The sequence below is a fragment of the Bubalus bubalis genome, chromosome 5 (assembly GCF_019923935.1).
Source record: "Bubalus bubalis isolate 160015118507 breed Murrah chromosome 5, NDDB_SH_1, whole genome shotgun sequence".
Taxonomy (NCBI): domain Eukaryota; kingdom Metazoa; phylum Chordata; class Mammalia; order Artiodactyla; family Bovidae; genus Bubalus; species Bubalus bubalis.
This window is the reverse complement of record NC_059161.1, coordinates 42,254,954-42,399,132: the sequence shown is the minus strand read 5'-3', so window position 1 is coordinate 42,399,132 and position 144,179 is coordinate 42,254,954. Positions and strand designations below refer to the sequence as shown.

The following is a 144,179-nucleotide window of genomic DNA, read 5'->3' as shown; positions in this document are numbered from 1 at the left end:
ATGAGTGGAGCACCAAATATACCTTTTAACTCAATGGAAAGTCATAAAAAATTAAATCTTTAGCCAAAGCTGTGACCCAAGTCTAATAAAACCTGATATGGATCATATAGAATTATATCCCTTATGGAATGTAGTACCAAAATAAATCTAAAATGTTATTTTTAAAGTATTACTACATGTTACAATTAAATTTTGATAATTAAAAATGTTTACATTTGACATTATGGAGCAGATAAAATAATCCATTAGCGTCATCAGTTACCAGGGGGTTCTTCATATTATTAAACTCTATATTTCTTACTACACCTTCAATTTTTTTCCAAACAAACTTTATCATTTTTTAAAAATGTGTTATATTTGGTTATGAAGGAACAGACACAGATTTGGGGGAAAATACTCTTGTATCTTTCTTATCCACTATTCCTTTTTCTATTATGCTTCTTTAGATAGAATACTTCCAAAACCCTGGAACCTGTCAAATCTCTACCAGTTCCTAATAACCACACAAAAAGTCCTGCTAGGCTCAGAAGTCAGCATAGGCTAAGCAGGACACCCTTTAACCTGTCAGAGACTGAAGACACGCCTATACCTTCATCTGTAGCTAGAGCTGGTAGAGCAACAAGAGGAGAAGGAGACCACGTTTTTCTCTAGCACTTTCTACTTTTCTTTTTTTAATTCTCTTGGTATTTTAATCTTCAGAGCTAAGATTTACTATGAATGCTGTTGTACACAACTTTAAAGCATTCCCTTTTCTTAACTGTTTAAGTCAATAGACATGAGCTAGTGAAGGACAGGGAAACCTGGGTTGCTGCAGTCCATGGGGTTGCAGAGTCGGACACGACTGAGTGATGGAACAAAGCAGAATAGCATTCTGCTTTGAAGTTCTTACAAGATGTGAAATATTCCTAAATATTACCAAGCGACACAGAACTTTTCTGGAAACACTATGGCCTAAATGGAATCAAGTAAACAAATTAAATATAGCACATAAAATTTATTTTGTTGAAGTTATAAATACTAGTGCACAAAATAAACTGAAGACTAAAACTGATATGATACAGTTTCTATTATTCTTCCTCATATGATTCTTTAAGTTTTGTAAACATTAATTGGCCCATGAAGGATAGAATATTCTTCCTAAATTATTATAGCCAACATACTCTTTTTACTCTTTTTAAAATTAATTTTTATTGGAGTATAGAAACTAACAAAGTTGTTAGTTTCTACTGTACAGAAAAATGAATCACTGATATATACACATATATCCCCTCCCTTTTGGACTTGCTTCCCATTCAGGTCACCACAGTGCATTAAGTAGAGATATACTCTCTTAATAGTCCTATTAACATCAATCTATTCCCATAACAAGCGCTTTCCAGGTGGCTCAACAGTAAAGTATCTGCCTGCCGATGTAGGAGACTCAGGAGACATGGGTTCGATTACTAAATCAGGAAGATCTCCCGAAGGAGGAAATGGCAATCCACTCCAGTATTCTTGTAGGAGAATCCCATGAACAGAGAAGTCTGGGGGGGGCGCTACAAGTCCATAGGCTCACAAAGAGTTGGATATGACTGAGCATGTTCACACACATACCCACAGGAAACTGAACTATTGCAATGTCTTAATTAATTTGTACATAACATTAATGATTCTCAGTTATTCGTTTCTGTACATTTAACTCTGATAAGACTAAATGTGTGCGTGTATTTCAACTAACTTAGAGAATTTGAACATATGAAGCACAGAAGATTATTTTCACTCCCAGTTCCATCTAGAGATTCTTACCTGTTCTTTAAAGTACATCAGTTCAGTTCAGTTCAGTCGCTCAGTCATGTCCGACTCTTTGCGACCCCATGAATTGCAGCACGCCAGGCCTCCCTATCCATCACCAAGTCCTGGAGTTCACCCAAACTCATGTCCATCGAGTCGGGGATGCCATCCAGCCATCTCATCCTTTGTCATCCCCTTCTCCTCCTGCCCCCAATCCCTCCCAGAATCACAGTCTTTTCCAATGAGTCAACTGTTCGCATGAGGTGGCCAAAGTATTGGAGTTTCAGCTTTAGCATCAGTCCTTCCAAAGAACACCCAGCACTGATCTCCTTTAGAATGGACTGGTTGGATCTCCTTGCAGTCCAAGGGATTCTCAAGAGTCTTTTCCAGCACCACAGTTCAAAAGCATCAATTCTTCGGTGCTCAGCTTTCTTCACAGTCCAACTCTCACATCCATGCATGACTACTGGAAAAACCATAGCCTTGACTAGATGGACCTTTGTTGGCAAAGTAATGTCTCTGCTTTTCAATATGCTATCTAGGTTGGTCATAACTTTGCTTCCAAGGAGTAAGCGTCTTTTAATTTCATGGCTGCAATCGCCATCTGCAGTGATTTTGGAGCCCAGAAAAATAAAGTCTGACACTGTTTCCACTGTTTCCCCATCTATTTCCCAGGAAGTGATGGAACCAGATGCCATGATCTTCATTTTCTGAATCTTGAGCTTTAAGACAACTTTTTCACTCTTCACTTTCACTTTCATCAAGAGGCTTTTGAGTTCCTCTTCACTTTCTGCCTTAAGGGTGGTGTCATCTGCATATCTGAGGTTATTGATATTTCTCCCGGCAATCTTGATTGCAGCTTGTGTTTCTTCCAGCCCAGCGTTTCTCATGATGTACTCTGCATAGAAGTTAAATAAGCAGGGTGACAATATACAGCCTTGACGTACTCCTTTTCCTATTTGGAACCAGTCTGTTGTTCCATGTCCAGTTCTAACTTTTGCTTCCTGACCTGCATATAGGTTTCTCAAGAGATATTAAAAATAAAAGCAAATAAACAAAAATTTTTTGTACAGCTGACAAAGCTATGCTGATTTGGTATGAAACTGACCTGCAGGATCACGGAATGATTGGCCACATCCAGTTTCCATAATGGGAGGAAGGGCCTTGAAAGAGGCTTTGGCAATTCAGCCATTTAGAATTATCCAGCTTCTGAAACCAAGTAGTAGATTTTGGCCAAATACTGAGGTCAATGCCAATCTTCGGTGTATTTAACTACCAATCTTTTTCACTTTCTATTTTCTGGCCTTTCATTTTCATCTTTATCTTTCTCTCCTTTCTTCTCTGTTACCATTCTTTCTTCTTTTTACCTTTCTTCAACTTCTTTGTCTTCCTTCTTCCCCTTCCATCTTTCTTTTTCCTTTTCCTTCAGCAGAAATGGAGGCAGGGGCACTCACTTCAGAGGACTCTTAGATCTTTCCACATGCTAACCCCAAACAGTCTTCCAAGAAGTGAGCATGCTCCCCTAGGCACAACCATGCTAGATGCTGTGATGAAAATGCTGAGTTAAATATCACCCTTTCAGTCTATATTTAAATATCTTCGGTCAGGTACACAGTTTGGTATGTAACAGAGAGCTGAAAAAAAAAAAGCTGACTTTGCTTTGAGCAAGCAGAAACACTTTTTATAGAAATCAAGTCTTTGTGTTCTCAGTTGTCCAAGATTTTCAGAATTTTCTAGAATCTGCTATAATGTTAGAGTAATAATTAAAGCTTAATTAGTCCTCAGAATCACCCTTTGATACAGGTGTTATCACCAGAGATTCTCAGAAGTCAAGAGAAGTCTATTTTTCTATATAAACATTTTCTTTAATGAATAAATGTCAAAAATACTGTAAAAACTGTAATTTATCTTAAAAGGTTATATAGAAAAAAGTAAAACTTTAGCACAAAAGAATATAATGCAATATTGCATATACAGTCAAAAGATAATTAAAGGTTTTATTACTAAAATAGGGATTTATAATACCCTACCTGTACCCTAAGATTCAGCTGCAAGTTCAATCTTTAAAGATAGAAAATTTCTTTCAGTTCTATCATAGTGAATTTCATTTGGAGACAACACTAAAATGATGTGTGAGGCCCTTTATGAATATAAGTCTTGGACCAAGTGCTCTCTCTGATGGCCCTTCTAATCAGGATCTTAAAAGTCAGTGGTCCTCAATACAATCCAATACAATATCACCCATTTAATAGTAAGTGTTTTGCAATGCTCTATCTACAGTCCTGAAATGAACTTAATAGACAATATAACCTATCTACACGCATTAAAAAAAATGTCAATCACTGTAGCCTCAGTTGTAGTGTATAGGATCTCTTTGCATTCACATACACTGGGTTTCAAAAGTTGTTTGAAATATTGGAAAAATCATTGAACAGGATTTTAAATGGTTTCTAGTATCTGAAAAGAACTGAGAAAAAGGGCCTCCCTGGTAGGCCAGATGGTACAGAATCTGCTTGCAGTGCAGGAGACCTGGGTTCAGTCTCTGGGTTGGGAGATCCCCTAGAGAAGGAAATGGCTACTCAATCAAATATTCTTGTCTCGTCCTAAATGAAGCAAAATCACCCCTAATAAGAATCATTATATAATGATTGAAAAAAATCTGAGTCAAAGATTATAATCCAGTATTATACACTCATCCAGAAAGAACACAATTCAAATCCAAAGCCACATCATATGACATCTAATCCAGTACATTGTTTCAGCATGTCACAATTGCCTCTTTATTTGGAATGGTTTTTCAGGGTGACATCTGACCTTTTTGTGTCTTGTCCAAGATCTATTTATCTTTGCAGACACAGAAATCATGCAGCACATATTTCTCATCAATACAAATAATATACAAATCATAGTCCAACTTGCTGACACTGATAAGTGATATTCAGTTCAGTTCAGTTCAGTCGCTCAGTCATGTCCAACTCTTTGCGACTCCATGGATCGCAGCACGCTAGGCCTCCCTGTCCATCACCAACTCCCAGAGTTCACTCAAACTCATGTCCCAATCCCTCCCACCATCAGGGTCTTTTCCAATGAGTCAACTCTTCGCATGAGGTGGCCAAAGTACTGGAGTTTCAGCTTCAGCATCAGTCCTTCCAATGAACACCCAGGACTGATCTCCTTTAGGATGGACTGGTTGGATCTCCTTGCAGTCCAAGGGACTCTCAACAGTCTTAAACACCACAGTTCAAAACCATCAATTCTTCAGCACTCAGCTTTCTTCACAGTCCAACTCTCACATCCATACACGACCACTGGAAAAACCATCGCCTTGACTAGATGGACCTTTGTTGGCAAAGTAATGTCTCTGCTTTTCAATATGCTATCTAGGTTGGTCATAACTTTCCTTCCAGTTAGCTATGCATAACCAGCTCTTTGTATTGACATCCAGAGGCTATGAGGAGTGGCTGGACTGTCTTTTATTTGAAGTACTTATATAACCATTTATAAATTTTCTATGTTTATACATAACACTGCTTACTTGATGTATTATCTGGTGCATAGATAGGCATCTCACACATAAAACTACTAAATCCCACTCTTCATTTTCTGCACAATTAACACACATCTTGTTCCTCCCTCAGCCTTATTCACCCTGGTAATAAGATGTCTAAATATTCAGTTTCTCAAGCCAAAAACTAAAGCATGATCCTTGATTCTTTTCTTTGCCTCCTGTATTAGTTTGCTAGAATTGCCATAACAAAATACATGAGATTGACTGGCTTAAACAACAGGAAGGTATTTTCTCACCATTCTGGAAGCTAGAAGTCTGAGACCAAGTTGTCAGCAGGGTTGGTTTCTTCTAAAGTCTTTCCTATGCTTGTAGACAGCCATCTGTCCTCCCTCTGTTATCACATGGTCTCCCCACTTTGTGTGCCTGTATCCAAATCTTCTCTCCTTATAAACACACAGATCATCCTGGACTTGGCCCATACCCAAACCTCATTTTAAACCAGTTACCTCTTTAAAGACCCTGTCTCCAAAGACAGTCACAATCTGAGGTATTGGGGCTTAGAACTTCAATACAGAAAGTTGAGAAGGGACACAATTCAGCCCTTAGCACCTCACTACCTTCCTACCTGTATCATCAGCAGATGTTTGTACTTCTCTCTACCTCCACAGCCTCTGCCTTGGTCCAAAACATGATTAACTCTTAACCATCACTCTAAGAGCCTCCCGAGTAGTCTCTTTGCTTCCAGTCTTGCATCCTAACATTCCAATTTCTATGCAGCAGCAAGAATGATCTTTCTCAAACACATATAGGATCTTATTACCCCCAAGATTAAATCCCCACAATAATGAGTCATTATAATTAGAATACAACACAGAATCCACTAAAGCCTTTGACTGTGGATTACAACAAACGGTGGAAAATTCTTAAGGGGATGGGAATACCAGACCACCTTACCTACCCACTATGAAGCCCACATGCAGGTCAAGAAGCAATAGTTAGAACCATACATGGAACAATGGACTGGTTCAAAATTGGGAAAGGGGTACGTCAAGGCTGTATATTATCATCCTGCTTATTTAACTTATATGCAGACAATATCATAAGAAATGCTGGGCTGGATGAATCACAAACTGGATTCAAGAGGGCCAGGAGAAATATCAACAGTCTCAGATATGCAGATGATACCACTTTAATGGCAGAAAGCGAAGAGGAACTAAAAAGCCTCTTAATGAAAGTAAAAGAGGAGAATGAAAAAGTTGGCTTAAAACTCAGCATTCAGAAAACTAAGATCATGGTATCTGGTCCCATCACCTCATGGTAAATAGATTGGGGGAAAAAAGGAAATGTGATAGACTTTATTTTCTTGGCCTCCAAAATCACAATAGATGGTGACTGCAACCACAAAACTAAAAGATGGTTGCTCTTTGGAAGAAAACTATGACAAACCTAGGCAGCATATTAAAAAGCACAGACATCAGTTGGCTGACAAAGGTCCCTATAGTCAAAGCTACGGTTTTCCAGTAGTCATATACGGATGTGAGAGCTGGGCCATAAAGAAAACTGAGTGCCAAAGAATTGATGCTTTCAAACTGTGGTATTGCAGAAGACTCTTGAGAGCCCTTTGGACAGAAAGAAGATCAAATCAGTCAATCCTAAGGAAAATTAACCCTGAATACTCATTGGAAGGACTGATGCTGAAGCTGAAGCTCCAATACTTTGGCCACCTGATGCAAAGAGCTGAGTCACTGGAAAAGATCCTGATGCTGGAAAAGATTGAAGGCAGGGGAAGAAGTGGATGACAGAGGATGAGATGGTTTGATGGCATCACCAACTCAATGGATATGAGTTTGAGCAAACTTCAGGAGATGGTGAAGGACAGGGGAACCTAGTGTGTTATAGTCCATGGGGTTGTGAAGAGTCAGACATGACAGTGGCTGAACAATGAACAACAACAAATGGAAAGAAACCCGTTACTAATTTATGAGGCTAATCAACTTGTTATATAAAGTACAGAAGTACATGGTTGCCCTTGTTCCTTATTATTACCATCCTCATCCAGATAGCATTCCCTGTATTTTTAGGACATCACACTGTTCTCCAAGGGCTTTCAAATTTACTTTATCATCCTCTTTTCATGAACACATGAGCAGTATGTAAGCTTACCAGGATAGTCTCCACGTCTATATTGCAGATGAGGAAATAAATATACAAAGAGCTAGTGGCAGAGCCAAGAATCTTTCAACCCCCTGGCAAGGTACAGGTTAATTCTTTGACAAAAATAGAAGGAAAGCAACTATAGTCTACAAGCCCAGTTCTCTGTTGACCATTTTTCTAGGGTTAAGATAACACCATTAAACAAAGGAAATTCTGACTACCGTTTCCAATTTTAAGATGGTTCCTACAGCACTCCAACCTTTTCTTATAGACTTTGTACCTACTGTATTCATGACTGCTGTTCACAAACTCAGTTATTAGACTTAGCTATGGAGGAAGCCCTGAAAATAAACAGCTTACTAAATTGGAAACATAAGTTGGTCAGAATAATTGCCCATTTCTTCTTGCCAAAAGGATTAAGTTGTAATAGTATACCCCACTTGGAAATGTAAAGCATCTTGCTTGTTATGTAACTATGTGGGAGTCTGGTAAACAGAGGTTTCAACTTCGTGTTGAGTCCATGCCACAGATAGGTAGAAAGTCCAAGGCACTCCCTGACACTGGGAGAAACTATAGAGGCAATGGGGTTTGCTTTGGAGTTACAAGATTTCCCTTTATGCTTTGTGCTCCTTGGTATATTTGCCATGTTATTCCAATACCCACTGCTTTCATACTTCTACTTTCACACTAACCTCAACAAAGAATCTGTAATTCACTCTTATTAAGGATTACTGAAAACAGCTGACAATGTCATCTCTGCTGAGATGTATATTTCAACATCTCATTTACATGATTAGTATTTAATTCTGTTCTGTACATTTTTATTGGAGTATAGTTGATTTCCATACAGTCAAGGATATGTATGGTCTTCCCAGTGATCATGTACAGTTGTAAGAGCTGGACCGGAAAGAAGGCAGAATGCAAAATAACTGATGCCTTCGAACTGTGGTGCTGGAAAAGACTTCTGAAAGTCCCTTGGACAGCAAGGAGATCAAACCAGTCAATCTTAGCAGAAATCAACCCTGAATAGTCATTGGAAGGACTGATGCTACAGCTGAAACTCCAGTATTTTGGTCATCTGATGTGAAGAGTTCACTCAGTGGAAAAGTCCCTGATGCTGGGAAAGATTGAGGGCAGAAGCAGAAGATGGCTGGAAGACATCACTGATGCAGTGGAAGTGAACTTGGACAAACCCCAGGAGATGGTGAGGGACAGGGAGACCTGGCATGCTGCAGTCCATGGGGTCACAAAGAGTCAGACATGAGTGGGCAACTGAACAACAACAACTGATTTACATTACTGTGCTAGTTTCAGGTGTACAACAAAGTGAATCAGTTGATATTCAAGAGGACGGCAAGGTGGTAATTTCTTTCTCGTAGCAATAATGAAGACAAGACAGTGAGTTTCCAGGTGGTAGCAATAGTCAAAGTCTTACAAATGGTTCCAAAAAACACTGTGATTCAATATAGTCTACACATTTGAGTAAGACTCCAGCCAGAAGTAGATGGTATGAAAAAATCCAGCTACTGAATGGAAAGAAGGGATTATAGATAAGAACCAGACAGGCTCTCAGAGTCCCACTCAAGTTAACAATAACCCTGTATATGAGACAGCAAAAGAGACACTGATGTATAGAACAGTCTTTTCGACTCTGTGGGAGAGGGAGAGGGTGGGATGATTTGGGAGAATGGCACTGAAACATGTATAATATCATATATGAAACGAGTCACCAGTCCAGGTTCAATGCACGATACTGGATGCTTGGGGCTGGTGCACTGGGACGACCCAGAGGGATGATTCAGGGAGGGAGGAGAGAGGAGCGTTCAGGATGGGGAGCATGTGTATACCTGTGGCGGATTCATGTTGATATATGGCAAAACCAATACAATATTGTAAAGTTAAATAATAAAATAAAATTTAAAAAAATAAATAAATAAAATTTTCTGATTTTAAAAACAAAGAGGGTAAAAGTCCAGTCATAAGAGAAAGGATTAGTCCAGGGTACTCCAAGAAGCATATACCAAGACAGGACTAAAGGAACAACTTTGTTCCAAACTAACTAGACGGTTTACATTTCACTCTCTGAATAAACCCATCTTCATGCCTACGTGTGTTCTAAGTCACTTCAGTCATGTCTGACTCTTTGCAACCCTATGGACTATAGATCACCAGATTCCTCTGTCCATAGGGATTCTCTAGGCAAGAATACTGGTGTGCGTTGCCACACCTTCCTCCAGGGGATCTTCCCAACCCAGGGATCAAACTCACATCTCTTATGTCTCCTGCATTGGAAGGCAGGTTCTTTAACACTAGCGCCACCTGGGAAGCCCCCTTCATGCCTACAGATACAGTTATCTTTCTGCTTGGAGTCTAAGCATCTTTCAAACCCATCTTAAATCTAAACTGTTTCCTCCTGAGTCAGACTTTTTACCTGTTCCCCTGGAACATGCTGAGGTCTAACTCTGATTATGAATCTAAAGGCAACAAGGGATAGATAGGGGTAGATCTTGAGGATAATAGCCATCCTTTCACAGTTATTACAGGATCTTTAAGCATCCTCAGATATAGAAGATAGGCTGCTTCCAGGAGTAGAGTGACTCACAAGTACAAGATTCTCAACTTCATTGAAAGACTTGATGAGGCTGAGGATTCAGCTTATGTTATGATTCTGAAACCTACAAAAGTAAAATTTGCTCTGATTTCCAGCAAGATTACCACTGAAGCTAAAAGAAATAAGAGGTTCTTTTAGGTCCACCACAGAAGCTCTGCCTCTCTGACCATTCACTGAGCCCGAGTCTAAAGACCTAAGCCTGTCATTTTCCTTCTTAAGCACTTCAGTTTGTTCAGAAGTAGCCATCCCTCCACTTGACCTTTTGAGCATATTTGTTGCCCCACAAGTAAGCAAAAGAGCCACTTGTTCCTACAAGGCACTTGCTTTAGTACACAATTTGCCACAATCAAACATAGGTGATATTATGGTTAGTTGTGATACCACCATTTTCCATGGATTGATGCATCCCAATTCACAGTTGTCCAAGGGCTCAACACTACATTGAGATCTAAGGACATGACCAAGCCAGCTCCCAAATGTCATTTTTTTTTTAATTTTTAATTTTATTTTATTTTTAAACTTTACATAATTGTATTAGTTTTGCCAAATATCAAAATGAATCCAAATGTCATTTTTAAGTGTTTGTTTTATTGGACCATTCCTGACAGCAATCTTTGTATTAGTCAGTACCCAGTCACTATTTATTTTAACATAAAGAATATAATATTAAAAATTGTTGGTGAGATACTAGAAATCCTAAAGAACAAAAAGAGGATACAGAATATCATAGAGGTAGTAATTGCAGAAAGGGCTACCACCTCCAGGCCCAAGAGACAAAGGGAAGAGACTGGGATGATTGGAACTTAGAAGCTTAAAGGAAAATTGCAGACCTGAGATTGCCCCTCTGAGGATGGTGCCAGCTGGCTAGTGTTGGCTCTTTGAAGAACATGTAGAAACTGGCTCTATGAGTATTAGAACAGCTGTAACCTGGAACTAGCTATGGAACCAGTATATTGCTACAGTAGTGCTGACGGGAACAGGAAGCAAGTAGAAAGGAGTAAGTCCCTTCTTTTCTAGGTTCTAAACTCCCCCAGACAAGGAGCAAGCTGGCAAAGAAGAATGAGGTTTGCAGAGTCCCAGGCCCAGAAAGTAGAGCAGAAAAGAACAGATCTGATGAAAAGACAACCTACTGAATGGGAGAAAATATTTGCCAATGATATGAATGATAAGGGATTAATATCCAATGTATATAAACAGTTCATACAATTCAGTATTAAATACAACCTGGTTTAAAAATGGGCAGAAGAACTGAATAGGCATTTTTCCAATGGGGAAATACAGATGGCCAATAGGCACATTAAAAGATACTCAACTGATTCACACTGTTGTTGTAACAGAAACCAACATAGCACTGTAAAGCAATGAAAAAAAATGTTTTTAAGATACTCACTATCACTAATCTTCAGGGAAATGCAAATCAAAACCACAGTGAGATACCACCTCACACCTGTCAGAGTGGCTATCACCAAAACTCTACAAATAACAAATGTTGGCAAGAATGTGGATAAAAGGGAACCCTTATACATTAGTGGTGGGAGAGTAAATTAGTGCAGCTACTGTGTAAAACTGCATGGACGTTTCTCAGAAACTAAAAACAGAACTACTATATGACCCAGCAATTCCATTCCTGGGTATATACAAGAAAAAAAACAAAAACACTAAGTCAAAAAGATACATTCACCCTAATGTTCATAGCATCATTATTTCCAATTACCAAAAGATAAAAGCAACCTAAGTATCCACCAACAGATGAATAAATAAAGAAAATGTGACATATATACAATGGAATACTACTCAATCACAGAATGAAATTCTGCTATTTGCAGCAACATGGGTGGACATGGAAGGCATTATGCTAAGTGAAATAAGTCAGAGAAAGACAAATACTGTATGATATCATTTATATGTGGAATCTAAAAACTTACAACAAACCAGTCAATATAATGTAAAAGAAGCAGACTCACACATATAGAGAACAAACTAGTGATTATGGGTAGAGGGCAATATAGGGGGAGGGGAATGGTAGGTACAAATTACTGAGTGTAAGACAGGCTCAAGGATGTATTGTACAACATGAGGAATATAGCCAATATATTTTAATAACAATGAATGAAAATCAACTTTTAAATCATATAAAAATTAAAAACAATGACAAAAATTTTTAACGACTTTGAGTCAAAGGAAAATAATAATCAGCCAGCATTCTTTAAACCCATCCCAAATACCACTGCTGCTGCTGCTGCTGCTAAGTTGCTTCAGTCGTGTCCAACTCTATGCGACCCCATAGACGGCAGCCCACCAGGCTCCCCCGTCCCTGGGATTCTCCAGGCAAGAACACTGGAGTGGGTTGCCATTTCCTTCTCCAATGCATGAAAGTGAAAAGTGAAAGTGAAGTCGCTCAGTCACGTCTGACTCTTAGCGACCGCATGGACTGCAGCCCACCAGGCTCCTCTGTCTATGGGATTTTCCAGGCAAGAGTACTGGAGCGGGGTGCCATTGCCTTCTCCGTCAAATACCACACTTCTACCATAAAGCCTCTCAAGTTACTCGCATATAAATATTTGTTCTCTCTCATTTGAGTCAATATAGTAACTTGGTTTCCTTTTGGTGTCACCTGTATTTTTCCCTGAAGTAGATTTATGCTTGCACTTATCTTAATCTCTCCCCTCCCCACTGTCCTTCTCCTCCATACATGGAACACATCCATGCTGGTTCGTGAATCCTGAAACAGTAATTCACCTCTCTCAACATCCCCTGTGACTTCCCAATAACTAGTTGTATTGATTCACTACCACATAGTAGGTATACATATTTTAATGAGTGACTAAGTTAGTAAATAAATTTAACTGATTGAGTATCAGTCTAGGGAAATCAGACTTGGATAACACTAGGGGTTTTTGAACATAGGACCATAATGTGTACCTAAATTTTAACAATATATTGCCTTGGTTAAACAATATATCCTTTGAGGAAATAGAAGAAAATGGCCTCTTTGTGGAGTGATTGACCTAATTTCAAACTCAGGAAAATTCTCAGTATCTAATTCACTGCACCTTCCTCCTTATCCTCCTGACCATGTCAGAAGAGAGATATATGCCAAAATTTCACAGACTTAAGTGGATCCAAAAACTGAAGCCAATTTCACATAACACAACAAACAGAGAGAACGTATTTTGCAACCAGTAAGAAAAACAAACTAAAAAAAAGCATCTGGTGTAGACTTATCTGAAAAGTTAAACAGAATATTATACTCAGAACAAAGGAAGGATGGCTCCAAGCATTCTTGTGGAAAGAGATGAAGTCTGTTCCAAATCCCAAGATACCAAAAAATACTTCTGGCAGATGAACTGAATCACTGTTCTGTGTTACTAATAAGAAAATATTCAGAATAGGGTCACCAAGTTAAATCAACATTTACTTATAGAGCTCCTACGGAATACCCAACTCTACTAGGTGTTGAGGAAGATAAAATTTAGGTACACATTATGGTCTGTGATAGGAAATATCAAATCAGTCGAACAGAGGTAAGACTTAAAACTCATGAGACAATGAACACACCACCCCAGAAGTCTCCAAGGTAAGGGAGTGTGGGACATCATATTTGATCTATAGGAACTCATCAGCAAAGTGTTTAGGTACTAGGAAGCCTTCTTGAGGAGACTGAAGTTTATTCAGGGTCTGAAAGATGCACAGGACTTGTACAGACCAAATGGCGGTGGAAGAGTTCCTCCACCCCTGAATTTAGGGGCCTGCACCAGGAGAGAGCATGATCACAAGCAGAGAGATGAGAAGGAGTGTGGTATATGTGATGGGCAGACAGGGTGTGTGCAGAGAAATGGTGGGATGGGTAGAGCAGGGCAGAGTGTGACTGCCAGCAGGAAGTGATCTTCAACTCCTAAGAAGGGACATGACATAATAGGTGCTTTGGGAAGATTAATTTCTCAAAGTCACTTGAAGTCCCAGCTTCAGAAGAATGGCCCTTGGGAAAGAGCAAAAGAAAGAAACACTGCTAGCCGCAAAAGAGCACTCAAAGAGAATGGAGTTGAGTCTAAGTTCGTTCATTGGGACAGGCTGGGGCCAAGAAGGTAAAGTCGCCACTGAAGAAAGGAAAGGGGATACTGCCATTCTGACCCTTCAAACTTTCTTCTGACTGAACAGCTTTCTTCTCTGTGGCCCAAGGCTTCCTCTTAGATAAACCTGAGGGGTCATCTTCCAGGCAATTGCCATAAAATCTTGTGCTTGAAGGAAACTTCCAGGAAAGAGAAACCTAAATCTCTTTTCCTGTCTCCCTCTTCTATATTTGGCATAAACCAGGTAGAGCTAGACATCAGCTCAGGGAAAGGAGTAAGGGCATAACTCTGTGGTCTGAGCAGTTCTGGAGATACAATGACATGAACCCCAGGGATCTAGAATCACAGTAAAGCAAGGCCTCTGGCTACAGTTGTGAGTCTCCCAAGACTCCATTAGGTTCGGCAAAATACAATAATGAGAATTACAAGATATGAAGTGATCTGGAAAATCTTCCCAAACCCTTACCTATTCTGCAATAATCAGCTTGTCTGTCAAGCATCAGTGCTTCTCACGCCTTATACAAGGCTCACAGTAAATTCTCTTATTCTCCCCCAGTCTCCAAGAATTCTAGTCTGCTTCCCAGGGAAGCCAGACAACAGGCAGCCTGTCCAAACTACTTCTGCTCTGTCCAGCATTCAAACTACAAACCACCTATGGAATTTGGAAAATGGAGAATTGAAGAAAGAGGAATGAAAAAGCTGGCTTAAAGCTCAACATTCAAAAAACTAAGAACATGACATCCAGTCCCATCACTTCATGGCAAATAGATGGGAAAACAATGGAAACAGTGGCAGATTTTATTTTCTTGAGCTCCAGAATCACTGCAGATGGTGACTACAGCCATGCAATTAAAAGATGCTTGCTCCTTGGAAGAAAAGCTATGACAAACCTAGACAGCATATTAAAAAGCAGAGACATCACTTTGCTGATGAAGTTTCATCTAGTCAGAACTATGGTTTTTCTAGTAGTCATGTATGGATGTGAGTGTTGGATCATAAAGAAGGCTGAACGTCAAAGAATTAATGCTTTCAAACTGTGGTGCTGGAGAAGACTCTTGAGAGTCCTTGGATAGCAAGGATATCAAACCAGTCAATCCTAAAGAAAATCAATGCTGAATATTCCTTGGAAAGACTTGATGCTGAAGCTGAAGCTCCAATACTTTGACTACCTGAAGCAAAGAGCCAGCTCAGTGGTAAGGACCCTGGTGCTGGGGAAAATTGAGGGCAGGAGGAGAAGGGGGCAACAGAGAATGATATGGTTGGATAATCAACTCAAAGGACATGAGTTTGAGCAAACTCCAGGAGAAGGACAGGGAAGCCTGGTGTGCTGCAGTCCATGGGGTGGCAAAGAGTCGGAAACAACTTAGTGACTGAACAACAATAAGAACGATCCTTATATAGCTGGTTTGGCTTATACTTCAGAGGCCCCAAACAGTAGTAGTCTCTCCACAGTATCCCCTTGACACATAAGGGGAGGCACTGGGAGGTACTTCCTCAGCAACATCTCCTCACACTGGGGTCCCATGCTGCTTCTAGGCAGCTGTACTGGACAGGATTTAATATAACCCCATTTTAGCTCATCTTAGGAGGCTCACATTTGGCCCTCAAGAAACCATTACACACATTTTATTGCAATACCCTCTGGGAGTGCAGGCCAAAGCCAACACAGAAGGTCCTTCCTAGGTAGCCAGCCAGAAGAGTCAGACACAACTGAAGAGATTAAGCATGCACTCATGCATTCAGTAAATCAACAGATTCAGAGAATGTTGGAAGGATGCTATTAATAGTTCAATTTTCTCATTTTACAGAGTAGAGATCTGAAGTCTTGTGAGAATTAACACAAAATATACAACCAAAGGGGTAAATCACTGAGTATTTATTATATAGCAATTAGAGAAGAGTATGAATGTGTTTAGGGGTTCTAGAAATACAAAACTGGTTTCCAATTCTTTTTTTTTTTTTTTTAATTTTTGACTGTGCTGGGTCTTTTTTGGAGCACATGGGCTTTTGCTAGTTGTGGTGCAAAGGCTTCTCTTGCTGGGGAGCACAGGCTGTAGGGTGCATGGGCTCAGTATTTGCAGCGTGTGGGCTTCTCTAGTTGTGGCACACAGGCTTAATTGCCCTGTAGCATGGGGGATCTTAGTTCCCCAACCAGGGACTGAACCCTTGTCCCCTCCATTGGAAGGTGGATTCTTAACCACTGGACCACCAGGGAAGTCCCTGGCTTCCACGTCATACATAACCCACTGTGCTAGACACTGCTCAGTGACATTGACCCACTCCTGTAGGGTCACTCCTGCATCCCAAGGATTTGAAGGTTCAAAATTACACTTCTAAGACTTGTTTGCAGTTAAAGCTTGGATACAATTTAGGTTTTCCCATTGAGATAAACATCTGGACTTGTAAGGCAAAGGGAAGCAGAGGCTACATTTCTGTGACATGTTGGTAGGCAAACATGTTCCAACAGATGTGTTTACATCAGTCAGACTCCATACCTCACTTTTTGAAGGCATCTGTGGTAATAGCAGAAGTTTCCTGTCCTTTGGGTGGTAGCTCTAGTGATATGACCTTACAAGGCCTGTGGCAGTCCTCTGGTTTCTGCTCCTCTTGCCCTTTTATCTACTCCTTTTTTTGTGAAATAGAATAGTTTCTGCTTCCTGTTCTAAATCATGAGTGATATGCATATAGGCCACGAATATAAAATCTTAAAGATGGAAGGACCTTCTCTGAGGCATCAACTCTATAATTACCCAGCAAGTCCCCAAACATCTACCTCCTAAATATCTCATATGTCCAGTCTCTATTCTCCTTTCTGCTGACATTGCTCTAATTTAGGTTCCCCACATCTCTGCCTAGATTTCTGAAATAACCTCCTTGGTTTTGATATCCTTGATTGTCGTTATTGTCCATTCTAGTTTCCATGTGAATCTGATCTTTTCTGATCTTATCACTCCCTTGTGCAAAATTCCTGAATGGATCACCACAACCCAGAGGATGGTATCCAAACCCTTGAATGTGGCACTTCAATGCCCTTCATAATCTGGGCCCTGCCTGATTAATTCATCTGCTATTCCCATCACCTTCAGTTCAGTTCAGTTCAGTCGCTCAGTCGTGTCTGACTCTTTGTGACACCATGAATCACAGCATGCCAGGCCTCTCTGTCCATCACCAACTCCCAGAGTTTACCCAAACTCATGTCCATCGAGTTGGTGATGCCATCTAGCCATCTCATTCTCTGTAATCCCCTTTTCCTCCTGCCCCCAACCCCTCCCAGCATCAGAGTCTTTTCCAATGAGTCAAATCTTTGCATGAGGTGGCCAAAGTACTGAAGTTTCAGCTTTAGCATCATTCCTTCCAAAGAAATCCCAGGACTAATCTCCTTTAGAATGGACTGGTTAGATCTCCTTGCAGTCCAAGGGGCTCTCAAGAGTCTTCTCCAACACCACAGTTCAAAAGCACCAATTCTTCAGTGCTCAGCTTTCTTCACAGTCCAACTCTCACATCCATACATGACCACTGGAAAAACTATAGCCTTGATTAGATGGACCTTTGTTGGCAAAGTAATGTCTCTGCTTTTCAATATGCTATCTAGGTTGGTCATAACTTTCCTTCTAAGGAGTAAGCGTCTTTTAATTTCATGGCTGCAATCACCATCTGCAGTGATTTTGGAGCCCAGAAAAATAAAGTCTGACACTGTTTCCACTGTTTCCCCATCTATTTGCCATGAAGTGATGGGACCAGATGCCATGATCCCATCACCTTACAGTTCAGCAACACTGAACTAATTGCAGCTTGCTCTATCTTGTTCTCTTTTTTGTGCATTTGCACATATTTTTCTGACTATTTTATGTTCCTTGCCCATCATGTACCTAAGAAACCTCTATTCTTCCTTCAAGATTCAGCTTTCTTCTCATTTCCTCTTGAAGTTTCTCTCACTCTTCTTCCTCGATGTTCCTACCTGAGTGCCAGCACTCCACTGAATCACACTTCCATTGTGACTTTGATCACCTCTCTCCATTAGACTAAATGTTTCTAGATGGTAAAACTGTTCTTTCGATCTTTGAGCCCCCAACAGACTACTATAATGCATGACATGGGAAGCACTCAGGGAAGTGGACAGAGGGAAGGGGGGAAGAGTAGGAAGAAGGTATATAGAAACAGGAAAAGTGAGATGGAGACAGAGCCAAGATTCAGTGACTTTGAAATTCTGCCTGTTTCAAACTTTGAAACTCATCTTCTCCAAGAGTTAACTCATCTCATCAAGCCCTCCTAAATTTCTAGAAAATTGAAACTTTTTTTTCCACTGTTGGCCAAGCAAAACCTTTCATTATAGTCCAGGTGCATAGCCTTTGTTTACATATTCTATAATTCCAGAGCAAAAAAACATTTTAAAAACCATTGTTCCTCTAATCTCCCAGGGGGTTAATTTTACAGCTTTAATAACCATATCATAGTTACTGCTTTATTTTTTGGAACTAGAACCACAGACTTCATTCTTGCCTTTACCCTTTTCCTTTCTTCCTCTGCCCCCCACCAACTTCCTCCCCCCTCCCCCACCCCTGCCCTGTTCTCCTATGCCTACCACACTCAACTTTTCTATTCCAAGTTTTCTCTTCCCAGGGCTCTACGTCATGAAAAATACAAGTAAAAAGGAATTTTTACTTTAAGAAAAATAACTCCTCCCCTTTCCCAATTTTTACATCAAAAGACATTCTTAAAAGCCATTCTCTTCTATGTTTAGAGAACTGTAACTTCTCTGGGGAAAGAAGGTGGTTGATTAAGAGTAAGGCCCCTTGGCGCCAAACATTCCAAGTAAGTATAAGTGATCTGTTATGGTGGGTTTTTATGTAGAAGGCTTGAATTCTTGTTCCAGTTCTTATAAACTCTGAGACCCTGAAGAAGTAATTTCTAAACTTCTTGGAATGACAGCCATTTCATTTGCAATTGAGAGCATTAGATAGATGATTTATAAGGTCCTTACTGCTCTGGGGTTCACTGGCTCTGCTATTTTTGGCATCTTGAATAACCAGAAGAGGTCAGATTCAGTATCTTACTATAGTAAAAGTGGTAAAAAAAGAAAAAAGAGCATAAACATTTTTCCTTAGCATAAACTCTTAATGTATATCTATGTCTTCTTGAGTGTTAAGATGAGGATCGTGACATACAAACCTCAGCTGATTATTTCTACTGAAAAAAAGGTAAGCATTTAGGGATATCTTCTGAAGAAGTTCTCTCCAAATCCTCCTACAGACAACAATGGTGAAGAGAGTGGCCATCATTGGAGCTGGTGTCAGTGGCTTGGCCTCCATACGGTGTTGTCTGGAAGAGGGGCTGGAGCCCACCTGCTTTGAAAGAAGCAATGAAGTTGGAGGTCTGTGGGAATTCTCGGTGAGTAAGACAATAGAAAGTAATGGGTTTACATTGCAAATCAAATGTGAACAGTTGATCACAATGCTCCAGATGCTCTGGAAACTAAAATCTTCTCTCTCCCATCCTACTCAAGTCCTATCATTTAAAACTATCTCATACCAGCAAGGCTTATCCTGAAGAAGACTTCTCCAGCTCACTAAGTGTTGCCACCTACATGGCAGAGCCCAAATCTCTAGGATTTTAAGGGGTAAAAGGGTCAGTAGTTAACAGAGCTTCCCCATGTAACTGAAAGATCCTATGCCTATTGCTATTAAATCCTGAGAACATGGGCATGGGGGTAGGGGACTTGTGAAAAAGAAAAACCTAGACTGGGGTCAGAAGTCCTGAGTTCCAGTATCAACTCTGATTTTTTAAGCAGACAGATTTCAGGAAAGTCACTTTTTTTTTCCACAGTTCAAATGCTCATTAGTCAAATGCAGGAGTTGTAAATTAAGTTCCTTCTAACCTACCTCCTAATTATAGAAGGATATGATTTTTTAATTAATTCATGTCTATTAGGCACATATTATAAGTTATTATAAATGTTGATTGTGTGTGGTGTGTACATGGATATTAAATACTCTTGTCAGGCCATATCCAGAGAGAAAAATTATTATCTCTGCCACTCGGTTCACTGCTAGAAAAACAATGTAATCAGGAAATATTCATTATAAACCCAATTCTTAAATTTCAAAAAACAGCTTTGGGAAACTTCCAGACTTTCTGTCCTGAACTTCTTAGCCATTAGGATTAGATATAGATGATACTTATTTGGCTTGAAGATATTCTAGCCACATCATTTATTTTGTAACCTCAGTCTGTCCTGATCTCTGTATTGCGGAACCTGGAACAATAGGTTGCTCTGGGGGTCCTATAACTCTGAAAATATTGCATGAAATAAAGACCATCAATTTGTATTTTCCACTAGGAAATAATTGAGGTTTATTTTTATGAATTCAATTTTTAATTTACATTTGATCAGGGAGACATGACCAGCTTAATCTAAACCATGAAATGGTTGTTAATTGACTTATTCAGTTCAGTTCAGTTCAGTTCAGTCACTGAGTCATGTCCAACTCTTTGTGACCCTATGAATCCCAGAACGCCAGGCCTCCCTGTCCATCACCAACTCCCGGAGTTCACTCAAACTCATGTCCATCTAGTCGGTGATGTCATCAAGCCATCTCATCCTCTGTTGTCCCCTCCTCCACCTGCCCCCAATCCCTCCCAGCATCACGGTCTTTTCCAATGAGTCAACTCTTCGCATGAGGTGGCCAAAGTATTGGAGTTTCAGCTTTAGCATCAGTCCTTCCAAAGAACACCCAAGGCTGATCTCCTTTAGAATGGACTGGTTGGATCTCCTTGCAGTACAAGGGACTCTCAAGAGTCTTCTCCAGCACCACAGTTTAAAAGCATCAATTCTTTGGCACTCAGCTTTCTTCACAGTCCAACTCTCACATCCATATATGACCACTGGAAAAACCATAGCCTTGACTAGATGGACCTTTGTTGGCAAAGTAATGTCTCTGCTTTTCAATATGCTCTCTAGGTTGGTCATAACTTTCCTTCCAAGCAGTAAGCATCTTTTAATTTCATGGCTGCAATCACCATCTTCAGTGATTTTGGAGCCCAAAAAAATAATTCTGACACTGTTTCCACTGTTTCCCCATCTATTTCCCAAGGACCAGATGCTATGATCTTAGTTTTCTGAATGTTGACCTTTAAGCCAACTTTTTCACTCTCCTCTTTCGCTTTTATCAAGAGGCTTTTTAGTTCCTCTTCACTTTCTGCCATAAGGGTGGTGTCATCGGCATATCTGAGGTTATTGATATTTCTCCCAGCAATCTTGATTCCAGCTTGTGTTTCTTCCAGCCCAGCATTTCTCATGATGTACTCCGCATAGAAGTTAAATAAGCAGGGTGACAATATACAGCCTTAACATACTCCTTTTCCTATTTGGAATCAGTCTGTTGTTCCATGTCCGGTTCTAACTGTTGCTTCCTGACCTGCATACAGGTTTCTCAAGAGGCAAGTCAGGTGGTCTGGTATTCCCATCTCTTGAAGAATTTTCCACAGTTTATTGTGATCCACACAGTCAAAGGCTTTGGCACAGTCAATAAAGCAGAAATAGATGTTTTTCTGGAACTCTCTTGTTTTTCCGATGATCCAGCAGATGCTGGTAATTTGATCTCTGGTTCCTCTGCCTTTTCTAAAACCAGCTTGAACATCTGGAAGTTCACGGTTCACGTATTGCTGAAGCCTAGCTTGGAGAATTTTGAGCATTACTTTACTAGTGTGTGAGATGAGTGCCATTGTGTGGTAGTTTGAGCATTCTTTGGCATTGCCTTTCTTTGGGATTGGAATGAAAACTGACCTTTTCCAGTCCTGTGGCCACTGCTGAGTTTTCCAAATTTGCTGGCATATTGAATGCAGCACTTTCACAGCATCATCTTTCAGGATTTGAAATAGCTCCACTGGAATTCCATCGCCTCCACTAGCTTTGTTCATAGTGATGCTTTTTAAGGCCCACTTGACTTCAAATTCCAGGTTATCAGCCTCTAGGTGAGTGACCACACCTTCGTGCTTATCTGGGTCGTGAAGATCTTTTTTGTATAGTTCTTCTGTGTATTCTTGCCACCTCATCTTAATATCTTCTGCTTCTGTTAGGTCCATACCATTTCTGTCCTTTATCGAGCCCATCTTTGCATGAAATGTTCCCTTGGTATCTCTAATTTTCTTGAAGAGATCTCTAGTCTTTCCCATTCTGTTGTTTTCCTCTATTTCTTTGCATTGACTTATTAGAAGTAATTAAGTGCTGCTTGAGCATCTATTTTGACAGAGTTTTGTACTAAGTCCTGGGATGACAAATATGTGTTATAACCACTTTATGTAAACGGTTTCTACTTCATTTCGTGTAGCAAGCCTTAATAAAGTTCCACAATCTTGTGACAGAAAAACTCATTTAATAGCAAAACCTGTCCTGAAGTCATATGGTCAGGAAACATGACTGAACTGATATGATGCTATGTATATAGTCTTTGTCCAACTCCGTGTTTTGCTATAGTAATTTTATTACATTTGGTGATAGGGTGTTGTACCAGATCTCACTAGGAATATTAAGGAAAAACTTCAAAAATCTACAAATTCCAAAATGTTAATATATCTGGTCCTAAGAGTACAAACAAAAGATTATATAACTTTACAACAAGATAGCCCGTGGTGACTGTCAGTTAAATAAACAAGTGCCTTGAGATTTAGATGAGGCTGGACTCCTAAAATACTAGCAGGTCAAGAGAAATTTCCTATAGGGATAACACTTAGCTGAGACTTGAAGGATGTTCTCAGATGAGAAAAGTAAAGAACCATCATGTGACACAGCTGCAGAAAGAGGGCATTCCCAACAGTACAGACACCAACACTGTGCCAGCATCAGGTGGGAAAGGCTTCTAGGTAGCAGTGACCAGCAATCCACGAAAGGTGCAGGGAAGGCAATGAACACGGTGTATCCATGGATCTGTAAATTAACCAGTGCAGCTAGATCAGAAATTTTATTTTAGGAAGCACAAGATGGTAGATCAATATGATTCAAAGTCAGACTCTGGGTTATCCACAAGAGGGAAAGATATCTTTTTCAAAAAGTCGTTGTGTATAAGCAGAATTATTCTCAAAAGCCCTGTGGGAGTATGCTGCTGCTGCTGCTGCTGCTACTGCTAAGTTGCTTCAGTTGCGTCCGACTCTGTGTGACCCCATAGACAGCAGCCCACCAGGCTCCCCTCTCCCTAGGATTCTCCAGGCAAGAACACTGGAGTGGGTTGCCATTTCCTTCTCCAATGCATGAAAGTGAAAAGTGAAAGTGAAGTTGCTCAGTCGTGTCCGACTCTTGGTGACCCCATGGACTGCAGACTACCAGGCTCCTCCATCCATGGGATTTTCCAGGCAAGAGTACTGGAGTGGGGTGCCATTGCCTTCTCCGTGTGGGAGTATAAACATATACAAATATTCTAAACTTTAGCCCTCTCCATACACCCCACTTCTTCCTTCTTTTCTAAGAAAAGTTGCTTGGTATGCTGTATTATCAGAGGAATTTTTGAAAAGTGTGTTACATTAAGATTTTATATTGCAAGTTCTGTCATGTAGAAGGTATTCTGGAAGAGAGAAACTTGAGAATTCTGCACTTTTCTCTGTGTGCTTTTTCTGTAAAATAAAAACCAAATGGGATTTAAAAACCAGCAGGCTGAATGTGAGTGTGTCTTAAATTTTATACACTCTAATATAGGGCCTCATGACCTCAAAAGATTTTGTGTGGCTGTAATAAAAGGTTGCTCAACAAGCCACATACAATAGGTCATTTGGATTCCAAAGAGAAAAGTATTGAACCAGAACTATCTGAATGAATGAACACTCATTCATTCCTTTATTCATTCAGCAAATGCATATTTGAGTTCATTATGCATATGCATATGCATTAGGCATAGCTGCAAAGAAGAGGTAGAGCAGGCATGCAGTATTCTAAAAGCGGAGAGAAAAGAAGTCTTAGAGTAATCATAATACAAATGAATAAACAGAATATGATTAGGATAGTAAATACAATTAGAGCTTGGTGAAAGTAGAGATGACTTCCAATGGGTGGGATGGAAGATAAGGAAAGGCAAGAGACAGGGACAACTTTTGAGCTAGATCTTGAAGGTATATCTAAGCAAGCAAAAATGGGACTGATAAAATGGGAATATGAAAGATGATAAACCAGACTGCTAAAATGAGTGCACAGTAGTTTTGAATTAGTCTCTAACCTTGCCCTCAAGTTACTTATGTTCTAGTGGGGATGATAGGAGATGGACACAATTACAACCCAAGACAGACAATGCTAACATGCCCCATAGCATGACATCTTGTCCTAGACATCTAGGTCTAGGACAAGCTCTCCCAGCCAGCGGGGAGCATCTGAGCTTAATTTCCTCTCTACTGGCTCAAACCACCCCACATATTTAAATAATGAAAATGTGAACTCTCTGGAACTAGTGTCTTTTGTTTACATAATATTTTTATTTTCCTCTGTTTGTAGAACAGTCTTTTAGGGAAAATTCTAAGGAGCTGTAGGGAACATAGTCTTCTCTTGTGTTAAGTTTGGCTGGAGTCCAGTGGTGAAAGAGTCTAGTAATTCATTAATGATGGAAATAATTCATGGTCTTATCACCCCTCAGAGCAAAATCATACATTTTTTAAACCAGTCTCCAACCCACAGCTCAGCCCTCCCTTTACTGGGCAGCTTAGAAAACTCTTTCTCACAAACATTAACACAAGTTACTGGCTAGGGGTGAACAGTGACAGACCCAAACATGAGACCCCACCAAGCCAAAGCATTCACTCTCTTTCTGACCTTAGCAGAAATTTCCAAGTGAGGTTTAAAAAGTTAAAATCTCTGGGCTTAGTTATCATGAGAAATGCAGCAACCACGAGTAGAGTAAGTTTATTTTTGTCACTTAAGGGGAAACAGTGAAGACTCAAGCAGCCCCCCAGAGACACAGTTCTCTCATTTGGGGTTGTTGGACTAGAGGGAGTTAGCTGTCTTGAATCCAGGAGCAATAAAACATTTCATCTTTTTCCTTCCTTTCATGAGAATTCCTTCAAGATTTGGGGAAAGATGGCTTGCCAGCTTTTAGATGTACTTTCAAGGCAGCACATTTTGTGAACTTTTATCCTATTCTTTAAACAGAGAGGAAATGTTTGTTTTGAACTTAGCCTTCCACTGCTCCTCAAAAGAAGCCACTTTTCAATTACATGGTGGTTTTACTATAAGATGCCAAAATTTAACACCAGTTCTAAGACTTCTTGTTTCTTTTGTTTCTTTGGTGAGGAGTGAATGCCACTAGTTGGTGGGTTCAGGAATTCCTCAAACACAGAATTCATTTACACTACAGAAGTGGTCTTCAGGCTTGGTCCCTGGACCAAGAGCATCAGCAGCACAGGGATCTTGTCATAAATACACATTCTCAGGCCTCACCCCAGACACACTGAGCCAGAAATTCAGAGGTGGGACCCAGGAAGTGACAGTCTAAGGAGCCCTTCAAGAAATGACTTCTTTAGAGAGTTCTATGGCTAGTGAAGAGAAGAGTTCACCGAATTTCATACAGCCAATCAAACAGGCTAAAAGCCACAGCATCCATTGGACATTTAATTATGTTCTTGAAAATGAGTGAGATCAGACCCAGTGCTGTGACTGCGGGGGGAAAAAAGAGCTAAACTGGAGCTAATCAGAGTAAAAGGACCAAGATGGAAGATTCACCAGCTCTGTGGCAGGTGTTGTTGAAGGCTTTCCTTTCCATGTCTTACAGACAGCACTCAATTTTTTTCGTGTTTTTTTTTTTTTTTTTTTTAACATATGGAAAAAGTTTCAATCAACTGAGCATTGAATAGTCACTGAGGGGAATGCCATTCTTGGTTTCCTTTGTAAGCCTTATTATTCTTCTTCAGTTTGGTCGCTCGGTCGTGTCCAACTCCTTGCAACCCCATGGACTGCAGCACACCAGGCTTCCCTGCCCATCACCAACTCCCGGGGCTTACTCAAACTCATGTCCATCAAGCCAGTGATGCCATCCAACCATCTATTCTTCTGTCGTCTTATTCTCCTTAGGACCATTCAGAAGAAGGCAGAGCCAGCATCTACAAGTCTGTGTTCACCAACTCTTCCAAAGAGATGATGTGCTTTCCAGACTTCCCATACCCTGATGACTACCCGAACTACTTGCACCAAAGCAAGGTGCAGGACTACATAAAGACATTTGCTCAAAAGAAGAATCTTTTAAGATATATACAGTTTGAGGTAAGGACCTTATAATGTGTGCTGTTGACATCAATATGTTTAAGGATTAGAGGAGAAGCAGAGATACAGGACATTATCCTAGAAAATAGAGTCAAAGGTTTGGACACCTCACCAACCAAATGTTGGTTCAGATTATAAAGTACTCATGAATTGTTTTTATTTCTCCTTAAAACATGTTCTCCAAAGTCTCTAAGAGCTTTCAAAACATCATAGAAAGTGGTGGAGGCAGCTGTACCAGCCTAATGAACTTTCCACCCTCACACACTTACGTTTTAGAAACAACCCCAAAGTCTCTAGTTCACACTTAGACTTCTGTAGGTCCAATGCCCAAGTTGTGATTCTAATAGATGTGGCATTTGTTAGAGATTCTGCCTTTAATAAGAGAGTAACAATGTAAAAGGATAATTTTATTGCCCTCATTCTTCACACACTTAGTCCCTTAGATTAGAAGCCTTAGGAGTTATGGCATAGCAGCATTGTTTCCATAATTATAAGTAATTCTTCACATTTGTTTAGAACTCAACTTCAATCCATTAGTTATGTGCAGAGCATATATATATATATATATATATATATATATATATAGTGGGGAAAAAAGAAGCAAAATCATAAATGGAACTTAACTTAATATTTTATTTATTTATCTTATTATATTTTAAATAATTTTACTTCTACCAAGCTCTGGGAGTTGGTGATGGATAGGGAAGCCTGGCATGCTGCAGTCCATGGAGTCGCAAAGAGTCAGACATGACTGAGTGACTGAACTGAGCTGATATCAACAAAACAGTCTTACAATGGAAGTGACTAATATTTCCAAAGGATAGTGTCCTTATATTGCAAAACAGAGATCAAGGATTGAAGCCTGAGATAATCTCATATTATTGGAGTAGATAGAAGAGGAAGCTAGAGAGGAAGAAGCCATGGATGTCAATGTAGGGTGACAGCAAGCAAATGATATGGCACCTTCATAAGATTCATAAGAATACTCACTGCAATGTATCCCAAATCTACTAACTACATGTAAAAAATATAAATATACCCCAGTGAGTAATTATTCTTGTGAAATTTGAAGATTCACTGTGACTTCCTATTTTAATGCCTTTCCACATTATTCTCAATGACCATGAGAACACACAGCAATTATTTTCTCCACAGAAATACTGCAAGGAACAAACAAACAAAAAACCTCGTAGAACTGTAAATAGAAGCAATTTATTTCTGGTTTTCTTTAAGACCCTGGTTACTAGTATAAAGAAATGTCCCAACTTCTTGATCACTGGCCAATGGGAAGTTGTTTCAGAAAAGGATGAGAAACAGGAATCTATTATTTTTGATGCTGTAATGATCTGTTCAGGACATCATGTGCACCCCAATCTACCAACGGATTCCTTTCCTGGTAAGTTTGGAAAATATATAAGAATCTTAAACACAAACATCATGGAATAAGATAGAGTTTTCCACAGATTGCACATAATGATCATTCTTAACATTCCAAATATTTTTTAAAAATATTTGTCTGATGATATGTCAAATATACTCATCATTGGCCTCATCCTAAAAGAATCAAGGACTTGCAGGTCAGAGATTAGATGAAGACATAGGTCTGTAGAGAAGAAACTTGGGTCTTAAAATTTCATCTATATCCACATTTTGCAAATTAACTTTAAAAATCACAGTAAGTGTGTAAGTATTTATGTGTGTGAGTGTGTAATGATACATTTCATTACTCTGCAGAAGTGGCAAATAGCAAATAAATACATAAGCAACCTCCCTTCCTTTTTCCTTTCTTCATCTTTCTTCCTTCTTTCCTCCTCCTCTCTTCCCCCTCTCCTTCCTTCCTATCTTCCTTCCCTCATTCCTTCCTTCTTTCTTTGCAACAGGAATGCATCCCCTCAAAAATATTAGAGCTCATATGTCAGAGGCTGATGTTCATGAAAGTGAAAATGAAAGTCGCTCAGTCGTATTCGACTCTTTGCCACCCCATGGACTATACAGTCCATGGAATTCTCCAGACTAGAATACTGGAGTGTGTAGCCTTTCCCTTCTCCAGGGGATCTTCCCAAACCAGGGATCAAACCCAGGTCTCCTGCACTGCACGCAGATTCTTTACCAGCTGAGCCACAAGGGAAGCCCATGTTGTTCTTAAACCAAGGTAATTAAAAGAGTAGAGATTAAGGAAGAATAGTAGATTGACATAATTAATGCTAAGAGGCAGCATATTTGGGGGTTCTGAATGTAGAATACCTGGGCTCAACTCCTTATTCTACTAGATACTTACCATGTAAACCTAGACAACTCACTAAACTTGTCTCAATTTCCTTTTCTTTTAAAATAGAGATAATACTAGTACCTACCATTCAGAGGTGTTATCTGGATTAAATGACTAAGACAAGTAAACCCTCAACAAATAGTATGCTACTACTGCTGATAAGTCGCTTCAGTCGTGTCCGACTCTGTGCGACCCCAGACGGCAGCCCACCAGGCTCACCCATCCCTGGGATTCTCCAGACAAGAACACTGGAGTGGGTTGCCATTTCCTTCTCCAATGCATGAAAGTGAAAAGTGAATGTGAAGTTGCTCAATCGTGTTCAACTCCTAGCAACCCCATGGACTGCAGCCTACCAGGCCTCTCCGTCCATGGGATTTTCCAAGCAAGAGTACTGGAGTGGGGTGCCATTGCCTTCTCCAACAAATAGTATGGTTATTAGCAAATATAAGTTCAAATTCCTTAAGGTTTTTATGATGTCTTTAAAAGTAATTAGTTAGGGATTTAGTGCCAAAAATCTCCAAAAGGATAAGTGCATTTTAATTAGGGAAATTTTTAAAATTAAAATTGCTAATAGGAGAATTTAAAAATTTAAAAATAGTGGGGGGAAGAAAAGTGACTCTTAATGATTTCTTCTGGAAGTCAACTCAAACCACTCCCCATGTTCTGTTTAGGCCTCAACCGATTTCAAGGCCACTACCTCCACAGCCGGGACTATAAGGGCCCAGAAGTGTACAAGGGGAAGAGGGTCCTCGTGATTGGCCTGGGGAATTCAGGATGTGACATTGCTGTTGAGCTCAGTCGTCTGGTTACACAGGTATGAGATCTAAAAGATCTGGGGAAACAAACTTAGGATGGCTATGCTACAACAGCAGTATCCCAAGCACTGAGGATGGCATTGGCCATGTCATACCACAGTCTACCTGCTGTATATGCCAATCAAATCAAGGACTTGAGACACTCCCTGTGAAGCAATGTAATGTGTCCCATGCTAATAAGGAAGTATAGTCTGCTGAAACCAGAGTTAAGTACATGTATATATATGTAAGTATGCATTTTCGGTTTTAATTTTATGTTCTGATCACCTCCAAGCAAACTGGTTGCTAGTCAAGCTCTGCCTTTATTTATTTAATAGTATTTCTTGTCACCTACCATGCAACAGTACTATGCTTACCACCCTGGAAGAAACAAAGTTTAGGTTTTACTATTGTTTACCCATTCAACAGCCAACAAATAACAGGCTGTTTTTATGTGTCAGCACTCCATCAGGCTAGAAATAAACACAGAAGTAAGTCAAGCTACTTCTTTATTTCAAGGAGGAATCAATGGGTAGAAATAGGATGACAGGTACACGATCATCATGAAAGGAAGTAATGAGACTTTAGTTGTGGCCGTGGCAGCACCATGACTAGATAATCGAACTTTGCATGGATGAACTGTCAAAGAAGTCTCCAGAGGACTCCATGCTGAGTCATACATAACCAATAAACCCAAAAGAACTTAACATATTTCTAATACAAGATTAAACTTGTCACAGTTGAATAAAAAGCTCTCTTACTCCCAGGGGTCAGGTAGTCATTCTTTCAACACCTATGCACTTGATCTCTGGGGTGGAGAGAGGGTAGTTCTGCCTCTAAATACCTAGTTTCAAAGATGGACTATTCATCTTGACCTACCTCTTTAAAAGTGCTCCTACTTGGATATTAAGGGAAATGTATATGGAAATATCCATAGATATGTACTAACATATTTCTAAGGAAATAGTTGCTCAATAAATAAATTTGTAAATGGATATTTAAAAATACCTAAGGATTATTCAAAGTCAGACTCCCTTAGGTTATCACAAAAGTGATAAAATAGATAAGCAGTCGGGCTTGTCTTAGGCTAAAGCAGCTGCCCAAGGTCCTGGAGTGTATGTGTAGTGAGGATGGAAAAGGAGACCAGGCACAAAGAACAGAATTAAATCCTTGGCATTTCCTCAGGCTAATTTTGGCCAGCAAGTTAAATGCTTTACCCCCACTCAGCCAAGCAACTACCACCAGCCACCACCATTGACTGATCTTTACTAGACCTACCATTTTAGTCTTAAGGGTCTGCAAAGATTATACTTGTCACAGTTGAATAATGCATGCGTGCTAATTCACTTCAGTCATGCATGACTCTTTGTGACTGTATAGACTGTAGCTCACCAAGCTCCTCTGTTCACGGGATTCTCCAGGCAGGAATACTGGAGTGGCGTGCCATGCCCTCCACCAGGGGATCTTCCCCACCCAGTGATCTAACCCACCTCTCCTGTGGCTACTGCATTGCTGGCAGATTCTTTACCACTGAGCCACCAGGGAACAGAGAACTCTCATATTCCAAGGTGTCAGATAGTCATTCTTTCAACACCTATGCACTCGCCCTCTGGGGTGGAGCGAGAGAGGGTAGTTCTGCCTCTATCTAGCTTCTATCATGGACTACTCATCTTGACCTACCTCTTTAAAAGTTTTCCTACCTGAATAATGTATAGAGATGTCCATAGAATTGTGTTGTATCTGCTTAATTCTTACAGAGCGATATTGAAATCTGTTACCTTCCCTACCAGGTCATTATCAGCACCAGAAGTGGTTCCTGGGTCATGAGTCGGGTTTGGGATGATGGCTATCCTTGGGACATGCTGTATGTTACCCGCTTTGCATCCTTTCTTCGGAATGCCCTTCCTTCATTTGTCTCTGACTGGTTATATGTCAAGAAGATGAACATGTGGTTTAAACATGAGAACTATGGCCTGATGCCTTTAAATAGGTACTAAAAATAATACATATCTTATTATTAAAAAAAGTGAAGCACTGGTTTAAGTTGAATTCTTTCTAAGTCTTGCTTTAGTTATCACATTAAGCCTGGTGAAATTAAATTAAGGACTGCATAGATGACATGGTATAATCAGAGACCATGAATGGGATGAAAATCTTATTGAAATTAGTCTAGTGGTAAAAGTAGTAAGAAAGAATACAAAGTGGGCATGGATCTGTTAGCTAGATTACCCTAACATGCAAGATTCATTTCGGGTTGCCACAAGCCATAGCACAGAATTTTGAGGGCTGAGACATCTCATAAATGATTTTCTTGAGGAATATTTTGTCCATGCTTATAGATGAACACGGATAGCAATAGTAAGATGTACTCCTCAAGACTGTTGTGGTATTCAGTGAAATTTAATATATAAGAATTACTCTGTGAACTATAAAGCTTTACAAATATCAGTTCATATTAGTGTCTTCTAATGGGCATCAGTTCAGTTCAATCGCTCAGTAGTGTCTGACTCTTTGCAACCCCAAGAATTGCAGCATGACAGGCCTCCCTGTCCATCACCATCTCCCAGAGTTCACTCAAACTCACTTCCATCGAGTCAGTGATGCCATTCAGCCATCTCATCCTTTCTTGTCCCCTTCTCCTCCTGCCCCCAATCCCTCCCAGCATCAGAGTTTTTTCCAATGAGTCAACTCTTTGTATGAGGTGGCCAAAGGACTGGAGTTTCAGCTTTAGCATCATTCCTTTCAAAGAACACCCCGGACTGATCTCCTTTAGAATGGATTGGGTGGATGTCTTGCAGTCTAAGGGACTCTCAAGAGTCTTCTCCAACACCACAGTTCAAAAGCATCAATTCCTCGGCACTCAGGTTTCTTCACAGTCCAACTCTCACATCCATACATGACTACTGGAAAAACCATAGCCTTGACTAGATGGACCTTTGTTGGCAAAGTAATGTCTCTGCTTTTTAATATGCTCTCTAGGTTGGTCATAACTTTCCTTCCAAGGAGTAAGCGCCTTTTAATTTCATGGCTGCAGTCACCATCTGCAGTGATTTTGGAGCCCAGAAAAATAAAGTCTGACACTGTTTCCCCATCTATTTCCCAAGAAGTGATGGGACCAGATGCCATGATCTTAGTTTTCTGAATCTCAAGCTTTAAGCCAACTTTTTCACTCTCCTCTTTCACTTTCATCAAGAGGCTTTTTAGTTCCTCTTCATTTTCTGCCATAAGGGTGGTGTCATCTGCATATCTGAGGTTATTGATATTTCTCCCGGCAATCTTGATTCCAGCTTGTGCTTCTTCCAGCCCAGCATTTCTCATATGTACTCTGCATACAACTTAAATAAGCAGGGTGACAATATACAGCCTGGGCATACTCCTTTTCCTATTTGGAACCAGTCTGTTGTTCCATGTCCAGTTCTAACTGTTGCTTCCTGACTGCATATACATTTCTCAAGAGGCAGGTCAGGTGGTATGGTATTCCCATCTCCTTCAGAATTTTCCACAGTTTATTGTGATCCACACAGTCAAAGGCTTTGGCATAGTCAACAAAGCAGAAATAGATGTTTTTCTGGAACTCTCTTGCTTTTTCAATGATCCAGTGGACATTGGCAATTTGATCTCTTGTTCCTCTGCCTTTTCTAAAACCAGCTTGAACATCTGGAAGTTCACGTTTCACTTTTTGCTGAAGCCTGGTTTGGAGAATTTTGAGCATTACTTTACTAGCGTGTGAGATGAGTGCAATTGTGTGGTAGTTTGAGCATTCTTTGGCATTGCCTTTCTTATGGATTGGAATGAAAACTGACCTTTTCCAGTCCTGTGGCCGCTGCTGAGTTTTCCAATTTTCTGGCATATTGAGTGCAGCACTTTCACAGCATTATCTTTAAGGATTTGAAATAGCTCAACTGGAATTTCATAGCCTCCACTAGCTTTCTTTGTAGTGATGTTTCCTAAGGCCCACTTGACTTCAAATTCCAGGATGTCTGACTCTAGGTGAGTGATCACACCATCATGGTTATCTTGGTCATGAAGATCTTTTTTGTATAGTTCTTCTGTGTATTTTTTCCACCTCTTCCTAATATCTTCTGCTTCTGTTAGGTCCATACCATTTCTGTCCTTTAGACAGAAGCTGAAGCTGAATGGTTTTATGAAGACCTACAAGACTTTTTATAACTAACACCCCAAAAAGATGTCCTTTTTCACCTCGAAATGAGTACATCATGAGAAACACTGGGCTGGATGAAGCACAAGCTGGAATCAAGATTGCTGGGAGAAATATCAATAACCTCAGATATGCAGATGACACCACCCTTATGGCAGAAAGTGAAGAAGAACTAAAGAGCTTCTTGATGAAAGTGAAAGAGGAGAGTGAAAAGGCTGGCTTAAAACTCAACATTCAGAAAACTAAGATCATGGCATCCGGTCCCATCACTTCATGGGAAATAGATGGGGAAACAGTGGAAATAGTGGCTGACTTTATTTTGGGGGGCTCCAAAATCACTGCAGATGGTGACTGTAGCCATGAAATTAAAAGACGCTTACTCCTTGGAAAGGAAAGACCAACCTAGATAGCATATTCAAAAACAGAGACATTACTTTGCCAACAAAGGTCTGTCTAGTTAAGGCTATGCTTTTTCCAGTGGTCATGTATGGATGTGAGAGTTAGACTGTGAAGAAAGCTGCTGCTACTGCTGCTGCTAAGTCGCTTCAGTCGTGTCTGACTCTGTGCAACCCCATAGACAGCAGCCCATCAGGCTCCCTCGTCCCTGGGATTCTCAAGGCAAGAACACTGGAGTGGGTTGCCATTGCCCTCTCCAATGCATGAAAGTGAAGAGTGAAAGTGAAGTCGCTAAGTCGTGTCCAACTCTTAGCGATCCCTTGGACTGCAGCCTACCAGTCTCCTCCGTCCATGGAATTTTCCAGGCAAGAGTACTGGAGTAGGGTGTTATTGCCTTCTCTGGAAGAAAGCTGAGTGCCAAAGAATTGATGCTTTTGCACTGTGGTGTAGAAGAAGACTCTTGAGAGTCCCTAGGACTGCAAGGAGATCCAACCAGTCCATTCTAAAGGAAATCAGTCCTGAATGTTCATTGGAAGGACTGATGCTGAAGCTGAAACTCCAATACTTTGGCCACCTGATATGAAGAACAGACTCATCTGGAAAGACCCTGATGCTGGGAAAGATTGAAGGCAGGAGGAGAAAGGGACGACAGAAGATGAGATGGTTGGATGGCATCACCAACTCAATGGACATGAGTTTGAGTAAACTCCGGGAGTTGGTGATGGACAGGGTGGCCTGGTGTGCTACAGTCCATGGGGTCACAAAGAGTTGGGCACAACTGAGCGACTGAACTGAACAGAGATCATTCTGTTGTTTTTGAGATTGCACCCAATTACTGCATTTCAGACCCTTTTGTTGATTATGAGGGCTACTCTGTTTCTTCTAAGGGATGGAGGACATTTAGATATATTCAGTTAAAATATATTCTTTTTCAGATTCTTTTCCATTACAGGTTAATAAAAGATACTGAATACATTTCCCTGTGCTTATTTTATATAGTAGTATGTATCTGAAATCCCTAATTATTATTTGTAGAGTTTTCGATGATTCCCACTAAATGGTGTGAGTTGGTACATCATTTTAGTTTATTATTTCTCTAAAAATTAGCAATGTTGAACATCTTTTCATGAGCCTGTTGGCCATCTGTATGTCAAACAGATGTTCTTAAGGACTATTAATATCAACAGGAAAGAACTTTTCCAAAGAAGAGAGTTTAGTTGCCCTCTATGTGTTCATGCTGATGTTCAACTGCTTAAATTTGGTTTCAATGCTATGGACTGTTGCAGATATTTCTTGGAAATGAGGTACTTTATAGCATGGGCCTCTTTCTCTTGTTTCTCCACAGCACCTTGAGGAAAGAGCCTGTGTTCAATGATGAGCTCCCCTCCCGCATCCTATGTGGCACTATAACCATCAAGCCCAGTGTGAAGGAGTTTACAGAGACTTCAGCCATGTTTGAGGATGGGACAGTGTTTGAGGCCATTGACTATGTCATCTTTGCAACAGGCTATGGTTATGCCTACCCCTTCCTTGATGACTCCATCATCAAAAGCAGAAATAATGAGGTCACCTTGTACAAAGGCATCTTCCCCCCATTCTTGGAAAAGCCAACCTTGGCTGTGATTGGCCTTGTCCAGTCCCTTGGTGCTACCATTCCCACGACTGACCTGCAGGCCCGCTGGGCTGTTAAAGTATTTGCAAGTAAGTGGGCCATTCTGTCTTTCATTCATTTAGTCAACAAATATTTACTAAGCACATACTGCATGCCAAGCTCTGTGATAGGTGCTAGGGATATAAAGGGAATAAGACAGACATGAGCCTTGACCTCACAGAGCTTAAAACAGGGTAGGGGGAACGCTACAACAGGGAAAGGTTTAGGGTGTTGTGGTGAGGATAACTGGGTTGTGAGTTATTGTCTAAAAATAGAACAGTCTGAGAAAAGGTATAAAGGTAAGAAACAGCATGGACTGTGTGAGGAATGAGAAGCATTTTAGTGTAACAAAGTATAAAGCAGAGGTAGAGAGTAGCAAGAAAGAAAGGAAGGAAGGAACCAGAGCATGGAGGGCCTTACAAGCTATGTCAGAGAGCTTAAACTTCTCATTGGGGGATTGATAGGACTTTGAATGCCTATAAAAGCAAAAGAAGGACAGCAGTGGGTAACCGCAATGTCAAGTTACACTGCAAAGATTGAAAGGGCCCTGGTGGGTGTCAGGGCATGCTGGAGACATTATTGGTGTCAACGCTGTCAAAATAGCAGTGTCAGGCCACTCCTATATTCTGTTGATAATCTTCTCCCCCTTCCTCCACCTGGATCCTGTGGGCTTCAGGGGCAACGAGTATGTTTGTGTAGACAAATTAAGAATATAAGGGTGTACCCCAATGTTCATCGCAGCACTGTTTATAATAGCCAGGACATGGAAGCAACCTAGATGTCAATCAGCAGATGAATGGATAAGAAAGCTATGGTACATATACACAATGGAGTAATACTCAGCCATTAAAAAGAATACATTTGAATCAGTTCTAATGAGGTGGATGAAACTGGAGCCTATCATACAGAGTGAAGTAAGCCAGAAAGAAAAACACTAATACAGTATACTAACGCATATATATGGAATTTAGAAAGATGGTAATGACAACCCTGTATGCGAGACAGCAAAAGAGACACAGATGTATAGAACAGTCCTTTGGACTCTGTGGGAGAGGGAGAGGGGGGGATGATTTGGGAGAATGGCATTAAAACATGTATAATATCCTATAAGAAATGAATCGCCAGTCCAGGTTCGATGCAGGATACAGGAAGCTTGGGGCTGGTGCACTGGGATGACCCAGAGGGATGGTATGGGGAGGGAGGTGGGAGGGGGGTTCAGGATGGGGAACACATGTACACCCGTGGTGGATGCATGTTGACGTATGGAAAAACCAATACAATATTGTAAAGTAAAAAATAATAATAATAAAATTTAAAAAAAAAAGAATATAAGGGTTACACAGAGAAAAACAATGTCTCAAATGTTGATTTAATTTACTCCAGAAAACTAAAATCATGGCATCTGGTCCCATCACTTCATGGGAAATAGATGGGGAAACAGTGGAAATAGTGGCTGACTTTATTTTGGGGGGCTCCAAAATCACTGCAGATGGTGACTGTAGCCATGAAATTAAAAGACACTTACTCCTTAGAAGAAAAGTTATTACCAATCTAGACAGCATATTAAAAATCAGAGACATTACTTTGCCAACAAAGGTCCATCTCGTCAAGGCTATGGTTTCCAGTAGTCATGTATGGATGGGAGAGTTGGAGCATAAAGAAAGCTGAGTGCCGAAGAATTTATGCTTTTAAACTGTGGTGTTGGAGAAGACTCTTGGGAGTCCCTTGGACTGCAGGGAGATCCAACCAGTCCATCCAAAAGGAGATCAGTCCTGAGTATTCATTGGAAGGACTGATGTTTTGTTTGGTTTTTTTACTTTACAATATTGTATTGGTTTTGCCATACATCAACATGATTATCTCAATAGATGCAGAGAAAGCCTTTGATAAAATTCAACATCCATTTATGATAAAAACTCTCCAGAAAGCAGGAATAGAAGGAACATACCCCAACATAATAAAAGCTATATATGACAAACCCACAGCAAACATTATCCTCAATGGTGAAAAATTGAAAGCCAGAAGGACTGATGTTAAAGCTGAAACTCCAATACTTTGGCCACCTGATGCAAAGAGCTGACTCATTTGAAAAGACCCTGATGCTGGGAAAGATTGAAGGCAGGAGGAGAAGGGGACAATAGAGGATGAGGTGGTTGGATGGCATCACTGACCCCATGGAGATGAGTTTGAGTAAACTTCAGGAGTTGGTGATGGACAGGGAGGCCTGGCGTGCTGCGGTTCATGGAGTCACAGAGTTGGACATGACTGAGCAACTGAACTGAACTGAACTGAATCATATTGATCACCACTGTTAAAGTGTGCTTTTATTCAAGGATTCAAGAACCTTGGCCAATATAGTTGTACCTTACCTAACATACTGTTCATAGAAATTTAGACTATAGGTAATAAAGAAAAAGTTACAATCATAGAGCATATGTATATGTTTTCTTAACATGTTGTGGATAATCAAATTTCTATTTCAAACGTACCATGAAGGATGATTACTTTCAAAAACCCATCATGAAATCTTTTGTAAGTGATCCTATTGTTTTTTCTCTTGAAAGGCACAACACTCAGGGGAAGATCAGATACAGTTCATATATCCAAGAAATTTACATAAAACTAAGGGCATCATTTATTCATTCAACAAATATTCACTGAACACCTGCTGTGTGCAAGGCTCTGTCTTGGCACTTAAGATACATCGAGCAAAATGACCAGAATTCTGGTCCCTTACTTTCTCATAGGGGCACAACAAATATCTGACCACAGGGTACCAGCAGGCTGAGGTGAGATATGAACAATGACTGGGGGGTATTCACGAGAATGTCATAATATCCCCTGCCATTATTACAGAGGCAAATTAGCTATAGTTAGCAATTGGAAGAGGCCTCCATTAATGTGAAATTTACAAAAAACTAAAAATTTTCTGTCATCCCTTAAAATCTCCTCCAGGCTGATGTTGGAAAATCCAGATTTCCTTCCATTGTCCCAATTGAATTGCCATGTACCTTAGATTGAATTATTTTACCAGACTATCTCTTGAGATAATTCTTAGTAAGAGGATGCAGAAAGAAATATGAAGACACTGGTAAGCTACTATATGCATGAGGCATGTTGAGGATTAGGCCCTCCATAATGTCATCAGAAGCATAAGACTGAGTCACTTGAAGCTACAAACTTCTCCACGGTCACTATCTCATGGAAGGCCAGCTTTGCAATTCCCAGAGCAAGTTCATTGGCTTCTCAAATCTTTGTTTCTGTGAATTGTTATTCTGCTAAACACACTAAAGATAGTTCCTCTTGATGTAAAATCTTTTAGGGATATAGTTCATAAACACTGAATGAAGTTCATCATGTGTAATTGCATATTTCTGATTTCTTTTTCTTTTTCAATATCTGACTTCATTTCTTTTTTAGATTCATGTAACTTGCCAACTACAAATGAAATGATGGATGACATTGAGGAGAAAATGGGGAAGAAACTCAAATGGTAAGAGATGATACTCGCTAATGAACAAATCTTAAAATTTGCCTTTATATGTAGGAAAACATTAATAGATTCTATAACCTTGTCATTAGTCAGTTCACATTTTTGAACCATTTGCTGTAATCAAGCAGTATTAGATGGGCAAATAATAATCATTATATTTCTCTTCTATAACTCTAGCACACAGGTTCTCAAACAGGGGTGATTTTGCCGCACAGGAGACATTTGGCAAAATCTGGAGACATTTCTGGTTATTGCAAGTGAAGAGATCATGCTAATGGGTAGAAACCAGGGATGCAGAGGACAGTCCACGTATACAAAGAATTATCCATCTCAAAGTGTCACTAGTGCTGAGGTTGAGAAATGACTGTTTTCCCAAGAGCTTATTTCCCATCAGCCACATGTCTACCACAAATTAGCTAACTGGAAAGTGACCAGTGGCAATGCTGTAACAAGAAAACCAAATACAGAATTAAATAGAGTTCACCTGCCCTAATATTTTCTACTAAAAGAATAGTCACTTCTGATTCATCCAATCATGAGTTTTCAAGTAACCATAAATGGGATTTGTAGGAAGTTAAGTGACTCAACATCAGATGTATAAATGTACTCTTTTTTGTGTTAATCACTCCTATAAAAGTCAGTCCTTTTCAAACTAAATATTAAAATCTATTAAAAATAATTGGGTAATGGATCACATATAGATGAATAAGTGACCATATAGGAAGTATTTCTACTTTAAAGTCTCTAACATGTCATTCATTAAAGGACCAAGAAAGTCATTGGCTAAGGGCCTAAAGAAGAGAAGACATGGGTATACTCAGACTCAACAAAACCTTCCCTGTTTCATACAGAAAACCATCACAATATTGTAATTATCCTTTCATACAGAAAACCATCACAATATTGTAATTATCCTCCAATTAAAATTAATAAATAATTTTTAAAAAAAAAAAATAAAAAGATCAGCCAAAAAAAACCTCCCCTGCACCTCCTCCAGTTCACAGGACAGCTCTGTGAAATGAGCACTCCTATGTGCTAACAGTTCATGCAGCTTACTCTGCTTACTACCCTTTATGACTGAAGTCAATAAGAATAAAGAGGAGGGGAAAGAGAGGCCTCAATGTCAATCTTATTCTTAAGAGTTTCTAAAAGCAAATGAGATCACATTCCAAGTAAATGTATGAAACAATTTATAAATTGCAGCAAATATTAAAACTATTCATAAACCCAATTTCAGTTCAGTTCAGTTCAGTCGCTCAGTCGTGTCCGACTCTTTGCGAGCCCATGAATTGCAGCACGCCAGGCCTCCCTGTCCATCACCAACTAAAACACATCAATATAAAAATCTAACTCTGGAGAAGATCTTAAGCAAGTGTCATATAAAGAATATCATGTATCAAAGACTAAGTTAATCAGTCACCTTGAGACCCTAGGGTCAGTTTCGGCTTCATGGCTAGAGGCAAAAACCCAAAATGACATCATAGTTGAATAGAGGTTAGAAAGGAGAGGAAAAAACAAAAACAGGTCATTTAAGTCAAAGAACATATGATGCATTCTATGTTGTGAGAAAAGAGAGGAGTCATGGGGTGTTACTGGAGGTGCTGACTAAAATGCTCCTTTTCTGAAAGTAAAAAAAATGAAATTTGTGCCTCTGTTTACAAATGTGGCACTCACTGCAATGTGTTATTTTGTTTCCTCAGGTTTGGCCAGAGCCAGACTTTGCAGACAGATTACATCACATACATGGATGAACTGGGCTCCTTCATAGGGGCCAAACCTAACATACCATGGCTGTTCCTGACTGACCCTCAGCTGGCCCTGGAGGTGTTCTTTGGTCCGTGTAGCCCATACCAGTTTCGACTGATGGGACCAGGGAAGTGGGATGGGGCCAGAAATGCCATCCTGACCCAATGGGACAGGACATTAAAGCCAACCAGGACAAGAGTGGTCGGTGAAGCTAAAAGACCCCAACCTTTTTACAATTTGCTTAAAATTCTTTTATTCCCAGTGCTTCTTCTGGCTGTTTTACTTGCATTTTATTGATAAGAAATTTATTTGGGTCTCAGAATTCAGCCTAGAAGTTTAATTGCAGATATGTATACACATATATTAAATTTTATAGCTGCTGTTTCCCTTCTTGCAGATATAAGAATAAATCCTAGCCAATTTGACTAAAGTCTAAATAAAATGCAAAATAATAACTCTCTTTATGATGAGAATCTATACTTTAAATAGATTTTCACATACTGAATTGGCAAGTTTGGAGATGCTTAAGATAAAGAAAAAGATGGGAGGGTATATGGGAGTGAGCCCAGATTTGTTGGCTGAATAAAGTTTAATAAGCTTTTTAAAGTGTGTTTGGTCATGGGGAGAATTTACATCACAAAAAATGTTGAGTCTTATAACCCATGACACTGTATATCTCTCCATTTTAGATCTTTAATTTCTCCCTCTTGTAGTTTTTAGCACTGTGCCCATTTTATGTCATGTTTATCCTGAGTATTAAGCATTTTTGAATATTATAGTTTAATTTTTTTAATTTCTTATTGTTTATTGCTAATATATAGAAATGCACTCATTTGTTCTAGGAACTTTATATAGATCCTATATACTCTACATAAATAATCATGTTGTCTAAAAATAAAGATTTCATGTAAATGTATGGCAAGACCAATACAATATTGTAAAGTAAAAATAAATAAATAAAATTAAAGATATTTTACTTCTCTCATTTAAAATTAAATGTCTTTTATTTCTTTCTCTGCATTATTGCACTGACTAGAAACTCCAGTATTATGGATAAAAGTGGGGAGATCAGACATCCTTGCCTTGTTCTTGATCTTAGGAATAAAACATTCAGTCTTTTACCATTAAACATGATCTACCTATAGATTTTTCATAAATGTCCTTCATTAAATTGAAAAACAATCCTTTTGTTCCTAGTTTTCAGACAATTTTCATCAAGAATGGATTTTGTCCTTTTCAACTGCTTTTTTCTGCATCAGTTGAGATGGTCTCTTTTTTGTTTGTTTGTTTTAGTTTATAAATATGGTGTTTATAAATATGGTGAATTCCACTGTCTGTTAAACCAATCTTGCATTCCTGAAATAAAACCCAACTTGGTCATGATAATATTATCCATTTTATATGCAATAGGATTATATTTGTTAACATCTGCTAAGAATTTTTATACTTTTGTCTGTTAGGGATATTAATCTGTCTTTAATTTCTCATAATATTTTTGTCTGGTTATGGTATCCATGTAATGATGGACTTATAGAACAAATTGAAGAATATTCTGTCCTCTTTGGCAGAGATGTATATAATTGGCATTATTGTTTTCTTAAATGTTTAATGGAATTAGCAGTGAAGCCATCTTTAATCTGAAGTTCTTTGTGGGAAAAATATTAAACTAAAAATTCAAGTTCTGTCATAGATGTAAGGCTATTCAAATTATATATTTCTTCTTAAGAGAGTTGTGGCAATATGAGTATTTCAAGCAATCTGTACCTTTTACCTAATGTAATTCAATAGTGACATGATAGTCTTATCAACAAGTGGTACTGGAACAATTGGATATTTATATGATATAAAAATAGTGATTTGAAACATAAAAACACTTGAGAACAGGAAAAGTGAAAATTTGAACTTCCCTGGTAGTATAGTGGTTAAGAAATTGCCTGCCAATGTAGGGTCAGATCAGATCAGATCACTCGCTCAGTCGTGTCCGACTCTTTGTGACCCCATAAATCGCAGCATGCCAGGTTTGCCTGTCCATCTCCAACACCCTGAATTCACCGAGACTCATGTCCATCGAGTCAGTGATGCCATCCAGCCATCTCATCCTCTGTCGTCCCCTTCTCCTCTTGCCCCCAATCCCTCCCAGCATCAGAGTCTTTTCCAATGAGTCAACTCTTCGCATGAGGTGGCCAAAGTACTGGAGTGTCAGCTTCAAAATCATTCCCTCCAAAGAAATCCCAGGGCTGATCTTCAGAATGGACTGGTTGGATCTCCTTGTAGTCCAAGGGACTCTCAAGAGTCTTCTCCAACACCACAGTTCAAAAGCACCAATTCTTCGGCGCTCAGCCTTCTGCACAGTCCAACTCTCACATCCATACATGACCACTGGAAAAACCATAGCCCTGACTAGACGAACCTTTGTTGGCAAAGTAATGTCTCTGCTTTTCAATATGCTATCTAGGTTGGTCATAACTTTCCTTCCAAGGAATAAGCGTCTTTTAATTTCATGGCTGCAGTCACCATCTGCAGTGATTTTGGAGCCCAGAAACATAAAGTCTGACACTGTTTCCCCATCTATTTCCCATGAAGTGATGGGACCAGATGCCATGATCTTCGTTTTCTGAATGTTGAGCTTTAAGCCAACTTTTGCACTCTCCACTGTCATTTTCATCAAGAGGCTTTTTAGTTCCTCTTCACTTTCTGCCATAAGGGTGGTGTCATCTGCATATCTGAGGTTATTGGTATTTCTCCTGGAAATCTTGATTCCAGCTTGTGTTTATTCCAGCCCAGCGTTTCTCATGATGTACTCTGCATATAAGTTAAATAAACAGGGTGACAATATACAGCCTTGATGAACTCCTTTTCCTATTTGGAACCAGTCTGTTGTTCCGTGTCCAGTTCTAACTGTTGCTTCCTGACCTGCATATAGGTTTCTCGAGAGGCAGGTCAGGTGGTCTGGTATTCCCATCTCTTGAAGAATTTTCCAGTTTATTGTGATCCACACAGTCAAAGGCTTTGGCATAGTCAATAAAGCAGAAATAGATGTTTTTCTGGAACTCTCTTGCTTTTTCCATGATCCAGTGGATGTTGGCAATTTGATCTCTGATTCCTCTGCCTTTTCTAAAACCAGCTTGAACATCAGGAAGTTCACAGTTCACATATTGCTGAAGCCTGGCTTGGAAAATTTTGAGCATTACTTTACTAAGCGTGTGAGATGAGTACAATTGTGCGGTAATTTGAGCATTCTTTGGCATTGCCTTTCTTTGGGATTGGAATGAAAACTGCCCTTTTCCACTCCTGTGGCCACTGCTGAGCTTTCCAGATTTGCTGGCACATTGAGTGCAGCACTTTCACAGCATCATCTTTCAGGATTTGGAATAGCTGAACTGGAATTCCATCACCTCCACTAGCTTTGTTAGTAGTGATGCTTTCTAAGGCCCACTTGACTTCACATTCCAGGATGTCTGGCTCTAAGTCAGTGATCAGACCATCGTGCTTATCTGGGTCATGAAGATCTTTTTTGTACAGTTCTTCTGTGTATTCTTGCCACCTCTTCTTAATATCTTCTGCTTCTGTTAGGTCCATACCATTTCTGTCCTTTATCAAGCCCATCTTTGCATGAAATGTTCCTTTGGTATCTCTGATTTTCTTGAAGAGATCCCTAGTCTTTCCCATTCTGTTGTTTTCCTCTATTTCTTGCATTGATCACTGAAGAAGGCTTTCTTATCTCTTCTTGCTATTCTTTGGAACTCTGCATTCAGATGTTTATACCTTTCCATTTATCCTTTGCTTTTCACTTTGCTTCTTTTCATAGCTATTTGTAAGGCCTCTGCAGACAGCCATTTGCTTTTTTGCATTTCTTTTCCATGGGGATGGTCTTGATCCCTGTATATGGGTTCAATCCCTGGTCCAGGAAGATTCCATATGCCACAGGGAAACAAAGGCTGTGTGCCACAAATACTGAGCCCATGTTCTAGAGTCCATGAGCTGCAAATACTGAGACCATGTGCCACAACTTCAAACCCCTCATTACCTAGAGCCTGTGCTCTGTAACAAGAGAAACTACAACAAGCAGAAGCTCACACACAGTAACTAGAGAGTAATCCCCATGCACAACTAGAGAAAGTCTGTGCACAGAAACAAAGACCCAATGCAACAAAAATAAAAATAATAAAAATAAATAGAAGAGAATGGAATGAAATATTTTTTTTAAAAAAAGAAGAAAAGTGATATTCTGAGTAAAGATACCTATGCTTCAAGAACATGTTTCAGGGTGTAAAGAGTCTCCTCCCAATCCAGACCCAATGCTACAGGGATGCTTTCCCCAACCAAGATTCTCGTGGAAGTGTGGATAAGTACAGCGTTGGCTCTTTTGATTAAAAAAAAAAATCTAAGCCAACTGGAAATTTCATTGGCAAATTGGAGCAGTTGGTATCTTATTCAGTCAAAAGGACTATGCTGATTTTTATCAAACTAAATTTGATGGGATGCTATTCACAACGTCTATGTACTTAGTCCTGTGTAGTAAACAGACTTAAGTATGTCTTTTTCCCATCATATTTATCAGTTATGCAAAATAAGATGAGAACAAGGAACACTGAGGAGCAACAGGGGTCTACAGAGCAAGGCAACTCAAGGCAATTCATATTCCTGACTTAGTTCTTAGCTGGATCTTTGGTGAAATTCATGTTGTATAAGAATATGTATATGTAGGTGTGTGAATATGTTTGTGACTGAATCCAGTGTGAGGATTATAGCAGGCAAACTCATTAACAAAGTAAACAAACAAAACCTTTTTTATCTGTTCATTATCATGATAACCACTGATTTTTTTTTTTTTTTTTTACATCAGATTGGGAGAAAGTCTAACAGTTAAGCAACTGCTGGTTTCCCATCAAACACAAACTTCTTTTTCCCCAAACTTCAAACTTTTTATTTTGTATTGGGGTACAGCCAGTTAACAACATTGTGGTAGTTTCAGGTCAGTAGCAAAGGGACTTAGCCATACATGAACTATTTTTAATGTTCTCCTTTACTCCTAAAATCCTGCTGCTGCTGCTAAGTCACTTCAGTCGTGTCCGACTCTGTGTGACCCCATAGACGGCAGCCCACCAGGCTCCCCCATCCCTGGGATTCTTCAGGCAAGAACACTGGAGTGGGTTGCCATTTCCTTCTCCAACCTAAAATCCTAGCATACAGTAATAAATTAAATTGAGATAATATACTTAGTGTGACCATCACAGAACTCATTAACATGACTCTCTTTCATGTTTGAGAGTACTTCATTAATCTTTGTGGCATTCCCTCTAACAGTCCATGGGGTCACAAAGAGTCGGACACAACTAAGTGACTCTATTATCATCACCTTGCCCCATTTTACAATTAAGTGGAAACTTTGAGGTAACATGAGGATTAAGGGTAGCACTAAGGAGTCCTTTCCAAGAGCTAATTGACTAGTTCCTATTGTTTTCTCTAAACAACACATGAGGGCATTGAGAACAAAAAGGACATATTTATGTCACTACCCACACATTAATAACATTCTTCATACACAGAAGTACTCTTCAGGAATATGATTAAATGCACTGTGTACATTATATATGTGTATGGGTATATACACATATATGTGTGTATGTATATAATACACATATACATGTTTGTATATACAAATGCATATATACGTATATATTATTTGCATGTGTATGTATAAATATGGCACAATGCATTTAATTATATTTCTGAAGAGTACTATACTTCATATGTGAATATATTGTATATGTCTTTGTGTGTGTGTGTACATATATAAAACATAGCAAAACTGTAACCAAGATTACAAAGACAATGTGAGGGGAGTAGTGTAGGAAACAGAGAAATATTTCCTGGACTTCTCTAGAAAAGGTTCCCAGAGGAGGTGTCATTTGTTTGGACATATGAAGAACATGCAGGAGAAGATGGAAAACAGTATTCTAATGAGAAGAAATGAACTTATCAAAGCCATGAATAAAAAAAATTCAAGTTCAGTGATAGAAGTAAAGGATATAAAAAGGAAAGTGATAGAAAATAAAGATGAACAGGAAGGTAGGGCCAAACTAGATACAGTGTTATATTTTATACTAAGGGCTTTCAGTTTTATAACATTGAAGTGCAGTACATGTCACCCCAAAATATGCCATTATGGCATAAGGATTATCTTGAAGTGAAGCCAACTGGGAATGAGACACAAGAAAAGCTATCTGCCTAAAAGCAGGACAGAAATTCACAAAGAACAAAGGTTAATACCTAAAGACAACTTTAGACTCTATCAGTCTGGAAAAACCACCAGAGGAATCTACATAACAAACTTTACTAAATAGTGCTTATCTTCACCCTTGGAAGCAAAAATCTGCTTTATTTTGTCCTGTCATTTCTCCACAAATTTATTATCTTTTTGTTGAAAATGCTGTATAAATTGGAATTCTAAGCCATCTTGGGGAGTTACTCATTTTCCTCTGGGCATTTCCCATGTAATATATGAGACATACATGTTAATTAACTTCTGTTTTTTTCTCTTATGAACTTATCTTTAATTACAGGGGTCTCAGCCAAGATCTCAGAAGGCTAGGGGGAAAATTATTTCTCCTTCCCTAGAATGTCTACTGCCAAGAGTTAATAGAGGTAAATATAGATCATACAATCTGAATTTTTTGAAACTTTAGGAGTTCAAAATTAACCTCAATTTATTTTTTCAAGCATACAACATTATATCTATACTTCTATATACCCTACAGTGTGCTCAACACCAAAAATGTAGGTTCCATTGACCACCATACATTAGATCCCCTTCACCCATTTGATCCTCTCCCTCTGGTAAACACTACTCTGTTCCCTACAAGGTTGGGAGGTTTTGTTGAGTTTGTTCTTTTACTTTGTTATAATTCACATATGATAAAATCATATGGCTTTGCCTTTCTCTGTCTGACTTATTTCACTTGGCAAAATACCAAGGTTCATTCATTTTGTCACAGTTGGCAAGATGTTATTTTTGTATTCCATCACACACACACACACACACACACACACACACACACACCTTTATATACACCATTTCTTCTTTATCCATGTATCCACTGATGGGCACTTAGGTTGTTTCCATATATTGGCTATTGTAACTAATGCCATAGTAAACATACAGGTGGATATAGCTTTTCAAATTAGTGCTTTTTTATAGTGCTTTGGATAAAGTTGCAGAAGTGGGATAGCTGGATCATATAGTAGTTCTATTCTTAAATTTTTAATATTTAGAGGAATCTATATATTGTCTTCCAGGATGGCCGCACAAATTTCCATTCCTACCTTTTTCTATATTCTTGCCAACATTTGTTATTTCTTAGCTTTTTGATAATGTCAATCTAACAAACATGAAGTAATATATCATTGTGATTTTGATTTGCATTTCCCTAGTAATTAGTAATACTGAACATCTTTTTATGTGCCTGTTGAGTGGAGAGCAAAAAAGTTGGCTTAAAGCTCAACATTCAGATAATGAAGATCATGGCATCTGGTCCCATCACCTCATGGGAAATAGATGGGGAAACAGTGGAAACAGTGTCAGACTTTATTTTTTCGGGCTCCAAAATCACTGCAGATGGTGAATGCAGCCATGAAATTAAAAGACACTTACTCCTTGGAAGGAAAGTTATGACCAACCTAGACAGCATATTGAAAAGCAGAGACCTTACTTTGCCAACAAAGGTTCGTCTAGTCAGGACTATGGTTTTTCCAGCGGTCATGTATGGATGTGAGAGTTGGACTGTGAAGAAAGCTGAGCGCTGAAGAATTGATGCTTTTGAACTGTGGTGTTGGAGAAGACTCTTGAGAGTCCCTCGGACTGCAAGGAGATCCAACCAGTCCATTCTGAAGGAGATCAGTCCTGGGATTTCTTTGGAAGGAATGATGCTAAAGCTGAAACTCCAGTACTTTGGCCACCTCATGCGAAGAGTTGACTCATTGGAAAAGACTCTGATGCTGGGAGGGATTGGGGGCAAGAGGAGAAGGGGACGACAGAGGATGAGATGGCTGGATGGCATCACTGACTCGATGGAGGTGAGTCTGAGTGAATTCTGGGAGTTGGTGATGGACAGGGAGGCCTGGCGTGCTGCGGTTCATGGCGTCGCAGAGAGTCGGACACGACTGAGCCACTGAACTGAACTGAACTGACCATCTGCATGTCTTTTTTGGAAAAATGTTGGTTCAATTCCTCTGCCCATTTTGTAATTGGGCTCTTTGGGGTGTTTTTGCTGAACTGTATGACATCTTTATGTATTTTGGATATAATTACTTATCAGATATATTATTTGCAACTATCTTCTCCCATTCAGTAGTTGTCTTTTTATTTTATTAATGGTTTCCTTTGCTGTGCAGAAGCTTTTTAGTTTGATATAATCCCATTTGTTTCCTATCACTTTTGTTTCCCCTGCCTGAAGAGACAAATCTAGAGAGATATTGCTAAGACCAATGTCAAAGAGTATACTGCCTAAGTTTCTTTCTATGAGTTTTATAATTTCAGTGACCTGAATTTTTTAGGAAAAGACTCTGGCAGTTGAATGGAGGATGGCCTCACAAAAGAACAGTTTGGTATGAAGGATCACAGTTAGGAGACTGTTCTGGAAACCAAAGATGGTAATCTCCTAACTTAAACTGATGTGATGGTGATGATATTGGAGATGAGAGGCTAAATTCCAGGGGGAACTGATGGAATTAGTGTCTACCTGAACATGTAGAATAACACATAGAAAGGTAGAGACAGAGACAACATTACAGTTTCCATTGGGAACCTAAGTGGATGGTAACTCTTCCACCTGAACTAAATAATCTCAAAGGACCAGGTTCAGATTAGAAACAGTGATGACAAGTTAGGGTGAGCGAAATTTGAAATTCTTTTGAAAATGTCCCAAAGGCATTTGGAAGCATAGTTCTAGAAGACAAAAGTGAGAGTTTCAAAATTAACATGGGCAAAAATAGTTGTTGAAGCTAAAACCATGAGTGAAATCAGCTAGGGAGAACATGTAGTGTCAAAAGAAAATAGACAGCCCTAGTAGGAAAAGTAAAAGAAGGAAATTAAAAAGAAATACTTAGAAAGATAGAAGTAGAAACTAGGAATAAGTAACATGCTGAAATATGAAGAAAGGAGTTTTGAGGTATTTATACCCAACAAATACACATTGCCCATTAAATGACAATTCCAAGATTAATCTGAAATAATTAAAAAAAAAAAAAAGAAGAGCTTAGAAAATTTTGATGAAGACAAATCTGGAAGGAAATATTTCTCTGTCAGGTGTTTAAGTATTGTGTAAATATATGATAAATATACTATTATTTCAAATGAATACACAGATTCATGGATCAGAAAAAATGATCCAGGAAAACATGAATTTCTCAGGAGAAAATCTGTGTTGGTTGCAACAAGCCTAACCCAAAATGCCAAATCCAGACTTGTTTTTAGACTTATTCCCCTGAATCCACAAGGGAACAAGATTTATTTTCCAAAGTTTATTAAAACTCAGCTTGTCATGTCTCCTCCTAAATCTAATTGGGTCTAATAGCTTCAAAATGGTGTACAAGGGGGGCTGGTATTAATCGCAAAACTCTGATTCACAACTTGGAATTCAGGGATATTTCCAACCCCTTGGTGTCCATTCCACAAACTGAGGCAGATCTATGTCCCATTTAAGCAGGAAATAGCCAGAGTAGTTAGCACCCCATTCCCTCAAAGATTGGGAGAAGGATGAAACAGGAGTGGTTGAAACCAACTCCCCCTAAAACCTAGTTCCTCTGCCAAGTTAACCTTTCAATCCAAAATTTTATACCCTTTCTTGTCCCGTTACCCAAAAGCCAGGTTCACCTCTTGGTGGCTGTCAAGCCAAAAGATATAGCCACACCAAAGGTCAGGGAAAGGAAGGATTTTTTATTACTTACAGCAAGTAAGATGGAGAAGGTAATGGCAACCCACTCCAGTACTCTTGCCTGGGAAATCCCATGGATGGAGGAGCCTGGTAGGCTGCAGTCAATGGGGTCGCTAAGAGTTGGGCACGACTGAGTGACTTCACTTTCACTTTTCACTTTCATGCATTGGAGAAGGAAATGGCAACCCACTCCAGTATTCTTGCCTGGAGAATCCCAGGGACTGGGAAGCCTGGTGGGCTTCCGTCTATGGGATCTCACAGAGTCGGACACGACTGAAGTGACTTAGCAGCAGCAGCAGCAAGTAAGAACACTAGAGATCTTTCCCAAAGCAGCATTTCTTCAAACAGCAAAAATCAGAGAAATTTTAAGCTTCTCTTCTTCTGAGGACGCCTTAACCTGTCTGCTTACAGTCCCAAGACTGAGGATTATCAAAGAAAAGGGGTCACTGAAACAGTAGAACTCTATGGGTCCCTCTTGTTTAAAAAATCCTTTCTGTTCTCTCCATTTTATTTATTTATTTATTTATTTTGAGTTCTACACTGTAGTGTTTTTTTTAATTTTATTTAATTTAACTTTACAATATTGTATTGGTTTTGCCATATATCAACATGAATCTGCCACAGGTATACATGTGTCCCCATCCTGAACCCTCCTCCCTCCTCCCTCCCCATACCATCCCTCTGGGTCGTCCCACTGCACTAGCCCCAAGCATCCAGTATCATGCATCGAACCTGGACTGGCGACTAGTTTCATATATGATATTATACATATTTCAATGCCATTCTCCCAAATCATCCCACCCTCTCCCTCTCCCACAGAGTCCAAAAGACTGTTCTATACATCAGTGTCTCTTTTGCTGTCTCGTATACAGGGTTATTGTTACCATCTTTCTAAATTCCATATATGCGTTAGTATACTATATTGGTGTTTTTCTTTCTGGCTTACTTCACTCTGTATAATAGGCTCCAGTTTCATCCACCTCATTAGAACTGATTCAATTCATATTTGAAGGGAAAATGTTTCAGCCTCCCAGATCTTCCCTGAGTTCCAAAGGGCAGATTCTAACAGTTGCTATTGGGTTGTTGAAAAAGTTTATTCGAGTTTTTCCATAAGATATGATGGGAAACCCAAACAAACTTTTTGGCCAACCCAATAATCAGGGAGGTGAAACAGAAGATAGTAACTTCCCAGCACAAGATTCCTGGAACACCACCCTGCTACCTCACCACCAATTAATAAGAGTAAAGTCACACATCATGCAGCCATCAAGCCATCACCCCAAATGTTGCCTTTAAAAATACTTACCCCAAAATCATCTGGGAATTCAAGCTTTTTTCAGTATCCATCCAAAAGTAGCAAAATGCGCATTCTTTTCAAGCACACATGGAATAATCTCTGGGATAGATCACTTGCTGGGCCACAAAACAAGTCTCAATAAATTTAAGAAGCCTGAAATCATATCAAGTATATTTTCTAACTATATCAGGATGTGATTAGGAATAAACTACAAGAGAAAAACTGCAAAACCCAAAAACACATAAAGGTTAAACAATACATTACTACACAATCAATGGGTCACTGAAGAAATCAAAGAGAAAATCCAAAAATACCTTAAGACAAATGAAAAAGAAAACACAATGATCCAAAATCTATGGGATGATCTAAAATGCAAGTTTATAGCGATACAAATCTACCTCAGGAAACAAGGAAAATCTCAAATAAATAATCTAATCTTACACCTAAAGGAAATAGAAAAAGAAAAACAAAATCCAAAGTTAGTCGAAGGAATAAGTTTAAAGAGCAGAGAATAAACAAAATGGAAATTTTAGAAAACAATTTAAAATATCAATAACACTAAGAGCTGGCTGGTTCCTTGGAAAAGATAAAATTGATGAAAACCTTAGCCAGATTCAGCAAGAACAAAAGAGAGAGGACCCAAATAAATAAAGTGAAAGAGTTATAACTGATATCATAGAAATTCAAAGGATCCTTAAGAGAATATATAAATAATTATATGCCAATTAAATGGACAACATAAAAGAAATGAATAAATTCCTAGAAATGTTAAATCTCCTAAGACTAAATCAGGAAGAAATAGAAGGTATAAACAGACAAATTACCAGTAATGAAATTAATGATTTTAAAGTTTCTAAAACAAAAGTCCAGGAACACATGGCTTCAGTTGAATTCTACCAAACATTTAAATAAGAGTTAACACCAATCTATCTCAAATAATTCCAATAAATTGAAAAAGGAAGAATGCAGGTCCATTACAATCAGATTTTCTAAAATTTTTGAAAGCTTAGTATTGATATTTATATCTGTTATTTTATTTTCTGGATTTTTAGTGTATGGAAACTTTTTTGAGATTTTTCAGCCTGGGACAGGCCAGTAAATACAGTTTTCAGGGGCTTCTAGTTTGAGATATCTTTCTTGCCTTCCTTGAAACAGTAAGTATTGCCTTCATATAGCCACCATTTCAAAGTTCAAAGGAATTTGAAAGGCTGCCTAGTTCATTCCTTGATAGAGGTTTGTGTTTTCTGCACAATATCCAGCCTCTTCTTTGATACCTATTTAGGCATATGATTCATTCATGACCTTCTGGAGCAGCCTTCAGATCACTGACTGCCTCTAGTCACATATCCAGTATGATTACTATTCATTCACAGTGGTGACTAGCCCTGCGATGTCTGTAATTTTCAGAGTCAAATGTAGGAGCCATGTTCTACTTGCTCAACAACCAAAAGTAAAGCACTGAATTAATTCCAAACTATGGTTTTAATTACTTAAATGAATATTGAAAGAGGCAGGATTACCTCCCAGAATCTATCCTATACAAATGTTTGCATAAATGCACAAAGATGGATGGACAAGGAGATTCAATGCAGCTTTGTTTGTAATCATGAAAAACTGGAAACAATTCAAATATCCACCATAATGTAAAATAATATACTGTAAAATATATGAAATCAACTTGACATGGAACTCTACAAAACATATTGTTTAATGAAAAAAAACTAGTAATTAAATAATATATGCAGTGTTTTCTCATTTATGTAAATGCTGCTGCTGCTAAGTTGCTTCAGTTGTGTCCGACTCTGTGCAACTCCATAGACAGCAGCCCACCAGGCTCCTCTGTCCCTGGGATTCTCCAGGCAAGAACACTGGAGTGGGTTGCCATTTCCTCCTCCAATGCATGAAAGTGAAAAGTCAAAGTGAAGTCGCTCAGTCGTGTCCGACTCCTAGCGACCCCACGGACTGCAGCCCACCAGGCTCTTCTGTCCATGGGATTCTCCAGGCAAGAACACTGGAGTGAGTTGCCATTTCCTCCTCCAATGCATGAAAGTGAAAAGTCAAAGTGAAGTCGCTTAGTCGTGTCCGACTCCTAGCAATCCCATGGACTGCAGCCCACCAGGCTCCTCCGTCCATGGGATTTTCCAGGCAAGAGTACTGGAGTGGGGTGCCATGCACATGTATATATATGTACATATATGTTTTCAATATAATTATGTTCATATATATCTTTCTTAAGATTTTTTTAAGAGGTATCATTCAGCCTACAAAGCACCTACAAGATGTTTGGTTAACTTCATGAAGACAAGAGGAAATGAAAGATTTTGTGTTTAAGAATTCCAGCCTCAACTGCAAATTAATTTTCGTGCTTTCTCAGTGACACTCCTTTTTGGTGTGTATCATATTACCACAGGGAGTATGTGGTAATATGGTACCACATAATATGAGCTTTATCCATTATATAACAATGTTTACTGTAATTCTATCTTAGAGCACTGTAATTAGAGAGTTTTGTACTCACTACTAGAACGCACTTCATTGGAATAAACAATCATAGATGAGTTAACAAAAGCTCAGGCAAGATTGTGGACAAACTCACAATGCCCAGCCTGTGGGATAAATACTCTGGGGTCAGAGTGTCACAAGCCAATAACAGTATACTTTGCCTTATAGATAAGAGAAAGGTAAGAAAAAATGAATTCTGAAAGTCTCCAGGTAACTGATATAAACGATGTTTCATAATACATCATCCAGACAAATGCACAGGACTGCAAAAGAGATAATAATAGGATATTGATAATGCCCTGCCACCCCCATCCATCCTCCTTCACACTGCTACAAGGCTGGCACAGCAAGCCCATCCTTAATATCCTTCAAAAGCTTCCCATAACCCTTTGGATAGTGTTCAAGCTTGATAGCATACAAAACCCATTATCTGGCTGTAGCCTACCTTGTTCTTACCTCTCCCTGCTGCCCTCTTTATACTCTGGTGACATTGGACAGGTCATATTTCCTAAACTCATACCATAATGACTCATTGCTTTGCCTCAACCGTTCATGCTGTTCCCCTTGCCAGATAGCCCCCATGACCACATACTCATTTCTACGACCCCTTGGATAACTCCTGATATTTTATTATTTATTTTTCTCCATAGTGGCTATTCCTGGAGGTCATTGCCCTGACTCTTCTTTTGCTCACAGTTGGCCCATACATTTACTTCTCCTCTTAAAAAAAAAAAAAAAAAAAAACTTCTTTAAGTAAAAAAAAAAAATCTGACAAATTAATTTACACTCCATTTTCAATGACTGGCATCTGCTAACACTGGTGAGCCCTTCCAAAGAAGGCTGATAAAATTGGCAAATAAAAATACAGAACATCCAGGTAATTTTAAATTTCAGGTAAACAACAAATAATGTTTTAGTATAAATGCAGCCTATGGAATATTTGTATTTCACCTGGAAACTCCAACACCAGGGTGTCTGAATCATCATTGTAGCAACTATTTGGTAAGGTGTCGTGCTAATGCCACAGGAGGGAAAAAAGTGCCGGGAGCCGGCATATTGCATATTGAGTGCATATTGCATATTGCATATTGAGTGCAGCACTTTCCACAGCATCATCTTTCAGGATCTGTAATAGCTCAACTGGAATTCTATCACTGCCAGGAGCCAGCGTGAGGAACTCCGCCCATGACAAAGGTCATGAGGAAGGAGGCTCGGCATACGCAAAGGTGGGATCGAGCCTCAGGAGTCCCCCTGGAAATTCTCGAGCATCTACCCCCAAAACCAGAGTCTGCCTACTTTCTGCTTTGTGCTTTCACCTACACCTCTGACTTTACGGGGGGCTGTCCCCCACTACCTCTCTCTGAAAAAAGAATTAGCTTACAGCTCCAGTTAATAATTCCTGGGTGTGACAGTGTTTAACCTACAAACTCCTTTGGAAATCCTCTAGCCTGCCTGAATAGGTTTTTCCGGCCACATGTGATTGTTCAGAGCCTCCCAACTGTGAGAGGCAGGAGATGTTCTAAACTGTCTAAACAGATTCTTTTGAGTAGTTAAAAGATTGATTAGAAATTGTATTGGTGAAGGGTTTTTCACTTATTGAGCCAATGTTTGCTGCTAAGTCTCCATACTCCTTACCTACTGTGTCCTTGGCAGTGTATTGATTGATATAATGGGTGTATAGAAATGTAAAGTGCAGCTTTGTCCAATGCTTTTTTGGAGGCTGGTGCCTGACTTTGGAATAATCACCTTTAGAGAAAAATAAGTTTCTTAAAATGTTAACAGGCCTCCAGGCCAGAAGATGATGTAAATCACCTGAACTTTTACATATGATAAGTTTGAAAGCCTGGCTTCAATTAGAACCAGGAAGTGCTGTCCTTGCATGACTCCACCCCTTCCCCCATTATCCTCTATGCATAACTTAAGGTATAAAAACTACTTTGGAAAATAAAGCGCGGGCCTTGTTCACTGAAACTTGGTCTCCCCATGTCGCTCTCTCTCTCAAATTCTGGCTGAGTCTCCATCTGGAGCGCGGAACCCGCCATGCTTGCTAATTATGCCTGGGCTTCTAAGATCCGACCGGGGAGGCCTCAGTGTCTCCTCTCCTTCGGGAGAACGGAAGGACACCTGCGGCCTACGTAAGTGGTGCAAACTTCTTGTCTTGAAGTTTTATTGGTCTCCCGCGTAAACCAAGCTACTCAGCCTCTTTTCTCCACTGAATTTTCCTACTGAGCTATCCTCATTCTATTATTCTTTATATCCTTAATTAATGTTTAATTAAGCAGTTGTTTCCTGACCCTCGCCTACGCCGTCTCTCCTTCGAATACCCCGGATCAGCCAGGGCTGGACCCCGTCAAAAAAGTATCAAAGACTTCACCTAAATGAAATGGATAAAGACCCAAGAGTGGGACTTTGAGCATCTGTCAGCAGATGGAGAGGCATTTATCTGACCAGAGCCTTCCCACCACTCCCGGGTAAAATACTGAGAGAAAGATTTTCTCCTAAGTCCAACCTTAGAGTGCTCACATATTTATTCTTCTGTGAGTTTTCTCTTTGCCATGACTCTCACCTCTCACCTCATCTATCTTTAGCCCTTACCCTAGCTATTGCTCAGGCCCAGATATTCTGCTGTCTTTTAGGCATTCTAGCAGCACTTCTAAAGCCAATTCCAAATAGGCTACACCAAGAAGGCTCTTGTTCCGAGTACATGATGGTCTACAAGGCCAAAAATCTTACAAATAATCTTTACTTTCTCTCTCTCTCTCCTTAGCTATTTATAGCTATTATTAAGTCATCAGGTCCTGAAAATAGAAAAGGTCAAACCCAACATATCCACATTCTTCCTGCTCTCCTCCATCTACACACACACAAATTTGACTGTGGAGTACATTGTCCTTATGCTATGCTATGCTAAGTCACTTCAGTCGTGTCCAACTCTGTGTGACCCCATAGACAGCAGCCCACCAGGCTCCCCCATCCCTGGGATTCTCCAGGCAAGAACACTGGAGTGAAAAAAAATAAAAAAAAAAAAAAAAAAAAAGAACACTGGAGTGGGTTGCCATTTCCTTCTCCAATGCATGAAAGTGAAAAGTGAAAGTGAAGTCGCTCAGTCATGTCCGACTCTTGGCGACCCCATGGACTGCAGCCTACCAGGCTCCTCCGCCCATGGGATTTTCCAGGCAAGAGTGGGGTGCCATTGCCTTCTCCACATTGTCCTTAAAATAAACTAATTAATTTTGTTGGCAACCTTTGCTCTTGTTCTCACTGTTCCCTTAAATAAATCTAATTCCATGAAGCATTAGCAAACAATTCAGATTGTCCTGTTGGAAAACAGAGGGATACATCTGGCACCATAAGGGAAAACTTCATCGAAAAATCATCAGACACCTCTACTTCCTCTCAAAGCTTCTCTTTGATTATCATGTCATTCTCATCATCTTCTCAACCCTTTCTACCCCCTGTTACTGCATTCTCCAGTACCAAACAAACCACCTCCTCTACCTTCTCCCTACTAATCTTTTACTCCTTTCTTATTAGTACAGTCCCATTTTCTCTAGTTTCCTCAACCATCTCAGTCAACAAAGGATTCTCCTTTGAACCATAACAACAACCTTTCTAATTTTGCCCATGTGTCATAATTGTCCAGTCACAAAAAAATCAAGGGCAGCCTTGAAAGCTTAAAGGAAACACAAAGTAGCATCATAAAACTGGAGGAATAATATAGAAAGAAGAAAAAGGTAAATGACTTTGCTTTTTCTAAAGTTTAGAGCCACAGAGACTGTGATTATGGATTTTGTTCTAAAATGTGGAGATTTTTTCCACATCTCTATTAGGTTTGTGCATTTTTTAAATTATCCAGTTGTGACAAAGTTTGATGTTGACTAGATTCATCATTTCATCCATACAGTGAAATTTTTGTTTTGTAAATTTGTTACACACAAATCACATGCAAAATGTGACTAGCCTAAAATATTTATAACATATACTAAAAGGCTCAAAAAATTTTAATGGGAAACCAAATAGCGTTCTTTAAGCAAAGAAGTGGCATAAGTTAAACTAGCAATATAAGAAATTTCTCTAGCTTCAGGATGGAGAATGTGTTGTAAGTGGGCAATGGTGGAAACAAGACTAGTTAGAAATCCTATTGCAATAATTCAGGCCTTATTTCAATAATTCAGAAGATGTGATAATTCCAATAAGGATGTGAGTAAAGAATCCCTTTTTCTTATCTATAAAACAGAAGTTTCATGAACAGTTAATACTATAAAAAAATTGTAAGAGAAAACAAATATTACAAAGTACAGAACATTTTAAATACTTTGGTAGCAATCATGTTCACATGACTAATGAAGTTTTAAATGACTGTTTATTTTTGAAAGTATGTTCTTGAAAGACTTTGATTGGGCAACAACTAGCCCAAATTGTATTTTGATAACTTGTTTAAGTACATGCAATATTTGGCAAATACTTAGATTTACTAAGTAACTGCACATTCATTATTTCTTTAAAAACATCCCCTCATTCAAATATTATAACAGTTGACCAGCTTCACCCTTTTACCCAAGATTCTATGAATTAAGCTTTCAATCCATGAAATAATCTCCTTTAAAAATATATGAGCTATAATCCAAGTATGTATTTTAGAATATGCAAAAATAGACCAGAAATCATCCTTGATTTATAAAGTAAAATCATGTAGTTTTAAATTACACAAAATATACTAGGATTAAAAGTTACAGATGTGTCTGCAGAGAATAAAACCAGCAAAAATTCAAGTTGTTTGTTTTCTTAAGAATTAGTGATATGGAAAGTGTACTGCTAATAAGATTTAAAGGATTTAGTTAAACATAATGAAGAACTCCCTGAGAGCGAGGACTGTTAAAAGAGAATGAGTTACAAAGGGAATTGAACATCTCCTTTTCTAAGAGGCTTTATAAAGATAATCAGTTCAGTTCAGTTCAGACACAGTCATGTCCGACTCTTTGCGACCCCATGAACCGCAGCACGCCAGGCTCCCTGTCCATCACCAACTCCCGGAGTTCACTCAAACTCATGTCCATCAAGTCGGTGATGCCATACAGCCATCTCATCCTCTGTCATCCCCTTCTCCTCCTGCCCCCAATCCCTCCCAGCATCAGGGTCTTTTCTAATGAGTCAACTCATTACATATTCCCTTGGCATCTCTAATTTTCTTGAAGAGATCTCTAGTCTTTCCCATTCTGTTGTTTTCCTCTATTTCTTTGCATTGATCACTGAGGAAGGCTTTCTTATCTCTCCTTGCTATTCTTTGGAACTCTGCATTCAGATGCTTATATGTTTCCTTCTCTCCTTTGCTTTCTACTTCTCTTTTTTCACAGCTATTTGTAAGGCCTCCTCAGACAGCCATTTTGCTTCTTTGCATTTCTTTTCCATGGGGATGGTCTTGATCTCTGTCTCCTGTACAATGTCACGAACCTCCGTCCATAGTTCATCAGGCACTCTATCAGATCTAGTCCCTTAAATCTGTTTCTCACTTCCACTGTATAATCATAAGGGATTTGATTTAGGTCATACCTGAATGGTCTAGTGGTTTTCCCCACTTTCTTCAATTTAAGTCTGAATTTGGCTATAAGGAGTTCATGATCTGAGCCACAGTCAGCTCCTGGTCTTGTTTTTGCTGACTGGATAGAGCTTCTCCATCTTTGGCTGCAAAGAATATCATCAATCTGATTTCAGTATTGACCATCTGGTGATGTCCATGTGTAGAGTCTTCTCTTGTGTTGTTGGAAGAGGGTGTTTGCTATGACCAGTGCGTTCTCTTGGCAAAACTCTATTAGCCTTTGCCCTGTTTCATTCTGTATTCCAAGGCCAAATTTCCCTGTTACTCCAGGTGTTTCCTGACTTCCTACTTTTGCATTCCAGTCCCCTACAATGTAAAGGACATCTTTTGGGGGTGTTAGTTCTAAAAGGTCTTGTAGGTCTTCATAGAACCGTTCAACTTCAGCTTCTTCAGCATTACTGGTTGGGGCATAGACTTGGATTACTGTGATATTGAATGGTTTGCCTTGGAAACGAACAGAGATCATTCTGTCGTTTTTGAGATTGCATCCAAGTACTGCATTTCAGACTCTTTTGTTGACCATGATGGCTACTCCACTTCTTCTAAGGGATTCCTGCCCACAGTAGTAGATATGATGGTCATCTGAGTTAAATTCACCCATTCCAGTCCATTTGAGTTCTCTGATTCCTAGAATGTCAACGTTCACTCTTGCCATCTTCTCTTTGACCACTTCCAATTTGCCTTGATTCATGGACCTGACATTCCAGGTTCCTATGCAATATTGCTCTTTATAGCATCCGACCTTGCTTCTATCACCAGTCACATCCACAACTGGGTATTGTTTTTGCTTTGGCTCCATCCCTTCATTCTTTCTGGAGTTATTTCTCCACTGATCTCCTGTAGCATATTGGGCACCTACCGACCTGGGGAGTTCCTCTTTCAGTATCCTATCATTTTGCCTTTTCATGCTGTTCATGGTGTTCTCAAGGCAAGAATACTGAAGTAGTTTGCCATTCCCTTCTCCAGTGGACCACATTCTGTCATAAATCTCACTAAATCTCTATGTAGAATTCATAATGTCATGAGTAGAGTATGAGCTAAAGTTGATTTTTGCTAACTATGACTTCTGTCTTTCAAATTGAAAAGAAAATGAATAAAAGAATAATATTTAAATGGAGAATACTTAGCCTAATTAAGAAAAACTAATTATTTACTATTACAGCACAAAATGCATAAAAATTAGAATTATGGAAATTATAAATGATGATCTCTTTGCTAAGAAAATGCCTGCTGAGGTCCGTGGCACTTTAAAAAGTGAACCATATTATATATTTTAAAAGTAATCATTATTCAAATTTTTCATTGATTTTTCACTGATACCCTCAAAGGCAAATACTAATCAGTTTATTTGCCTTAAATTTAAAATTGGTAGGACTATATCAATAATCCTCAAGAAATCCTGGTGGATTAAGGTACCATTTCATTCAAAATCAATTGATCCTGAATGTGATCATTATTCAACATCTAGGACATGCAAAGCATTTTGCTAGTAAGGGAAAAATAGCTAATCCTGCTTGAAAAGAATTTATCTAAATGAGCACATACACACAAGCTACATATAAGCAAAAAAAATCTGGAGCAGTTGAGGATAGTGACAGCTGTATAATGACCCCTCTCCCAGGATCTCCTTATCAAATAATTTGAAACAAGTAGAAATAAAAGGTAATTTCTACACCAAAACACTCCTTCAGTATAACTTGAGGACAGAGGATGCCAAAACTGCAAAGTAATTGTGAGTAAAAGAGAAAGATCACCAGATAACAGAGTGCAACACTCTGCCACCCCTCCTCCTCAAATTGCAAGACTTTGTAGAGGCAGATCAAGAAAAACTGCATGAAAGAAAGATGGAGATAGTGAAGGAGGCTAAGGGTGAGTTGAACAATCTCTAGATTAATTACATTCACCATGCATTACAAAATACCAGAAAAACATCTAGGCAGACCAGAGTACAGACTAGACGAAAGGAACTTTAAATACAAGGAATTTGAAGAACTAGGCACCATTTTAAGGACTGGTGCAATATAAAAAGACAGACACTTTTTTTTTTTGGAAGAACGATTTCTTATTAAATTAATTAATTTATTTCAATTGGAGGATAATTTCTTTACAATATTGTGGTGGTTTTTGCCATACATCAATATGAATCACCCACAAGTGCATTCGTGTCCCCACAACCTGAACTCCCCTCCTACCTCCCTGCCCAACCCATCCCTCTGGGTTGCCCCAGTACACCAGCTTTGAGTGCCCTGCTTCATACATTAAACTTGCACTGGTCACCTATTTTGCATATGGTAATATACATGTTTCAATGCTATTCTCTCAAATCATCCCACCCTCACCTTCTCCCACATAGTCCACAACTCTATTCTTTACATCTGTGTCTCTTTTGCTGCCTTGCATATAAGATCATCATTACTGTCTTTCTAAATTCAACGTATATTCATTAATATACTATATTGATGTTTCTCTTTCTGACTTACTTCACTCTGTATAATAGGCTCCACTTTCATCCATCTCATTAGAACTGAATCAAATGCATTCTTTTTTATAGCTGAGTAATTCTGAAAGAGATGGGAATACCAACCACCTGACCTGCCTCTTGAGAAACCTGTATGCAGGTCAGGAAGCAACAGTTAGGACTGGACATGGAACAACAGACTGGTTCCAAATAGGGAAAGGAGTACATCAAGGCTGTATATTGTCACCCTGCTTATTTAACTTCTATGCAGAGTACATCATGAGAAACGCTGGGCTGGAAGAAGCACAAGCTGGAGTCAAGATTGCCGGGAGAAATATCAATAACCTCAGATATGCAGATGACACCACCCTTATGGCAGAAAGTGAAGAGGAACTAAAAAGCCTCTTGATGAAAGTGAAAGAGGAGAGTGAAAAAGTTGGCTTAAAGGTCAACATTCAGAAAACGAAGATCATGGCATCTGGTCCCATCACTTCATGGGAAATAGATGGGGAAAAAATGAAAACAGTGTCAGACTTTATCTTTCTGGGCTCCAAAATCATGGCAGATGGTGACTGCAGCCATGAAATTAAAAGACGCTTACTCCTTGGGAGGAAAGTTCTGACCAACCTAGATAGCATATTCAAAAGCAGAGACATTACTTTGCCAACAAAGTCCATTTAGTCAAGGCTATGGTTTTTCCAGTAGTCATGTATGGATGTGAGAGTTGGACTGTGAAGAAAGCTGAGCGCCAAAAAATTTATGCTTTTGAACTGTGGTGTTGGAGAAGACTCTTGAGAGTCCCTTGGACTGCAAGGAGATCCAACCAGTCCATTCTAAAGGAGATCAGCCCTGGGATTTCTTTGGAAGGAATGATGCTAAAGCTGAAACTCCAGTACTTTGGCCACCTCATGCGAAGAGTTGACTCATTGGAAAAGACTCTGATGCTGGGAGGGATTGGGGGCAGGAGGAAAAGGGGACGACAGAGGATGAGATGGCTGGATGGCATCACCGACTCAATGAACGTGAGTTTGAGTGAACTCTGGGAGATGGTGATGGACAGGGAGGCCTGGCGTGCTGCAATTCATGGGGTCACAAAGAGTTGGACATGACTGAGCGACTGAACTGAACTGAATAGTCCATTGTGTATACATACCACAGCCTCCTGATCCATTCATCTGCTGATGGACATCTAAGGTTGCTTCCATGTCCTAGCTATTGTAAACAGTGATGAAATGAACTTTGGGGTACATCTGTCTCTTCCAATTCTGGTTTTCTTGGTGTGGAAACCCATCTGTGGGATTTCTGGGTCATATGGCAGTTCTATTTCCAGTTTTTTAAGGAATCTCCACACTGTTCTCCATAGTGTCTGTACTAGTTTGCATTCCCACCAACAGTGTAAGAGGATTCCCTTTTCTCCACACCCTCTCCAGCATTTATTGTTTGTACGCTTTTTGACAGCAGCCATTCTGACCAGCATGAGATGGTACCTCATGGTGGTTTTGAGATCAATGCAAAGAAATAGAGGAAAACAATACTATGGGAAAGACCAGAGATCTCTTCAAGAAAATTAGAGATACCAAGGGAACATTTCATGCAAAGATGAGCACAATAAAGGACAGAAATGGTATGGACTTAACAGAAGCAAAAGATATTAAGAAGAGGTGGCAAGAATACACTGAAGAACTATACAAAAGAGATCTTCACGACCCAGATAATCATGATGGTGTGATCACTCACCTAGAGCCAGACATCCTGGAATGAGAAGTCAAGTGGGCCTTAGGAAGCATCACTATGAACAAAGCTAGTAGAGGTAATGGAATTCCAGTTGAGCTCTTTCAAATCCTAAAAGATGATGCTGTGAAAGTGCTGCACTCAATATGCCAGCAAATTTGGAAAACTAGCAGTGGCCACAGGACTGGAAAAGGTCAGTTTTCATTCTAATCCCAAAGAAAGGCAATGCCAAAGAATACTCAAACTACTGCACAATGGCACTCATCTCACACACTAGCAAAGTAAAGCTCAAAATTCTCCACACCAGGCTTCAACATTACATGAACTGTGAAATTCCAGATATTCAAGCTGGATTTAGAAAAGGCAGAGGAACCAAAGATTAAATTGCCAACATCAGGTGGATCACTGAAAAAACAAAAGAGTTCCAGGAAAATATCTACTTCTGCTTTATTGACTATGCCAAAGCCATTGACTGTGTGGATCGCAACAAACTGTAGAAAATTCTTCAAGAAATGGGAAACCCAGGCCACCTGACCTGCCTCCTGAGAAATCTGTATGCAGGTCAGGAAGCAACAGTTAGAACTGGACATGGAACAACAGACTGGTTCCAAATAGGGAAAGGAGCACATCAAGGCTGTATATTGTGACCCTGCTTATTTGACTTATATGCAGAGTACATCATGAGAAACCCTGGGCTGGTCAGACTTTATTTTGGGGGGCTCCAAAATCACTGCAGATGGTGACTGCAGCCATAAAATTAAAAGACACTTGCTCCTTGGAAGAAAAGCTATGACCAACCTAGACAGCATATTGAAAAGCAAAGACATTACTTTGCCAACAAATATCCATCTAGTCAAAGCTATGATTTTTCCTGTAGTCATGTATAATGTGAGAGTTGGACTATAAGGAAAGCTGAGCACTGAAGAATTGATGCTTTTGAACTGTGGCATTAGAGAAGACTCTTGAGAGTCCCTTGGACTTCAGGGAGATCCAACCAGTCCATCCTAAAGGCAACCCGTCCTGAATATTCATTGGAAGGACTGATACTGAAGCTGAAACTCCAATACTTCGGCCACCTGATGCAAGAACTGACTCTTTTGAAAAGACCCTGATGCTGGGGAGGATTGAAGGTAGAGGAGAAGGGGACGACAGAAGATCAGTTGGTTGGATGGCATCACCAACTCAATGGACGTGAGTTTGAGTAAACTCTGGGAGTTGGTGTGGACAGGGAGGTGTGGCGTGCTACAGACCATGGGGTCACAAAGAGTAGACACGACTGAGAGACTGAACTTAACTGATAATGAGTGATGTTGAGCATCTTTTCATGTGTTTGTTAGCCATCTGTATGTCTTCTTTGGAGAAATATCTGTTTAGTCTTTGGCCCATTTTTTGATTGGGTCATTTATTTTTCTGGAATTGAGCTTCATGAGCTGCTTGTATATTTTTGAGATTAATTCTTTGTCAGTTGCTTCATTTGCTAATATTTTCTCCCATTCTGAAGGCTGTCTTTTCACCTTGCTTATAGTTTCCTTTACTGTGCAGAAGCTTTTAAGTTTAATTAAGTCCCATTTGTTTATTTTTGTTTTTATTTCCATTGCTCTGGTAGGTGGGTCATAGAGGATCTTGCTGTGATTTATGTCACAGAGTGTTCTGCCTATGTTTTCCTCTAAGATTTTTATAGTTGCTGGCCTTACATTTAGGTCTTTAATCCATTTTGAGTTTATCTTTGTATAAGGTGTTTAGTTTAGAAAATGTTTTAGTTTCATTCTTTTACACGTGGTTGACCAGTTTCCCCAGCACCACTTGTCAAAGAGATTATATTTTCTCCATTGTATATTTTTGCCTCCTTTGTCAAAGATGAGGTATGCATAGGTACATGGATTTACCTCTGGGCTTTCTAATTTGTTCCTTTGATCTATGTTTCTGTCTTTGTGCAAGTACCATACTGTCTTGTGACTGTAGCTTTGTAGTATAGGCTAAAGTCAGGCAGGTTGATTCCTCCAGTTCCATTCTTCTTTCTCAAGATTGCTTTGGCTGTTTGAGTTTTGTGTGTGTGTGTTTCCACACAAATTGTGAAATTATTTGTCCTAGTTCTGTGGAGAATACCATTGATAGCTTGATAGGGATTGTGTTGAATCTATAGATTGCTCTGGGTAGTATACTCATTTTCCCTATATTGACTCTTCCAATCCACGGACATGGTATATTTCTCCATCTATTTGTGTCATCTTTGATTTCTTTTATCAGTGTTTTATAGTTTTCCATATATACGTCTTTTGTTTCTTTAGGTAAATTTCTTCCTAAGTATTTTATTCTTTTCATCACAATGGTGAATGGGATTGTTTCCTTAACTTCTTTTTCTGGTTGTTTTTTTTTTTTTTTTTCATTGTTATAATACAGCAATGCAAGGGAGTTCTGCATATTAATTTCATATCCTGCAATTTTACTATATTCATTGATTAACTCTAGTAATTTTCTGGTGGTATCTTTAGGGTTTTCTATATAGAGGATCATGTCATCTGCAAAAGTGAGAGTCTTATTTCTTCTTTTCCAATCTGGATTCCTTTTATTTATTTTTCTCCTCTAATTTCTGTGGCTAGGACTTCCAAAACTATGTTGAACAGTACTGGTGAGAGTAGGCACCCTTGTCTTGTTCCTAATTTTAGAGGAAATGCTTCAATTTTTTGCCACTGAAGGTAATGTTTCCTGTGGATTTGTCATATATGGCTTTTATTATGTTGAGGTATGTTCCTTGTATGGTTTCTGGAGAGTTTTGATCATAAATGGTTGTTTAATTTTGTCAAGGATTTTCTCTGCAACTACTGAATCATATGGTTTTTGTCTTTCAATTTGTTAATATGGTATATCTCATTGATTGATTTGTAAATATTGAATAATCATTGCATCTCTGGAATAAAGCTCACTTGGTCATGTTGTATGATCTTTTAAATATGTTGTTGGATTCTGTTTGCTAGAATTTTATTGAGGACTTTATCTATGTTCATCAGAGACATTGACCTGTAGTTTTCTTTTTTTCTGGCATCTTTAAGGTAGGTGCAATTTGAAAGGATAAACTATGTGTAAAGAAAGAGTCTTTGAAATACACAGCTCTGGGGGAGAAAAAAGACAAAAGAAAGGACAATGTGCCCTTTTAAATTTTGGTGGTAAAGAAAGAAGAAAAAAAAGGGTAAAAAATCTAGGAACTTCCAAGACAGAAAAAAAAGAACCTCAAGATGAGAGGACTCATAACCCTTCCACTACCATTTAAACAAAAGAAAAATTTTAAATACCAGAATTTTTCTGTTCTTCAGGAGGAATGAATCATTAAGTGGGCAATCTAATAAAACATCCCACTATCATAAAAATAAAAATAAATAAAGAAGATGAAGACTCAGTTCTGTACAGTTCAGTCGCGCAGTGGTGTCCGAGTCTTCACAACCCCATGGACCACAGCACACCAGGCCTCCCTGTCTATAACCAACTCCTGGAGTTTACTCAAACTTGTCTCCATGGAGTTGGTGATGCCATCCAAACATCTCATCCTCTGTCATCCCCTTCTCCTCCTGCCTTCAATCTTTCTCAGCATCAGGGTCTTTTCAAATGAGTTAGCTCTTCGCATCAGGTGGCCAAAGTATTGGAGTTTCAGCTTCAACATCAGTCCTTCCAATGAACACTCAGGACTGATCTCCTCTAGGATGGACTGGTTGGATGTCCTCGCAGGGTCCAAAGGACTCTCAAGAGTCTTCTCCAACACCACAGTTCAAAAGATGAAGACTATGCTACATCTAAATAGATAGGGGAAAGGAGGAAGAGAGAGGGGAGAATATGGGAAGAAGATAACGGAGGGGGAGAAGAGGAGAAGATGGGGGAAAGGAGAGGAAGGAAGAGAGAAGGAGGGAAAGAGGAAGAATGAAACAAAGGAGGGAAAGAATGATGGAAGGAAGAAAGGGAAGGAAATCAAATACTTCCCAGAAATCCACTGGAAGAGTTATATGTATGTTTCATCATTAAAATTAAAATTGCATGGTGACTTCCAAGTGGAAGGGCATCTGTAATAATGAAAATCTTTTCCAACCTATAGTGGAAAAGGAAAACGAACTTGGAAGCTTTTGGAGAGCCAATAAACAGTCTCTGATATGTCTTTCCTCACAAACTTAATTAGCAAATATTTCAGTTGGATATAAAACTATAAGCTGAAAATATTATTACCTTAGAGTTTTTAAGTCATTGCCCCACTGTCTTTTAGTTTCAGTATTATTGTTAAAAGTCCATTGTTATTTCTATTCTCTTTTCTTCTCATACAACTTGTATTTCTTCTTCTGGAAGGTTATAGAAACTTCTTTTTACCCCTGCAATTTTTGTCATAGTGAAGTGCCCCTGTTTGGGGGTCCTTATACATCTTCAGGTCTAGATCTTCACCAGCTCAGTTTCTACAAACATCAAACTTTCAGTTCCCATCCAAGATGGATGGAGGCCAGCCTCATGGTTATGCCGTATTTGAGGGAGAAATATCTGTCCCTTAAACAAATTTTCAACCAATCTTGTTGTTTCCTTACCAACATCTTTGCAGTTCCTGATGCCCTCAACTCCTAAGCCATCCTGACATCATCTGATTTAATTCACCTTTTTTGTGTTACCATTTCTCTTGCAAATACATACATTAACTTTCTCATTTCTGATGAATCAATTCCCATCTTCAAAAAAATGTGTTGACACGTCTTCTTCTTTTTTTTTTTTAACTTTACAATATTGTATTGGTTTTGCCATATATCAACATGAATCCACCACAGGTATACACGTGTTCCCCATCCTGAACCCTCCTCCCTCCTCCCTCCCCATACCATTCCTCTGAGTGGTCCCAGTGCACCAGCCCCAAGCATCCAGTATCGTGCATCGAACCTGGACTGGCGACTAGTTTCATATATGATATTATTCATGTTTCAATGTCATTCTCCCAAATCATCCCACCCTCTCCCTCTCCCACAGAGTCCACAAGACTGTTCTATACATCAGTGTCTCTTTTGCTGTCTCATGTACAGGGTTATTGTTACCATCTTTCTAAATTCCATATATATGTGTTAGTATACTGTATTGGTGTTTTTCTTTCTGTCTTCTTTACTGTAATCTCCTCTCCTATTCTGTGTATCCTTTGAATTTATGCTTTTTTGGGGGTATTACTATTAATATTTTAGTGGGATTTCAAGGGCAACAGAAGAGAAATGTGTTCAGTTAACCATACTTAGCCTGAAGTTCTCCTAATTACACCTGTAGTTTAATGAATAAATCTGGCAGCGGGGAGGAGTGGTTAAGGTGGAGGGCAGTGATGGGCTAAAACTGAGAGTCAGGAGACAATCAGACTTTCAGTAAGAAAGGACAACCACCTGAACTTTGATAGTACCAGGCATAATGGAGATAAGAGGCCAAATTTCAGACAAACTAAGTTGATAGAAACGACTGCAGTTGGTTATTGGTTGTAAAGAAGCCTAACAGACACAGTATATGAGAGAAACTTGAGCAGGTTACAATTCAATAGTAGCAATGTAAGTTCTAATTTCTGTGTGGGTTGATCAAGAAAGACCTAAAAGATGGGTAAGAGTTTGATAGATGGAAATGGAGGCAAGGTATTATGATTAATCATTACAGTTTATTTGTAACAAGTTCTACAAAGACTAGGATTTAGACATTTTTGGGTTTTTTTTTAATATTTTTTTTTATTTTTTAACTTTACAATATTGTATTGGTTTTGTCATATATCGACATGAATAAAACTGCTATTTCATCAGATACAATCAGTTTATACCTTCCTGAATGGGGACTGTCATTTACCTCTTTAGGTAGATCCTCCTTTTGTTCCTTAGTTCATTGCTCCATTATTTCAGTAGTGACCATGTAAGACAAGCATCAAACACTTTCCTTAGGTGAACCCAGAATTCAGTGAAGTTATCCAAATGCAGAGGCTTTTTTGATGTCCTAAACAGTAACAATTGTGCTTGTTTCAACAGTTATATATTTTCATTGTTCAAAAAACTTTTAATAAAAAAAATGAAAAATCTTATATTCACTCATGGCCTCTATCTACCAAGGTCCCATCTCCCTACTTTTCAGTTCCCATTCTCTGATCCCCTTGAGTATTCACTTTTATTAACTTCCTGAATAGTTTTTCAGTTTATTTATGCAAATATGAGAAAACTAAAATGCATTTTCATTTTATTCTTTTGGTTTTACACAAAATATACCATGGTACATATGCTGCTCTGTACCTTTCTTTTTTCATTTAATAACATATCTTGGCAAGCAGTATATAGAGAAGTTTCTCGCTCTTTTCAAAGCTGCATATTATTTGACTATATGGATGGACTGTAATTCACTGAACCCAGTCTTCTATTGATGAACATTTTGTTTATTTCCAGTGTTTTGCTATTTCCTTTCATTATAATCTTGTAGGATCAAATATTTTGTTTAGAAATAAAAATTGGATGTTTTAGCAAAGCCTTGATCATTCAGATTTAGTGAAATGTTTGGCATTATTTTTGGTTTTGATTTTTCATAAATCTGGAGCTAGACCAATCTATGCTTAAAACCATCCATTGAATGATATATGTAAGCTTGTGTTTACTTCTAATTTGCCTTCCAGGATGCAAAAGTAGAAATGAGAATACCAAAAGTAGAAATGACAATATAGCAAAAAGGAACATTCGGGCAATCTTTCCTTGAGAGATAAAGAATTGAATAGAAAGATATTGGTCTTGGCAGCACAACATGCCCCAATTAGGGGGTCACTCACATAGTGTTGAGGCCTCATAACTGCAACTTTGGGATGTCTTTATTGGAGCTTCCCAGGGGGCACTAGTGGTAAAGGACCAGCTTGCCAATACAGGTAGAAAAGAGACATGAGTTCTATCCCTGGGTTGGGAAGATCCCCTGGAGAAGGGCATGGCAACCCACTCCAGTATTCTTGCCTGGAGAATCCCATGGACAGAGAAGCCTAGCAGGCTATAGTCCATAGGGTCACAAAAAGTCAGATGCAACTTACCACGCATGCACTGTAATTCTATTACACTCGTATTCTATTATTATGGTTTGTCCAGATCATGGTAACATCTCTTTCTTTATGGGCATGTATTTTTACTGGAGAGTATGAAGTTCTTATTGTCATTTGTACTGAGTATGGGATTATTCCCAAGAAGCAAACAAGGCAGACCAGGGTGATTATGCTTTCTGGGTTTTAGAGGCAGTCAGGCCTGGGCTTTAAGGTTTATCTCTACTATCAGTGAAGAGTCAACCTGGTGAAGGATTCTGAGATTTGATTCGGGCATATAGATTTTAAGAGAAGACACTTCAAGTATCAACTATAACTTACTCTTTAAATTGTACTATTATCTCCAAACCTTTGTTAATCAGTAATACCAAAAAAGTTTAAAATATGATTAAATATCATTTCACATCTTTAATATTAGATTAAAAGAACCTCTGAAAATGCCAAGTACCAGATAGAATGGGGATCAAAGAGAATTAGTCATTGTTGGAGGGAGTATAAATTGGTACATACATTTTGGAGGACAATTTATCAATATCTAGCAAAGCTGAAAATATGAATATGCTATAATCAAGTGATTCTGCAGTGAGGCAGGTACCCTGGAGAAACTACTGCACAGGTGCTCAAGTAAACAAAAATAAGAATATATTATTTATATAGAAAAAATAGAAATGACCCTTCATTAAATGGAGAACTAAACTATAATATATTTATATCAAGGAATTGCCACATGATAAAAATAAATGAAATAAAGTTGCATAGATTTAGAAAACATGGATTTCATAAATATAACACTGAGCAAAAAAGCAAGTTACACAAAAATGTATAGGGTGTGATATATTTTTATGATACTATAATGTTTTATTCATTACATGTAGTAAAAGTATAAAGAAATGCACAAAAATATATAAGGAGACTGTTTACCTTTAGCAGGCATAGAAAAGAATAAAATCAGGGAGGGTACAAAGAGGGCTTCAGCTGGAGAGTGAGTACATGACTATGAGTTATACCTTTGTAACTTTGTAATATATTCATAAATGTTAAAAATAAAGTTACATCTTTATCTTTGTAGTACAATAGTGATTTAGGGGGAAGTGGTCCTCATAATAGCCAAAAGATAGAAACAACCAAAACATTCATCAACTGATGAATGGATAAATAAATAAAACATGGTATCCATACAATAGAATATTATTCAGCAATAAAAAGGAATGAAATATTTATATTTTCTACAACATAAGTGAACCTTAAAAAATTACTAACTGAAAGAAGCCATTCACATAAAAAAAAAGATCATATGATTCCAATTATGGGATGTTGGGGGCCGGCATGAGGCACTCCGCCCATGGCAAAGGTCATGAGGAAGGAGGCTCGACATACGCAAAGGCGGGATCGAGCCTCAGGAGTCCCCCTGGAAATCCTCGAGCATCTACCCCCATAACCAGAGCCTGCCTACTTTACTACTTTGTGCTCTCACCTACACCTCTGACTTTACGGGGGGCTGTCCCCCACCACCTCTTTTGGAGAAGGAGTTAACCTAGAGCTCCAGTTGATAAAAACTCCTAGGCATGACAAGAGTGTTTTAACCTACAAACTCCTCTGAAGGTTCTCTAGCCAGCCTGACAGGCTTGTCCGGCCACATGTGATTGCTCACAGCCTCCCAACCGTGAGAGGCACAAGATGCTTTAAACCTTCTAAAAACAGGTTCCTTAGAAAAGTTAGAAAATTATTAGTATAAGTGTAATGGGCTGATTAGAAATCATATTGGTGAAGGGTTTTTCATTTGTTGAGCCAATGTTTACTGCTAAGTCTCCACATCCCCTGCCCTTATACACATTAATGAATATATAGAAGACATAAGTATTAACCTTTGATATAAATCACGTTAGACCTTAGGCTAAGTAAATTCTTTCCTTAACTAAAACCCACTACACCCTCACCCTATAGGAATGTAACTTTATTTGGGTGGCGTCTGTTTTAAGAATAATCACCCCTGGAGAAATAAGTGTCCTGGTTGACTGACCGCTGTCACAAGGAGAGGGTCGTAAATTGTCAGCAGGCCCCCTGGCCAGAAGATGATGTAACACCCCTAAGACCTCTGTATACATTTGTATGAAGCACCTGACTTTGATAAAAGTCAGGACTGCTGGCCCCGCGTGACTTTTGCATAACATCTCAGTGTATAAAAGTAGACCATGGAAAATAAAGAATTGGGATCAGTTCCTCGAAAGACTGGTCTCCCCATGTCTCTCTCTCTCTCACTCTGGTTGAGTCTCCATCTGGAGCGCGGAACCCACCATGCTTACTAATTATGCCTGGGCTTCTAAGATCCGACCGGGGAGGCCTCAGTGTCTCCTCTCCTTCGGGAGAACGGAAGGACGCCTGCGGCCTACGTAAGTGGTGCAAGCTTCTTGTCTTGAAGTTTTATTGGTCCCCCGCGTAAACCAAGCTACTCAGCCTCTTTTCTCCACTGAATTTTCCTCACTGAGCTATCCTTATTCTATTCCTTAATTAACGTTTAATTAAGCAGTTGTTCCCCGACCCTCGCCTAGCCATCTCTCCTTCGAATACCCTGGATCAGCTGGGGCTGGACCCCGGCAGGTGGCGCCCGAGACAGGATATTCCAAGGTAAGCTCCCTGCAATTAGGGTCATCAGCTCTATTGCTCCCCCGTTCTCGGAACAACTGGGTCATCAGCCCTCTTGTTCCCCCACGGAGCAGTTTGGGTCATCAGCTCTACTGCTTCTCCCTCGGAACAGTTTTGGGCCATCAGCCGGCTGTTCCCCCCCCCTCCCGGAACAATCTGGGTCATCAGCCCAATTGTTCTTCCAGTGTTCGGGACGGCTAGGACCCCACTCAAGGGTGCCGCGGACCCCCCTGTAGGATAGACAGGGCGAGAGGAGTGGGAAGTGTTGAAAGTGTTGAAGAGTTAGAGAGAAAAAACGGTTTCTAAAAAGGCTGACAAGAAAGGCCTGATCTTTTAATAGCTAAAAGCAAAATCGTCTATTATACTTAACTTTCTGACATGGTTAACACTGAAACTAAGAACGCCAAGTCTTTATACAAGTAATCTTGAAACTTAAAGAGGGTACTGTTAATTTAGATACTTGGGTGAAGGTAAAAAACCAACTAAAAACTTATCCTATAAATATGATTCAAAATGTTCTGAACCCTCGTCATGAGGCTGTGGGATAACCTATGGGAGAGGCTATAGCGGTGGATGGTAGTGGGTCTCCACCTTCTACGCAGATCATATTTTCTGCCATTGATGAGGAAAAGGAGGGAGACTGTGCTCTACCTCCCGAGGAGTGAGAGGGCTTACAGGACGCTGCGGCCGGGCGCCCTGGTGAGCCCCCTCTCCCTCTACACAAACCTTTAAAAATTTATCCAACAATTTCTGATTTAAGGCGACTACTCCACCTCCGCTTGCACCTCCCAGGGCCTAAGAATTCCCCAGTTTACATCCAAAGCCTCCCAGAGCATTGCCTAGGGTTGAAAAAGATTAAAAGTTTTCTTTTAAACAAAGTAGCTTTTAAAGAATACACAATATACAGAGCCTGCTCCTTGCAAAAAACCCCCTCAGGGGGGCCTCACCCAAGCAAAAAAAAAAAAAAAAAAAAAAAAGAGAAAAAGAAAAAAGTGAAAAAGAAAAAAGGAAAGAAAATAGAGAAAGATCTAAAGATAAAAAAAGAACTAAAGAGTGAAAAGGAGAGAGGAACGGAGAAATAAGGAATCAGGGAATGCAGCAAGATAGAAAAAGGAAAAAAGGAAGTTAGAAAAAGAGATACAGAGAGAAAGAGAGGGGGAGAGAGAGAAAGTAAGAAGGAAGAAGGGAGAATGAAAGAGGAAAACAAGAAGGAAATGATAAAAAGTAAAAGAGAAGAGAAGAGGAAGGAAAAAAGATAGAGTGAGGGAAAGAAAACTTGAGAAAGATTTAGAGAAGAAAAAAAAAAAAAAATCAGCAGAGGAGAGAGGAGAGGACTTAGAGGACACTGTGGCCTGACGCCCTGGCGAGCTACCTCCCCCTCTGCGCAAACTTTAAAAAAAAAACTTATCCACCACTTTCTGATTTGGGGCGATAGCCGCCGCCTCCGTTTGCGCCTTCCAGGGCCTAAGAGTTCCCCACTTTGCCCCCAAAGCCTCTCAAAGTGTTGCCTAAGCCTGAAAAAGATAAAAAGTTTTTTAAACATTGGAGCTTTTAAAACAGACTGCATGCACAATATGCAAAGGTGCTCCTTGGAGAAAACCCCCTCAGGGGGGTCTCACCCAGGCTAAGAGAAAAGCAGAAAGGTAAGGGGATTTAGCAACAATATTAACCCTTGACAAGCCGGTTACTCCAATTCCAATGGGAGTGGCTGGCCCCCTACCTGAGGGCATTGTAGGACGTGTGCTAGGGCGTAGCTTGCTTTCTTTTCAAAAAATTTCGGTGGTGCATGGTGTAGTAGATTCTGATTATATTGAGAAATTAAAATTTTGACCCCACCGCCTACTAAAACTGTGCAAATTAATAAAGGTCAAACAGTAACACAGCTTTTGCTTTTACCTTAGTATCAGACAGGAAAAAACTTGACTTCTCAGGGTAGGAGCCACAGAGTATTTGGATTTAGTGATCTAGCTTTTTGGGTGCAGGAAATTACAGCTCCAAGGCCTTTAAAAGATCTTTTAATTCAAGAAAATAAAATGTCAGGGCTATTAGACACAAGAACAGACATCTCTTAACATTGCTGGAAAAAACTGGCCCAGTTCCTGGCCCACGTATACTACTGAAAATGAGTTGGTGAGATTAGAGAAAGTGGTATGCAGGGTGGGAATGCTGTAGAAAAAAAGGTGAGGGAGAGTTTAAAACCTTGAGGAATAGTGAGTTCCCCATTGCTGGAAGTATTCAAGCAAAGATTAGATGGTTGCTTGTCATCTAAAAAGCTATAGACCAGATTTAGGTTACAAAATGATAACTGGAAAAGCTTATAAAGATGTTGTACAACACCTCTTTACTTGCTTCTCATATTTAAGTCTGCCAAAAGTTTTAAAAACTGCCCCTTTGAAGCGGAGAGATTGTTTACTAACTTTAAATGATTTCCAAAAATTATTAGGAGACATTAATTGGATACGCCCACATTTAAAACTGACTACTGCAGATTTAAAGCCTTTGTTTGATTACTTAAAAAGCGATCCTAATTCCAGTTCTAAGAAAAAGTTGACTAACGAGACAGAGACAGCTCTTGTTAAAGTAGATGAGACTTTAAATGATCAGTTAATTAGGATTAATAATACCAAAAGATGAGATTAAATTATTCTTGCCACAAAACATACACCTACAGGGTGCTTGTGACAAAAAGGCCCGTTGGTTCCATCTACCAGTGACCCCAAGAAAAATAGTTTTATCTTATCCCAGCTTGGTTGCACAATTAAGTATAAAAGGAGGAAAAAAGAAGTATGGAACTTTTTAGAAAAGAAGTAGCAAATATAGTAATTCCATTCAATAAGGATCAACTGCAAGTCTTTTACAAGATAGTGATCATTGGCAAGTTGCCCTGATAGATTTCAGGGGTCAAATTTTGTTTCATTTGCCCTCAAGCCCCCATAGTAGTTAAAAGTTCAAAAATGTTAGATTGGCAGTTTAAAGATACCTGTGAAACTTTCCAACCCTATGTAGTTCCTATGCTCTCCTTTACCCTATGGGAGAGGGACGTGCTGTCTCAAATAGGAGATACTCAGAGAAGGGTTTTTTCAATTTCTTAGTTATCAACAGGCGGTACAATTAACAATACTATATATATTATTATTATAAATACATAATATAAATATATTTGCCTAATTACAGTTTGCCTAATTAGATATGGGTATACATAATTCTATTTATAGATCTATACTTAACTAATTTGTATATAAATTAAAATGTATACTATATATGCATATTATATATATACTGTATAATTAAATGTATATTGCAGTAATATAATGTGTGTGTGGCTGATATTAATTGGTATGGATTGATGCTGTGATGATATATGTTCTATATACCGTATAATTATATTATATATGTGTGACATGTATTATTGCAGTGCATTGGTTTGTGTTGGTTGGTATTAGCTGTGTACGTATTGTATTGCTTTAATATATATTAATTAATAATTATAAAGATTAATTCAAGTATATTGATTTATATATATTAGATGTCAATAAGTTTATACTTGTTGCCATATATAAATACATATATAAATACATTTTGCATTTAGGCATATCTATATACCAAAATGAGATAAGGAGTTTATACATTTATTATTTAAATTTATACAGAGACCTAAACTAAACATTAGACCTAAATTAACATATCCCTAAATTTATGTTGTTAAAATGTAAATTTTAAAAATTTTAAAAATTAAATTGACAACTGCTTGACAATTCCTTTACCATGAAACCCCCATAGGTGTAATTGGGGTAGCCAGACAAAAAATTGGTTCTATGGCAAAACGGCCCCCTAGAGTGGGTCCATCTTCCCGCTCAAACTAAAAAAGTAGTGGCTTCTTATCCAGGATTGATAGCTACTTTGATATTAAAAGAAAAAAGCGGAACATTAAATTATTTGGTAAAGAGACATCAGAAATTGTAATTCCATATAATAAGAAACAACTTGATGCTCTTCTAATGTTTGAAAATTGGCAGATTGCTATAGGAAACTATTTTGGTCAAAATTTTTGCATCATTTACCTTCGCATGTTTTGCTGAATTTTATATCCAGACATCCAGTTAATTTTCCTGTCAGATATAAACAATCTCCTATTCCAAATGCCCAGATAGTTTTTACTGATGGGTCAGCAAATGGTAAAGCCTCCATACTCACTAAAAATCACCAAAAGGTTTTAGAAATATGGGAAACTTCAGGTCAAAGAGCTGAAATAACAGCAGTCGTAGAGGCTTTTGCTATGTTTGCAGATGAGGAATTTAATCTTTACTCTGATTCTCAGTATATTGTCAGGTTGTTTCCACACATTGAAACAGCGGTTTTGCCTGAAAATAAAACTACCATATTTCATTTGTTAAGTAATTTACAGCAACAAATTTAGAAAAGAAAGAAAATATTTTTTATTGGACACATTTGGGCTCATTCCGGATTGCCCGGCCCTTTAAATGCCTTTAATGATTTGGCTGACTTGTTAACCAGAAATACAGTGGCTACTGTGATTGAGGAGGCCAGAGCCTCTCACTCACTTCATCATCAATATGCTACTGCTTTAAGATATCAATTCCAAATTCCCAGAGAAACTGCTAGGGAGATTGTGCGCTCTTGCTTACACTGCCCCACTGTTTATAATAGTTTACCTATGGGAGTTAATCCTTGCGGTCTCAAACCTAACGTACTCTGGCAAATGGATGTTAACTCATGTCTCTTCATTTGGAAAACTGTCCTTTGTTCATGTAACTGTAGATACCTTTTCTCACGTTATTATTGCAACTGCTCGTACAGGGGAAGTAGTTAAAGATGTGATACAACATCTCTTTACTTGTTTTTCATATTTGGGCCTGCCAAAAGCTCTAAAAAACTGACAACGCTCCTGCTTACACTTCTAAGTCTTTTCAGGAATTTTGTATAAAGTTTCAAATTAAACATAATACTGTCATCCCTTATAATCCCCAGGGACAGGCCATTGTTGAAAGAGCGCATCAAACATTAAAAATCCAAATTCAAAAACTAAAAGAAGGGGAGTTTAAGTATAGCTCTCCCCATCAAATCTTCCCATCAAACATGCTCTTTTCGTAATAAATATTCTAAATACTGATCTGGCTGGAACTACTGCAATGCTTCGTCATTAGTGCCTAGAGCAATTAAATGCAAAACCATTAGTCAAATGGAAGGACCTCTTCTCAGGACAATGGATGGGTCCTGACCCATTATTAACTAGCGGTCGAGGATGTGCTTGTATTTTTCCAGAGGACGCAGATTCACCAATTTGGGTTCCAGACAGGCCAGGTTCGAGGCACGCGCTTGCTCGCCCCGCCCACCAGGCAGCTCTCGCCTCTGCGCTTCCAGCCTCGCCCTGCACCCTCCTCGCTGCACTCCACGACCTAGAGCAAAGAAGTTTGTGCAGCAAGTGAGGGCCAGAGAGGAGAGCGCACCCGCAAAGTGCCGTCCAGACCAGCGCGGCGCCCGCCAGCAGGGGAGACAAGATAAACATCGAGATCCCAGCGAGACTGACAGGGCTGCTGCAGCGTGAACTCCAACCAAAAAATAATTCTACTTATTCTGTTTTAGCTTGTCTACCCTCGCCTTATGTTTTCCTTTTTACTAATGACTCCAACAAACTTAATGTATTCATGAATTATTCAGGTGGACCTAACGTGGTAACTTGTGAACAATGTATGCTTTCATCTTGTTTAAACCCTCAATGTAATGTTTGCTCCTTTGTGGTGTTACAATGCCCATCCTATCTTATGGTGCCTATATGATAGCTATGGTCTTGCCGTGTTACAGCAACTACAGGATTTAATGCGATCGCGACGGTTTGTGGGCCTACTTATTTTAGGAATATCAGCTTTAATAGCAGCAATTAGTTCTGTTACTGCGGCAGCAATATCATTGACTCAACAAGTGCATACTGCCCAATATGTTGATACTATGTCTAAAAATGTCTCTTTAACTCTAGCAACACAGGAAGTTATAGATAGAAATTTAGAGATGAGAGTAGACGCCTTAGAAGAGGCAATAATGCATAGTGGCACTGAGTTACAGGCTTTAAAGGTGAAGATGGCTTTGACATGCCACGCTGATTACAGGTGGATGTGCGTGACATCTTTGAAGGTAAACGAGACAGATTATGAATGGGAAAAGATTAAAAATCATATCTCAGGTGTTTGAAATAGTTCTGATATTGGCCTGGACTTAGGGAAACTTCATAATCAAATACAGACCTTGGAACACTCTCGACTGGATTTTACCGCCGCTGGAGCAGCTAATGACTTTTTTCATACCTTCTCTAACTTTATTTCTGGAAAAAATATTCTGTCTAATATCCCTAGTTATGCTGTCGTTGGTGCTCAAATCCTACTTCTCATAAACATTCTTCCTTGTATTGTCAGGATTCTTCGGCAGAGCATTCGGAAGCTCTCGACTGAGCTGCATCTGGCTGTTTTAAGAAATAAAAAAGGGGGAGATGTTGGGGGCCGGCATGAGGCACTCCGCCCATGGCAAAGGTCATGAGGAAGGAGGCTCGACATACGCAAAGGCGGGATCGAGCCTCAGGAGTCCCCCTGGAAATCCTCGAGCATCTACCCCCATAACCAGAGCCTGCCTACTTTACTACTTTGTGCTCTCACCTACACCTCTGACTTTATGGGGGGCTGTCCCCCACCACCTCTTTCGGAGAAGGAGTTAACCTAGAGCTCCAGTTGATAAAAACTCCTAGGCATGACAAGAGTGTTTTAACCTACAAACTCCTCTGAAGGTTCTCTAGCCAGCCTGACAGGCTTGTCCGGCCACATGTGATTGCTCACAGCCTCCCAACCGTGAGAGGCACAAGATGCTTTAAACCTTCTAAAAACAGGTTCCTTAGAAAAGTTAGAAAATTATTAGTATAAGTGTAATGGGCTGATTAGAAATCATATTGGTGAAGGGTTTTTCATTTGTTGAGCCAATGTTTACTGCTAAGTCTCCACATCCCCTGCCCTTATACACATTAATGAATATATAGAAGACATAAGTATTAACCTTTGATATAAATCACGTTAGACCTTAGGCTAAGTAAATTCTTTCCTTAACTAAAACCCACTACACCCTCACCCTATAGGAATGTAACTTTATTTGGGTGGCGTCTGTTTTAAGAATAATCACCCCTGGAGAAATAAGTGTCCTGGTTGACTGACCGCTGTCACAAGGAGAGGGTCGTAAATTGTCAGCAGGCCCCCTGGCCAGAAGATGATGTAACACCCCTAAGACCTCTGTATACATTTGTATGAAGCACCTGACTTTGATAAAAGTCAGGACTGCTGGCCCCGCGTGACTTTTGCATAACATCTCAGTGTATAAAAGTAGACCATGGAAAATAAAGAATTGGGATCAGTTCCTCGAAAGACTGGTCTCCCCATGTCTCTCTCTCTCTCACTCTGGTTGAGTCTCCATCTGGAGCGCGGAACCCACCATGCTTACTAATTATGCCTGGGCTTCTAAGATCCGACCGGGGAGGCCTCAGTGTCTCCTCTCCTTCGGGAGAACGGAAGGACGCCTGCGGCCTACGTAAGTGGTGCAAGCTTCTTGTCTTGAAGTTTTATTGGTCCCCCGCGTAAACCAAGCTACTCAGCCTCTTTTCTCCACTGAATTTTCCTCACTGAGCTATCCTTATTCTATTCCTTAATTAACGTTTAATTAAGCAGTTGTTCCCCGACCCTCGCCTAGCCGTCTCTCCTTCGAATACCCTGGATCAGCTGGGGCTGGACCCCGGCAATGGGACATTTCAGAATCAGCAAATTTTATAACAATAGAAAGTAAATAAACAGTTGCCTACAACTCAGGGTGGGGCTATGTGCAGAAAAATTTGGATGTGATTGCTATTCTGTACAGGAGTTCTTTGGAGGGTGATGAGAATATTCTAAAATTGATTGTGGTGATGGTCACACAACTCTGTGAACATACTAAAAACCATTACATTACATGGTTGTATGGCTAAACTATTTAAATTAATGAATTATGTAGCATATGAATTATATCCCAATAAAACTTTTTAAAAATCTGGTCCAAAGAGCATTTCCTTTGCTCAGACCTATCATGCATCTGTTCCTTCATATTACTTTCCTACCACTTCAGAGAGATTTGGGGAATGTTTCTCTTGGTCCAAAAGCCAAGGAGGATTATTTTAATAGAGAATTGCCCCAGAAAATATAGAGCACATGGAAATGATGAGACTATATACATCACATGGGAGATATAGATGAGTTCATCCAAACAATAAAACTGGATCATAGTCAAAGGATACTAAGACTAGTTTGGCTTGTCATTTACCTAATGGTCTAAAGCAACGTAATGAGAAAAAACTTGTCCTTCTGGTTCTGCACTTCCTATTCTTAGGGAATGATGCATGTTTTTAAGTTATCTGTTAAAATATATAATTAAAAGTAAAAATGGAAATAGGAGGATATCAGGGCTGATATCTACACTGTTCTCTTGAGAGTATCCATAATTAAGAGAGCTCAGAACCTTCCACGAAAAGCTCAGGAGGTGACTCCAGGACCCCAGCCATGAGGATGGGTAGTGCCAATAACCTCTCAGTCCTTTACAGTAACCAGCATACTTTCCAGTCCAAAGTCTTCTCAGCAACTTTGTGCCTATTTTAGAACTATAACTGATAGTGACAGAATCCAGGATCTAAAATCCTGCAGTTAGGACAACTTTACTTCACTATCGCACTCCACCTCAGTAACCTCTATTGTCCACTAACAAGTAGTTTTCCAACCTCTGTTTCAATAAAGTAACAGGGAATTCATTACCTCACCAAGCAGTTCATTCCCTTCTTGTACACCACTGTTAGCCAAAAAGTTTCTCCTTATATTGAAGTGAACAGCTTTTCTGTAACATTCACAAATTTGATCCTGAATAGACTTTTGTGTCTACTCAAAATAGGCTTAAATGACCTTTTCCATATAACAGCCTTTTTGAAGGCCAGCACCATATACTTTTCAACATATATCCTCTGGGCTAAACATTAAAAGCTTTTTCAGGGACTCCCTATGATAAGGTTTCCAGAAGCTCATTACCATCTTGGTTATTCTTAAACTTCCTTGTAGCCAAATTAAGCTCATTTCATATCCATAAAACAAGGATAGGTAATAACGCCTATGGGCTTCCCAGGTGGCGCAAGTGGTAAAGAATCAGTCTACCAATGCAGGAGATGCAAGAGGCACAGGTTTGATCCCTGGTTCAGGAAGATCTCCGGAGTAGGAAACGGTAAGCCACTCCAGTATTATTCTTGCCTGGGAAATCCCATGTACAGAGGAGCCTGGTGGGCTACAGTCCATGGGTCTCAGAGTCAGACATGACCTAAGAATGCACACACACACACACACAAACACAGTAATGCCTATGGCCCTGAATTAACCAAATGAATTAATGTATATAAAAGTATTCTTACACCTTAAAATACTTTGTAAACATAAAATACTATTATAAAGTATCTGCTTCCCAGAAGCCAACTTCTCAAAACATAGTAGAAATTTGTAATACACAACGTGATCTAAGGGTCAGTGGCATTGGAATCACCTGGAATCATATTAGAAAAAGAATCTCAGACCCATTCCATATCTATTAAATCTCCATCTGCAGTCCCAGGTGGCTCAGTGGTAAAGAATCTGCTCAGCAATGCAGGAGATACGAGAGATGCGAGTTCAATCCCTGGGTCAGGAAGATGCCCTGGAGAAAGGAATGCTAACCCATTTCAGTATTCTTGCCTGGAGAATTCCATGGACAGAGAAGACTGGTGAGCTACAGTCCATGGGGTCACAAAGAGTAAGATAGGACTGAACGATTAACACACACACAACAAGTATTTTATACATTAAAGTTTGAGGAACACTGCAGACTTTCACGGAGAAGGCAATGGCAACCCACTCCAGTACTCTTGCCTGGAAAATCCCATGGGCAGAGGAGTCTGGTAGGCTGCAGTCCACGGGGTCGCTAAGAGTCGGACACGACTGAACGACTTCACTTTCACTTTTCACTTTTATGCATTGGAGAAGGAAACGGCAACCCACTCCAGTGTTCTTGCCTGGAGAATCCCGGGGACGGGGGAGCCTGGTGGGCTGCCATCTATGGGGTTGCACAGAGTCGGACACGACTGAAGTGACTTAGCAGCAGCAGTAGACTTTCAAATGGGCATACACTTAGCAATTTCTCTTTTAGATTTTTATCCTGAGAATATGATGTGGTAAGTGTGGAAGAGATACACATAAATAAAATTCAGGGCGGCTTTTTCATAATAGCAAAAACTTAGAAGGAATCCAAAGATATACTAATAGAAAATTGGGCAGGTGATTGATGTTTCATTTGTGGATACACTCATTCTCCCCAGGAGGCCTTGTTGGTCCTTGGCATACCTAATTGCTAGCTAGGGTTATCTGTTGAGCCAGCTTCTCAGCTTGTGCTAATGGCAAGAAGATGCCTGCTCCCAAGCTGATGGCTGATGCTGTGAGCATAGCTGCATGCTCATTTGGACACAAAGGGAATTAATATCTCCAGACAGATTATCTACCTGGGGAGCATCAAATCATTTGCCCAAGAGTTTAATCTCCCAAGGGTTCAAACAGTTTTAAAATACCGCTAGCAGCATATCCAGGTGTTTTCTCAAGTACAATTATTACAGGACTTTTACTGAGATCATAATTAACTAGAGAAGGGACAGTGAAGATGTAACTGGAGAACTGCTCACAGGCCACTTAAAAAATTTGTGACTCAATGTCAGTAAAGTGGCTTTTTCCCTCTTTAATTGAGAAACATGTTCAGCCCTTCTGTTCCTTAGTTTTGACCATTGCCCTTGAAGTTTCTTTTACTCTTTTTACAGAGTTACTTTACTTATTTGACAGAGAAAAACCTTCCACTGTGACCAAACAGTTTGGGAAATTTTAGGAAAATGATGTTTCCTGAATACCTTACTTTAAAATATCAAACTACACTTCTCCACTCCAAGAGCTTATTTCTCTGCTTAATTTTTCTCCATGGCACCCATCATCAACAACTCTACTTGTTTATTGTTTTATTGATTGCTTGTCTGGCTCTATAAAGAAAAGAGGTGTTGCCTCTTTTGTTCATTGCTGTGTGTACAGCACTTAAGAAGTGTCTGACACCTAGGAGGTGTTCAACAAGTGTTTGTTGAATGAATCTGTATTAAAAAAATTTCAGTATCCTTAGGTCCACTGGTCTTGTTAGGTGGATCCACTGGTCTTGTTGGCTAGAGAACAAAGTCCTTCATCATTTAGACTATATCCAAGGTATACTATGGAATAGGAAATGGCAACCCACTCTAGTATTCTTGCCTGGAAAATTCCATGGACAGGGGAGGGTGGAGGGCTCTTTGGGATCACAAAGAGTCAGACACAACTGAGCACAGCAAGGTACACAAAGGCTCTATAGCCTTTTGATGTAGTCTTCCTAATTAATGGTAGTGCTAGTAATTGAGATTGTAAGCAAAGGTAAGTTATCCAGTTCTATATCAAGGCAAAAAGACAGCAATGGACAGGAAGATATTAGAAGTTCTACTAGATTCATCCAAGCGAGCAGATACCCAAGCAGAGACATATGATGATACATAGCTTCAGGGAGGGTAAGGAATCTGGGAACAGGTAAGTTAGGATCCAGAAGTCATCAAGTCTAAGAAAGCCAGGCCAAAACAAGAATGTAAACTCCAGAATATATGTTTGTGTGTTAGCCACTCAGTCATGTCTGACTCTGTGAACCCGTGGACTATAGCCTCCCAGGCTCCTCTATCCATAGAATTCTCCAGGCAAGAGTACTGGAGTGGGTAGCCATTCCCTTCTCCAGGGGATCTTCCCAACCGAGGGATTAAACCCAGGCCTCTGCATTGCAGGCAGATTCTTTACCATCTGAGCCACCAGGGAAGCCCGTGTGTGTGTGTGTGTGTGTGTGTGTGTGTTTTAAATGATTTTTAAAAGAATGTAAATTCCATGAGATCATTTGTCCAGGCATGGTGATATGTCAGATATAGAAATGGGTATTTGTTAGATGGAAAATTAATCCATCAACAAAATGGAATTCAAGCAGCCATTTTAAAAATGCTTCTATAACTGGGACGACCCTGAGGGATGGGATGGGGAGGGAGGTGGGAGGGGGGTTCAGGATGGAGACACATGTACATTTGTGGTTGATTCATGTCAATGGTATGGGAAAAACCACTACAATATTGTAAAGTAATTAGTCTCCAATTAAAATAAATAAATAAATTTTAAAAAATAAATAAAAATAAAAGCACTGCTCTAAGTTTATTTGAGACTCTGTGAAATTTGTAGGTTAATTTTGACAAAAAGTTGACCTCCTTATACTGCCTTCTCATTCATAAGTGTGAATTCTCTCTGTTCAGTTCAGTCACTCAGTCGTGTCCGACTCTTTGCCACCCCATGAATCGCAGCACGCCAGGCCTCCCTGTCCATCACCAACTCCCGGAGTTCACTCAGACTCACGTCCATCGAGTCAGTGATGCCATCCACCCATATCATTCTCTGTCATCCCCTTCTCCTCCTGCCCCCAATCCCTCCCAGAATCAGAGTCTTTTCCAATGAGTCAACTCTTTGCATGAGGTGGCCAAAGTACTGGAGTTTCAGCTTCAACATCAGTCCTTCCAAAGAAATCCCAGGGCTGATCTCCTTCAGAATGGACTGGTTGGATCTCCTTGCAGTCCAAGGGACTCTCAAGAGTCTTCTCCAACACCACAGTTCAAAAGCATCAATTCTTCAGTGCTCAGCTTTCTTCACAGTCCAACTCTCACATCCATACATGACCACTGGAAAACCCATAGCCTTGACTAGACGGACCTTTGTTGGCAAAGTAATGTCTCTGCTTTTCAATATGCTGTCTAGGTTGGTCATAACTTTTCTTCCAAGGAGTAAGCGTCTTTTAATTTCATGGCTGCAGTCACCATCTGCCGTGATTTTGGACCCCCCCACAAAAAAAGTTTGACACTGTTTCCACTGTTTCCCCATCTATTTCCCATGAAGTGATGGGACCAGATGCCATGATCTTCGTTTTCTGAATGTTGAGCTTTAAGCCAACTTTTTCACTCTCCTCTTTCACTTTCATCAAGAGGCTTTTTAGTTCCTCTTCACTTTCTGCCATAAGGGTGGTGTCATCTGCATATCTGAGGTTATTGATATTTCTCCCAGCAATCTTGATTCCAGCTTCTGCTTCTTCCAGCCCAGCGTTTCTCATGATGTACTCTGCATAGAAGTTAAATAAGCAGGGTGACAATATACAGCCTTGACATACTCCTCTTCCTATTTGGAGCCAGTCTGTTGTTTCATGTCCAGTTCTAGCTGTTCCTTCCTGACCTGCATACAGGTTTCTCAAGAGGCAGGTCAGGTGGTCTAGTATTCCCATCTCTTGAAGAATTTTCCAGTTTATTGTGATCCACACAGTCAAAGGCTTTGGCATAGTCAATAAAGCAGAAATATATGTTTTTCTGGAACTCTCTTGCTTTTTTGATGATCCAGTGGATGTTGGCAATTTGGTCTCTTGTTCCTCTGCCTTTTCTAAAACCAGCTTGAACAACTGGAAGTTCACACTTCACATATTGCTGAAGCCTGGCTTGGAGAATTCTGAGCATTACTTTACTAGCGTGTGAGATGAGTGCAATTGTGCAATAGTTTGAGCATTCTTTGGCATTGCCTTTCTTTGGGATTGGAATGAAAACTGCCCTTTTCCACTCCTGTGGCCACTGCTGAGTTTTCCAAATTTGCTGGCATATTGAGGGCAGCACTTTCACAGCATCATCTTTCAGGATTTGAAAGAGCTCAACTGGAATTCCATCACCTCCACTAGCTTTGTTCATAGTGATGCTTCCTACGGTGCACTTGACTCACATTCCAGGATGTCTGGTTCTAGGTGAGTGATCACACCATCGTGCTTATCTGGGTCATGAAGATCTTTTTTGTACAGTTCTTCTGTGTATTCTTGCCACCTCTTCTTAATATCTTCTGCTTCTGTTAGGTCCATACCATTTCTGTCCTTTATCGAGCCCATCTTTGCATGAAATGTTCCCTTGGTATCTCTAATTTTCTTGAAGAGATCTCTAGCCTTTCCCATTCTGTTGTTTTCCTCTATTTCTTTGCATTGATCGCTGAGGAAGTCTTTCCTATCTCTTCTTGCTATTCTTTGGAACTCTGCATTCAGATGCTTATATCTTTCCTTTTCTCCTTTGCTTTTCACTTCAAATTTAGTTCTTTTGCACTGTTCTTATTATGACTAATATTATTTTGGAATGTTTTGAATAAATATGATTTTTTTTGCATTATGTCCTCTAATGTATATGTATGACCTATGGAAATCTACTGAATTTTTTTTAGTATTGTCATATTAAGTTTTGGTATTTCCTTTTCTATTCATCCACTTTGCTAAACCTGTGCCATTTTTAAACATTTTATGTGCTTCTATATTACATTATCCAATTAATGGTTGTTGTTAAAGTGTATTTTGGAGTTATTATTTAAAAAAAATAAATACACATGTTCAGTGTTTTATAAAAAAAAAATGCTGCTATAGATATAAAGGTATTGCTATATTGTAGAGTGAAAAATCAAGTTGGAAATTATATGTAGAGTGCGATTCCATTTTTGTTTATGTATTATCTGCATATATTGATATGAAAGATAAACAAAAATGTTATGGTGGATAAAGGAATAATTTGGACTTCTTTTTATCAGCATATTTGCTAACTTGTTGATGAGCATTGGTTATATCCATTATATCAATAAAGAGGATTTTTAAACTCTGTATGATACATGGGTACCTGTACGATGTTGTTACTGTAACCTTTATCCTGGACCCCAGGATATAAGCCTCTTGCTTCATTTCAGGACTCCTGACAAAGACTTTGGAGTTTCAGCTGGCAGAATGCCAGAGGAGGAGGCGGAGGACTGCAAGCTCCTCCCATTCCCCACAGGTTCCTCTGACTCGTAAAACGCTTCTGATTACCTCCCAGCGTACAATCTACACAGGAAACTACTGTCAGCGCACTCAAAGACAAAAACAGAGGTAAGGATGATAGCTGGGGAAAGAGACTCAAAAGTTCGGTACTCTGAAGAATTTAACTGAAGGGGAAGCAGGGAGCGGGCCCAGCGTAGCCGCGCGGGAGTTACGTCTCCTGTTTGAGCTGGAAGCCGGTTCTCGCTCACATTCTCTGGAACAGGGCCAGGAGGGGAGCGTTTATCAGAGGGCTCCGGTTCCCGCGCTCCCGCCCGTGCTGCGTAATCTCGCCCAGCACCTTTCCTTCCCTCTTGGTTATGGCTTGACGAACCCTTAAGGACTCGTCGGCCAACGCTGTGGCACATTCTGGAAAAGAAGGAGAACCCTTTACTCTAGGGCAGTAAAGACAGTACTTGGAAGATGACGGGTCTAGTCATCCTTGCACAAGGCAAGCCTTCTGCTCGCTTTGGGGACTCTGAATGTTGGGACTCCTCCGCACTGAAGTACTGAAGTCTAGCTTATTCTCAGCCTCTAGAAAACTGTGTTCACTGTCTGACAGTACAGGCACAGGTGAGAAAGACTGCAGGTTCATTTCCAGACCCTCCAAATAACGTGTCACACAAATTCTTTTCTTTCCCAATGTTAGGTTTATATTATACTGCACTCTATTTAAAGTGTGCAATACCACTATGTCTTGGGCTTCCCTGATACCTCAGTTGTGGTTAAGAATCTGCCTGCAATGCGGGAGACCTGGGTTCGATCCCTGGGTTGGGAAAATCCCCTGGAGAAGGAAATGGCAACCCACTCCAGTGTTCTTGCCTGGAGAATCCCAAGGACGGGGGAGCCTGGTGGGCTGCCATCTATGGGGTCGCACAGAGTCGGACACGACTGAAGCGACTTAGCAGCAGCAGCAGCAGCATGTCTTTATTAAGGGGGAAGTGGTAGTCTCTCATGCAAAAAGAAAAAAGACACACTGAATAAAATTGTTTCAAAATAAAATTTCAAAAAAAGGAACTTAACTGAAGACTGGCTCATATCCCTGGTACTATGTTTTTGAATCGGTTGGCTTTGTTAAACAGGTTGCTTTTAAACGTTAAACCAAGACGTGACACAACTTGGCTTCTTTCAAGGGGAAGAGGAAACTGGGATTTGACTGGTGAGGCATTTTATTCAAATAGTGCTGCTTATTAAATGACCACTGCTACAGCATTTAAAGCCAGTTACTGTCCACACAATAAGGATGGTTTTACCTGTTGCCTCAGTGAAGCAGCATTAATTGATCAACTCCTTGACAGGATACCATGGCAAAGAAGGTGGCAGTGATTGGAGCTGGGGTCAGCGGCCTGGCCTCTCTCAAGTGCTGTGTGGATGAGGGACTCGAACCCACTTGCTTTGAGAAGACTGAAGATATTGGAGGACTGTGGAGATTCAAAGTAAGTGAGATCTTGTTTCTTGAACAGGTTGTTCTGCTATTGTAGGGTGATTCATACTACTGAGCCACCTTGGCTTTTCCTTAGCAGTTTTGATCAGATTTACTTCAAGCAGGAACTAAAGAAATAGGCTGGTGCCCAGGTAGCCAACACGGCATGTGAAAGAATCTTTTCCTCTGGATGCAACGATTGTCTTGCAGCCCACATTTTTGTTATTCTCAAAGCAATATAATGATATTAGAGAACATTTTACAAAATAGAAGTGAGAGGCATTCTGTTCGAGACACGACTTATAGTCTAACCATTGAGAACTTGCTTTTTCAGAGAGGGAGCTCTTATTACTGCTGACTTTTTTCTGACAATAAAATAAACAACGTTTGCTTGGCTTTCTGATAACATTCTAGTGTAACTATGGGCACTCTTGAAGTATCTATTGTTATTGTTCAGTCGCTCAGTCATGTCCAAGTCTGCAACCCCATGGACTGCAGCACACCAGGCTTCCCTATCCTTTAAGTATACTATACTTTTTATACGTATAAAAGTATATGTTTTTATACTTTATATGTATAAGAGTATATACATATAAAAGTATGCTTATAAAAGTATATAGTTTTATACTATACTATACTTTTTAACTATATTTTACTCATTAAATTTATTCCATTAGCCAAACTCAAATACTGGTAATACTAGTTGTCCCTCCTGTATACGAGACAGCAAAAGAGACACTGATGTATAGAACAGTCTTTTGGACCCTGTGGGAGAGGGAGAGGGTGGGATGATTTGGGAGAATGGTATTGAAACATGTATAATAAATAAATAAATTACTCAGGTGAAAAAAAAATTAAAGAAAGATACAAAGATAGATAGCTATAAAGATTTATAACTATTTCTTCCCATAATCTTTTAAGTAAATAATTAGCTGGCCACCTCCTAGGTGTGAGACCTTGGGCAAGTTATTTACATTCCTGTGTCTTAGTTTTCTCAGCTATATAATGAGGAACAACAGAAAAGTATGATTATCTCATAGTACTGTTTTAAAAATAAAGGAAGATAATTTATGCAAAGAACTTCAAATACGGCAAACATTAGCTATGATACCTATATTCATATTTTATAGACAAGCAAACAGAAGCTGATGGAGGTTAAATGACTGGTCACTCAGCTGTAGGAACCAACATTCAAACCTTAGTCTCCATGACACCTAAGCAGGAGCCCCTGCTGCTGCTGTTAAGTCACTTCAGTCGTGTCCGACTCTATGCAACCCCATAGACGGCAACCTACCAGGCTCCCCTGTCCCTGGGATTTTCCAGGCAAGAACACTGGAGTGGGTTGCCATTTCCTTCTCCAATGCATGAAAGTGAAAAGTGAAAGTGAAGCCGCTCAGTCGTGTCCGACCCTCAGCGACCCCATGGACTTCAGCCTACCAGGCTCTCCATCCATGGGATTTTCCAGGCCAGAGTACTGGAGTGGCGTGCCATTGCCTTCTCCGAAGCAGGAGCCCCTACTTATAACCATAATTTGCATTCCTGCTCAGAAAGGTTAAACAAACTTTTATCTCAGAACTCAAGAGCAGTGATTTTCAGATTATGTATCAAGTACATTCAAATGAGATATTAAAACTGGTGGGAACACTCCAGACACAAGTGAAAGATTTTGAGTGCATGAAAGCAGACTCTCACACCAGCAGAGACCATCCAAAGGGCTGTCACTACAAGCTGACTCATCAAGGAGATGGCAAGAACATCTAACGTGTGTGCTTTCCCAGTTCAAAACGAGTCTTGTGCCAAGAGGTTTCTTAAAGATATGGATTCTTGGACACCAGCCCAGACTTACTGAATCAAAATCTTTTGAGGCAGGGAATATATATATATATATATATTTTTAACATAAGTCCCAAATGAATCCTATGATTAGACAAATTCAGCAAACATTGCTCAAATACCAAACAAAAAAAATCTGTGTTTTCAGCTATTCAAGCACACTCAGAGCTAATGATGAAGATGTTGATCCTTATACAAAACAGGTAACTTTGCTGAGAAGAAACTGGAAAACAGCTTGAATCACATTCATTTCTTACTAACAACTAATCATTAGAATCATTATAGCTTTACCTGAGAGGGTGATGTGATTAAATGGAAATTTCTGTCTTACCCAAGGATGTGTTATTTTGCCTACTCTGGGTTCACATATAGATTCCATTTCAGATATTTTCCCCAGGTAGATTTTTTTTTCACCTAAGAAAGAAACATGAAATTTCAATAAGTCCATGTTTAATGATAAATTTGTCATTGCTTTGTTTTATTACCCAATTTGGGATTTACTATCAAAGAGCCAAATGTCTCTTATTTAATTATCATTAACTTGGACACAGAAGAGTAAGAGTTTTTTTGAGAGGTCTATCAAAAATATGACTTGATGGGTGGTACAAGAAGGCAGTGTAGGAACATCCTGAACTCACTTCCTCCCATGTACACAACAAATCCACAGCTACATATGGAGCAACTGTCTCTGGGAAGGACCTGAAAATGAGCTGAAAAGCCTGCCACAACAAAGAATAAAGGGGCTGCATTGAGACAGGTAGGAGAAGCAAAGGCATTATCTTTCCCCAAACCCCATCCTTGGCAGAGCAACCCACATGTGGGAGGGATCTCATGAACAGAGCACTTCTTCCTGAAAAGTGAAGGGTTTGTGCCCCACATCAGGCTCCCCAACCCTTGGGACCTGCTCTGGAGAGACAAGCCTCCAAAATGTCTGACTTTGAAAAGCAACAGGGCTTTCATCTAAGAGAATATTAGGCTTGTAGGGAATGGGGATTCTGCTCTTAAAGAGCTCATGCACAGACTCATTTGCCCTGGAATCCAGTACAAAGGCAGCAGTGTGGGAAGTGCCTAGACCATATGTGAAGGAGTTTCATTTACTAGTCTTAGAGCATCTGCCAGAGGTGCAGGAACTTGTTGGGACTGTCACTGGAGACAGAGGCACTAGCCAGAACCATTTTTGCATTCTCCCCTCCATTACTAGCACTGCTTGCTGCTCACTGCACCCTGCCCTTTGGTCCTACTAAAGCCTGCTAATCAAGTACCCTGACCCCCAAGCCACTCCCAGGGCTCCACCAAAGCTGGTGGGTAGGTGCAGACCACACAGTGGATGCCCCTGGCATGCTTGGCTCTGAAGACCAGCACAGGGTGGATTATGTTCTGGGTTCCACAGTCTGACAAAAAAATAAGACAGAGAGTTCTTAGCACCTCAACAACTAGGACCTATTAAAAACTTTGACTGCTTAGATACTCAGAAGACTTGAGAGACAGCCAAAAGGTAGGGCAAGGTAAAATGCTAAGTTTCTTCTCTTACACAAGGCCACTCCTTCAATACTGGGTGAGATAGCTGTTCTATCTGGTACATAGAAACAAACTCAGAGACAGAAATGTTCCAAACGAAAGAACAATAAAACCCCAGGAAAAAAAAAAAAAAAACATAATGAGGCCTATATGGGAAAAGAATCTAAAAAAAAATAAAAGTAGATATATGTATAACTGGATCACTTTGCTGTACACCTGAAACTAACACAACATTGTAAGTCAACTATATGCCAATAAAAATGTTTTAAACTTAATGAAACAAGATATATAATTTATCTGTAAAGCCCTAAAAGTCATGGTCATAAAACACTTAAAAGAATGAATAAACACAGCAAGAAGTTCAGCAAAAAGATAGAAAATGTATCAAACATTTCAGTACAGCAAAAAGATAGAAAAGTACCAAACAGAAGTTGCCGGGGTCCAGCCCCAGCTGATCCAGGGTATTCGAAGGAGAGACGGCATAGGCGAGGGTCAGGAAACAACTGCTTAATTACACGTTAATTAAGGATACAAAGAGTAATAGAATGAGGATAGCTCAGTAGGAAAATTCAGTGGAGAAAAGAGGCTGAGTAGCTTGGTTTACGCGGGAGACCAATAAAACTTCAAGACAAGAAGTTTGCACCACTTACGTAGGCCGCAGGTGTCCTTCCATTCTCCCGAAGGAGAGGAGACACTGAGGCCTCCCCGGTCGGATCTTAGAAGCCCAGGCATAATTAGCAAGCATGGCGGGTTCCGCGCTCCAGATGGAGACTCAGCTAGAATTTGGGAGAGAGAGTGACATGGGGAGACCAAGTTTTGGTGAACAAGGCCCGCACTTTATTTTCCAAAGTAGTTTTTATACCTTAAGTTATGCATAGAGGATAATGGGGGAAGGGGTAGAGTCATGCAGCAAGCCAGGCTTTCTTCCTGCAAACTTATCATATGCAAAATCTTAGGTGATTTGCATCATCTTCTGGCCCGGAGGCCTGTTAACATTTTAAGACCCTTTCTTCAGAAGGCTTATTTTTCTCTAAAGGTGATTGGTCAGGAGCCACCCTCCAAAAGCATTAAAGTTGCATTCCTACAGAGCAAAGGTGTGGTGGGCTATAACAAGAAAAAGAATTAACTCAAGGGTCCCAGGTTACAAACATTAAAGCTACTACTTACACCAATTTTATTAATCAATACACTGCCAGGGACACAGCAGGTAAGGGATATGGAAACTTAGCAGCAAACATTGGCCCAACAAGTGAAAATCCCTTCACCAATACAATTTCTAATCAATCTTGTAACTGCTCAAAGGAATCTGTGTTTAGACAGTTTAGAACATCTCATGCCTCTCACAGTTGGGAGGCTCTGAGCAATCACATGTGGCCGGAAAAACCTATTCAGGCAGGCTAGAGGATTTCCAAAGGAGTTTGTAGGTTGAAACACTGTCACACCCAGGAATTGTTAACTGGAGCTGTAAGCCAACTCTTTTTTCAGAGAGAGGTAGTGGGGGACAGCCCCCCGTAAAGTCAGAGGTGTAGGTGAAAGCAAAAAGCAGAAAGTAGGCAGACTCTGGTTTGGGAGGTAGATGCTCGAGAATTTCCAGGGGGACTCCTGAGGCTCGATCCCGCCTTTGCGTATGCCGAGCCTCCTTCCTCATGACCTTTGTCATGGGTGGAGCTCCTCACGCTGGCTCCCAGCAGTGATAGAATTCCAGTTGAGCTATTCCAGATCCTGAAAGATGATGCTGTGGAAAGTGCTGCACTCAATATGCAATATGCACTCAATATGCAATATGCCGGCTCCCGGCAAGAAGTCTTAGAGCTGAAGAATATAATAGCTAAACTGAAGAATACACTGAAGAGGTTCAACAGCAGACTAGATGAAGCAAAGAAAGAATCGATGATCTGGAAGACAGGGTAGTGGAATTCACCAAAACAGAGCAGCAAAAAGAATTTAAAAAGTGAAGACAGCTTAAGGGACCTAGAGGGCAGCATCAAATGGAGTAACATTTGGATTGTAGATGTCTCAGGAGAAGAAAGAGAGAAGGGCACAGAAAACTTATTTGAAGAAGTAATGGCTGAAAACAACCCTAACCTCAGGAAGGAAACAGATGTCTGTCAGAATGGCTATCAGTTAAACACACACACACACACACACACACACACACACACACACACACATAACAAATGTTGGCAAAGATGTGGAGAAAAGGGAACTTCCATACACTGGTAGTGGAAACGTAAATTGGTGCATGCAGCCACAGTGGAAAACAGTACAGTTTCTCAAAAAACTAAACTAGAACTTAACCATATGACCCAGCAATGCCATTTCTGATTATTTGTCTGAAAAAAACAAAAACACTAATTCAAAAAGATACATGCACCCCAATGTTCACAGCAGCATTGTGTACAATTGGCAGGATATGGAAGCAACATAAGTATGCACCAACAGATGAATGGATAAAGAAGATGTGATGTGTGTGTGTATACTATGTATACTATGTATATATATATATATATAATATATACATACATAATGAAATACTATTTAGCCATAAAAAATAATAAAATTTTGCCATTTGCAACAATATGAATGGACTTGGAGAGTATTTTGCTAAGTGAAATGTCAGACAGAGAAAAACAAATACTATATGATTTCACTTATATGTAGAATCTAAAAAATAAAGCAAACTGTTGAATATAACAAAACAGAAACAGACTCACCGCTATAGAGAACAAACCAGTGGTTACCAGTAGGGAGGAGGAGGATGGGAAGGGGAAAAGGAGTAGGAGATTAGGAGGTACAGACTGTTAGGTATAAAATAAACTATTGTTATTTAGTTGCTAAGTCGTGTCCAGCTCTTCTGCAACCCCATGGACTCCAACCTGTGAGACTCCTCTATCCATGGGATTTTCTAGGAAAGAATACTGGACTGGGTTGCCATTTCCTTCTCCATAAATAAGCTGTAGTGAATATCTTGTAACTATAAATGGAGTATAATCTTTAAAAATTCTGAACCACTCTGTTATATACCTAAAACATATAATATTTTACATCAAATATACCTCAATTTCAAAAATATTTTAAACAAAAGTGGTTAAAAAACTATAACTACAATGATTATCTAAAGGATACACAGAAAAGATATAAAATGTGACATTAAAACATAAAATGTGGGGGGTAATATGAACTTGGCTGAGTATGACTGAGTCCCTTTGCCATCCACCTGAAACTATCACAACATTATTAACTGGCTATACTCCAATACAAAATAAAAAGTTTAATAAAAAATAAAATAGAGACTGAAAAAGCAATTGAAAATATCAATAAAAGAGTTGATTCTTTGAAAAATAAACAAAATTGATAAAACTTTACAGTAAGTAAAAAAGAAGATTCAAATGAGTAAAATTAGAAAAAAATAAGAGTTAAAACTAATACCAAAGAAGTACAAATGATCATAAACTACTACTATGAATAATTATATGTCAACAAATTGGACAATCTAGAAAATATGGACAAATTCCTAGAAACATACAATCTTCTAAGACTAAATCATGAAGAAACAGAAAATCTAAACAGGCTGTTACTAGTAAGGAGATTGAATCAGTGATTAAAACAAACAAAAAAACTTAACAAAAGTCCAGGACCAGATGGTTTCACTGGTGAAATCTACCAAGCATTCAAAAAATATTTAGTACATATCCTTCCCTATTTAATACCTAACTTCTCCAAAAATCTGAACAGGAGGGAACACTTCCAATCTTATTTTATGAGATCAGAATTACTCTGACACCAAAACAAGACAAGAATACCACAAAAAAGAAAATTATAGACCTATATTCCTAATGAGCATGGATGCAAAAATCCTCAGCAAAATATTAGCAAACTGAATTCAATAATATATTAAAAAGATTATATACCATGGTTAAGCAGGATTTATTCTAGGAATGCAAAGATAGTTCAACATACTCAAATCAGTCAGTGTGATATACCACCTTAACAAAATGAAGAACAAAAATCATATGATCTTTTCAATAGATACAAAAAACTTTTGACAAAATTTAACATCCATTTACAGAAAAAAAAAAATTCTCAATGAGTATAGATGAAATATACCCCAACATAATAAAGGTGGTATGACTAGCCTTTGGCTAACTTCATATTCAATGATGAAAAACTGAAATCTTTTAAGATCAAAACAAAGATGCCCACTCTTCCTAATTTCATTCAACATAGTATTGATTGGAAGTCCTAGCCAGAGTAGCTAGTTAGAAAAAAGAAATAAAAGGCATGCAAACTGGAAAGAAGACGTAAATTGTAACTGTTGTGGATATGATTCTTATATATAGAATATAGACTATATATACATATGTATGCTGTTGCTGCTGCTGCTAAGTCGCTTCAGTCGTGTCCGACTTTGTGCGACCCCATAGACGGAAGCCCAACAGGCTCCCCTGTCCCTGGGATTCTTCAGGCAAGAAAACTGGAGTGGGTTGCCATTTCCTTCTCCAATGCATGAAAGTGAAAAGTGAAAGTGAAGTTGCTCAGTCACGTCCGACTCTTAGTGACCCCATGGACTGCAGCCTACCAGGCTCCTTCATCCATGGGATTTTCCAGGCAAGAGTACTGGAGTGGGGTGCCATTGCCTTCTCCAATATATATGTATATGTATATATAAATAGATGTATGTGTATGTATGTGTGTATATATATATACATATATGTATATGTGTGTGTGTATATATATAGATATACATATATATACACACCCTCTAAAGACGCCACCAAAAAAATTTAGAACAAATTCAGTTGCAGGTATAAAATTAATGTATAGAAGTCTGTAGTTTTTTATACACTAAGAATGAACTATCAGAAAAAGAAATTATGAAAATAACCCTATTAATAATTGTGTCAAAAAGAATAAATTAAGTACACTTAACTACGAAAGTGAAATATCTGTGCATTGAAAATTATAAGATATTAATGAAAGAAGTTGAAGAAGACACAAATAAATGGAAAGATATTCCATGCCAACCAATTGGAAGAATTAATATTGTGAAAATGTCCATATTACCCAAAGCAATCTAAGGATTTGATGCAATCTCTATCAAAATTCCAATGGCATTTTCACAGAAATATAACAAGCAATCCTAAAATTTTTAGAACCATAAAAGATCATTTTATATAACAAAGATCCTAAAATTTGCATAGAATCCAGAAAAGATCAGCCAAAGATGGAGAAGCTCTATAGAGTCAGCAAAAACAAGACTGGGAGCTGACTGTGGCTCAGATCATGAACTCCTTATTACCAAATTCAGAGTTAAATTGAAAAAAGTAGGGAAAACCACTAGACCATTCAGGTATGCTGCTGCTACTGCTAAGTCGCTTCAGTCGTGTCTGATTCTGTGAGACCCCATAGATGGCAGCCCACCAGGCTCCCCATCCCTGGGATTCTCCAGGCAAGAACAGTGGAGTGGGTTGCCATTTCCTTCTCCATTCAGGTATGACCTAAATCAAATCCCTTATGATTATACAGTGGAAGTGACCAATAGATTCAAGGGATTAGATCTGATAGACAGACAGCCTGAAGAATTATGGATGGAAGTTCATGACATTGTACAGGAGGCAGTGAAAAAGAAATGCAGAGTGGCAAAATGGTTGCCCAAGGAGGCTTTACAAATAGCAGAGAAAAGAAGAGAAGCAAAAGGCAAAGGAGAAAAGGAAAGATATACCCATTTGAATGCAGAGTTCCAAAGAACAGCAAGGAGATATAAGAAAGCCTTCCTCAGCAATCAATGCAAAGAAATAGAAGAAAACAATAGAATGGGAAAGACTAGAGATCTCTTCAAGAAAATTAGAGATACCAAGGGAACATTTCATGCAAAGATGGGCACAATAAAGGACAGAAATGGTATGGACCTAATAGAAGCAGAAGATATTAAGAAGAGGTGGCAAGAATACACAGAACTATACAAAAAAGATCTTCATAGCCCAGATAACCATGATGGTGTGATCACTAAGCATCACTACAAATAAAGCTAGTGGAGGTGATGGAATTCCAGTTGAGCTATTTCAAATCCTAAAAGATGATGCTGTGAAAGTGCTTCACTCAATATGCCAGCAAATATGGAAAGCTCAGCAGTGGCCACAGGACTGGAAAAGGTCAGTTTTCATTCCAATCCCAAAGAAAGGCAATGCCAAAGAATGCTCAAACTACCGCACAATTGCACTCATCTCACATGCTAGCAAGAAAGTGAAAGTGAAGTCGCTCAGTCGTGTCCGACCCTCAGCGACCCCATGGACTGGAGCCTAGGAGACTCCTCCATCCATGGGATTTTCCAGGCAAGAGTACTAGAGTGGGTTGCCATTTCCTTCTGCAGTGGATCTTCCTGACCCGGGTCTCCCGCATTGTAGGCAGACGTTTTACCATCTGAGCCACCAGGGAAGTTTCCAAAAAAAAAAAAACTCAACGAGCGGTACACGGCCCCACCGCGGGGCCGGCGCACCCACCCCCAACAGAGAGGAGGGGTGGGTGGGGAGGGAGTTCTGCCCACGTGCTCTGGCAGTCGCCACGGTGGCCACTGCGCACTCGGGAGGGGCAGCGGCTGTCCCTCTCGGATCGCTAGAGAAGGCTTTCTCATCGAGGGCGCGCCGTCCCTCACCCAGATCGTCTCTCCTTCGGGCCCATGGAGGCGCTCCAGGAGCTGCCAGTCCTCAGCTGGGCGGGAGGGGTCTGCGGCACAGGTAAGCGGACGACCACACAGGAGCGTGTGAGCGGTCAGGGACGGAGCAGAGCCTGCGTCCCGCCCCCTGCAAGGCCTCATCCGTCAGCCTCCACGACGAGGGGAACAGGCACATCTCTCCTACCGTCTCTACCCACCGCCCTAAAGAGAGCCACTCACGGGACACACACACCACTGCTGCAGGGACCCAAGGGGGACACCGGGTTAAGGGAAACAACACCACCGCTCGGCCTCAGGCACCAGAGGGATGACCTGGAGCGCTCCGGGGGCACCACCGAGGGTCAAACGAGGCACGCTCACACACCCACGTGGCGTGGACAGCGCAGCAGTGGCACAGCCCTCCCCACCGCGGGGAGGGCCCACTCGCGGGGCACACGTGGAGAAGGCGAAGCGAGAGCATCTGCTGTGTCAGAAGAACAACAGCCCACTGACGCCCCGAGGCGGGGGACAGGAGACCGAAGGACAGGGCCAGAGGCTGTACCCAACCCCTGCCTTCCTCACCCTCCCCAACGGGCAGGGGGAAAGACAAGCGAGGGGCCCTTGGACAGACCAAGAAGAGCGGACTCGGTCACCGGGTTCATTAGGCTAGCAAAGGAGTGCTCAAAATTCTCCAACCCAGGCTTCAACATTATGTGAAGCATGGACTTCCAAATATTCAAGTTGGATTTAGAAAAGCCAGAGGAGCCAGAGATCAAATTGCCAACAACTGTTGGATCATTGAAAAAGCAAGAGAGTTCCAGGAAAACATCCACTTCTGCTTTATTGATTATGCCAAAGCCTTTGACTGTGTGGATCACAACAAACTGTGGAAAATTCTTCAAGAGACAGGAATACAGACCACCTTACCCACCTCCTAAGAAACCTATATGCAGGTCAGGAAGCAACAGTTAGAACTGGACATGGAACAACAGAGTGGTCCAAAATCAGGAAAGGAGTACGTCAAGGCTGTATATTGTCATCCTGCTTATTTAACTTATATGCAGAGTACTTCATGAGAAATGCTGGGCTAGATGAAGCACGAACTGGAATCAAGATTGCCGGGAGAAATATCAATAACCTCAGATATGCAGATGATACCACCCTTATGGCAGAAAGCGAAGAAGAACTAAAGAGCCTCTTGATGAAAGTGAAAGAGGAGAGTGAAAAAGTTGGCTTAAAACTCAACATTCAGAAAACTAATCATGGCATCTGGTCCCATCATGTCATGGCAAATAGAGAAACAATGGAAACAGTGACAGACTTTACTTTTTCGGGCTCCAAAATCACTGCAGATGGTGACTGCAGCCATGAAATTAAAAGACACTTTATCCTTGGAAGAAAAGTTATGACCAACCTAGACAGCATATTAAAAAGCAGAAACATTACTTTGTCAACAAAGATCTGTCTAGTCAAAGCTTTGGTTTTTCCAATAGTCATATATGGATGTGAGAGCTGGACTCTAAAGAAAGTTGAGTGCTGAAGAATTGATGCTTTTGAACTGTGGTGTTGGAGAAGACTCTTGAGAGTCCCTTGGACTGCAAGGAGATCCAACCAGTCCATCCTAAAGGAAATCAGTCCTGAATATCCATTGGAAGGACAGATGCTAAAGCTGATACTCCAATACTTTGGCCATGTGATGCAAAGAACTGACTCATTTGAAAAGACCCTGATACTGGGAAAGATTGAAGGCAGGATGAGAAGGGGACAACAGAAGATGAGATGGTTGGATGGCATCACCGACTCGATGGACATGAGTTTGTATAAGCTCCAGGAGTTGGTGATGGACAAGGAAGCCTGGTGTGCTGCAGTCCATGGGGTTGCAAAGAGTCAGACACGACTGAGTGAACTGAACTGAACTGATAAAAAGATCCTAAATAGTGAAAGCAGTCTTGAGAAAGAATAGCAAAGCTGGAGGCATCATGCTTTCTGATTTCAAACTATTACAAAGCGTTAGTAGTCAAGAAACAGTATGGTACTGTCATAAAAAAAAATAGCACATAAGTCAATGTAAATGAACAGAGAGTCCAGAAATAAAGCCACATATATAGGGTCAATTAATTTACAACAAAGGAGGCAAGAATACACAATGGGGCAAGAATAGTCTTTCCAATAAATGGTGTGGAGAAAACTGAACAGCCACTGTGAAAAACTGAAAATCGATCTCTATCTTACACAACACCCAAAACTGTTTCAAAGACTTGAACACAAGATCAGAAACCATAAAACTCCTAGAAGAAAATGGAAGCAGTAAGCTTCTTGACATCAGTCTTGGTAATGATTTTTTGTATCTGACTTGAAAACAATTGCAACAAAAGCAAAAATGAACAAATGGGACTCCATCGAACTAAAAAGCTTCTGCACAATAAACTTCATAACTTTTTATCACGATAAATGAGAAATAGGACTTACTGTGGTGATCATTTCACAATGCATACAAATGTCAACCATTATGTCCTACATCTGAAATGAATACAATTTTGTATGCCAATTATGCTTCAATTAATATATATATATATATGATTTGATTAATTCCAGGAAGATTCTTTCTGCCCCAAAATATTTCTCCTGCTATCACATTCCTGATGTCTAAAATTTCAGAATTAGAGATATCATCCTGTGGGATAGAAGAGTTAGGTTAAAATTTGAATTAATTCAGTTCAGTTCAGTCACTCAGTTGCATCCAACTCTTTGCAACCCCACGGACTGCAGTATACCAAGCTTCCCTGTCCATCATCAACTCCCAGAGTTTACTCAAACTCATGTCCATTGAGTCAGTGATGCCATCCAACCATCTCATCTTCTGTTGTCCCCTTCTCCTCCACCTTCAATCTTTCCCAGCATTAGGGTCTTTTCAATGAGTCAGTTCTTCGCATCAGGTGGCCAAAGTATTGGAGTTTCAGCTTCAGCATCAGTCCTTCCAATGAATATTCAGGACCGATTTCCTTTAGGATGGACTGGCTGGATCTCCTTGCTGTCCAAGGGACTCTCAAGAGTCTTCTCCAACACCACAGTTCAAAAGCATCGATTCTTCAACACTCAGCTTTATAGTTCAAGCCTTATTAGATATAAAATGGTTAAGTATATAGCTCCCTGGCACTTGCAACAATATCACATTTCAAACCTCCTTTAAAACTATATCCAAGAGATAAATATAAACAATTTCTCTACCCAAAGAAGACAAAGTCTTCACTGAAGAGTGAAACATACAATAAGCAAAATTTCACAGGCCTCCAATGGGACCACATGAGGGTCTGGATTTCCAGGAGACAGTAGTGCCAAGGAAGGAGCTGCTGAAAATGCTGCTGGGAGCCTCCACACCCACTTCCAGCAATACTTGCCTCTCTACAACTCTACCAATCAGAATCAATGTTAAAATACGTTACTCTTTAACTTCTATATTTACACACAATTCTTCTAAGATCACTTAATACATTTAGTGGTGACAAGTTAAAACAAAATTTTAAAATTCCTGCCCCATGCCCAACTCAGATGGTGCTGAATTCTTCCGAAAGATTCTCTAGCACTTCCTAGTGGCCATTTTGGAACATGAGAAAGGTGGGTAATTAACATATATTTTAGCACTTTTTTCCAGCAACAGGAAACATTTGCTGTGCACCATGTCATTTTTCTTGACAATACTCCTAGGGCATAGGTGTTATGATTATCCTCACTTAACATATGAAGAGTTTAGGATAAATAACCTGCCCAAAGGGATACAGGTAGTAGGAAAATAATAAAAATGAAAGTCTGAATGAATCAGATAAAAATCACTCCCCTCAAAAAATTTACGGTCAATTCATTTTACACTTTCCCACTATAGCTTGTGCTTCACTAGGTTTGAATGCTGCACCTCTACTAAAGGTTTAATGTGCACTAGCTTTTTCAGTATTTGCAAAGCTAATGCTATCATTTATATAATTACTTGCATATGAATTATCTCATTCTATACTCACAATAGTCTTTATTAATTCCAACTTAAAAGTGAGAAAGTCAAAGTAAGTGATTTGCCTATAGTTACTAATAAGTGGTAGATGACAATGAGATGACGTAACAAGATGTCTTAGAACCAGCCACGATATTGCAGTTAAACTTATACATGTTTACCCTCATGCTTCATCTCACAGAATTCTAAAGATGAATACTAAATTTGGAATCAATTAAAACCCCTGTGTGTTTTTCATCTGAATTATTGATGATTTGGGTCTCTATTATCCTGTCTTTGTAAAAACTAATTTTTTAATCTTAATTACAGGATTTCACATTTGTGCATGTTAGACATTATCTAGTTGGTTTTATTCTTAATCAAAGAGTGTTTATATGAAGTTTCAATCTTCTGTTAAGTTTTCTATGTTGAATAATATTAGAATATTTACTCACACCATATAAAAAATTAAACTCAAAATGGATTAAAGACCTAAATATAAGACCTGAAACCATAAAACTCCTAAAAAAGAACATAGGCAGAACACTCTTTGATATAAATTATAACATATTTTTTTTATTTGTCTAAGGCAAAGAAAACAAAAGCAAAAATAAACAAATGAGACCTAATAAAACTTAAAAGCTTTTGCACAGCAAAGGAAATCATCAACAAAATGAAAAGACAACCTACTGAATGGGAGAAAATGCTTGCAAATGATATGGCTGATAAGGGGTTAATATTCAAAATATATAAACAGCTTATACAACTCAGTATCAAAAAAAGAAGCAACCCAATTTAAAAATGGGCATAAGACTTGAATAAATATTTCTCTAAAGAAGATACACAGATGGCCTATAGGCATATGAAAAGATGTTTAACATTGCTAATCAGAGAAATGCAAATTCAAACCATAATGAGATATTACCTCACACCAGGGTGGCTATTATCAAAAAGACCACAAATAAGAAATGTTGGCAAGGATGTAGAACAAAGCTAACCCTTGTATACTGTTGGCAGGAATGTGTGTTAATACAGTCACTGTGGAAAATAGTATGGAATTTCCTCAAAAAATTAAAAATAGAATTACTATGCAATGCAGCAATTTCACTGCTGGGTATATATCCAAAAACACAAATTCAAAAAGATACATGCACCCCAAAGTTTGTAACTGCCAAAATATGGAAGCAAATGAAATGTCCATCAACAGATGAATGGATAAAGATGTGGCAGTATACATAATGGAATACTACTCAGCCATAGAAAATAATGAAATTCTGACACTTGTAACAACCTATGGATGGACCTAGATAGTATTATGCTTAGTGAAACAAGTCAGAGAAGGACAGATACTCTGTTATTGGTTATGTGTGTAACCTGAAAAATAAGACAAATGAATGTATATAACAAAACAGAAACAGACTCACAGATAGAGAGAACAAGCTAATGGTTGCCAGCAGGGAGAGGGAAGAGAGGAGGGGCAAGTTAGGAGTATAGGACTAAGAGATACAAGCTACCGTGTATAAAACAAATAAGCTAAGCAACAAGGATATATTGTACAGCACAGGGAAATATACCCATTATTTTGTAACAAGTTCTAATGGAGTACAATGTATGAAAATATTGAATCACTATCTGTACACCTGAAAGTAATATAATATTGTAAATCACCTATACCTCACTTTATTAAGTGTTTATTTGAAGTTTCAATCCTCTGTCAAGTTTCTATGCCTCCACACTTTGGGTATATACAAATTTTATCATCTGTATTTATCTCCATCAAATTTACTAATTTAAATGTTGATAATAGATGAGACTGTGAAGTAGACACCTGGGAAATCACCAAAAGGAATTTCCCATATGGTGCCATTTTCGCACTGACCAAAACATGTACTTTCTTTATTCTATGCCTCACAGCCTCTCTTCTGTTTCAATTGGCATGTTTTTTTTTTAACAGCACATTATGTTCAGTTTAACATTAGACAGAACTAGCTTAGAACAAAGAGCCATTTCCTTCCCTATAAAGATAACCCCCTTACCCTTGTTTTACTTCAGGAAGTTCTCTGTGATAAATGTATCACAGCATTATTCAATATATGTTTTTGTACATTGTTGTCCATTTAATAGAACCAAATTTAATATGTTAGATATTTGTAACTCTCCAGGAAAACAAATATAAAATACTATGGTTCTTAAGCCTCTTTACCAGCTGTTTAAGATATATTTTGATTGGTGGTTTAGTCACTAAGTTGTGTCCGACTCCTGCGACGTCATGGACTGTAGCTTGCCAGGCTCCTCTGTCTGTGGGATTCTCCAGGCAAGAATATTGGAGTGGGTTGCCATTTCCTTCTCCAAGGGATCTTCCCAACCCAGGAATCAAACTCGGTCTCCTGCACTGAAGGCAGATTCTTTACCAACTGAGCTACAGAGGAAAGCCCTAATTTTGGTTAGTTTTCCATAATTTTTTTTTAAAGAAGTAATGTTTACATGTATAGAATAGAATAAAGTTTGTAACATAATATTAGCAAAATCATAACATTTGCATGCATAAGACAAAACAAAGTTTATAGCATACTATCAGCAAAACCATTTACTTATTCCCATTACACTACTATTTTAATGTATCATTTAGTAGTATCTTAGTATCATTATGGGGCTTCCCTGGTGGCTCAGACAGTAAAACATCTGCCTGCAATGCGGGAGACCCGGGTTTGATTCCTGGGTCGGGAAGATCCCCTGGAGAAGCAAATGGCAATCCACTCCAGCACTCTTGCCTGGAAAATCCCATGGACGGAGGAACCTGATAGGCTACAGTCCATGGGGTAGCAAAGAGTCGGACACAACTGAGCGACTTCACTTTCACTTTAGTATCATTAAGCCCTATTTACAATGAGGGGAAAATGCTCTGGTTAACATGACTTCTTTCACTCATTCAACAAACATATTACCCAGTTGCATAATATGCACCAGGCATATATTAGGTACTAAAAAGACACAATTGTACAGTCCCTACCATCAAAGGGCTGGTCTTTCGGGAGCAGGGTGTGGCAGGAACTAAAGAAAATCCAGAGTGCAGATTTATAGAAGCTGAAACACTGAGTGTTATGGAAAGCACAGAATCTCACTCAGCAGAAGGGTATGATACTTTTATTTGTCTTGACAATAAACAGAGATCAGATATGTGAAAATCCATCTAGGCCAAGCAAATGGCATGTGCAAAGGCGTGGAAGTTTGTGAAACTTGATACACTTAGAGAATAGAAAGTCATGTAACGTGACTGGAAAGAAGGATGCAGGTTGGCTGAGAGATAACTGATGAGGCTGGAGAGAAGAGCCAGAGTCTGGATGAGGACCTTGTGTCACATGCCAATGAGTGTACCATTTACCCTGAAATCAGTGAAGACAGTGGGCAGTATCTGAGTCAACGAGTTTAATTAGGGGACTCTTTCAGTGATCAAGGGCAGAAATTAGGGAAGTACCAGCCCAAAGGAGAGAGGGCAGAAAGCAATGACACTCTAATAAAGGGTGTGTCTCCCAGTGCTCATTGTGCATAAGAGTCAGCTGGGGAGCACTTCTAAAATACAGATGTCTGGGCCCAAACCAGACCTACTCACCCTTTTTATACTTTTCAAAGCTCCCCTGAATTCTTCTACTGGAATTAGTCCATAGATTAGCATTTGAGAATGATAGTTTTGCCTCTAATTATAGGACAAGGACCCACATGAGAAAAGAACCTTAAAAAGAGTGGATATAAGTATAACTGATTCACTCGGCTGTACTGCAGAAACTAACACAACATTGTAAATCAACTATAAGCCAATAAAAAAATAAAATTTTTTAAATAAAAATAAGATGCTAAATAATTAAAATAAAATGTTAAAATAATTAAAATAAAAATATTCTTATTGGTAAGAATTTAAAGTTTCAGTTATACTTATCACAAGTAACAGAGCAGATAAAATCCACCCAAAAAAGTGAAAATATGGAATGTTAGGATATTTTCAAAGAAATAAATTTTATTTCCAAACTGCTTAGAATAACTAGCCATGAGAATAAACTATGGATTGTTAGAAGTCAATATAATTACATTTCATAACAAAAAACAATTTATAAGATTTTGTATTTACATTTGTAATAATTGAATCTATTTTTGCTTTGTAAGCTTGCTCCGTCTAGATTAAATATTAGCTTTATAATCTTTCTTAAACTTAATTTACTTTTTATATCCTTTTCATCTTTAAAGAATCAAAGATAAACTTCAGTCCAGCCTATAATAAAAGATCATAAATTCTAAATCAGGGTTGTCTGAACTAACTTGGTTTTGGTACATAATCTTCTGACTTGCAAAAAAAATTATATTAAGAAAAATGCTTACCATATGATCAATTATCTTAAACAAGTAAATTGTCACTAATTCTATTTGTTAGGAAATTCAGGCTATTAATCTGTATTTGTGCTTAGCTCATTTTTAGGCAGCGCTTGTATTTTAAGTAAATACATGAGTTAAATTTATCTGTTTTGAAAGTCATGTCTCCTGTCCTTGCCTTGGTTGAGAGCAAAGCCTCTCATCTTATTTCTCTACTTTCCATCTCCAAAGCCCAAACTGATTTTAATTCAATGTGACAATAAGCTCCATGAAGATAGAAAACTGTGTGTCCTGGTAACACTTTATCCCTAACTCCAAGCTCAGGGCCTAAACAGGAGATACAGTTGATAGACATTTATTTATTTACTTTGGAGAAGGCAATGGCACCCTACTCCAGGACTCTTGCCCAGAAAATCCCATGGATGGAGGAGCCTGGTGGGCTGCAGTCCATGGGGTCACGAAGAGTCGGACACGACTGAGTGACTTCACTTTCACTTTTCACTTTCATGCATTGGAGAAGGAAATGGCAACCCACTCCAGTGTTCTTGCCTGGAGAATTAATAAGAATCATCTTCCCTTTACAACCCCAGGAAAACTCAATTATACCCAGATTTATCTAAGCATATAGACATCTACTTCAGCCAGTATAGGAAGAAGTGTACATGGACAGAAAGCATTTTTTAATAGTTGTCTACCAATCAACCTAAGTATAAAGATTATTACTTGATGTTCATAAAAGAATTTTGATGTCATCATCAGTTGTGTCAAATTACACAAGTAAAACCCCCAAAGGAGAGCCTTGCCCTGGCCCTGAAACTACTATAGAGGCTCAGACATGAGAACCAGTTCTCTTCACTCAAAATTCTCTTAAAATGACCTGACAGAGGAGCCAACCACATGTTAAAGCCAATTTAAAGCACTTGTAAAAACTAACATGTTAGCTCTACTGTAACAGTCCATTTTCTTCTGTCTCAAAACTATGACTGGTTCAGTAAGACTAACTCTAATGGCCAGTAGTAATGCAAGAGAGGCAAAGATGGATGGAGCACTTATTTAAAGTCAGGCATTGTGCTAAGCATTTTATCTAATCTCATCAAAGCCCCATGACAGCTGTCTAATGGAACAATTGATGAACTCTGTTTTACAGGAGAAAAGGAGGAATCTGACTTATGTAACTTGTGTATGCTCTGTGCATATACTATACCATTTTATATAATGGACTTGAGTATCCTTGGATGTGGGTATCCACAGAGGGTCCTGGAACTAATCCCCTGTGAACACTAAGGGATGACTGTATTATGCAATTTGAAGCTAGTGTTTGAAAACAAAAATACCATGATTTACTCATCCAGAGTTCAGATTATATCCTTGTATATGAGACAGAAAGCACTTCATATTTGAATACAAACTCCCTTTTCCTTCTGTACATACATACAGTTAATAATAAGACCACACCAAATCACCTAGAAAGCTGACATGCCCTAACATGAATAGTTTTTACCAAGCCACTTAATACTGTAACAAAGCTATCATCTGCCCCTCAATTACGGACTAGGAAAGATAAACAATCTGCTCATGGGAAAAAAGGCATCTGACTCCTGGCTCATGGTAGGCATGAGTGAATGAATGAATAAGGAAGAGAGAGCAATGGAGGAGGGAGGAGGATCTTTACAAACTCGGACTTTTTATTGGTCTTAAATGGCATGATCTGAGAGCAAACATCGTTTTAACCTTGGAAAATAACGTTAGTACCAATAATCTCTGAAATTTGGACCCAGTGAAGCCCAACACATATAAAGAGCTTCGCTGATAAAAGAGGAAAGATCCCACAGTTTAATCTTTAACTCTTTGAAATAAAGTATACTACTACTACTACTACTAAGTCGCTTCAGTCGTGTCTGACTCTGTGAGACCCCTGAGACCGCAGCCCACCAGGCTCTCCCATTCCTGGGATTCTCCAGGCAAGAACACTGGAGTGGGTTGCCATTTCCTTCTCCAATGCAGGAAAGTGAAAAGTGAAAGTGAAGTTGCTCAGTCGTGTCCGACTCTTAGCGACCCCATGGACTGCAGCCTACCAGGCTCCTCCATCCATGGGATTTTCCAGGCAAGAGTCCTGGAGTGGGGTGCCATTGCCTTCTCCAGAAATAAAATATAGCCTCTTGTAAATGAAATATCAGAAAATTCAGATGTGACAGATGATAGTGTGTTTGTATCAGTTCCTGTGCTGTCACAGCAGCTGCCTGGATACCTTTATTCTGTGGTCAACAGTGAGGAGTCACTGACAACTTTGCTGAAGCTTATAGTTTCCTCCATAACAATAGACAATAACAATACTTTTGAGCACCTAGCACATCCCTAGTTTACAAATGACAGGACCGAAGCTCAGAGGCACTGACTGGTTCAGGCTCACACAGCCTAAAAGAGATGAATTCAAACCTGTGTCTAACTCAAAGCCCAGGCTCCTTCTGCTAGTCCAGGTTGCCTCTTTCCATGTCCAAAAATCTAAAGAGGCTTGACCTAAAGATCTGGCAGGAAAGTAATAATTTTCTATAAGTAATGGTAAGAAAGCAACATATACAACTGATTTATTACAACGGTAGAATTACAGTTGGATATTTACTGTCCTTTATTTACTATTCTGTAGAGGAGATTATAATGCCATTTATGTAAGATTAGGTAATTTACGACAATTAATTCATGAGTTCCTATAATCTTTCCATGTTTTTTTTACATCCCACCCTAGTGCTAAGTCATCATAGCAACTACTATATGCTGGATTATACTTAGTCTCTGCCTGTGCAGAAGCATCTGTTGAGGAGTTCTTGGGTGGCATTATTTACATTTTCTTATAAAGCCTGTTTGATAACATGCTGACTTCACAAACACTGAATCAGCATACTTGGCTCTTGCACAATTTAACGTTAAAGCATTACGCAGAGCACTTGTTGTAGAGGAAATTATAAACTCAGCCACAGCATGTGCTATCTCCTGATAGCACGCAACACTCAGAATCAAACTTAAGTTTTGATTGGGGAATCTAAAAAAATGATACAAATGAACTTACTTACAAAACAGAAAGAGACTCACAAACTTAAAGAACAAACTTACGGTTGCTAGGGGCAGGTGGGGAAAAGCTAGCTAGGGAGTTTGGGATGGTCATGTACACACTGCTATATTTAAAATGAATAACCAACAAGGATCTATAGTGTAGCACATGGAACTCAATGGTATGTGGCAGCCTGGGTGGGAGGGGGGTCTGAGGGAGAATGGGTACCTTTGAATGTATGACCGAGCCCCTGCGCTGTTCACCTGAAACCATCACAACATGGTTAATCATCTATACCCCAATACAAAATAAAAAGTTCAAAAGGAAAAAATATACTTGATTAGCATTAATACTACTTATTTGGGACTTCCCTGGTGGTCTAGGGGTTAGGAATCCACCTTCTAATGCAGGGGATGTAGGTTTGATCCCACTGGGTGAACTACGATCCCACATGCTACAGGGCGACTAAGCCCCCAACACAACTAGAGAAAACCCACGCACTACAACAAAAACCCAGTGCAGCCAGAAACAAAAAAATACTACTTACCATTATCACTTGAGGAAGGTTGATTCACATAAAGCATAAGATAAAGGCGGGGGATTCAAATTAAGATGTGAAAACTTTCTGCTCCCCAAAGTACTCATTTTAACTGAAATTCTCCATTATAGTCTCTGACCAGTGACGCAGAGTGTATTGGCTCCTAAAGATGTGGAAGATGGGTGTAGCCTCCCCAGGGAAAATTTTGGAAGGGGGCTGATTGTCACAATCAGTTCAGTTCAGTTCAGTCACTCAGTCGTGTCTGACTCTTTGCAACCCCATGGACTGCAGCACACCAGGCCTCCCTGTCCATTGCCAACTCCTGGAGTTTACTCAAATTCATGTCCATTGAGTCGGTGATGCCATCCAACCATCTCATCCTCCGTCATCCCCTTCTACTCCTGCCTTCAATCTTTCCCGGCATCAGGGTCTTTTCCAGTGAGTTAGTTCTTCACATCAAGTGGCCAAAGTATTGGAGTTTCAGCTTCAGCATCAGTTGTCACAACAATTGACACTGATCAGGTAGAGATCTGGGAAGCTAATTACTGATGCATTCTTTAGCAACATAAAAATGGCACATACACAGCTCCTCATCCACCAGACATTTCAGTCGTACTGCAGCAATGAAAGGGGCTTCCCAGTTGGCTCAGTGATAAAGAATCCACCTGCCAAGGAGAGGTAGGTTCAATCCCTGGGTTGGGATGATCCCCTGAAAAAGAAAATGGCAACCCATTCCAGTATTCTCACCTGGGAAATCCCATAGACAGAGTAGCCTGGCCGGTTAGAGTCCATGGGGTCACAGAAGAGTTGAACATGACTAAACAACAACAGCAATGAAAGAGCTTCGAATCACGCAGGGGTTACATGTGGAAGGTGAGCAGGAAATCAAGGGATTTCTTTAATACCTTATTACCACTCCTTTATTTCATTAGGAAAATGTTGAAGATGGCCGAGCAAGTATCTATCAATCTGTCATCAGCAACACCAGCAAAGAAATGTCCTCTTTCAGTGACTTTCCAATGCCTGAAGATTTTCCAAACTTCCTGCACAATTCTAAACTCCTGGAATACTTCAGAATCTTTGCCAAGAAGTTTGATCTACTAAAGTATATTCGGTTCCAGGTATTGTATTTTGGGTAGGGGGGAGGGAAATAGCACGATAGCAAACTCAAGAAGTAATGTCATCACCTGTGATACTATAGGCTATATGCATAAACAGAAGAAAAACATTTGTCAAAATTAAGGCTTGAATGATATTGACAGTGAAACTGCATTTAAATTAGTATCTATAACCACGGAAGACGACTAGCCTCATTTCCTTTGAAAGGGTATATGAAAATAAAAGTTATGTTGTTTTATTTTCTTACCTTCTCCATAGAAATGGATTATCTTAGAAAATGGATTAGATAAACCCACAGCTCCCCATTCATCTCAGAACCCTATAGAAACCATTTTTGTTAATTTTTGATGCATTCTTTAGCAACATAAGAATGGCCAGATAATTCTGAAATGCAATTATAACTACCTTTCCCTTGTTTCCTCAAAAACAAATAATCAACAACAAAAAAACAATATCCTCATTAACCATCCTAAAGTTGTGTCAATAGCCTACACTCTGAAAACTAGTAACTGTGTCTAGGAAATAAATTATAGCTCTGAATAAATATTAGTAGAACTTATTTTTTAACATATTTCATTTTCTCAGTAATTTTTGTTTTACTATAGATTTGTATTACATTAATTTGTAATAATTGATTTGGTGGACATAAACATATGCAAATACCATGAAAATGTTTCAGTCTATCTAATACAGAGTTCCCCCAGTTGCTTCTTCTCTTGTTTATCGTTTTACTGATGTTGTTTTCTGGAGGTTGGAGAGGGGTTAAGAAAACTCACTCCCATTTATTGGTCTCTGAATCGGTATAAGCCATAAGATAAAAGAACTCAATTCAAACTATAAAAGGACATGTCCAGACTAAGTTCTGTATCAATACAGTGACCGCCCAGGAATTGGAAACCACCAGGTTGCCTGAGAAGGACTGAACTGGCTCAGGTCAGTTACATTTCTAATAACCTCCCCAGTGACAGTGAAGATTGGCCCTTGAACCACATTTTCTATAGCCAAGAGTCTGGAGTACTTTAGTGAATATATTATCAGTTCAGTTCAGTTCAGTCGCTCAGTCATGTCCAACTCTTTGCAACCCCATGAATCGCAGCACGCCAGGCCTCCCTGTCCATCACCAACTCCCGGAGTTCACCCAGACTCATGTCCATCGAGTCAGTGATACCATCCAGCCATCTCATCCTTTGTCGTCCCCTTCTTCTCCTGCCCCCAATCCCTCCAAGCACCAGGGTCTTTTCCAATGAGTCAACTCTTCGCATGACGTGGCCAAACTATTGGAGTTTCAGCTTTAGCATCTGTCCTTCCAATGAACACCCAGGGCTGATCTTTAGAATGGACTTGTTGGATCTCCTTGCAATCCAAGGAACTCTCAAGAGTCTTCTCCAATACCACAGCTCAAAAGCATCAATTCTTTGGCACTCAGCTTTCCTCACAGTCCAACTCTCACATCCATATATGACCACTGGAAAAACAATAGCCTTGACTAGACGGACCTTTGTTGGCAAAGTAATGTCTCTGCTTTTCAATATGCTATCTAGGTTGGTCATAACTTTCCTTCCAAGGAGTGAGCGTCTTTTAATTTCATGGCTGCAGTCACCATCTGCAGTGATTTTGGAGCCCAAAACAGTAAAATCTAACACTATTTCCCCATTTGCCATGAAGTGATGGGACCAGATGCCATGATCTTCGTTTTCTGAATGTTCAGCTTAAGCCAACTTTTTGACTCTCCTCTTTCACTTTCATCAAGAGGCTTTTTAGTTCCTCTCACTTTCTGCCATAAGGGTGGTGTCATCTGCATATCTGAGGTTATTGATATTTCTCCCGGCAATCTTGATTCCAGCTTGTGCTTCTTCCAGCCCAGCGTTTCTCATGATGTACTCGGCATAGAAGTTAAATAAGCAGGGTGACACTATACAGCCTTGATGTACTCCTTTTCCTATTTGGAACCAGTCTGTGGTTCCATGTCCAGTTCTAACTGTTGCTTCCTGACCTGCATATAGTTTTCTCAAGAGGCAGGTCAGGTGGTCTGGTATTTCCATCTCTTTCAGAATGTTCCACAGTTTATTGTGATTCACACAGTCAAAGGCTTTGTCATAGTCAATAAAGCAGAAATAGATATTTTCCTGGAACTCTCTTGCTTTTTTGATGATCCAGCAGATGTTGGCAATTTGATCACTGGTTCCTCTGCCTTTTCTAAAACCAGCTTGAACATCTGGAAGTTCACGGTTCACGTATTGCTGAAGCCTGGCTTGGAGAATTTTGAGCATTACTTTACTAGTGTGTGAGACGAGTGCAATTGTGTGGTAGTTTGTGCATTCTTTGGCATTGCCTTTCTTTGGGATTAGAATGAAAACTGACCTTTCCCAGCCCTGTGGCCACTGCCGAGTTTTCCAAATTTGCTGGCATATTGAGTGCAGCACTTTCACAGCATCATCTTTCAGGATTTAAAATAGCTCCACTGGAATTCCATCACCTCCACTAGCTTTGTTCATAGTGATGCTTTCTAAGGCCCACTTGACTTCACATTCCAGGATGTCTGGCTCTAGGTGAGTGATCACACCATTGTGATTATCTTGGTCATGAAGATCTTTTTTGTACAGTTCTTCTGTGTATTCTTGCCACCTCTTCTTAATATCTTCTGCTTCTATTAGGTCCAAATTTGAAATCTTTCAACTGAAAATACCCAGACATTTTGTGGCCTTTTCACAACATTCCACATACATTTTTTAAAACTGTAAAAGCTTCGAAATTGCCAACACAGCATTTTGAAAAATATCTGAAATTTTGAAAAGCATGTAAAAGGGGCTCAAACACTTGCCAGCAAGAGGGATGCATGCCATTCATCTGGGAGAAACTCTTCACTTCCTTTGACATTGCTTCTTAAATACAGAAAACACAACATTTATATACACTTTTAAAAATCCATAAACCTCCACACAGCAAACAACATTTACAAAAAGTCAATAAACCAGTAAAGTATTTAATCCAAATGAGAGTATGAAATGTATTGCTAGCAAGACATTTTAAAAATAATAAATATGACAAGCCACAACTACTGAGCCCACATGCTGTAACTACTGACACCCACGCTCCTACAGCCTGTGCTCTGCAAGAGAAGCCCACACACTACATTAAAAAAAAAAAATGAGTGGATATGAACAGACAATTCACAAAGCAAGAAATGTTGTGCAAACGTAACAATAAATGTTACCAAAAAAAAAAATTCGCACTCACTAGTAAACAACAATATGCAAAATAAAGGATATGATGCAGACTTCCTTGGTGGCACAGTGGATAAGAATCCCTCTGCCAATGCAGGGACACAGGTTTGATCCCTGGTCCAAGATGATTCCATATGCCACAGAGCAACTAAGCCCATCCACCACAATTACTGAGCCTGTGTGTTGCAAATACTGAGCCTGTGTGCCGCAGCTACTGAAGCTCTCATGCCCTAGAGACCATCCTCAGCAACAAGAGAAGCCACCTCAACATGAAGCCCATGCACTGCAATGAAGAGTAACCCCCACTCTCCGCAACAAGAGAAAGCCTGTGAGTAGCAATGAAGACCCAGTGCAACCAAACATAAATTAATTTTTTTTCAAAAAGCACATTATGCCTTTAATAAAATAAATAGGAACAACTCACCATTCATGGAGTGCTGTCATGGTGCCAGGCACTATTCATGGAATATCTTCTCTAACACAGAGTCTGCACAGAGGTCAACACGAAAGTTTTGTGATAAATGCTGATTGTGTGATCACTTGAATGATGAACACGTATTTTGTATCTTGCCCAGAATTTTGCTGTGATTTTCTGAGTCTCTCTCCTTATTCAGTCCTTAATGCTGGTTCCCACTGCTGAGTCAGGCCTCTCACACAAAGCAATACATCCTTGGTAGCATGTGCCAAGGAAGAAGCAGCAGGGCGCACTTAGCTGTCTTTGCCTTAAGTGGCTTGAAATGGCTTCAAATGGAATCTCAATGGAGCCAGACATTGCACTCTACCCTTACCTACTCCCGGGCACTGGACAAGGCCCCTTTTATGCCAGAGTAATTCTCAATGATGCCTTCTCTGTGTTTGATTCCAGACAACCGTCCTCAGTGTGAAAAAACACCCAGATTTTGCATCCTCTGGCCAGTGGGTGGTTGTTACCAAGAACAATGGCAAGGAGCAAAGCGCTGTCTTTGACGGAGTCATGGTCTGCACCGGCCATCACATCCTTCCTCATCTCCCACTGGAGTCATTTCCAGGTGAGGCCTGTGCAGAGCCCCGGCTTTTGGGAGTAGGTGTCCAGGTATTTAATGTTCAGGCTGGATTGACAGAAAAACTGGCTAGCTACTGCAACTCAGCATAATATTAAAATCAGGATAGAGCCAGAAACATTAAAGACTCCAAATACCATCTTTGTTTCTTTTGAGCCCTTCGGGTCTTCATTATTAGAGTTCAGCCAAAGTTCAGCCTCCCCCAAAGTGACTAAATGTTACTCAGAATTTCAGAGAATTTTCAACCAAGTTGGTTTTCTGTTGGAGAGATGCTTTCAGCCATATACCTTACCTTACGACAGGGAAGCCTGGCGTGCTGCAGTCCATGGGGTTGCAAAGAGTCTGACAGGACTGAGGGGCTGAACAATAACAAAAGCTTACCCTGACCTTTTTCTATCCTGCCAACACTTGTGACTTTGTTTCATTTTGGGGACTTCCACAGAGCCATCCCCACAGCCAGGGTTACTGGGGGTAGTTTCTGGACATCAGTGCTCCTATAAGATAGTGATGGATGCGGGGAGTGCAGGGGAAGATGGCCCCTCCCAGGCCTCTCCCTAAGAGAGCACACTTCCTTCCCAAGGCCTTTAGGAAAACATTTAATAGGGTGGTTCAGTCCAAGCCCCACATTATTCAAACTACCTGAGGAGCTTTTAAGGTTCAAATGACCTTCAAAGATTCAACTGGTCTAGGGTAGGCCTAGGTCAATTACTTGTTCAAGTGATTTCAATATGCAACCCGGACTGAGGCTTCCTGCTCTAAAGCAATGGAACTTTCCAACAGAATCACCTGGAGGACTTTTAAAACCACAACTTTCTAGCCTCCATCCCTAGCATTTCCAGCTCTGTAGGTCTAGGCTGAGAATTTGCATGTCTAATAAGTTCTCCGGTGATGATAATACTGCTGGCCAAGGGACCAACACTTTGAGAACTCATATGATCTAAAGGAGAAGGAAATAGCAACCACTCCAGTATTCTTACCTGTAAAATTCCATGGACAGAGGAGCCTGGCAGACTACAGTCCATGGAGCTGCAGAGTCATATGTGACTGAAGCAACTGAGCACATGATCTAAAGGCTCTTTCAAGCAACCCATCATCAAAGACAAGTACTTTAATAGGGTCATGTTTTCCTAGGAAAAGACACAGATGTTTATCTTCAAAAAGGCCTGTCCATGGAAGCAATCTAGATGTCCATTGACAGATGAATGGATAAAGAAGCTGTGGCACATTCATACAATGGAATATTACTCAGCCATAAAAGTGAACACATTTGAGTCAGTTCTAATGAGGTGGATGAACTTAGAGTCTATTATACAGAGTGAAGTCAGAAAGAGAAAAACAAATATATAGTATATTAATACATATATATGGAATCTAGAAAGATGGTGCTGATGAACCTATTTTCAGGGCAGCAATGGAGACATAGACATAGAGAACAGACTTGTTGATATGGGTTGGGGTGGGGGAAGGAGAGGGTGGAACGAATGGAGAGAGGAACATGGAAACATATACACTACCATATGCAAAATAGATAGGCAGTGGGAATTTACTGTATGACTCAGGGAACTCAAACAGGGGCTCTGTGACAACCTAGAGGGGTGAAATGGGGTGGGAGATGGGAGGGAGTTTCAAGAGAGAGAGAACAAATGTATACCTATGGCTGATTCATATTGATGTATGAAAGAAATCAACACAATATTGCAAAGCAATTATCCTTCTGCTGCTGCTGCTGCTAAGTCGCTTCAGTCATGTCCAACTCTGTGCAACCCCATAGACAGCAGCCTACCAGGCTCCCCTATCCCTGGGATTCTCCAGGCAAGAGTACTGGAGTGGATTGCCATTGCCTTCTCCAAATTATCCTTCAATTAAAAACAAATTTTTTTAAAAAGGCTCTCCAAAGAAGACATACAGATGGCTAACAAACACATGAAAAGATGCTCAACATTGCTCATTATTAAAGAAATGCAAATCAAAACCACAATGAGGTATCACCTCACACTGGTTAGAATGGCCATCATCAAAAAGTCTACAACAATAAATGCTGGAGAGGGTGTGAAGAAAAGGATATGATCTTGCACTGTTGGAGGGAATGTAAATTGATACAGCTGGTATGGAAGACGGTATGGAGATGCCTTAAAAAACAGGAATAAAATCACCATATGACCCAGCAATCCCAGTCCTAGGCATATACCCTGAGGAAAGCAGGGTTGCAAAAGACACATGTATCCCATTGTTCATTGCAGCACTATTTACAACAGCTAGAACATGGAAGCAACCTAGATGCCCATTGACAGATGAATGCACCAAGAAGTTGTGGTACATATACACAGTGGAATGTCACTCAGCCATAAAAAGGAATGCATTTGAATTAGTTCTGATGACGTGGATGAACCTAGAACCTATTATACAGAATAAAGTGAATCAGAAAAAGAAAGATAAATATCATATTCTAACGCACATATACGGAAACTAGAAAAATGGTTTTGAAGAATTCATTTACAGGGCAGCAATGGAGAAACAGATATAGAGAATGGACTTATAGACATGGGGAGAGGGGAGGAGAGGGTGAGATGTAAAGAAAGAGTAACATGGAAACTTACATTACCATATGTAAAATAGGTACCCAATAGGAATTTGCTGTATGGCTCAGGAAACTCAAACAGGAGCTCTGTATCAACCTAGAGGGGTGGGATGGGGAGGAAGATGGGAGGGAGGTTTAAAAGGCAGAGGATATATGTATACTTCTGGCTGATTCATGTTGAGGTTTGACAGAAAACAGCAAAATTCTGTAATCCTTCAATAAAAAAATTAATTTAAAAAAAAGGCTCATCCAGTAAGTTGCTGACTTACTGCAATGTGGAAACTATCCTTTGCCTTAAATGTGCCTTGTTTTTAGTTTATTTTAGTTTTTATTTGCTTTTGCAAAATAAGAAAGATTAATATTATTCCAATTATTACACAATTACAATAATAGCACTTAATACTATGTTTAAGAAACATTTAAAAGAATATATGCTATGTGATATTGAAGTATCATTGTATAGTCCAAAATAGGATAATGGATGGCTGGAAATCAATACCTGACTCTGCTCTATTTATCAAAACCATCTGTCCTCTAGTAAATACCTAAGCTGCAACCTCTGAAATCAACTTTTTTGGTGCTGAGCTATAGGCTTGGGCTTCCCTGGTAGTTCAGATGGTAAAGAATCCACCTACAATGCGAGAGACCTGGATTCAGTCCCTGTGTTGGGAAGATCCCTTGGAGAAGGAAATGGCTGCCTATTCCAGTATTCTGGCCTGGAGAATTCCATGGACTGTATAGTCCAGAGGTTGCAAGGAGTCAGACATGACTGAGCGACTTTCACTTCACTTCACCAAATGCTTAACCTAACATTTTTTACATGCTTCATACTTTGAGTTTGCCAGTTGGCCTTAATATTGTAACTTCCCTAAGAGGGGAAATAACAAAACAAATGATTGATCCCAGAAAGGAAAAGCTGACAGTGCAGTTTTATTGAAATTAACTTGACACAATTCATGGATTTCTCTTTTCTTCACCCCCAAAGGTATCCAGAAGTTCAAAGGCCAATATTTCCATAGCCGCCAATACAAGCACCCAGAGGGATTTGAAAAGAAACGCATTTTGGTGATTGGAATAGGAAACTCAGCCTCGGATATTGCAGTTGAGTTGTGTAAGAAGGCTGCTCAGGTAAGATGCTTCCTGATTACCTTGTCTGCTGGGGGTCGGGGGGTGGCAGGGGGAGGAGAGGAAAAGGGAAGGGCATAGTAGAAAATCACAGCCATATAACCAAGGCTCCATTACTTGAAAATTGGTTGATTAGTTGGTTGGTTGCCCAGTGTGGTATCATAGGAAATCTAGAAATCAGGAAGCCAGTCAATCTCCCAGCTTTGCCATTAATCAGCTGTGTAACCTAGAGCAAGACATTTTACTTCTCTGGACTTCTCTCTTAAGTTTGGATCAGACAACATTCAGCACAGGAGGCCTTGTTTCTACCCAGGGGCTTCTATGAGTTGACTTGCTCATCTTTGGAGGAGTGCCTTTTAGAAATTTAATGCATATTTGAATTCTATTTGAAATGTAAACAATCCATAGTTCCCAAGAATCATTTTTTTTAAAAAAGAGAGATTAAATAGACAGTAAGACTCCCGAACAAGATCATAAATATTTAGGTGCTTCCTGAGGCCTTCCAACCACTGTTATCTTTGCACCTGTTCAGGAATGACACAGCTTAGCTGCCAGCGTCAAACATTACAAGATGCAGATGATGCTGACAGAGATGGTTGGGAATGGCAGAAACTAAATCCCTTTTAGAAGGACAGGCCTAGGCAAAGATGGGAAAATAGCTTAGGTTCCTCTCCCCGCAGCAAGCCCTTTCAACATGGTCTGGATTCCAGGGGCTCTATCACTCTTACACGGGCCTCCTTACCCTGGCATCTTCTGGCTACTCAGGACTTATTGTGGCCATGTCTACCACTGCCAAAAGTGCCCTATCCTGAGACTCACACTGTCAGGACTCAGATGTTGTCGTTCTTGGGCAGTCATATTTGACTCTGTGACCCCATGGACTATAGTCCTCCAGGCTCCTCTGTCCATGGGACTTCCCAGGCAAGAACACTGGAGTGGGTTGCCATTTCCTTATCCAGGGGATCTTACTGGACTGGGAATCTAACATGCATCTCCTGCACTGGCAGGCACTGATTCATACCACTGAGCCACCAAGGAAGCCCCAGGGCTCAGATGCCGAGTAGCAAATGTGATAAACATACGTGGTACTTCCCCAGGAGGTTAATGAAGGGGTTCCACTGGGACCTGTCAGAGTTACCACCCTGAGGACAGAGCAGGTCACTAACACCAGAAAGAGTTGTACTAGACACAGGAGGTCCTCACCTTATTTTTTTAATTTTTCAAAGTTTTAAGGCCTTCATGTGAAGAACAAGTACAGAGGCAGTAACTGTAAAGGCTCAGAGAAAAGCCAGCTCAGGTGGGGGAGGTGCCGAGTTCAGTCCCCTTACTGTTTGGAAAACCTGACAAGCTTGAGGAAGGGAGTATGATGAAAGGAGCTGACCTAGCCGTCAACTAAGTGAAGCTCCATACTAGACCACTACATGTTGCAGGTCAGTGATTTGGACTTAGAACAGTTGATCCAAACATCTTAGATTGCAAGAGTGTATTTCCTCATATGGGCTTTGTCATGTAACAGCCTGTCTATCATGCTAGATTCAGTATTAAGTAACCACCTTAGCTATATTTGTGTGCCTTCCAGCTCATTAATCTTTAAATAGTCTTTCCAACATTTATTAGATTAATAACATAATTGATCATTATGATAAAATATCTTACACAGAGTAATGCACTCTCAATCCTTCTTTGACAAGGCTTACCAGAGATTTTCTAGGAGCTGTGTAGGTAAGAGTTAGAACCAGGTGCACCTGCAAAGCTTAAAATTATAGTCCAAACTCATCTTAGTCCTGAGTGTGCCCTGCTTCTGTTAAAGGAAGTTCATGTTCATAATTATATGACTTGTTATACCACAGTCCAACCACCCACTCAAAATGCTCTGTGATGGTGCTGAGTCATCCATACACTTTCCCACCAAAACCCAAATCACTGGTCCTTTGCCTGAAGTATGCATCTGATCCTAAATCCTCAGACATATCACACTGATACAGCTAGTGGAGCTAGCCAGATTAGACTCCCCTGCTGCAGGTATGGTGACAGAGAAAGAAAGGGAATAAAACAGGCAGAGCTTCCACTGTGAACATGGATTGATCCTAAGTGTGTTATTCACTCAGTCATGTCCAACTCTTTGTGACCCCATGGACTGTAGCCTACCAGGCTCCTCCGTCCATGGAATTCTCCAGGCAAGAATACTGAGGTGGCTAGCCATTCTCTTCTCCAATGGATCTTTCCAATCCAGAGATCAAACCTAAGTCTCCTGCATTACAGGGAGATTCTTTACCAACTGAGCCACCATGGAAGCCCTAAAGAAGAAGGACAGATGATAAGTAATGGAAAAAGACTTCATAGAAATATTTAAGTACATTACCTAATACCTAGCCAAAATATTGGCTAAGCCAACAAAAGGATAGCAGCAGAAACAGTCAGGATGTTAAGTATATTACTACACACACACCAACAATTCAACACCATTTTATACAAGTGCTACTTTACAAGTTAAGGAGTTGAGACCCAGAAAAATTTGTCTCCAAATTCTGGCTCACTCCAGATATGAGGCACTACATGAAACTCCTCCAGCCTAAATTTACAAAATAATTATAGCTAGCAATACCTGTCATTGGCCAAGCAACAATTTCAGTCCTTTACATATATCATCTCCTTTAATTGGTACAATAATTCTATGAAGCAAGTACTGCTACTACCCCTATTTTATGGAGAGAGACACAGAGAGGTTGAAGTAACTCACTCAAGGCAACACAGCTTGTAAGTAGTAAGGCTGGGAGTCAAACCCAGGTAGTCTGAATCCAGAGTCCTCGATCTAGAATTCACAGTCTTCAACTCTTAAGTCAATCAGTTCCTTACAAGGGAGTATTAACGTGTTTATAAGTCCTTGTACAATAGAACTCACGGAGTTCTGGCATGTAAAAGTACTGACATGCAAAATTTTAAGAAGCAAATGAAATATGCACTTGGTCAATGGAGAAGTAACAGTAAACAAGGTAAAATACACTTGAAAAGAGATTTAAATGTACATCTTGAAAACTAGGGCAATATGAGTATACAAGGTAATGAATACATCTGACATATACACAAACACACTACTAGATATAAAATAAAAGCCCATGTGTAAAATATATAATCAACAAGGAACTACTGTATATATAGCACAGGGAAATATACTCAGTACTCTCTAATAACCTATATGGGAAAAGAATCTGAAAAAGAATAAATATATGTATATATATTAATATAACTGATTACCTCCCATATTAACTTCCATATAAAGTAATATCTATGAATAATAAAGGTTAGATTTTTAAACTCTGAGTTTTTAAAATAAATTCAAAGTTAAAAATCTGGCTTTTAGGCTGCAATCATACATATTTCCTTGGATTATAATTGTATACCTTTGCTACAAAAACAACTTGGGTTGGATAGAAAACTGAGAGGAGGGAAGACGTATTGAACCATGATGTAAAAATAGATTTGTGGGTTTTATGGTTGATTTAGCCCAGATTTTCTCGGATCTCCTTGAAGTTCTCAAGACTATGGTAGTCTTCCTCTATCAGTGTAACTACCCCTGGGCACCACTTGTACAATAAAGCTGACCCAGAGCAGTGAAAACTAGAAGATCCTTCACTTTGAAGTCAATCATCTTTAAGACAAAGCATTTCAGCCAGTTCTGGGGCCATACATGTGATATATTATCTACACAGTGGGTTCTTCCCAAAAAAGATGATGCCCTAATGTGAACTGCATTCCTTTTTGCTCACCAGGTGTTTATCAGCACGAGACATGGTTCCTGGGTCATGAGTCGTATCTCTGAAGATGGCTATCCCTGGGACTCAGTGTACCACACCCGGTTTAAAACCATGCTCCGAAATGCCGTGCCACAAATAGTTGTAAAATGGATGATGGAAATTAGGATGAATCAATGGTTCGACCATGAAAATTATGGCCTTATCCCTCAAAACAAGTAGAGTTACTTTGCTTTTTTATGGTATACTCATTGATAATCAGGGTTGTCAGAAGGGTTTCTCTTTGAAAAGAGCCAGATCACTAACATGGCAGTTCAGACCACAACCTAACAGTGTGGGTACCATATAGCTCCCAGATTTTGAATCCCAGATTCATTTTGTATGCCTTTTAAAAAGTTAATATTTGAGAAGATGAAGTATAAATATGAGTTGCTCCAGAGAGTAGAACTGGGATCGGGGGAGGACTTCCTAATACCCAGAGCTATCCAACATTGAAAAAGGCTGTTTTAAGAGATTGCGACCTTCCTTTCAGAGGGTGGGGTGGGAAAACTGATCCAAATTCTACAGGAGCCTGTTATCAAATAAAGAAAAATAAACAGCCGTATTTTTTGCTTGTATTCATAAGATCAGTGATGTATATCTTGGAGATTAACAGGCAATGAATATGTTCTCAAAAGCTACCCATGGGAAGAACTCTTATGGTGTAGAGTTAGCAAAGTATAACAGGCTCCTTTCCCGCTCCCCCGCCAAAAAAAAAGAACAGGCGAGCTTTGCAGTCTTTAAACAAATGCAATGTGGCTGCTGTATTCTGAGATCTGATATATATGCCATGCAGCCTTTTTTTTTTTAAGTGGTTCTCAAATCTAAAAAAAAAAAGGAAATTCTAGACATATAACCAGACTTTGCTCCACTATTCATGTTATCATGCTATCCATGGATATTCGAGATCAAAAGATATCCCCAAACTTAATTCTATGCATTAATTTTCACACTAATCTCTTTTTTTTTAAATAAAGACTAACTAAAACAGGTGTCATGAAGAAAAAAACTGGAATTCACACTAATCTCTTAATTAGTTTCAAAACTTATGGGAATTTAACAAATGTTTTCTTCCTTACTTATGATTAGATAGAGATTAAATGAAACAGCAAGATAATTAAAGGTATAAAACATAAAGCAACAGTGGAAATATCAGCAGGATAATGACAACTGGAATACTCAGGAATTGATCACAGGTGTTGGCATTTTGTCTAAACCCTTAGGATGTCTCTTTTTTTGCAATGTGTTTTGCCCACATCATCTACATGCATGTTTTCCTTATTTGTTGAAGGAAGAGATATGTGACATGTGAATAAAGTCTCATGTGACATGAGAATAAAGTCTGAGAGTAAAGCTTGGGGTAGGCCAAGTTAGAAAGTCAAGTTAGAAAGTTTTACAAATATTTCAGAAACCACTCTTTTCTCAGATCCAACCCCATAAAATATTAACAGAGTTCAAAACTCCTCATTAAATACTCCTTTCTGAGTGTTTTCTTCTGCGTGTTTCAGATACCTTGTTAAAGAGCCTGTTGTAAATGATGATCTTCCAAGTCGTATACTCTATGGAGCCATCAAGATGAAATCAAGAGTGAAAGAGCTCACAGAAACATCTGCCATCTTTGAAGATGGAACAGTGGAAGAGAACATTGACATCATTGTCTTTGCAACAGGATATACTGTCTCGTTTCCCTTCCTTGAAGATCTTGTTAAAGTAGAGAATAATATGGTCTTGCTGTACAAATTCATGTTCCCTCCTCAACTGGAGAAGTCAACTCTTGCATGCATTGGCCTCATCCAGCCCCTAGGTTCCATATTCCCAACTATTGAACTTCAAGCTCGTTGGGTAACCAGAGTTTTCAAAGGTAAGTGAGTGGGTTAGCAGGCAGGTGAGTGGCTGAGGGTTTCACACTGGGTGGACTTTGCTCAAAAACAAGTTTAGAAAAGGAGGTTGCCAAAAAGAAGGTTTCCAACCTTGGCTGCTCTCACAAAACTGGCATCCTAAAAAATTAGCAGAGAATTCAAAAAATAACCAATACTGGGATACAAGAATAAATATCCATAATCATTCCTTTAAAATATTAGAAAATTCAGAGAATTTCAATTGGCATAGTGTTAAGTACATATTACTTTTTGTTGGACTAATGAGAGAACAGTGAAGAAGGAAGACATCTATGACTCCAAGTTTTGCCTATAAAATGTTTATAAATTCCTTGGGATATGTGCAAATCAAGAGACCTAGGGCCTACTCCATATTTAACTTCAAATTAACTCTTAATATCTAAGCACCTCAACCTCACAGATCCCTACAAAGCTATAAAATTATTGAAATATTTCTCTCTGAGCATTGTGTAGCACTTTGCACTTCTCAGAAGACTATCTCCCTGATCCCAGGGTTCAATTCAGCTAAACAAAAATTTATTGAATATTCAGCCCTGTGCTGGAACTTGGTGGCATTGAGACAAATTTAAATGGATCATTTCAAGATAGTAAGACAAATGCTTTGTCAGAGGAATGCATGGAGTGTTTGGAAAGAAGAGAAACGGTGCTGAGCAACAGCAGAGTGGGGCTGAGGAAGGGCATGTGGTCAAGGAAGACTCCTAAATAGTTGGGTTTGCCAGGTGCAAAAAAAGGAACCCTTAAGTGAGAACACAGAGGTGTGATATAGATGGAGAGTTACATGCTATCTGATATTCCTAGAACATGGGGTGTGAGGCAGAGAGGGGTGAAAGATTCTTCTTAGAGAGCAAGGGTGAAAACAGAGGAACCTTTTAAGGCACACTAACAAGCTTCAGAGAAGGCAATGGCACCCCACTCCAGTACTCTGGAAAATCCCATGGACAGAGGAGCCTGGTAGGCTGCAGTCCATGGGGTTGCAAAGAGTCGGACACGACTGAGCAACTTCACTTTCACTTTTCACTTTCATGCATTGGAGAAGGAAATGGCAACCCACTCCAGTGTTCTTGCCTGGAGAATCCCAGGGACTGCAGAGGCTGGTGGGCTGCCGTCTATGGGGTCGCACAGAGTCGGACACTACTGAAGCAACTTAGCAGCAGCAACAGCAGCAACAAGCTTGAATATAAAACATAGATCAGCTCTTTCCTAATTTCTTGTTGTTGTTTAGTCTCTAAGTCATGTTCAACTCTTTTGTGACTCTATAGACTGTACCCTGCCAGGCTTCTATGTCCATGGAATTTCCCAGGCAAGAATACTGGAGTGGGTTGCCATTTCCTTCTCCAAAAGATCTTCCCAATCCAGGGATCAAACCTGCGTCTCCTGCATTGCGGGCAAATTCTTTGCTGCTGAGCCACCTGAAGCCCCTTCCCAAATTTAGCTGGTAGACCCAAAACCATCCAGTGGACCCTTCTGAACCCTGATTAAGTCTGGCCTGAGGACCTAGAGTCTCCACTTAAGAAAGCTCTTCTGCCAGAGGACCCAATGAAAGGTTCTAAGCAAAGACCAGACATTATCAGATTTACATTTTTGGTAGATTATTTCAGCATTAGTGTGAAAGATAGATTTGAAAGGCAAAAGGAATAGAGTCTCAGAGACCAGTGAGAAGGCTATATAATCGTCTATACTAAAACATGATACAACCTCAACCAGGCAAAGAGACAACGTGGAGAAGAGAAATAGTTAAGGATAAAACCAGCAGGACATAATAATTGGCTCCAAGAAGAAAAATTAGAGGAAAAGAGCAGAATCACAGGTGACTTGCAGATCTCAGGTAGTGGAAACTGGATTGAAAGTGGTGCTGTGATGAGGGGAGGCATGTGGAAGAGTATGCAAGCCTGAGCAGGAGGACTTCAGTGATAGGCTCAATTTTGGACTCATTGAATCTGAGATGTCTGATGACTAGCCACATCCAGGGAGTGTTCGTTCTTCAGTCATGTCTGACTCTTTGCAACCCCATGGACTGTAGCCCACCAGGTTCCTCTGTCCATGGAATTCTCCAAGCAAGAATACTGGAGTGGGGAGCCATTCCCTTCTCCAAGGGATCTTCCTGACCCATGGATCAAACCTGGGTCTCCTGCACCACAGGCAGATTCTTTACTGTCTGAGCCCCCAGGGAGCCAAAAAAAGTGAAAGTGTTAGTTGCTCAGTCATGTCCGATTCTATGCAACCCCGTAGACTGTAGCCTGCCAGAGAAACTGACCATTTTTCAGCGTGTCTGAAGCTCCAGGGACACTTGTGACACAGATGGACTCCCAAGCACACAATGATAACTCACATCAATCTTTCTCCATCCCCACTGCCCTACCCTAGCTTGTGCCACTCTCTCCCTCACCTGGTGTACTTCACAGCCTCTTAACTGGTCTTGCTTCCTTTAAACTCACCTCCCTGGAACCCATTTTCCAAAATTCAACGCCTAGGAGAATCTTTCCAAAAGGCAAACCTGATCAGGTCACTTCCCACAGCTTCCCACCACCTTCAGAATGGAGCTCAAGCCACCTGGCGCAGCTCCCTGGCTTCTTAGGCTCACTTTCTCTCTCCAGCTTCCTCTCTTAACTGCCACCACCCCACCTCAGAGTCCATGGTGTAGTCTGGTGAATCCTGGGCAACATTACACAGAACTCAATGTGAGTGGCACACGCTGGAGTTCAACAGCACAGCCTCCCTGACTGGTTTAACATGGGTCAGTGGCCAAAATTTACATGTAAGAATCAATTACTAGATAAGGCAATGATACTGATTCAAACCAACTGCTCAACCAACCTTTTATTTTCTAGGTTTATGTACCTTGCCCTCAGAGAGAACTATGATGGAAGACATTATCAAGAGGAATAAAAAAAGAATTGACTTGTAAGAATTTTTTTTAATTCTTTACATAGAACAGTATTGAACTGCTCACAAGAATCACCTAGCTGCTTCTTAAAAATGCAGATTCCTGGGACATAACCCAGACCAACTTAATCAAAATCTGGATGAGACTGGAAATTCATATTTTTGTGTTCTTCCAAGATGATTCTTATATGTGCTGGTTTAAGATCCAACTTCTTAAAAATAATCATTTCACCAAATGAGAACATTTTTCCTTGACATATTTTCATTTGTTTTGTATGATGCCTGTGTTAGATTCTATATCTTCTCACACTCTGTGGTGGTGATAGTAGCCTGAGTATCTCTGGAAAGTTAGCTGGGGGAATTCCCATCAAAGCAAATTAGAAAGGAGTTGATATGGAATGAAAGTCGAGGATTTATACTTTGTGACACAGTAGAATCCATAAGTGATCTTAAGGATCCATTAAGAATCCATTCCATAAGGAATCCACAAAATTCCATAAGTGATTAAGTATATTGGAAGGTTTACTCGGGGGCCTTACATCACATGTAAGGATTATCTCACTTTCAAGTTCTAATTCATCTATTATATGCCAACCAGAGTGCCAGATATTTTAATAATTTAACAAGAAAATATTAAGCATCTCTTCTGTGCAAGACACCGAGCTACACTTTCATCTGTAATCTGGTGAATCTTTGCAACAATCCTGACTAGTTTTACTTGCCAGAAGATTTGTAGCTGCTTGCTAAATACCAAATAATAATAATGGTTATAAACCCCATCACATTCCTAGAACTTCTATGAATTCAGACTTATTTATTTTATATCCTACTCTCAATTTGAGATGTGGGTCTCCTGATGAAATATACTAACACTTGCCACCAGAGTCATTCAAAACTCATTTATTCATTCATTCCTCTCTCTATTCTTTCAGCAGCTATTGAATACCTAATGTTCTTATATAACAGAATATTTTGTGACTCTGTCTTTTTTTCTACATTAAGGTTTGGAGAGAGCAATAGCCAGATACTGCAGACCAATCACATCGAATACTTGGACGAGCTCGCTGTAGAGATAGGTGTGAAGCCAGACATCCTTTCTCTCTTGCTAAAAGATCCTAAACTGGCTGTGAAACTCTACTTTGGGCCGTGCAACCCCTATCAGTATCGCCTGGTTGGGCCTGGGCAGTGGAATGGAGCCAGGAATGCCATCTTCACCCAGAAACGAAGGATACTGAAGCCTTTAAAGACACGGGCTATCAAAACCTCATCAACTTTCCCAGTTTCCTTCCTACTGAAAATCCTGGGGCTTCTTGCTGTTGTGGTGGCCTTTTTCCCCCAACTTCAGTGATTTTAATCTATCAGCATAATGCTTTAAGTTTTAAGAGCAGTCAGTACCTCTTAAAGAAAAAAAAAAAACTAAAAGAAAAAATATTAAATCTAAAGTCTAAATTTTAGAGTTGGAAAGAACACAGAGAGAGAAAGAGTTAGAAGAATTAGGTATAAAATGTATAAAACCAAAATTGTGTCATGAAATTTCTTTGCCATCCATCCTTCCCTCAAACTCACCAGACTCTCCAAAAAAAAAAAAAAAAATCAATATAGTAACACTGGCTGAATAGTGCTGCCAAGCCTGAATAAAGGAGAGCCATATGGAAAAATAGTAGAATTACACAGAATGAAAAGCACCCATGGTTTAAATTATTGGAAAATTTAAACTATGGGTAAATATTTAAATTTCTGCATGTTGTTCTTGATAATCCTCTTAGCCAAACTTTATTTGGTCACAAAGTTCTCAAATGTTAAGTCAGGCTCCATTTGCTTCATGGAGAATCACTCAAAAATACTGGGAAAAAAAAAAAGAGAGGATAGACTTAGAAAACAGCAACATTCAGACAGGTTTTTAGGGCCTCACATTAAAAGCTGAGCAAACAGCCACTTTTCTTATATTTGTCTTATATTTTTGAAGGGCTTCCCTGGTGGCTCAGGCAGTAAAGAATTTGCCTGCAATGCGGGAGACCTGGGTTTGATCCCTGGGTAGGAAGATCTTCTGAAGGGAATGGCTACCCACCCCAGTTTTCTTGCCTGGAGAATTCCATGGACAGAGGAGCCTGGCGGGCTACAGTCCATGGAGTCACAAAGAATTGGACATAAGTGAGTGACTAACACTTTCACTTCACTATATTCTGATAGAGACACTGCTGTAAAATTAAAAATAAACATACCATAATAGACAGATAGATGTATTTACAATATTACTATACATATAATATGTATTTACCATATATATATTGAGAGAGAGACTACTTATCATATACCAATGTGCACATTGTGTGTATTATTTCATTTAATTCTCATGACAATTGTGTGAGATGGGTGCAGCTCTTGTACCCATTTTACAGGCTACGAAACTGAGACTCAAGTTAGGTAACATGCCCAGGGCCATCCATCTTGTGATGGAGCTGGAATTGGAACTCAGGTTTGCCTGACTCCAGAACTGAATATCATAACCTTGCCCCATAATACTTATTTACAAAAACCTCTACTATTAACAAAATACTAAAGTTCTATTTATAATCACATATGTATTACTTTTGTGGGTCCTTTATGTAGAAAACAATACTCTTCTCACAAATAAGATCTGATTAATTTTATTTATAATATTTGGGTTATATTTTAGCTAGGTCTAAAATTTGTCTGAAATGCTTATATAATAACGTTAAAGATAATCATTTACATTTTCAAAAAACAAGTGTTAAGGGAAAAAAAGTATATTTCCCAAGTAGATGAAAAGTATTTTAATGACTGGGCCTTCTATTTAGCTCTAACCAACAAATAACCAAGGCAAAAAGCAAAACAGTATGTAATCTTTGTCATCTGATAAAAGCAAGCATACCAGCTTGTTAGGAGAGACAGATATTTGCTTAGAACTGAACTTTAAAAATGTCACAAGCAATTCAATGTCAATAGATATTGAGCAACATAATAGATAAACATCTGGTTATACAACATTCATCACAGCCGTTATTTCTACAAATTGTGCTTTGGGAGATTAAACCATGCCACAAGCCCAGAAGAAGACCTTCAAAGATAGCAGAAAGGTCAGAGATTCAAGATTTAGACAAATTTCTCCTTTTATTCCTCCAAAGCCTTTGGGGTCATCACTCTTCACTTGGCCTAGATTTCTTTCTCAAGTGCCCAGAACAATGTGATGGCAATCCTGTCAGTGGAAACTCTTTAAAGGCTATTGAAATGATACCAGCCTTTAAATACAGGTGGTGGTTTTTTTTTTTCATTGCTCCTATAAGCAGATTCCTTTGAAAAAGTGTATATGGTATATATACTTAGTTATCAATTAAAAACCAGATACCTTGCTAATTATTAAAAATCATTTACAAGCCATTATATTAGTAATAATAATAGAATAGAATTTATCAAGGCTTTATAGCAAGAGTAGGCAAACTACTGCCTGTAGGTCAAAACCAGCCCAGTACTTAGATCTGTAAATGAAGTTTCACCGGAACACAGCCTTTCTGTTTCACTGATTGTCTGTGGCTGCTTTGAAGCTGAAATGACAGCATTGAGTAGTTGCTAACAAAAACAGTATGGCTCACAAAGCCTAAAATATTTACAGAAAGTTTGTAAATACAGAAAGCTTGCCAGCCCCTGCTTTGTAATGTGCAAAGCTTTGCCCTAATTGTTTTTTCATAACTCACTCATCATTACCACTACCCAGTGAAATGACTATGGTTATTATTCTATTTCTATAGTGGAAGATTGAGAATCAATTGTCAGGTCGATGCTGAATCAGTGGGGTGGCGGGGAATAATGCCATTAAGACAAAATTGTTATTCAATTTACATTCTTGAAAATGTTTAGAAAGAAGATGATCACTTGAAATCATTCCAAGTATTCTGGTATATTTTTTAAACATAAATAGTTCATATCCAGAGCCTGAGATTGATTAAGGAAGACTCATTCAAGTCTGTTCCTTTGCCTCCATACATCCTGAAACATGAAAGTATCCTAGATAAACAAACCATCTAAGATAGTTTGTTCCAAACTATGACCCACAGACATTTTCTGCATCAGAATATCTCAGAGAGTTTTTAGAAGTGCAGATTCCTGAATAAAATGTAACTGTAATTCAGACCTGCTGGATTAGAATCTCCACTGCAATCTACAGTCTTGATAAATTCTCTGGAGGATTCTTGTGCACATTAAATCTTGGAAACATTGGTTTGAGGCTTCTCAAAAAAACACTGCTTTCAGAGATTATTCCATGAATTTTTCCAGTCCTAAGGCCCAAATTCCTCCTTAGGTTCAGTCTTACAATTTCTTGCTGTAGAATGTTTGTTCTCCTGAGAAGGATGTTAGCTAGCTACCATCTTCTTGCAAAATCTCTCCCTGTGATGGTTCCCTTTTACTAACTTCTGATTTTAACTATTCTTCTCCAGATGATTGGTCCTTGAATTTCCACCCTCAAAGCCAAATGTGTCATATTTGCAGAAAAATAAAGATATTTGAAAAATAAAACTATTGGACCATCATATGTAACAAAATTAAAGATTTTCAAAGCTTAATTGAATTATAATCCAGCAGTCACATTATAATGAGGATGGCTAAAGAAGATTCTTCATCATAACTGGTCTTTCATCCTGGAAGATGTTGCTGCTGACCTGCAACGCCTTGTACAGAGCTTTTGGCTATTTCCCAAGAGGGAGAATATGTTTACACACAACATACCTCACTTTCTGGTCCAGTCTGCCTTATGACCAGATCATGGATCAATGAGGCTAAAACAAAGGCTCCTGAGATTGTTGTTCAGTTGCCAAGTCATGTCCAACTCTTCAAGACCCCATGGACTGCAGCATGCCAGGCTTCCCTGTCCCTCACCATCTCCCAAAGTTTGCCCAAGTTCATGTCCATTGCATCGTTGATGCCTTCCAGCCATCTCATCCTCCATTGCCCACTTCTCCTTCTACCTTCAATCTTTCCCAGCATCAGGGTCTTTTCCAATGGGTCAGCTGTTCGCATCAGGTGGCCAAAGTATTGGAGCTTCAGCTTCAGCATCAGTCCTTCCAACGAATACTCAGGGTTGATTTCCTTTAAGATTGATTTTAAGATTCTAATCTCTAATCCTGAGATTAGATTCTACTTAATTCAGTTTAGGTGCTAGAATGAGATTAAATATGCAAGGGTTTTATTAAGGAAAATGACTGCATGAGAGGAAAGAGAGAGAGCTGTGCAAGAAAAGGCTGAGTCACTGAACAGCAATGCAAGTCTGACCCTGAATGAAGGAGAGAGGGAAGATGGGTGGATGGAAACATCATAGACTGTTGTGCAGTCTAAAGAGGAATTGGCAGAGCCACTGGGGACACGCCAAGCCATCAGAGAAGCCCTGACTCTCCCGTGAATGAAATGTTTCAGTCTCTGTGCTATGTCATCACCGACTGAAAGCAGCTCATGGGAAAAGTGGCCTGAGCATGAGTGCAGCATCTCAAGTACTGCAGCTAACGCCCTTGGTTAATCACACTCCCTATTGTGAAATATCTATAAAACACATTCTCATGGTTACCATAGGTTCATAATATTATCTTTATATTCTTTACTTAGTTGAATCAGCATTTTTAGATTAATTTACCTAGTTAGTCATCAGTTTCTTCCACAACCAATTCTGAAATATTAGTGTCCCTTCCCCTTGCCCCAAAACTTCCAGTCCCTAAAAGCCCAGACTCAAAGGTGTTTGTGAGAGTACCAACAAGGAGATGCTATGGAGTTCTCCTTTCCTGCTGACACCTTACTCCTTTCCTCAGAAAACTTCAGTGGCTCTCCATCATTTATTATTCAAAATTCTCCACACCGGCTGTCACTTGCCTTCCCAGCACTCCTCCCACTGTGATGCCATCACATCTTCCCTCCAACGTTCTCAACACTGCCTCACTAGCTGCCCTTTCTTCACGCTATCTACTCTTGCCTTCCCAATACTCTAGTAAGATCCCATCCTTCATACAGTGCCTGGTCAAATGCTTTCCCCAGTCCCTCCAGCCAAAATATATCTCCTCCCCCTCTGTATTACCAAACCACTTTGTTTCAATTTTGCAATAGTGTTTACACTCCTGCCTTTTATTAGGTTATTTCTGTAACTCCTAAAGAAGTCACCTCAGTTTTCTGAGACTGAGTTTTCTCAACTGAGCATAGAAAAGGGGTCAGATGATCACTAATTCCCAGTAAGTATAATATTCTATGGTTTTATCATAATTTGTTAACTGTCAATTTTTTAATAATGGTTAAATAGAATGTCTTTTGTAGTTCACTAGCACTAACAGCATGGCACCCCATTCCAGTTCTCTTGCCTGGAGAATCCCATGGACAGAGGAGCCTGGTAGGCTATACTGTCCCTCGGGTCGCTAAGAGTCGGACACGACTGAGCGACTTCACTTTCACTTTTCACTTTCATGCATTGAATAAGGAAATGGCAACCCACTCCAGTATTCTTGCCTGGAGAGTTCCAGGGACAGAGGAGCCTGTTGGGCTGCCATCTATGGGGTGGCATAGAGTCAGACATGACTGACACGACTTAGCAGCAGCAGCAGGAGCACTAACAGCAAAGATGACAATTTTGTGCCAAGAAGCTACCAAACCCAACTTCCAGAAAATACACAGAAAAGGCTTCTTTGGCACTCCTCAGGGTAAAGCAGTAATAGGAATCATATTTTGGAACCAAAGGATCACTGCAAGTCACTGGGTCATTTTAAGGATGGAAGAGACTAAAGAGAATGCTCTCAGATATGAAAACAGAGATTCAAAAGAACTCAGGTCACCATCCAGGGCCACATGAATAGTCATGTCTCCTGAATACCAGCTGGTATTGCTTCCTCTATCAGTTCAAACAAACTGCAATTCAGACTGGCTGCTTTATCTTGTGGGTGAGAAGTATACACCTAAAACTTGTGTTTTCACACCCAGATATCCATCTATATCTGTCATATATTCTGGGAGAGGAATTTTAGTTATAACTATTAAACAGAGCTTTAATTGTTAGACATTCCTATACTTTGGGCTACTAGCCAGTAGAAAGTAATTGATTCTATAGGATCTTAATTTCTCTTATTGTGAAACGATTTCAAGTTTAGCAACCTAAAGAAACTGGAGAAAATACTAAAAAGTCATATATCAGTCATTTATTATGTTCTAAATATTATGAAGAATTCAATTTAAGTTCATCATATTTAATCCTCAAAGCCTATTTTATATACCAGGAAATTGAGACATGGTGGCAAAAAGGCTTTTCCAAGTTATGTGGGTTATAAGCAAGCCCATCTGGGTTTTACTGCCAGAACTGTCTGACTCTGCAGCCTGTGCTAAATGATGATTTGAAGGATGATGAATCAACAAAAAAATCATTTATTATTTCTTCATTTTCCAATGTCCATCTTATATCCAAGGTAAAATACATGTTAATCAATTTTATCCCCTCTCTACATACACACCAAGAATGGGGCTGATCCACAAGAGAACTAAGAAGTTGATGAAATGCAAGTTGTCAAAGAAGATTCAAAAATAGTTTTAATATATTTGTGTGTCTAATAAAATAACATAAAATTGTATGAATATCTACAGTAAAAAGTATGTTAACTTAGGTATTAAGGTATCTAAATAAGAATGGGGACAACATTTGCTTGAAAAAAATATTCTTACAAGTGCCTGGGGGCAAAAAAGAGAGACTTGAGTTTGGAGCAAAACGAAATTCTTCAGAAGAGAGAAAGGTTCAGGTTTTTTAAAAGAGGATGGAAGGAAAGAAAATAAGAACAAAAAGAAGAAAAGAACAAGCAGGATAGCAGAATGTTGGGTAGGAGGCCATGCAATCTCTCCTTGTGATTCTTCAGCTAGTTAGTAAAGCTATTAAACACACACACACACACACACACACACACACACAAATACTGAGTGGAGCTAGACATTTTGTGGAATAGAGAAGGAGCTAAGCCCTGCACTTACATTGGTTTGGGACAAAAAAGTAATAGCACAGAGTCCAATGCAGACATAGAGAAGACCATGCAGTGGCTGGGAATACCATGATGAGCAAGAAAAGCCAGATGCACACTTTAAAGATTTATATAACTGAGTTCTGTAGTACTTACAAAGCACTTCCACAATTATTATCTAACCTAATCCTCACCACAGCCTCACGTGTTAGGCAAAACAAGGATGACTGTTCTACTCTGCACAGAATACTAACGAACCCTGATTTCTCACCAATGTTCTTTCTACTTCACCCCTCGCTGCTATTCTAAATACAGTAAGTCCACTAGGTACAAATGAATTCCATTACCAGAGTGCATTGGTAAGTTCAATTTGTTTGTAAATCCAACCAAGTTAGCTTAGGAACCCAGCAACACAATTGGCTATATAGTACCATACTATAATAGGTTTACTATACTTTTCACACAAATAATACATAAAAAAATAAACACAAAAAATAAGAAAAAAAATTTAATCTTATGGTACAGTACCTTGAAAAGCACAGTAGAACCAGTTATATCACCACTGCTTTTATGCTTGCTTCCAGATATCCTGAGCTTGAAGTAATGGTACTGTACTCGGTACTTTGTACAGTAAAGTACACAAAAGCACAACCACTTGTAGAAGATGCACACATGCCAATGTACACCAGACACCTGAACTAACTTACATAATTGGACACACAAATGCACATTTGTGTCTTTGAAAGTTCACAACTTGAAGGTTCCCACATATGTCACCATGTAAACATTTCCCATTAATTACAAACTTCTTAGGCAGTTACAAAATATAATAGCACCTTAAGTGTTATAACAGTTTCTAACTCACTGTTGCAGACTTTCCCACAAAATTTTCATCAAGCTACAAAGACATCTAAGGGAACTTAGAGTGGCTGCTATTTGCTCTCATCCTTAGATGGCAGAGGTGTGAATCACTGATTCACCACTGTTGACAGAGAAAAGACCCATTTCAAGCAAAATAATTGGCCTCAAGTAGGCATGGTACAATTTCCACCTCCCCTTTCAATGCTACTGTTCTGCAGGTGTATTCTCACAAAAAGAAAAACAATCTCAACATGAAAGGCACTTAGGGAATTAACTCCACTTAAGAACACGTGTATTAAAAAAAAAAAAAAATATATATATATATATAGAGGCACAGGGGGCTTCTTGATGCTTTTTGTGTGGGGGAGTTGAAGAGTAAGGAGTTGTGACTGTTTTAACTTTTTTAGAGGGAGAAAGAAAAAAATTGCAATGGGTAGGTCCAATTTACAACTGGGACTAAAACTGAGTAAATTCTATGCTCTCTTTTAACTTTGAAATTCTGTGGCTTTAAATATGAACAGAACAGGGGAAGAAAGGAAGGGAAGTGAGACTTCAGAAGATTATTTAAAAATGCAATGAAGGAGCAAACAAACATCCCTCTAGTGCATCAGTCATTACAAGCAAGGTGTGATGCATTAACAACAAATCCTTAAATCTCAAAACTCTGAAATAAGACAAAGACTATTTCTCTTTCATGCTATATATTCATTGGGAGTTAAGCTCTGCTCATCATAGTTACTCAAAGCATCAAGCTAATGGAACAGCCATGTTGAAAGTTTCTCCTTACCACACTGAAAGAAATGAAAGTTCTATGGGATCTCATGCTGCTGCTAAGTCACTTCAGTCATGTCCGACTCTGTGCAACCCCATAGATGGCAGCCCACCAGGCTCCCCCGTCCCTGGGATTCTCCAGGCAAGAACACTGGAGTGGGCTGCCATTTCCTTATTCAATGCATGAAAGTGAAAAGTGAAAGTGAAGTCGCTCACTCGTGTCCGACTCTTGGCGACCCCACGGACTGCAGCCCACCAGGCTCCTCCATCCACTGGATTTTTCAGGCAAGAGTATTGGAATGGGGTGCCATCATACCAGCAATTAAATCCTCTGAGCCCAGAAAAGACACTTGCTACTTTGGTTCACAGTTCACTGACCAGAACTAGTCACATGTTCCCAACCAACCACTAACAGACCAAGAAGTTCAATCTTACCATGTACCCACAGGGCAGAAATTCCAAGTTACTTCCTAAAGATCACCATCATCCACCAGTTCAGTTTCTTAGGGTCTAGGTTTGTTTCAAAAAGGGGCCCGGATAGATTTCACCATTCCAAGGACTCAGTTCAGTCGCTCAGTCGTGTCCGACTCTTTGCGACCCCATGAATCGCAGCACGCCAGGCCTCCCTGTCCATCACCAACTCCCAGAGTTCACTCACACTCACATCCATCGAGTCAGTGATGCCATCCACCCATCTCATCCTCTGTCATCCCCTTCTCCTCCTGCTCCCAATCCCTCCCAGCATCAGAGTCTTTTCCAATGAGTCAACTCTTCACATGAGGTGGCCAAAGTACTGGAGTTTCAGCTTTCGCATCATTCCTTCCAAAGAAATCTCAGAGCTGATCTTCAGAATAGACTGGTTGGATCTCCTTGCAGTCCAAGGGACTCTCAAGAGTCTTCTTCAACACCACAGTTCAAAAGCATCAATTCTTCAGCGCTCAGTTTTCTTCACAGCCCAACTCTCACATCCATACATGACCACTGGAAAAACAATAGCCTTGACTAAACGGACCTTTGTTGGCAAAGTAATGTCTCTGTTTTTCAATATGCTGTCTAGGTTGGTCATAACTTTTCTTCAAAGGAGTAAGCATCTTTTAATTTCATGGCTGCAGTCACCATCTGCAGTGATTTTGGAGCCCAAAAAAATAAAGCCTGACACGGTTTCCACTGTTTCCCCATCTATTTCCCATGAAGTGATGGGACCAGATGCCATGATCTTCATTATCTGAATGTTGAGCTTTAAGCCAACTTTTGCACTCTCCTCTTTCACTTTCATCAAGAGGCTTTTAAGTTCCTCTTCACCTTCTGCCATAAGGGTGGTGTCATCTGCATATCTGAGGTTATTGATATTTCTCCCAGCAATCTTGATTCCCGCTTGTGCTTCTTCCAGCCCAGCATTTCTCATGATGTACTCTGCATAGAAGTTAAATAAGCAGGGTGACAATATACAGCCTTGACGTACTCCGTTTCCTATTTGGAACCAGTCTGTTGTTCCATGTCCAGTTCTAACTGTTGCTTCCTGACCTGCATATAGGTTTCTCAAGAGGCAGGTCAGGTGGTCTGGTATTCCCATCTCTTTCAGAATTTTCCACAGTTTATTGTGATCCACACAGTCAAAGGCTTTGGCATAGTCAATAAAGCAGAAATAGATGTTTTTCTGGAACTCTCTTGCTTTTTCCATGATCCAGCGGATGTTGGCAATTTGATCTCTGGTTCCTCTGCCTTTTCTAAAGAACCAGCTTGAACATCTGGAGAATTTTGAGCATTACTTTCCAAGGCCAGGGGCAGCAGCCGGGAGGAGCAACCCCACATCCAAGGAGCAGTGGCTGCATGGGCACAGGAGAGCCTCGAGGAGCTATTCCACGTTCAAGGTCATGAGGGGCAGCAGTGAGGAGATACCCCTCGTCCAAGGTAAGGAGCAGTGGCTGTGCTTTGCTGGAGCAGCCATGAAGAGATACCCCACATCCAAGGTAAGAGAAACCCAAGTAAGACGGTAGGTGTTGCAAGAGGGCATCAGAGGGCAGACACACTGAAACCATAATCACAGAAAACTAGTCAATCTAATCACACTAGGACCACAGCCTTGTCTAACTCAATGAAACTAAGCCATGCCCGTGGGGCCACCCAAGACAGGCAGGTCATGGTGGAAAGGTCTGACAGAATGTGGTCCACTGGAGAAGGGAATGACAAACCACTTCAGTATTCTTGCCTTGGGAACCCCATGAACAGTATGAAAAGGCAAAATGATAGGATACTGAAAGAGGAACTCCCCAGGTCAGTAGGTGCCCGATATGCTACTGGAGATCAGTGGAGAAATAACTGCAGAAAGAATGAAGGGAAGGAGCCAAAGCTAAAACAATACCCAGTTGTGGATGTGACTGGTGATAGAAGCAAGGTCCGATGCTGTAAAGAGCAATATTGCATAGGAACCTGGAATGTCAGGTCCATGAATCAAGGCAAATTGGAAGTGGTCAAAGAAGAGATGGCAAGAGTGAACGTCGACATTCTAGGAATCAGCGAACTAAAATGGACTGGAATGGGTGAATTTAACTCAGATGCCCATTAGATCTACTACTGCAGGCAGGAATCCCTCAGAAGAAATGGAGTAGCCAGAGTGGTCAACAAAAGAGTCCGAAATGCAGTACTTGGATGCAATCTCAAAAACTACAGAATGATCTGTTCGTTTCCAAGGCAAACCATTCAATATCACAGTAATCCAAGTCTATGCCCCAACTAGTAATGCTGAAGAAGCTGAAGTTGAACGGTTCTATGAAGACCTACAAGACCTTTTAGAACTAACACCCAAAAAAGATGTCCTTTTCATTATAGGGGACTGGAATGCAAAAGTAGGAAGTCAAGAAACACCTGGAGTAACAGGCAAATTTGGCCTTGGAATACGGAATCAAGCAGGGCAAAGACTAATAGAGTTTTGCCAAGAAAATGCACTGGCCATAGCAAACACCTTCTTCCAAGGCCTCAAGTACAACTAATTGACAATAAACCCTAAAATTAGGGGGAAAAAAAAAAAAAAGGAAGGTGCTGTTGAAGGCCAGTCTTTTCATTTTTAATTACTTTAAGTTTCTTGATAATTATGGAAAATGAGATGCTATGATCAATGGCTAGGTTTATACACAACCAACACTATAAAATTTTTGTTTCCACTTATGTTAGCAGCTTGCCTGGTAAGGCCCTGAGACCTCCTTGGTGGGCACCAAAGGTGCATGTGCAATCAAGGTAAGTGCCTAAGTACTGGAGTTTGGGACATTAATCATGGCCCTGGCTCTCAAGGTATCCCTGACTCAATATCAAACATATTTTGATTTTTAAAAACACACTTGAACTAATAGTCGTCTTGAAGCCTTAATTTTGGGGTAAAAATTAAGCTTTGAAATCATCCAAATACTATCATCTTCATAGCTACAGGAAGGCAGCTGAGCTGAACAAAGCCAACAATGCTGTTTCGGCGCCAAGTCTTCAATAAGCCAGAAAAGGCAAAGGGTAAGTGTTGTGAGCCAGCAACAGACCCAATGATACAGAAGGCCCTCTGAATAGGGCTGAAGGGTGTAGTGAAACTACATTGAAAATCAAGGGGGGAGAAAAAAAAAAAAGATTTGTCTTTCCAGAAGCTTCTCCATGCTTCAGTCTTACCAATCAGTTTTGGAGTTTAGTCCCTGTACCTGTGGAAGTCATTTCAATATTATAAATCAAAAATCAAGACACCTTATCTGGTCTAGCAATAGCATCATCATCACCATCACAGCCATCCACAGCGTGTGTACTGTCTACAAGACTCTATACAGATTCATCCATTCCCCACCACAACTGTGTGAGGCGAGTATTATTATGCTGATCTTAAACTGAGGAAATTAAAGGTTTAAAAATTAAATAATTTTCCCAAGATTACTCTAATAGTGCCTGGTGAAACTTTACTTAAACCCAGGACTTCTGATGCCAAAGATTGTGCTCCTTCCACACATTTGTTATATTTCCCAAGTGCTTTGGCAATGATCTGCATTCAAGTCTTTAAAGAGGAGAAGCTGGGATAGACATATACATACTACTACATATAAAACAGATAACTAATGGGGACTTCCTGTATAACAAAGGGAACTCTACTCAATACTCTGTACTGCCCTATATGGAAAAAGAATGTAAAAAAGGGTGGATATATGTAAACGTATAACTGATTCCCTTTGCTGTACACCTGAAACTGACACAACATTGTATATCAACTGTACTCCAGTAGAAATTAATTTTTTAAAAATAATAAAAACATATAAATAAATTAATTAACAGAAAAAACTGAATACTAATATGGGTGATGTATGATTTGGAAACAATAAGCATTTTCTCTAAATGAGAAATGGATCAAAATGTTTAAAAGTGACTCTTCAGTGTAGCAGCTGTTGTCAATTGCCTTATTTTATTTATCCCCTCCTCTTTTAAGAATGAAATCTAGGAACAATGAATATGCTGCT

At 39.6% G+C, this 144,179-nt stretch overlaps 3 protein-coding genes and 1 long non-coding RNA gene across 6 annotated transcripts in view; 3 read left to right on the top strand and 1 right to left on the bottom strand.

The window, feature by feature from the left end:
* LOC102410040 (flavin containing dimethylaniline monoxygenase 3) overlaps positions 1-219 on the top strand; it is a 26,371-nt gene extending 26,152 nt beyond the window's left edge. Inside the window, exon 9 of the mRNA XM_006075422.4 lies at positions 1-219. This exon is cut by the window's left edge and continues 964 nt beyond it. The gene's annotated coding sequence lies outside the window, so the exon portion shown is untranslated.
* Positions 220-19,363: 19,144 nt separating this feature from the next.
* Positions 19,364-41,697, top strand: LOC102409712 (putative dimethylaniline monooxygenase [N-oxide-forming] 6). Its single transcript, XM_025285958.3, has 8 exons — positions 19,364-19,501; positions 26,154-26,342; positions 27,576-27,738; positions 29,283-29,425; positions 31,196-31,395; positions 35,306-35,661; positions 39,032-39,104; positions 40,805-41,697. Exons 1-8 carry the CDS (start codon positions 19,370-19,372, stop codon positions 41,145-41,147), a joined length of 1,599 nt encoding a protein of 532 aa, XP_025141743.3. The 5' UTR covers positions 19,364-19,369; the 3' UTR covers positions 41,148-41,697.
* Positions 41,698-88,992: 47,295 nt separating this feature from the next.
* FMO2 (flavin containing dimethylaniline monoxygenase 2) lies at positions 88,993-131,604 on the top strand. 3 transcript variants are annotated; one of them, XM_025285957.3, is made up of 10 exons: positions 89,022-89,144; positions 90,155-90,231; positions 90,371-90,508; positions 113,359-113,547; positions 117,635-117,797; positions 121,373-121,515; positions 125,283-125,482; positions 126,812-127,164; positions 130,030-130,102; positions 131,087-131,604. In XM_025285957.3, exons 3-10 carry the CDS (start codon positions 90,377-90,379, stop codon positions 131,430-131,432), a joined length of 1,599 nt encoding a protein of 532 aa, XP_025141742.2. In that variant the 5' UTR covers positions 89,022-89,144; positions 90,155-90,231; positions 90,371-90,376; the 3' UTR covers positions 131,433-131,604. The 3 variants fall into 3 exon arrangements, with proteins under 3 accessions (XP_006075480.3, XP_025141742.2, XP_006075481.3); XM_006075418.4 differs by lacking the exon at positions 90,155-90,231 and having other exon boundaries at positions 88,993-89,144; XM_006075419.4 differs by lacking the exons at positions 89,022-89,144; positions 90,155-90,231 and adding an exon at positions 89,508-89,645.
* On the bottom strand, positions 116,082-118,422 carry LOC123333701. The gene is made up of 3 exons (XR_006551167.1): positions 118,102-118,422; positions 117,194-117,256; positions 116,082-116,427 (listed from the first exon to the last, which is right to left on the bottom strand). It is a non-coding gene; the product is annotated as an uncharacterized LOC123333701 (long non-coding RNA).
* Positions 131,605-144,179: the final 12,575 nt, after the last annotated feature.

Excerpts from the sequence above, each read along its gene's own strand:
- LOC102409712 (XM_025285958.3), top strand. The coding sequence starts at position 19,370 with ATGGTGAAGAGAGTGGCCATCATTGGAGCTGGTGTCAGTGGCTTGGCC. Across the intron at positions 19,502-26,153 it reads GAGGTCTGTGGGAATTCTCG|GACCATTCAGAAGAAGGCAG; the intron begins GTGAGTAAGACA and ends TATTCTCCTTAG. Across the intron at positions 26,343-27,575 it reads TAAGATATATACAGTTTGAG|ACCCTGGTTACTAGTATAAA; the intron begins GTAAGGACCTTA and ends GTTTTCTTTAAG.
- FMO2 (XM_006075418.4), top strand. The coding sequence starts at position 90,377 with ATGGCAAAGAAGGTGGCAGTGATTGGAGCTGGGGTCAGCGGCCTGGCC. Across the intron at positions 90,509-113,358 it reads GAGGACTGTGGAGATTCAAA|GAAAATGTTGAAGATGGCCG; the intron begins GTAAGTGAGATC and ends TTATTTCATTAG. Across the intron at positions 121,516-125,282 it reads TGTGTAAGAAGGCTGCTCAG|GTGTTTATCAGCACGAGACA; the intron begins GTAAGATGCTTC and ends TTTGCTCACCAG.